Source organism: Gallinula chloropus, assembly GCF_964237585.1.
Source record: "Gallinula chloropus genome assembly, chromosome: 16".
Lineage (NCBI taxonomy): Eukaryota > Metazoa > Chordata > Aves > Gruiformes > Rallidae > Gallinula > Gallinula chloropus.
In genome coordinates this window covers 8,089,525-8,233,703 of record NC_140101.1, presented here as the reverse complement: position 1 = coordinate 8,233,703, position 144,179 = coordinate 8,089,525, and the positions used below count along the sequence as shown (strand labels likewise).

Below are 144,179 nucleotides of genomic sequence, written 5' to 3'. Positions count from 1 at the left end.
ATGGTGTGAAATAGAGTTGGAGATTGATCCTACAGCCTTTGAAGTTATTGCTTCTCATTTACGATATTAAACTGGGGTATGCAGTGAGGTGCCTAGCACTGAGCTTCTGCAAAGGCACCTTAAACTCTGTCTTCCCATTTCTTGGACTGATCTATTTGAACCCTGGAAGCTGGGGCTTTTCCCAACGTTTTCCAAGTGATGTGGTGATGTGCAAGCGTGGACTGTGCCTTGCTGATTCCTAAGAGTGCACGTGGCAGGAAGGTGGCCTTATAAATTTACAGGGCAGCTGGTTCCTGAGCTGAACTTGCTGAAATTTCACCCCTTTCATGCTGTGGGAGCCCTTTTACTTTGGCCTTTTCTGCCTGCCTGGGTAGGATATTAAAGTAAATATCACTGCACAGCTGTGATTACATGGTGCGGTGTGCGTTCCCTTCTGCAGTGGGCAGAGGCTTTCGTCTCAGGTCTCATTCCCAACTGTGCAGCAATTCCGTGGCAATGGGGTGATCTCCTGCAATGAGACAAACACCAGTGGGAAAGATTAATTTTGTTCTCTTGTGGAAGCAAGGGACACTGGATGCACACATCTCTCTTTGTCCTCACAGGAGCGGCCAAGAATTTTCTCCATCCCTTAGCATATTGAACAGCACACACATATATATATATATATTTAATGTTTTAAATTTTAACTGACTTGAAAATTCTATGTGTAGAGTGGCTGGCATAACTCTGCTTCCCCTTATCACTGTCTAGCCGAGCTGATAGGAGACTCACAAATTTTCAATGCACGCTGGGAGGATAGAGAACACGGTGCTTGCTCTGGGTTCCTTGTTTCTATTAACCTGGCAGAGGCCTTCCTGATAAATACTGATTTTCTGTAAGTTAGAGGAGGGAAGCACAGTGCTTGGCAGTGGAAGTGGCAGAAAATCAAAGCAGCTCACTGCAGAAGTTTAGAGCCAACATCTTAATGTGGGATCTCATATCACAATTTTTGCATACTCATGTGATCATCTTTATTCCCATGGGGCTTCTGATGGAAGTAAGAGATGCTGTAATTGGATCCTCTTACTCTTCCTGTTACTGGTCATGAATTTAATTGAAATTCTGGTCTTTTTAATAATTATTGAGAAACTATTCTTTTTTTTCCTTTTTTCCCCCTTATTGCTGCTCCTAATGTGAACATCATGTTCTTCATTTAAAAATGAAATTAAAACAAAGTCTTTCTGGAGCATGTCTGAGTTAATCACAACTATCCTTCCAAGCTGAGCGGAAGGAGATATGCTGCTGTTGAAGGGTGATGCTAGGCCCAGCACCGAAGAATTAAGCAACGTAAAGATTCTCAGTCAAGTGGAAGGATAAAGGGAAAGAACCCATTTGACCCTGGAAAACAGTGTCTGTCCAGTCCCTGTTTTATTGTGCTTCTGATTTCAAACTGAACAGTCAGAGGTAAGACTCATCTGCTGAGTGATGTGGTGGGTGGCATGCTGAGGTTGCGGAAGGCATCGCAGAAATTACTCTGATTCAGAGCTTAGTGGTGGGAAATCACTGGTTTATTTAGTGGGGATCAGTTAGTTTTTAGTGAGGTTTGCCTGAAATACCCACAAAACCTCAGTGTGTGGTAACCAGGCTCTTGCTGGGAAGCGTGACGGGTTGGGCGGGGAAGGCGTTTGGAGATGTGCTCACACGCCTTACAGGTGAGGAATGGGAGGGCAGGGCCCTAAGAGTGGCTGAAGTGAAGTCCCTTCACCAGCCCTTGTCCCCTTTCTGTGGCTGTGCCTGTGCAGCCTGTCCCTGTCCTGCTGCGTGACGTCAGAGCGCCCAATGATGTGCTCAGCCAGGAAAAGTCTCCTTTTGGCATTTACTGGAAGTCTGCCTGAGCACAAGGCTGGGAGGGCTGTGGGACAGGGCTTAGCAATGTCTGTGGCTTTATTGGAGAAATGAATGTGACACAGCGGGAGCCTGACTGGATCCTTCTGCAGCATGCAAATGTCATTAATCACAGCAACCGAAAGCCATAGCATTGACTAATTTGGAATATCCTGCCCACTGGCCCAGTGGTATACCATGTAATGGGTGTAGTGCTGTTGGATAATGACTGTGATGAATACAGTGTTTAATATTTTACTTGCTGAGCTTTTCAAGAGATTTATAACGAACCTGCTTCCTGCCCAAGGAGTTAAAAATCCGTGTGGGGTGATTGTGCAGACGAAGCATCATCCGATCTGTGTGATTTATCCAGTTCTGTTGGGCGGATGGACTGTGTCAGTTCTGGGAGAGGTGAACTTAAACAGACCTCTCTGAATGAACAGGAAATATATCAGCAACCTGTGGGGATTTTGAGGCTATAAACCATCTTTGGATATCCAGCAGCAGTGGAAATTGTTGACAATGCGAAAGGTGCTGAACTTCATCCGACACTCGAGTTGTGCAGCAGTGCCCAATGTTCAGTCTCCTTTGGGCTTGTTTCGTTTTACACCTCTTGACTGTAAATCCAGCTTCCAGCTCTGAAGTGTGTAGCTGTTTCCTTGCCTGCTGAGTGTTCCAGGGGAAGCTGCTGCTCGTGGATTGAGGCTGTGGGTGCGTGGTTCAGGTTCCAACACTCACAGACATGGTTGTGTTGCCTGTCACCAGGCTGTAGCCTGTTTCGCTCCTGGAGCCATAGTTCTCAGAGCTACCTGGCCATGTGGCATCTTTGAACTAACAAGTGTGGTTACAGACAGTGACTCTAGAAAGTTCCAGTTGTTTACATGAAACAACAAAACTTCCTATGAGACACAAAACCTCTGGGGCTTCCCACACATCTCTTAGTGCCTTCACTTGCTTCTTCCCCTCTTTTTAAAAAACACTTTATTTGTGGATTTTAGGTGCAGAATAATTTATCCAGTAATTGTGTATGTGCTGATCTGCTTTGTCCTGTTCAGTTGCCAGCACAAGTGACTCGCTGGCTCCTTGACTAGCAGGTAGCACACCCGCTCATCCTCTCCCTCCCTAGGGGGACTTTGCTTTTCAAAGCACTTCTGATGCTGTGCCTCAGGCGGTGTTGTGTAGAAAGGCTCACCCTTGTTCCCTGCGATGTGTGTGTCCATTCCAGTGATTCAGTTCTTGGGAAGATGGGACTCACTGAATGTGCAGCTTGATTTGTGTGCAGGGGCTGGAGCTGTGGGCACAAACCAGGGCATGTACCTTCACAGGGACAGTGGCCTGCTCACTTCAGCCCACCCACCACCACCCAGACACCAAGATGTCCCAGCCGAGCAGGGGTTGGGTTCCCTCTGTAGGCTGCACAGGGTGGCTCATCTGCCTGTCTTGGCAAAAGAGGTCTCACTTCTTGATGGCTGAAGATGGGCAAGGTGTACCCAGACCTTGACTCTTTGAAGCTGAGACCCTGGTAATAAGCACCCAAAGCGCTTGTGCATCAGCTTGCTGGAGAAGGACAGTGGAAGGAGACAAGGGGGGTGGAGAAGAAAGAGAGAAAAAAGAACAATATGTGCCAGGGTCACATCAGGCTTGTGCTTCATTGCAGAGGTCTGATGGTCTGTAAGATGAAAAGCCTGTCTGAGGCTGGCGGTTAAATGAGTGTTGATGGATATGAAGTGCTCATAAATTCTGTGAAGTGGTCTGGCCAAACTGACAAAAGAGGTTTTAATGATGAATTAAAATGTTTCCCATTTTGGAAATTCTGTTTTTTACACTAAATCTGATGACTTGCTGTGTGCTGGCACATCGAAATACAGTTTAGAGGGGATGTTTGATTGAAGCCTGTAGGTCTGACTGAAAAAGGCACCTCAGTCTGTCTTCTGCTTTGGAGAGACTTCCAATAGCTGAGCATGTATCTCGGTGTGATTCCATCTGGTTTCTGTTACAACTGGAACTGAGCGTATTTCCCTGGGAGGGCATATGAACAAAGCCATGACCCCACCGTCCTGGTCCTCAGCAGAGTGTGGCCTCTTGCTGCCAGGTCCCTGCTGAATGTCCTAAGAGCAGGCGGGGCAGAAGCCCATCAGCAGTCGCTACCAATTAGTCTTCCTCCTGGAGAAACAGCCTACAGGAAGGCTGGAGGGACCAAACCCAAAGTGTGCTGGTGCTACAGTAATGAACCAAGGCACAACAATAGGTAATCAAACTCACACTGTATCAAGGCACTGTCAGACTCGAGTTCACTGTTTGCTTGTCTAGGGCTTCCTTGTGCTTTGTGGGTGAATACCGAAATGTGTAATGGATGGGAGGGCTCAGACCCTTCTCTTTTTTAGCCCCAGTTAGATAAGTCACATAGGGTCCATGCTTGGTTTGTCATTGGCTTGCTTGGGGTTTAGTTACAAAGGCTCTGAAAGCCTCTGATGACCTCAGAGAGATACAAGACACGTAGGACCTATGACCCAAGAGTGTGCTTCTATTGAGGGTGATGGTTTAAAACCACAATCGTGCTCTTAGAGAATAGAGTTATGAGCCCAGATGGAGTGTAAAAGGGACTGAAAGCTTAAAGGGAAGAGCACGCGGAAGGTATAAGTGCCTTGGTATGAACTATGAAAAGTAAGTCTGAATTATTAATGTAGCTTTAACTTTGTTGGGTTCCCATTGCTGTTACAACAATTAATTGAAGGACACTGGTGTTGTTTACAGACACAGAAGTCTGACCATTAACAGATTCATCTTTGGTATTACTCATATACGCGTAAAAAAATGAGATGTGGGCAAAGAAGAAAAATATATCGGGCCTGTGTCTCATATATTGCATTTACTTGAAATCTCATCTCTGTGGGTACAGCAAACAGCTCCATCTTTCACATGAAATACACTCCCGTGGCTGTGCAGCTGATCGGTATTCATCAAACGGTGAGGGAACGTGGCTCCTATGCAGGAGAGAGCACCCTGGCTCCTTAGATCATCTCAGATAATTATTGGGCTGAGCCAAGTCTTTAAATTCATGTTTGCTTTGGAGTTTCTGGTTTATGGGTGCCACTGGACATCCAGAGCAGAGTCTCAGGCTCAGCATCTCATTTGTCTGGAGTTGGGGGTACAGTCATGAGCTGGGGACAAAGAGAGCTCACTGACTTGCATGCTCTCACGTCCATTTATGGAGTGATGTGCTGCACTGCATCTCAGGAACACAGGAAAGTCTCCCCCCACCTTCTCTAGCTAGAACCATACTGTCTGTCTCCTGGGGGGTGGATCTGGCCTCTGTGCTGAAATGGACTTGCTTGTTTTCCTTTTCCTGCTACCAGACTGGGCTCCACTTTAAAATAATCTTTCAAAGGAGCATGTGGAAGGAAGAGATGAGGCTGTGCTGAGGGTTCTGCAAGGGGCAGTGCTCGTTCCCATTCAGAGTTGCAGCTGTGAAATGGCTCCAACACAGCTAATGACGTAGAGCAAAGAGAAAAGCCGGGGTCTCCCCCTTACCAAAACCTCTCAGTGCAGATGAGCCCCTTCTAATTTACAGGCACTTGTGTCAGAAATCACGTATTTGAGGAGAGGTCACTGTGTGAGGTTCAGAAGTTATGGTTAACCCTTAGTTAGAAGCAGCACCCAACAGTGTTCTCGCTGCACCGGGGTACCAGTGGCATCAAGGAGCGGAGGGCACCACACGACAGACGTGGTGTGGTTCTCCCTATGTCAGCCATTCCTGGATGTGCTTCCTCCATGTTGCCACAGCCAATAACCCCAAAGCCTCCACTCCTTGTGTCCTGTTGGGACCACTCGGGGCCCAGCCTTTTGGTACAGCGCTTATGGCTGAGGCGTGGAGCCCCAGTAGCTCGGGGGGCCTCGTGCTCAGGGGCTGCTGCTTTTTGGCCAGTGGGTTTTAGAGACGAAGGATCAGGAAAACAGGAGCCAGCATGGAGAGCTGGGCGATTGCCAGCACATAGGCTGTAACGTGGTGTAATCCAACACTCTTGGAGGTCGGGCTTGAATAACGTGAGAGCTGATGACTCATCCCTTCATCTCAAACTCTGAATGAACCTAAGCATGAAATTAAAACATGAGTAGATTTTTTCCCCTGGCTTAATTATTTCCACGTTTCTCTGTAAACCCTGATTCCAACCCAGGCTGGAGGTGGGGATTCTCTTATTGCTATAATCCTGTTCCCCGTACAGTTGGAAGCAGAAAATCCATGTAACTTGATTAAAAAATCTTGTGCTCAAGAGAATTCTGAACCATTTAAGTTGGGTTCAGTGTCCGTTTTCCTCTTACATATTGATGCCATGAAAAGCTGAAATCACAACTCTCATGCCTTGGTGACTGTGAAGCAGGTATTAGGATCCTCCTCATATATAAAGGGTCAGTTACACAGCTTTTACACAAGGTGTATATGCATATTCCCAGGGGTTCCAAGAAATAGTTTTTCTGTTATGACGACCCGTTATCACCTGCTCCTACATGCAGATTACAATCTTTTGATGGGCTTCAAAGACACTTGGTCATTTTACTCCTCATTACACCTCCTTTTGGTGAGCCTTAGCTTTTGTCCTGCTGACAAAGCCTGGAGCTGGGTCTGCAGCCTTGAGGCCCCTCCTGTTAGTTCTCCCTCTGAGACCAGTTGTTCCTCCAGGTACCACAGCTCAGACCATCTGCTAACATTGCTGCTTTATGCAGAACTTTGCACATCCTTTGCATAGTTGTTGCTGCCCAGCTGCAGGAGTTGGATTAGATGATGCTTGTGGGTCCCTTCCCACTCAGGTTATTCTGTGATTCCAGCATTTATTGTGTTCCCTGCTTCCGTGTTTAAGGCCAGAAGTGCTGGAAAGCTGATTTTCAAAGGCCTGGGTCACTTAGTGCCCTGCTCTTGAGGCCCAGGACAGAGGCCTTTGTTGCGCTGCAGCGTGCGCGGTGCAAGTGCGGCCAGAGGGAACACAGGCCATACATGGGCTGGCTGCGTGTTCCCAGCACAGAGCCACCATCATAGCCACGCTGAGGAACCCCATCTGGTGCCAAACCTGGGCTAATTCCTGCCTGGAAAAGGGGCACAGGTGAAATCAAAGCTTTCCGAACATGTGTGGATTTCCCTGGGTTCGAAATCTCCCATCTCCAGGGTGCAATGAGTCTGGATCAAGTTCAGTGCCAAAAAACTGCTCTTCCAGAGCAGTGAGTTCTTGCTGCTCTGAGAGGGGAAGAGCCATGGGGAGCCTGGCTCAGGAAGCTGGGATAAAAGCCCCAGGAACTGGGGGGAATTTTGGGAAGTGTTTTGTGCTGTCTGTGGTAGGAGTGCGCCATGTTTGGCTCAGAAATAGGTCTGTCTGATGGAAGAGTGAGATCTTTTGTTGTAGGTCACCAGAAATGTAATGCCATTTTGGACTTGATTTATGAAAGTGATAAAACGTTGTATTAGAGATATTTCATCATTTCAACTCGTGAATAAGAGGCATGAATGCCAACGTGGGGTGGATTTATCGCACTACTTGTTGCGATGTTGTGTTGGGAAGTGTGTGATTTTGCTCCTGACAGAGAAAGACTCAGACAGCAGGAGCCTGAGGTGGGTTTTGTATCAAATCTTCAGTACAGAAAAGGCATTTTTGAGCTTTAACTACAGCTCATTCAGCCGAGGTGCTGTTCGATTTCCCTTCTGGTCTTACTGACTGTGCTGGTCACTTTGCTGGTCAAATGATGCTTCCCAGACCTCGTGCTCCACTTTAGGGTCCGTTTTTGGTCTGTAAAATATTGATGAGGCCAATCAGAATATTTCCATACAGTTTCAGTTGATGTTTTGCAGCCTTAATTAATTGATCACTGTTTCAATGGGGTTTCCAAACCTGCCTGAGACTGACAGCTTACGGTTGTCAGTGATTTTTTTGGAGTTAAAATGGATATACGTAGCTGCTCAACCCACATGGATTATTACAGCTGATATAATTAGAAGCTGATCAGGATCTGTCCATCATTTTTAATAATGCAGGGCTGCAAAAACCTCTAATCCCCTCTCAAGAGTTATTCAAGCAATATTTCTTCTGATTTCATCGGCTGCGTTTCCGTGATGAGTTGTGATTAAGGAACTTGGGGATTTACTTCAGTGATTGAGAGTGAGGAAGTGCTGCAGAAGTGCTGTCTGTTCTTCTGGCCTCCTCCCTCTTGTACCTCGATGGGGTATGCAGGTGTTAATGCTGCAGCTGCGATCTGTCTTTCATAATTACTTGGAATTAAACGAGGTTTGCTGTGAATGGAAGCCATCCATGCAATTACTGAGAACAGTGATTAGACTAAAAGCAAAGTTTTAGTGTTTGCCCATTTCTTGCTGCTGCTACTGATTTCTTCCCTTTGGCAGCAATGCTTGGCCTGAGCATCCCACTGTCCTGAATTCCTTCCTGCACCGTGTCCTGGGCAGACATGTGGTTGGGTCTGGGATGCTACCAAGGCGTGTTAGTGACTGACAACTCATCCCCTTCTCCACACACTTTGTGTTGCCCCTTCCTTTGTGGACATGCCATCAGGATGCAGCCACATCCTTCTATAGGCTCACCTTCCATCCCCAAATTACCCTGGCCATAGTGCATTTCTGTATAGGTTGTGGGAGGGTCTGTCTGTCTATCTTTCTGCTCCTCTACAGTAAGGTTCTCCAGGAGCCTTCCCCTCTGCAGTTTCCAGCATGCAGTGTAGTTCCTTCCCATTGAAATGCCTTCCTGGCACTGCTGCTGATTCCAAATCTCATTTGAAAATCTCTTTTACTACCCATTTCATTTCCCTTTTTTTTTTTCTTTCACCCTCTCAGCCTGTTTTGCTACCATCATGCTGACTTTGTAACTCTATTATTTAAGTGTGAAGAGCATTTTAGGTAGAATTTTATGAAAGACTTTCGTTGACATGCCTATAAAAAAATGCAACTGCCAAATAAGATTTGTAATCTTTGTTATGCCCTATCATATACACTGCATCTGGATTTAAATTAAAACCATGAACATCAAAATGAGCTGAAGCCAGAAAGTGCCAGAGGGAAAGAATGGAAACCCAGTGCTGAGAGGAGAAAGTGAAGTTTATAATGAGAGCAGAACTTTATCCCTGTGAACATATTTGTTATTCCTCCTCCGGCTTTGCCCAATTTAATAAAATCTCAGGGAACTTTCAACCCTGCACAACTCCTGATTTTTAATGAAAACTGATGAAAGAGATTAGAGATCTGTGTGCTTGTAATCTCCTTCATAAAGTGAAGAGTTTTCTACACACCAGAAGCCATTCCTGCATAAAAATGCCCAGGAAAGGCCGTTTTTATAGAAATCCCTGTACTGTTTAGTCTTGTTTTATTAGATGTGAAGCTGCTAAATCTTATACTCTCTGGATGTTCTTGGCTTCATGTTTATACAGGAAGCAGAGATTGTCAAGGCATCTATCTTTATTTTCTGGCTGCTTTTGACTTGCTGTGGGCCAGTTGCCATCAGGTCCCTCAGGTAGGGGAACAACATTCCGTCTCTGTGCTGTCTGGTTTGTGTCTCTAGCCCTGAGATCTTGCACAGTGTGCTGCAGCCAGGGATGCTCAAGTCCACGAAGCATGGATCAAATGGCTCCACAGTACAGAGCTACGAGTGTCTCTTGCCAGCACTCATTGGTTTGAACAGGACAGGGAAGGCAGAGGTGCAGTCAGCAGTAAATGTATAAATAAACGTATTTTCCCCTCTTGTAGGCTGGGGAAAGTGTTTCTGTAGTGTAGTCCTCACAGCCCTGTCAGTGGTGCTTAGCGGTGGCCCTGGGCAGAGCTCTGGCCCAGCACACTGCCTGCCCATGCAGTCCTGCCTGTCCCTGCCCACGGTCCCCTGCAGCACTTGGGGCTGCCAGTCCTCAAATGCCTCACCCTGTCCTGGCCTGGGGGCTCTGAAGCTTACAGGCCACCTCCCTTTGCTGTGGCTGCCCAGCATCCCCAGCCATCCCTGAGCCTGGGTGCGTTGCAGCTACCCAGGAATGCTGCTGCCACATCAACTTGGGGTTGGAAGTGGGATGTCCCCAGCAGTTCCAGCCTTCCTGTTTCCAGGTCTGTTACTTCCCACAGCTCCAACATTCCACAGGCAGCTGCGATGCGAAGGTGGCTTTTTCTTGGCAGTTCCCTAATATTTCTGCCTTTTTGTAGGTTTAAAAATGTACATTGAGCCAGGTGCTCTTGGTGTAGGCTGAGTTTGGGCTGCGTCTCCATGGGCGTACTGCTCTCTGTGGACATTCCCACACGGCTTGTCGTGGGGGACTTTCTCAGGACATGAAGGCCATCATGGCACAGCAACAAGGTTTCATGAGGAAACATGACCTCCCAGACGAACCATCTCTGGTGATGTCTGCTCACAGCTGCTGTCTGTACCAAAGCCTCTGGAAAGCTGGAGGTGAGTCCCCATCTCTGCTGGAGCTGGCGGGTGGTCTGTCATCCACCCCGTCTTTTGTGGGGAAGGACACTTAGCTGCTGTAGTTCATGATGAAGTTCATGTCAGAGGCCCTCTTTCATCTCCTGCAGTATCTGAGAGGCTGTATTGTCCCACCCAGCACGATGGCTCCTGCTATGAGATGTTAGAGCGAGGATGACAGGCTGAAACAAACCTTCCATTGCTTGAGACTGCCCAATGTCAGTGCTCGTGCCTGGCCAACAAGCTTCACTATGAAAGTGCTTGGCACGCTCCTCAATGAAATACTGATGCTCAGGGCTGGGAAGCTGAAGCACATCAGTGGCTGCCAGTTTCCATGTCCTAGGTGTGATTCATGGGGATGCTGCCTGGGATGCGTTTACATCCAACCATAACGAACATAAACAGAATGACAGAGTTTATTAAGCCAAAGGCAAATGTAAATGATGAAAGGCTGCTGTGTAAAACTGCATTAAACATGTCCCATTAAATGATGTAAACCACATTTTGTGGTTGCTTAAACATAATGCTCCTTCCATTCCTTTAATTCCTTGGCGATTTGAATTTTTGTGCTTTATGTTAGGAAAGAATGAAATATGAATTGCACTCATGGCCTCTAATGTTCTGTTATCAGTACAAAAATGAGAGACAAAATAATGTCAGTGGGAGACATGTCCATTGCTGAGTGTCTGTTGGTGGGGAGGGAGAACCAGTTGGCACTGGGAGCTGGGACTCGCTGCACAGCAGCCACACACCCGATCTGCTCAGGATGGAGGCACAAGCGTGGACAGAGGGAACAGATCTGCACCAGGTGAAGGCTGGGAGACTGCAGGGTTGCAGGTAGAGTCCTTGGGCTCAAGACCTGCTGGCGTGGGGCAGGGTTTTGGGGTGGGTGCATTTAGCAGGGGAAGATGAGGCAGGCTCTCACCAAAGACCAGCTCAGCTGGTTTGGTCTGTCCTTCCAGAGAGGAAGACAAACTGGATCGGGGTGCTGGACACCCCTGCCAACATGGCAAACACTTCCCAAATTCCTCTGAATTCCACTCAGGGCTGAAAATGTTTTCAGATGAAATGTTTTTAAGAATTGATACATTGCTCAGCTTTGTGAAAACTGGCAATTTCTGAGGCATCTTTTTCCTTCCAGACAGGCTGGAGACAATCAAATTCTGTTGTCAAGCCGTGAAGGAGACTTGTTTTGAAGAAAGATGTATGACTTCTGCTGGGAAAAGTATTCCCATTTATTCTGGGGTGCGTGCAGTGGGACGTGCTCTCCTTAGCGTGCGTGCAGTGGGACCCCCCAGCCAGTCTCAGTGATGCACTGCTGATCTCAAAGCGTGCACACCACACAGCCTGAGCAATTCATAGCACCAATTACAAATATTTACAGTACTGTATTTCCTGTCCAGATTTTAACCAGATATTTTCCACCTTTCCTGGCTCTGGGTTCACCCAGGTTTGACGACCACTTGCTGCTGATGGGTGCAGGGAATGGCAATGCTATCCTGATCGTGACAGGAGCTGGAGGCACTGCACGTCCCTGTAGCTCATCTGCCCAAACTCTTACCCCTGAGCTCTTATTTTTCAAGGATTTGGGCTCTGTCTGTATGCAAGTGTTGCCAGATGCAGTGGAAAGGGACCAGTCCCCACCAGCAACGTGCTTGCTGATGCCCGGGGTCCCGCTCAGGAGAGGACGTTGAAGCTGAGGAGTGGGGAGCAGGGTGCATCCTGCAAACCACCCCCCCTGCAGCTGCATGACAAAATGGCTTTGGAAGTGAATTGTCTCAGGAAGGGAGTATGGGGGGGGGGGGGGGACGGGACGGGAGTGTGTGTGTGGAGGTGCTGCAGCCCTGGAGGGGATCGCTGGGGCACTTGCCCCATGGTATTCACTGCTCAGGCTTTAAACTGGGACTGTTTCTTCTAGGATGAGTTGTCTCTCAAGCATCCCTCCTCTGACTGCTGAAGGGATGTGATCATCCCAGCCACTCCTGAGTCAGGACATGAGCAAAAAGTTTGGGACAAAGCCAGGAAAAGAGCTTTTGTGCCCTTGCATTTGAAGAGTTCTTAAAGACTTTTGTGCAGAACACCAGGAGGGTGCCTGGAACAGCTGACCTGAGCAGATTTGTGTAACCTTGGGTGATAACAATTGTGAAATTCCTAGGAATTTTAGCAACAGCTATATGAACCTAACAGCGATGCTTCTTACAGCAGTTTGGCTGCATCTTGACCAGACTTTGAGAATAAACTTCTTTTCCCTTCAATCCCCTCATGATTCATGGTTGCAAACCCTTTTCAGGCTTTCTTAGGAGGGAAGCGGTCTTTCTCTCAGAGGTAACTACACTTTAAGGCAGTGCAGGTAACTTGTCCTCTCACCAGCCAGTCCCTGGAACCCACGAGGCACACAGGATGTTCTGCTCAGGGTGTGCAGCATCTCTCTGGGCTCCCGCTTGCTGTGGGATCTTGGAAGGGGCAGTGTCGGTCCCAGCCACAGGACATCACTGCCTTGGCTGCTGCTTTGCTGTGCTTGCCTGTGACACGTACTGAGGGGTCCAGGAGATGTTACGCTGAGAGAAGTGTTCAGGAGCTTCCCTTTCTGTGAGTGTTTTTATGTGCCCTCCCATTATAGTTGTTGGGCTTGTGCGGCTGTTCAGCCCCTACGTGCTCCACATTTGTGTTCCCCCTCCTACCTTTTTAAAAATAGCTATTTCAGTGTTCTAGCAGCATCACATTTGTTGCTGTGGAGACAACTGTGATGTTGCCAATGGAGATGTAACTTCACTGACAGCCTCTGAAGAAGGACAGCAGTACGAAGCCGCAGTGTGCCTTTATTTCCCTGCCACTGCCCCTTTCCTAACCACCCCGCTCTGCCAATCCCCATGCTGCTGTCTGCTGCATCCTGAACTCAACCGATGCCTAAGCCTCTCTGAGTTATGTTTTGGCTTAAATACATTCACATGTAGAGGCTGCGAATTGCCACTAATCAGAGGCAGGACACAGTGCTGGTGCCATGGTTTGTTGGTGCTTGTGACACCCAACCTCAGCTGCACATGTATCTCTGGGCTGCTCCTTCCCTGTAGGAAGGGCCCACTGGAAGTGACTGCGTGGTGAATTGGCCTAATATTTGGAGGAAATGGGAGTAATTTCCTAGTTCTTTGCGTGGGCAGTCCCAAAGAGAAGTGAGGGGTTGGTGGGGGAAGGAAAAAGAGACAGGCAGGGTGAGAAGCTTTTGCTCACGCTGCTCACACTGAGTGTCTGGCAAAAATACCAAGGTCTTCCCCACCCTGGTGCTGCCCCACTGTGCTTCTGAAGGGGTTTGAGGGGTGAGCAGGTTTGGCTTAAAAGATGAGGGAAGGGCAGGAGGAGTGGGTTGGGTGTGCAGCAGGGTATGAGTGGGATTGAGTGCCTGGTCCTGCGGCCAGACCCTGGGGACAAGGTGCCTCCCACAGTGCAGATTGGTGTTTTGGGGATGCTGGAGCACAGTGCCAGTGGCAAATTAAAGTTCTCTGGAGAGGAAAAGTCCAGCTCCACTGAGGAGTCCCTGCATAGGTGTCTGTGTGGTTTTTAGTTGTACAGAGTTTTGCAGAAAATTCCCAAACTGTGAACAATGAGCTCTGTTTGCTGTCAGGGAAACCTGTGCATTGGGGAGAGAGTGGCATGTCTTCCTGGCAGTTGGAGCATCCGCATCAGAAGTGGTTTGTGCTGTGATGGTAATTGGGTTTCAGCTGATTGCAGTAAAACTATGAATCAACCACAACCCATTTTAAATAATGAAGGACTGAAATACAATCAGAAATCACATTCACATCACTGTGGCTTTGGGGATGTGCAGCAATGGTGCCTGCAGCGGCTCCCCACTCATGTTCCAGCTCTTGCTTACTTTTTCTTTTAGTTTAAGCATTAGGAAAAAACCACAACATTGAGAGCAGCTGATTTGGGGTGAGATGAAGCAGAATGTGGGAATTCGTATCGCTCCGGTGCAGTCCTGTGTCAGGGGCCCCACTGGAGGAGGGACTGGAGGAGAGTTTCCCTTCCCTGCTCCTGCCCCAGGCCCAAGGAATCAGCAGGCAGCCCCTGTAGTGTGGAATCTGGTGAGACTCTGAACTTGCCTGTGTGAATGGTGCCATAACCTTGAGTGCCAATAACGGGAAACTGCATCTTACCTCCCTGGACTGAAGGAAGATACTGTAGTGTTAGCAGAAAGGGAAGTTACTATGGTGATGGAGCCTATAGAAATCAATGGAAATAAATGCACACACAATGTTGCTTGCATGTGATCTGTCAGGAAGATCCTGACCTGTTTCTGTGGGACTTTATGGAGCAATGGAGTATGTTCACATTGACACTTAGTGGAAGTGAGAAGTGATAGATGAGAGACCTTGTTTTCAGCAGGAAAAAGCTGCAAGGACTTTGTATGGGAGAGCAGCACCTGCCAAATCCCAGCTTTCTCCCACCTTGGCTGCAGCCATTGCACTCAGCTCCAGCCCCAAGGGTCAGGGTCACAGCCTGACCAGTTGGCCCATCCTTTTTCCCCTGTGTGCCTGTAGACACTGGGCTTTGCTCAGGTGAGCTCAGCAGAGCTCTTCCCTCTGCAACCCTCCTCCTGAACTGCTGCAGACAAAGCCCCAGGACTGATAAATTCCTGCCCTTCGTCCTCCAGTTTGCTGCTATTTGTTATTTTACACGATGTTGCTCTGCTTGGGGTGCAAAGCTGCCTCGGCTGGGAACGGGAGGCTGTGATGTGCCACTGCGGGATGCAGCGGGTGTTTCTGATGGAGAGGGAAGTCGAGCCAAACCCCCGCAGGGAACCGTGTCCCAGGCTACAGCTGGATCTGTAACAGCAGCTTTGCAGGCTGCTGGGGCTCTGGTGTCGTTTGCTCCAACGTGCCAAATCCCTGCTGTGAAATAGAAGAGGGAGGACACTTTTGTTATACCAAAAGACGCAACTTTGACTTTTTTCTGGTAAGATTTTTTTTCCCTCCCTGCCCCTCCTTGTCTGGATGCGTCCGTCTCAAGGCAGTCAAACTTCTTCTGGGGGGAAAAAAATAAAAGGCAAAGGGTGCATTCCGTTGTTTCCCTGTTTTGTGCCCCTCTCCTTCCCCCCAGGTCACTGGATCGATCGCTTTGGCTGACCCTCAGTGCTGTTTTGCTTTTCTCCCTGTATCCCCGAGGCAGCTTGGCCAGTTGGATTCCTGATGTCCCTTATCCTTATCTGTGAAATGCCAAAGTGAGTTACAGACAGGATTTAGGCAGCACCGATGGTAATGTGATGAGTGCTTAGATTAATTTTAAAGCCTCTTTGGCTTCCAGAACTCTGCTCATGACTCATGTCTGTTCACAAGATACGATTATAGAAGTTTTTAGAGCGATGGCATGTGTGCAGCTTTGGAAGGCCTCTTGTGTTGATTTAAAGGAGACCTCTCAAACAAGAAGGTAGAAATTGAGCCTCAGATGAGACATCAGGACTTGATTTTTCTGCCAGCTGGTATTTGTTTGTCTGCATCTGCCATTCCTCAGAAAAGCTGCTGGCAGCAGGAGCTGTGCTGTGCCGTCGTGATGCACGCAGGGGGACTGGCTCCCTGTGTTGGTTCTGCAGAGCCCAGAAGGTGGAAAACGGGTTTTTGTCGATAAAATAAAAAGAAATGACTCAAGGAACAGAACGGGAGCTGAGTGAGGCTCTTCTGCTCTGTGTCAGAGCAAGATGTGAGGTGGGCTGCGAGAGCTGCCCGTCACTGCCATGCACCCACAGCCCCCATGCACCCCACACCCTACCCGCCCCCTTGGCTCTCCATGGAGAGACACCCTGGGGTCACTTTTCCACAGGAAAGGGACACCCCAGCTCCCACAGCAGCCCCAGTCCAGCCCTGCCCATCCAAGCCCCACACACCCCTAAGAGCTCGTGTTCACCTCTGCTGATAACTCCAATTTTTTGTCCCCGTTCATTTTGTGCTCTTGGGAATGGTCCCGGTGTGCTTTGCTTGTTCCACTCACTATGTGTGTGCTTCAGCCCCATAGAAGGCACCTCATGCTGCAGCCAGTGCCATCAGTACCCAGCTATTCCAGGCCTGCCTCCAGAGCCGAGACTGCATACCTTGTCCTGCCAGCACCTGGCACCCAGTTTCCCAGTGCCAGGTGAGTTCTCACCAGCCCCTTGGCAAACTCTTCCACAGACCCAAGGCAGGACTTGGATTGAAGACAGAAGGCATCAGGGTTTCAGGTTTCCTTCTGGCTGGGCAGCACCATGGGCAATGACGGGTGTTTATTCCTCTGCACCCACTGGTGTGGTTCTTTGCACAGACTGGTCAGCACTGGGGCTCCCTTGATGCTGTTTGGGCTGAGCCAATTAACTGATCTATTCCTGCACCGGCATATGAATCAGATGTGTATTTGCATTTCCTAAATTTAGCACATGCATCTATGTACCCGGTCTGTGTGCACAATTTGGGCACGTCTTCATTTGCATTTTGTCACATTTAGCCGAGGGAACTGCGGATCTATTTGAGTTGAGCAGGACCTGTAGTGGGCTGCCACCCAAACCACCCTTATTCCTGTGTCCTGCAACCCCCCTGAGGGCTCACTAGTGGGGGAAGGCTTCTCCAGCCCCATGCAGTGAAGGTAAACAGGTCCATGGAAATATCCCTGGTACACAGAGGTTTGTACATCGGTACCCTTGAGGAAGGCTGGTCTGGTGAAATCATACAGGCTTGAATTCGTGAATCAACAGAGCCAGTGTAATTGCCCTGTAAGCAGTCTTTAAATATCCCTAATTCCATGTTTCCCAAGTATCTACCAGTGGTTTGCTCCTGTATCTTCCTTTAAATGAACCTAACACCAGACAGATGTTTTACATGATGTATTTCTCAGCCACCATGCCTTCCCACAGAGCATGTATGGTGAGGGGTCTTGTCCAGTGCCGTGCCGTGCTGGCACTGATGAGCCCTGCCAAGTGGCAATGTTTGGGTTTGCCAGGAATTTACTCTGCTGAAAGGAAAGCTGCACCAACTCAGAGCAAAGCAAGTCACCAGTGCCGCGTGTGTGCCCCGGTTTTGTCCTCCAAGGAAAGGGACTGAGGAGCCATGAGGTGTTTGGTACACGTCTGGGACATTGGGAAGCACTGCTGTCCAGCTACAGAGGCACCAGAGCTTAAAGAAGATGCTAATGAAGCTTGAAATCACATTTGCATTGCAAATGACGCGATTTGTTCTGCCTTTATACAGAATTAATTCGAACTGTTTGTTGTTCTGTCCGGGTGGTGCCGCTGAATAACGCTGCTGCTGGGGGTGGCTCAGCACTGCAAAGGGCAGGTTAACGTGTGCTGTGTCGGAGGGATCATCTGCCAAATGCTGTGATGTTTGCCAGCGTCTTCCAGTGACTGTGCACCAAGGGAGCCCTCCTTCCAAGCCCATTTGTTCACTCACAGGCAGGTTTTTAATTACCATGGCTTAGATGATGCCCCTAACGAGTTAAATCACCCCCCAAAGCAGTTTCATTGGCTCTTCTGAGTAAGCAGAGCACAAGGAAGTGCAAGTTTTATTTCCTGACTGATTAACAAGGTTTTGCAGCAAGCCCTCTGGGATGGCCTGACAGCTTCAGCCACCTGGGCAAGGGGTTTTTAGGACCTCTGTGTAGCCAGACCAGGCAGCCAGGGTGTGAGTGAGTCCCAAGGGATGGAGAACATCCATCCACATCCAGTGGCCTTGTTATGAGTTGGACTGAGAGTCATCTCCGTCGCTTTGCTGAGCCTATGAGCATGGAGTGATGGGTGTGGGTGCTGAGGAACCCCCTGAGATGAGTGCGCAGGTATATCCATGGGCTGGACAACTGCAGCATCTCCCACACTGGGTGGTTAACAAGGTCATGGGCAAAATGGGGGGCTGCACCTTGACAACTCTGCCCGCTGGGATCCCTGTGTGGTCCCTCTGCCAGCATCCCCCTGCTGCGGGTCTTGGGCTGCATCCCCGCGAGGGCTGCGCATCACGGCTCTGTGCCCTGAGCCTCCTGCCCAGGCCATCCGAAGGGAGGACCTTTGTGCGAGCTGTAACTCTGTGTGTGAGCCGGGAGGCAGAGCTGCCTCCAGCCCGACTCGGGAAACACCTTTAGGCTTTGCTGTGCTGGGGTTGAACAACAGCCCAAATGTACCTGAATGTTTGAAAAGAGATTTTCAAAAGGGTGGAAAGAAGGTGTCTCATCTCCTTACAGAGCAGGTAGGTGATGTACAGAGGTTTGGGTGCTGGTGGCCTTCACATGGGATCTCCTGATGCCTTCTGACAGTTTGAGATAAGCTTCCACACACCCTGAAGTTTCAGGCAGAGGTGTGTGCACACTGTGGGTTCTGCTGCAGGCACATCAAGTACTTTTCTGTGTGAGTTCTTTTTGTTGGGGTTAGTTTTTTTACTTGTTCACACAGAAGTTTTGCCTGTCCTTGGAGAGGGATCTGTTTACTCTATGGTAGATTACTGATTTTTTTTTTCCTCAGTGAAAACCATTAGATAACAAAGAATTACAGTACTCTAAATTGAAGCTACTTTGATTTCTTTTCAGAGAAATATCATTAGCTTACCTTCTTAGATGTTACGTTTGGGCACGGGGTCACCTCATTTACTTTTGTTGTATACTTGCAGTGACTTTGGTCCACCCTTTAAATGCTGTCTTATCATCTCCTCACAATTCCAGATGTCTTCATCCATCTGCACCTGTAACCAGACCATCTCCTTAGACAGTGACCTTCCTAAACATGGTGCATAGCCAGCTCCATTGGCATCTCCCTAGCTTTCTGGAGAGGTTTCTGGAGAAGCATGGATGGCTCAGCCCCATCTCACACAGAGACATCTCTGGGTTTGGCTATGTAAACAGCCACAGCTACACATTATTTAACTTTCAAATGCTTGTTAAATCTCTGGCTCCTGCGCACTGTGCCACGCCACGTCCAACACACTGGCAGTGATGGCACATCGCTGTGCCCTCCCACTGCCCTGCATCACTCTGGCCGTGCACGGCGTGTCCTGCACACGGCTGGGCAGTGCTGTCGCAGTAACAGCACCCTGTAATTAACTTCATGGCAGAGCCTGACTGGCAGAAAATTGGGCGCTGCTAACGAGGAGTTCCCATGGGACTTGGTAAGTTTTGTTTGCGTCGGAGCAGCCTGATAGAGGCTGATGCTGTAGTGCTCCTGTGTGCCTGCCGTGTGCCTCCAGTGGCTAGAGCCAGGGGAACTGGTGCTGGGTCTGATTTAAACCACAATTTTCACCATCTAAATCTTTTTTTATTCCCGCTGCATAGTTTTAGCAAGGAAAGCGAGTGAAAAATTGCTGTCATAAAAGACTCATCTGCTTTCCATTACACTGACATTTAAGGATTGCACACATTAAAGCGCTCCTATGCGCTACCGACAGCGACAGAAAAAACAGGAGCTGGAAATTTATAACAAATGGGAGATTTTGTAATTCAGCCACCCTGGGGTGGGTGTGGAACCAGGCTGGGGAACAATATGGACCAGCCTGAGCTAACCCTTCCCTCCCAATGCCCCTGTCGGGGCCAAATGACCACAGCATAGGGAGACAGCTTCTCAAAGCACCCTTTACCTTCCATCTCCACGTTAAAAACCCAGCAGTGTTGATGTTCTCAGCCCCAGGCCTGTGTGTTGAACTCCCTGCAGCCATAACCCTCAAGTCAGGGATTCCCTGTGACCTGGTTTGTCAGTGGCTTTTCGGTGCTGGAATGCAACTGGTAAGAAGGCTTTTATTTGGATTAGGAAAGCAAAGTCCTCCTTTCCTTCTGGGCAGCTTCCAGCCATGGATATCTTTTGGTTTCTCCCAAGCTGAGGAGCAGCATCTTTATTAGTGGGATTTCTACAAGCAGGGGTTGTTTTTGCTATTGGGGGACAGCCAGGCAGCTCTGCATTCCTCTCCATGGCAGGGCTGACGAGTGTCTCCCTGGGCTCAGGAGCCTCAGTGTGGAGTGAAAGGGTCCTACAAACCCACCATCTCAGGTGACTTCAGATAGCCCCCCAAAAACACGAGGAAAGTCTGAAAATCCTGGGTTTATAATTCCATCCCACACCTGCCTTGGCATTCAAGCCACATACGTTTGGGCCTGAGAGTTTGGGTTGCAGTTCCAAGGAATTTTCCTTCGGCTCTTCTTCCCAAAGTTTTGGATAATCATAGAACACCTAAAACTTGTTTTTAAAAAGTTTATTGTGGTCAAAACACCAGAGTGTCACAGCACCAGCACCAGGCTTCTGTCTCTTGCTCTACATCTACCACTTCTGTATCAAACGTAGCCAGGTTACAAGTCCAACCCAGGGTTCTTCCATCCCCAGGACATCCTGTCCAGCCTGGTTCCTGGGACTCCAGCTCTGTTTGCTCTGTAACACTCTTGCCAGCAGCAAACCAGGGCTGTGCCTGGCTTGGGGTGCTGCTGCCTGGCAGCAGGAGATACCCTTGCTCTCCTGCTAGTATTTCACTTGTCATTCTAGATAGAGTAAAACCTGAGCTTTCCTAGTGAATAATATGTTTTATCTTAAGAGGGGAAATTAAAAAAAGTTGCTAACAGGTTTTACAGGCTCCAGCTTGCACTGTTTTTCTGACCCCTGGAAGTCTTTAGCATCGCTCTAGCATTCTGTACAACCCCCCTCCTTGGTGTTTGGCAGTTACCCAGCATCAGGCTGCAAAAAGGATTTTTTTATTGCTTTGTAGCAAGGAAGACAATGGCCAAAACCCCACCTTTGAAAGGCAGTATTTCAGCTTCTGATAGCAACAGAGCTGTGTGAGTCTGATTGCCGGCTCCTACCTACTCTTTGGAGCTGCACATCCCTATCCATGCCATGGCACGTTGCAGTCAGGAAATAAATTGTCTGGGGCTGTCTGAAGATGGTGGCTCATCGACCCACCAAATTCTGCATGTTAAGGCTGAGGGGAGCTGTTTCACCCTTGAAGTAACTTTGGGTAATGCACAGGATAAACTGGAAATCAGGCAGAGTTCTGCTCAGCAGTGCCCCATGCCAAGTCCCAGCCGATGGGTCTGGGGGGAAATTTTGCACTGGCAAATGGTGATGCTCCAAGTTATCACTGGTGTGAATGATGGGTTCAGCATGTGCAGCAGAAATGGTGGCTCTGGAAGCCTTAACAGTGGGTAGCGTGCAGGAGTGAGGGAGGGCAATGGAGATGCTCACAGTGAAAGTGAGGAATGTTTTCAGTGAACCCCAAATCGTTGGCCCTTTGTGTCTTGCTGATGCATTAACAATCAATACCAGCTTCCTCCTTACAGCCTGCACCGCTCTGTGCTGTTGCCCCCTGCTTCGCTGCCCCTATTTTCTGGGGCTGCTGCCCAGGGCGTGGGGGAAGCAGGATCACAACCGTCCTGGGGCTGGGTTATGGCAATCTGGAGGAGAGTGACTGGCAAGCTCCAACGTTGTCACTGCAACCCACCCCGGCCAGCCCCATTTCATCAGAGCACTGACTGCTCTCGTTACACACCCAGGTAGGTCCTTGGCTTCAGTGGATACCGGAGCTTAATATTTTAAGCATGTGCCTAACTTGGATGTATCTGAGCACGATGAGACAAGAACTGAAAATCTCTTTGGAGTATCTTTACTGTCATTAATCTTTAGAAAGGACATAATGAAACTTCATATTTACAAATAAATGGAGCAAATCAGCCAGGAAAAACCCCTTTGTTAAGTGTGCTACCAAAAAAAAGTGAAGTAGTGCTTATCTAGTTTGGGGTGAGTCCAGGTCAGACGTGGTATGCAGGCTGGTGTTGAAACTGCACAGGAGATCAGGGGTCCTAATTCTATGTTTAGGACTTCTAGCAATGAATTAATGCAGCACGAGGCTGATGTGGGGTGAGAGGTGCAGATGCTGTTTTGTGCTTAGGGAGGCACTCAGTGGAGGAAGTGCCACTTCACCCGTGTGACACGAGCCGTGCTGGCAGGTTTTCACAGGTTCAACGAGTTTCTCTGATGAGAATGTTCTCAAAAAACACTTTTCCTGAACCAGAATTTGCCTCCCTGGAAGATTTTCCCTCTGGGGATGTTGAGAGATCTCGGACCTGTCCTGGCAGCCATTAATGGAACCACTGTGGTGTTACCAGCAGGGATATTTGCAATTCCTCTCTTTCACTGGGAATCGCTACCATCCATGTCCTCCACAGGAAGGTGTTTTTAGTACTTTATTCGGGTTTTTATCCACACCATCGAGATTAAAGAATTACTTTTAATCCAGTGTTAAAGGCTTGAGGGTACCTGAAGGTTCCACAGGAAGGAGCAGTATGCATATTGCCAGTGCTATTTAAATACTAATTGCTACGATTTATTGCAGAGCTGCGAATGTGAAAGGCCAGATTCACCCTGTGTCACCCCATGCAAGGCTCATTAAATCTGTGATCAGGATCTGACTTCAGTCCGTGATCCTAACCACAGCCTTTAAGACAGTTACCTTGGCTCAGCACTCTGGTTTGTTGTTAAACAGGAACCATATTCCTTTGAAAAGGATTTATTGCATCCATTGGAATCAATAATGCCGCTAAAAGAGCAGTGGGAAGGAAAACTGAAAGAACAATATGAGGTAAATAAATGAAAAAGGATGGTAAATTTTATAGGAAACAATGTTGTCAGTCAGAGTGTTAGCTCAGGACTCAGTTCTGGTGCAGGGATGGACAATGTGTTCCATCAAAGCTGCTGAAAATCTCCTGCCAGACACAGGTCCAGGAGGAGGGGAGGGAAATCTTCTGGGTGCTGGTGGTCTCCCTGCATAAAACACTTACACAGCGTGACACTGAAGGTCTGACTTCAGAGGCTCCTGAAGCAGATAGACACGTCTGGGTTTGTCTCCTGTCTCACTGGGGAAGGTGGGGGCACGGCAGCCTGCTCGCAGCCCTTGCAGCATCCCTGCTCCCTGAGCCACACCGAAGCCACCCCATCTGAGGGAAAAGGCACCGTCTACTTTCTGTGGGTGCTGGTTCCCCAACTCAAGTGTTTCGGGGGGTGCAGCACGGTGCCATGGGTGATGGTGATGCTGGTGATGGTCAGTTCATGCTGCAGTTTTGCTGTCCGAGGGGATATGGGGCTGGAGGGGGTGCTCAGAGGCTGGGTGTCCTGCAGAGCCCTCGGTGGGACAGTCCCCCGCTCCTTCCTCCGGTGCTGCCGCAGCCTAGCACAGCCCAGGCGATACCCACCTCCCCTGCCCGTGCCCTCAGATCCCCTGGATGCCTGCAGCAATCTCTGAGGCCGCTGTTATATTTTTTATGAAGACCAAATTAATTCAGAAACATAAAAAGAAGAGAGAGGTACAAATATGCCAATTTAGGCATTTAACACTGCCCTCAGCATTTTTTTTTGAGGGGGGGGGAGAGTGTGTCTTTGTTCTTCTTTCCTGTGCTCCCTTGCTCAACTCACAGCTATACTGTTTCATTAAGTTAAAGGCACAGGGAATTCTCCCAGTAAAGCAGCCTCCAAATTCCAATTTGGTTCCTCCCAAGCACAGCTGGCTTTCAGGTGCAGTGGACCCATGTTTGTCCTTATTTAACCACCCACCTCAAGATTTCTGATCTCCGAAGGTTGAGGTTTTGGTACAAGGCATGGTGGTTATAAGCCTGTGGGGTTATGAAGTTTCAAAAGCCCCACAGTATTTGTTGCCTCAATGTCCATAACTGATCTGTGACACAACACACATAAATGGTAAGTAGAGGCACAGTTTTTGTGAGCCACGTGAATCAAGTGCCTGTGCTTACAGCAATGCTGAGCTGGGTGCAGCGGGGGCTTGGCGGTACCGTATGCTCTGTACCCTCTTTTTTCCACTTTCAGTCCCAGTAAGATGATGTAGGCACCTGCATGTTCATCTTTAGACTTTACCAAATTAATTCATGCTAAAGTAGCAGGAGCATGGGTGACAATATTAATGAAGGTAATAAAAACAGATTAACAACTGAATCCAAGGCAGCAGAAGCCCAGCCTCCCTGCAGACCTGTCTGTGGGAGAGATTTCTGGTGTGGAAGAGATTTCCTTTGTTTGTCCAGAGGGCGGGCAGCTCCTCCCACCCCACCAGCTCTGTAGGTACCAAAGAGTTTGTCTACTTTGTCTCAGTTCCAGGTAGAGATACAGGCAGGAACCGGTAAGTACAGGGAAATGCTGTTAGGAACAGGATGGCCTGGCCCGGCCATAAAGGCACAAACCATTCATCTTACGGGGTTTTTATGTATTTAACAGAGGGGAGGGAGGAAGCTGTGCTGCTGGGCAGGCAGGGCTCTGAGGCAGCTTTTCCTGGGTAGGAACAGCAGGTGAGCGGTTTTCCAGTGTCTGTCCAGGTTCAGATGGGAACTTAAATCCAAGGGAAAGGACAGAGGGCAGGGAGTGAGGCAGCGAGGACCTGTCACACTGGGTCTGTCTGCTCGGGATAGCACCAGCCGGTGTCCGGAGGGCGAGCCAAGCGTAAGGCCGTGTAGGAGTGTGCGCAGTGGCTGCTGGGCCCTGGGCTTCTCCCCATGTCTGCCATGAGCACAGAATGCCCCCTTCCCTCGCTGATTCCAGTGCAGAGACGGGAGGCTCTGGCAGGGATGTGGGGCCTGGCACTGCAGCGTTGGTCTGCCTGGAGCCTTCCGTGGAGGAATGATGGTGATGATGGACTGAAAATCGGGAGGATCCTGCTGCAGCGTACGTTTGTGCCTGTGTCCACGTCCTGCTTGGGAAGCAAAGGCCAATTCACAGACTCCTCCTGCTAATGACTTGTGATCCTGCAGCAAACTCAATTTGTATCCATAATGAAACCTTATAATGTTAGTGGCAGCATTAATATCAGTGTAATTAATAATGCTATTTATATCATCAAGAGACAGTCGCTAATTATGCAGAAGGATTGATATCTAACAGCAGATTAACCTCCTCTTGCTAGGCAACAGCTTGAACTTGTTTTCACCCAAGTAGCTCATTAAGGGGGATGCTCAAGAGCATTGCTGGGCGGGGAGAGACACTGACCTCTGCTCATCACCAGCGCAGCGTCACAGGGCAGGCAAAGGCATCAGGCCAAGGTTTCTGTAACTGAAGGTAAATAAAGTTAGACTTCTAAATAAAGCTCTTCCGTGCCTCTGAACAGGGACCTGGTTCTCAGGAGTAAATTGGTGTGTGGTCAGCGCATTCGTGTTTGAATCTGTTCTGGCTGTTTGAGTTTGCCTGGAGCTGGACCACTCCTGTGTCACTCCTGGGTAAGGTCACAGGAAACCGCGGGTACCTTGGCAGAGAAAAAAATGGCATTTATAAAACCAGGAACAAAGAGGTTCAGTCATTCCCAACAGAAATGTGGGGTGGGCTCCACATGGGACAAAAGTCTGTGAACTCTTTTTGACTTCATTTTATTTTACTTTATTTCAGTGCTACTTTATGATACTTGATTAAAGAAGCCTCAAACATCTTAGCTTGTTAAATTCCCTCTCTTTGTGTTTTTTAGTATCAGTACCTTTCTGCCTAGATGACTGGAGGACCGGTAGGATGATGCAGCAAGAAATACTGTGCAAACAGGGGCTGATCCACGGTGAGGGTAAGAACTTTTTTCAAACTGCTGGAAGCTCTTTGGTTCTTGTTAGTGCTACTTTAACTCAGACTTCTGAGAAACTCTGAGGCATAAAAATGTCTTTGTTAAATTCATTACTTCTTCCCCTTTATTTAAAGAAAGAGAAATAAGAGTCTGAATCAGAGACTGCTGATGAGTTATATGGGAAGGTCAGAATTGATAGCAGCTGTAAAGAACAAAATCACTTTAAAAACCTCATCCCTTCCTGGTGATAAATAAAGAACATGATCTCAATTATTTTTCTCTTCTATGGACCTGTTTCAAGTGGAGGTTTTTCGTTATACACAGTTTCTTCTCTGAAAACAAAACACACCAGTAATGAAAAGTAGCCATTCCATTGGGTGAGCTTTAATCCATGAATTCTGGCAGCCCAGGCTTGCTTCTGCACCCACAGGTTTTCGGGTCGTACTGCACAGAGGGTCATGTGTGCAGTCACAGCCAGAACTGTGTCCCAGGCCCATTCGCTGTATGAAAATGATGTTGCAGTGAGGAGACAATGGGGTTCCCAATGAGAAGTTGGAGAACCACCCAACCAGCTGCCATTGGCTGCTGCTGGAGCTGTCTTTTGAAGGCTCCCCACACCACTCCAGGGAATCTGCTCCTGGAAAGTCAGCCAGCGAAAACTGGGGCTTGGTTATTTCACCACCTGTGCCTTGCCTTGGCCTTCCCAGCATCCAGCAGCAGCTATTAAAGGTAACGAGCTTTGGATGAGGCAGTCATGGTGGGGCAGCATCCCCTGAGCCCATCACAACTCCATTCAGGCTGTTGCAGAGAGGTCTGTTAGTGCCCGATCAGTGCACGGAGCTCTGCTGAGAACAGCCTCCTACAAAGGCAGAACGGCGGGTGACAATCCCATTGTGTCCCTCTGGTACTACATGTTCTCTGATTATTTTTACTGAGCTTATCAAATGTTATGGTAACATAACTGCTCTCTGGCTCCACAGCTTCGTGAGGGAAGGGGGAAGAGAGAGAAAAGCTGTCCTTAAAATCAAGAGATTGAATTGTAAGTAGAAGAAAGGCATATAATACTGGGATGCTCATCCTAGAGCTCTTGAGCAGCCGGCAGATAATCCCATCACAGGGACACAGCTGGAATGAAAATGCTATAGCCCAAATTCAGCCCTGACATGACTGGAGGCAGCAAATCCATGTTCCCTAGACCTCTCGAGAGGACCACGGTCCTCTGCCACATTGACCTCTGCCCGGCTCCACAGAGGATGGATGGACATACCGATAGCGACAGGCAGGTTGTCACACCCTTGACCCAACTTGCACTTGCAGAGCTTCAAGTGCTTCCCAGGCATCTGGCAGCCCCTTCTGCTGCCTCTGCCTTGCAGGAGCCTGCTTGAGTAGCACTTGATTCGATTTGAGGGTTTCAGTCTTCAAGGAACAGAGGCTGCTCTTCCGCAGCTGGAGAGAAACATTTGCTGTGTGACTAGTACCCAGTGTGGGGTTGGGGTCCTGCTGCTCATCCCCCTGAGGGGCTGGGCTTGGGCTCACTCGGGGATACAGCCACAATGTTGGGAAGGCTGGGCCTTTCTCTATTCAGAAAATAAAGGCAGATCTGGGTTCTGGTCTGTTTATCCAATTAGAAAAACAACACAGCTGGCACTTTCCTTCCACCTCTATTGTTTAATGGTTTATATTCACACCTTGGAGCATCTTTAACCTCTCATCTCCAGCCTTAGTCTTGATCCTCACTGTCCTCCCTCTAGATGGGGGTACTGGTCCTGAGCTGGGAAGGCTCACACAAAGCTGACTTCTGGACAAAGGTAGGCTGGAATCACCTGAGGCTTCACCCAGCAAGCTGATGTTGTCTAAAAAAAAGGTGAGTCTGCAGGCACTAGTAGTGACCCCTGTGCTTCTGGGTTCCAGCCTTGCCAGGCTGCCCCTCGCCTGAACCACAGGTCTGGGTTTGAGCCTGCACTGGCTCCGGAGGACTTTGCCACCCACCTTCTCAATCTTCCTTTGCCACAGACCACCTCTCCAAGGGCCACCACCCCAGCACCTTCCCAAGGCACGGGATGGGCACAGCACTTTCTGGTTAACGCTGCAGTGAAGGACGTGGTGCCTCCTCTGGTGATGCTGGCTTAGTGCCTGGCAGCCCCTCTGCTGCAGGGGTCGGATGGGGGCTGGTCCAGGTGAGCCGGTGGGTACGGCTCCACCCCAACCCATCGACACCCGGCAGGAGAAAGCCACCAGCTCAGTGCTGCAGGTAAGCACAAGTCTCCCCAAATAATTAACCTGTCCACGTAAAACAAGGGGAACATGCAGGATGAGCTGCTGAGGTTTAATCACAGGCGTGACATTTGAGCCTGCAATTAATGAGCTCCCAGGCTCCAGCAAGCCCGTCCTTTGTCACCGACGGTTTGATTTCAAACTGTTTGGCCTTTCAGCAGAAGCCTGTGGATTCCCCCAGTGACCATAAGGTGCGAGTAGCAGCGCGGGTGTTACACACCCCGCACACGAGGGAGGAGAAGCTCTGCAGGCGTCTATATAAATCAAGTCTCCATGCAGAAGCCCCGGAACAATGAGTCTGCAGCACGCATAGATGACTAATTAGCGCGGTTCTAAGCGGGCCGGTTTCTTTTCCATGGGCTGTATGTATGGACTCGGAAGATGCCACCCAACTTTTCCGCGCATCCCGGCGCGGGATGACGGCCGGGCCTCCCCGTTGCGGAAGGCCAAGGCTCCCCTCTTGTGGCTCCCACCGTAAACGACATTTCCTTCTCTTTATTCTCACTTGCTCAGCGGTGGAGAAGCAGAAGCGAGCCCGGAGATGCCAGCGGCCTTCCTGGAGCGGGCATGGAGCCGCGGCAGCGCTGGCAGCCGGGGACATCGATCCGAGGTCGGTGGCAGCTACAGATCATGAGCCGTGCCCACAGTTAGAGACCTTTGGCTGGGGAACAGCTCCTTGGCATTCGTGGTGTGAAAATGCTCCCGGGTGAGCAGTGATTTCTGTATGTCGGACTGATTTCGCCTGCTCTCGGGGGGCAGCATTGGGAGCTGAGCCTTTGACCGCTCAGTCCCCCCGGGGCGCTGGCATTCGGGTCACCTGGGCTGCCGGTCCTGCATGTTAGAAGCGGTGATGAGCACACATCACTTACAGGGCAGCTGACTTCACGTCCAGTTTCTGTCAAACTGCTAGTGAGAAAGCCCCTGAAATTTCATTTAAAACCCTAAAATCAGCAGCCAAACTTGCTATTTACGAGCTGTTTGTCGATCCTTTGGAAGCATCAGAAGGAGAAGCCATGAGTGACCCAGCCGTGGGTTTGGGGGATAAGCCAGGAGTGTTCATGCATGAGGGGAAGCAGCCCGAGCACTTGCTTCTTGTCCACGTTTGGGATGAAGTAACAGGACAGGAGGTAACAGGACAGGCAGCTCACGCTGCTCTGTGACGAGCTGGATGAAGAACATAGAATCTCTGGCTCTTTCCCTGTGCCTGGGGCCTTGTGGAACACAGGTAGTCTGCAGCTCAGATGCACCCAGTTCTCTTTTTACCCTGTGCTCCCTTAAATGTGCTCAGTGATTCATGTGGCTGTCCCACTGCTCAGAGAGCAATATCCTGAGGGGACTACTTGTCTTGCTTTGCCATACCAGCAGCACAGATGTGCTGTTTGAACAGTGTATGCGTGATTAATAGAAATTTAAGATAGCTGATGTTAAATGACTTATCGATACAAGTTGTTCGTTCAGATTTACTTTTAAAATTTGTCTTTAAAAGAAACATGCATGCTAAATAATATGCTTTTTTCCTTAATTCTGTGTTTTACCTGCTGTAGAGATGCCTAAAATTCCAGGAAATAATTTGATCCTGGGGTTTGAAGTGGGCCTACAACAAAACAGTAAAAATTCTGGATTCAAGGCTATGCTCTTGGACAACTCTCAAAAGGAAATATAGAAAAATGTGGCTCAGGAAAAAGACAGCCTGAAATTAGAACTGTTGTTAATACGAACAAAATAGAACAGATTTAGATGTCAGCTCTAACCCTGGTGCTATTTTTATACTATAAAGAAGCTAAAATAGGAAGCCTTTTATGTAATGAAAATCCAAATATAAACAGTTCCTTTCTGATTTCAAAAGTAGATTTTTCTATTTAGGAAGAATTATAATTTTCACATTTGTTGCATCATCATCATCATCATCATCATCTTTATTACTATTATTGTTATTATTATTATAATTAAAACACAATTTGGCCCAGTACTCTGGCACACGTGGTAGAGCCGTTCACTTCCAGTCGCTGGTCTGGGCACTGAGCCCTGCCATCTCCCTTTGGTTTAGATCCACTCAGACCAGAAATGGGTGGGAATGGAGTCAACCTGCGAGATGGGACAGGAGCAGGAGGAGGCACAGGGCTCATGGGAGCATTCTTTATCATTTTTTTAAGAAGATAATTGTAGAGCACTCTGATCACTGTTGAAAACAGCGATCAGCAGCCCTCTGCGACCTGAGAGGCTGAAATGAGGGCTGTGCCCTGTCGTTCTGTGCAGGGAAGAGCTTATGTGCAGACCACGCTCACAGAGCAGGTCTCTTCCCACCATTCCTGCTGCTCAGCGTCTCCTTCAAAGGCTCATCTTGGGTATAACTGACGTGTTTAAACCTTCCAGCTGGGGATCTTCATCCATACCATCCATACCATGTGAGTAAGTCGATTCTGAAGAAACTTCCAGAAAATCAATATGCAAGGACATGGGAGGCAATGGCTGCGGGGGGTGATGGCTGCAGGATACAACACCAACTGCATGATAACCCAAATCCCTCCATCCCTCTCCATCATGTCCCACCTTTGCGCTGCTGTCATCCTGGCTGATCAGCACAGCACCCAGCACGTGTTGGGCCTTGGTGTGAGCTGTGTGCTGCCGAAGCCGGGCAGCAGCTGCCTACACAGACACCGAGGTGCCTGTGACTTCCATCACCCTGCTGCCCAGAGCTTTGTGCTTCACGAAGGGGAAAAGCCACGCGCTCGCTGCCTCACTGTGCTGTGTAAGATGGCTGGGGCTCCTCCGAGCAAAACAAGCGCTTCTCTTCTGCTCTACATCCAAGCAATGGTAATTTATGAATCTAATTAGCTGCTGGTTTGCAAGAATGATGAATATTCACATTCTAAATAGCTGAGAAACATTAAAAATGTATGAGGGCTTTATTTATTCCAGCTCTGAGAATTCTGGGGGAGCCTTTCCCTGGATGTGCTGAGCCTCCCCAGCATCACCCGACCGCTGGCCATGGGAAGGTGTGGGCTCACCCCGAGGCAGGGCTGTACCCCCTGCCCTGCAGATGCAGCCCCTGTGCCTGCCCTGAGCCGCACAGCTCCTGCTACCTGGGCTTTGGTCTCTGCCACAGCCTGTTCCAGGGCCGTCCCCAAAGCCACTTTCTAGTCCGTGTATTGTTGTGAACAGGATTTCTTAAGGTGCATGTTTTCCTAATTACCTCTCCCTATTCCTTGTCTTACCAGGGGCTTTGGAACCTGTGCCTGTGGGCTGGAAGGATTTGCCAGCTCCTCTCATGTTTCACCTCAGATTTGCTGCCTTTTGCTCTGGACCGCTCCGGGTGACACAGGCAGGTGATCAGCAGCCTGCTGCCCTTCCTAAGGTGTTCAGTTTGCAAACCTACACTGCCTGCAGAGCTTCTCATTGAACGGGAACTATGTCATTTCTTACTGTATCTCTTCCCGATGGCTTTCTGTGACCCGCTCTGCACAAGGGCACAGCTCTGGGCTCCTTGCGTTGCAGTGATCTGTGCCTAAGGCCAAACCATAACTTTACCATCTGCACAACTGGCCTGGACTAAATGAATGCCATCAGCTGATGGGCTGGTGGAAAGCCCTTGTATGAGAATGTAATTTGAAATGCATGTTCGTGTTGGGTGTTTTGGTTGGGCTTTTTTCAAGGGGGATGTGTGTGCTTTTTGGTTTGCATCAGTGCAAGTATCAGGCTCGAGATACAAAACTCTTCTGTTGCTGTTGCTCTGCAGGGTTTACTGTGTGTTCTAACATGGGTATTGTGTTTGGGGTGCAGCTCGCGCTGACGTCACGTCATCTACAGCGCTGAAGTGCCAAGCTCAGCCAGGGTATGGAATTCTCTGTGGCATGGCCCAGGTTTCCTCGGATCAGATTTGGTTTCCAGTAATTACTCCTGGAAAAGGAACCCAACCTGTCTGCCTTGCGATTCATCAGCCGGGTTGATTCTGGGTGGGTAGTGCCCAGGAAGGACAGGCTCTCATCTGAAGGACTTTTCACCTAACTGGAGCAGACTGGGAGCATGGGGAAGGGTCATTATTCCTGTTCTGTGGATGAGAAATGGCAGACAGTTACTCACTGAGAGTCACACAATGGATGCACGGGTGCCAGATGCTGCAGATGCCAGGGAGGGGATTTAAACCCAGCACTAAACTTAGGGTTATCCATCCTCTGACTGAGGGACTAGCCAGGAAATTTTGAAGTGACACCTCAGGGAACCCTACAATTGCTAATGTAACAGACAGTTTTACAGCCCTGTTCATCTCCTTCAGGGGTTCAGCCTTCTGTGCAGCAAGGGAGTCACAGCCAGAGCAGCTTTCCAGGAGTGGATGTCACAGCCCGTGGCTGGAGCCACTTCCCAGTACGCCCTGAGGTGTCTATACAGGAAGAAATAACCTCGATTCCACTCTGTACTGCAGTGATTTTCAGTTATATTAATATTATCTCATTAATATCTTGTTCCTCAGTTTTCCTCTGTTCTTTGATGCATTTTTAAACTTTGCAGATCATTAAAATTGTGTCATTTTCAGATTGATAGAAATGCTTCCTTGTGCATGGAGCATCTCTGGTGGATAAGACTGAATTTATTTACCAGCAAATCTAACAGAGAAGGAATACAATTTAACAAAAAATGGGAGGAAAAAGTCTGTAATTCTGAAGACTGCAAGTTTTGGAGCATAAATGACAATGGAAGTTTATGGAGCCTTTTGGATTAAGTCAAAGGCCAGCTCCACTAAACCAAATGGAGCATTCCTAATCTGACATGTTGACAAGGACACCCCAGCCTCTTCCAAAAAGGAGTTTCAAATGAATCCAGATTTATCTTGTGTTCCCAACAGGGGCTGGGCTGGCTCCAAAGGAAGTTATCCAGGCCAAAAATAAACAAGATACACATGAAGCAGTGTGTGCCACCAGGAAGTCTTCCAGGGAATATGTGGAGAGGAGAAGGAAAGCCAGCAGAGTCACGGCTTAAGCTGTCTTTCCTCTCTCCTCATTATGTCCTACCTCGAATTCTGCAGGGAATGTAAATCAGAGTTTCTCCCTGACGAGAGCCCTCGCACTCACTCTCCCCATCCTCCTTCCCCAGGAAGAGGGCTCCGTGTGCTGCTTCTCCCCAACACCCAACTCCTCCTGGTCCTGCAGTTGTGAGGAAGTGGCTGCAGAGATGCTCCGTGCTGTAGAGCTGATTCTGCACCTCCGATACTCATACTCGGTTACTGGCTGCTGCAGGAGCCGGCCGGAGCCGAGCAGCTATGCTCCTCCCGGGAGCGCGTGTGTACAACTTGAACTGTGTACTTCTAAAAGGCAAATCCAGCCTTTTTTCTTCTCTAGGTGGCAGACATGTAGTGACAGGACCTACGAGTCTGGGGGCAAGCCCCTGGTGCACTTAGGCTTTGTCAGGCTGGGACCCAGCTTGCCCCTTGCAGAGCGGCCCCTGAGCAATGCAGTATTGGCTGTGCCCAGCCCGGCCGGACCCCGATGCTGTATGGGCTGTATGGTTTGCTGGAGCAGGGTCAGTACATTACACATCACTGTGAGATCTATAACCCTATGTGGTGCAGCACAGTGGCCTTTGAGGAGGCAGAAGCTTGGACATGGTGGCAGGGAATGGATCCCGGCCTCAGGTACGGTAACAGCAGCTCTGCCTTGTGCCACGTTCCAGGCTCCCTTTTCAGAGGGACCCCAGGTTGTGCCCACACTGGTTGGGAGTTTGGATCAGATGTTAGGAAAAAATTCTTCCCTGAAAAAGTCCTGGGGATGTAGAACAGGCTGCCCAGGGAGGGGGCTGAGTCACTGCCCCTGGGTGTGTTTAACAGACACAGATGAGGTAGATGAGGTGCTTAGGGATATGGTTTAGCATAGGACAGGAATGGTTGGACTTGATGGTCTTAAAGGTCTTTTCCAACTTGGTGAGTCTGTGATTCTGAGTTCAGAAGCTGCTGCTGGAGAAGCCAGCCGGCTGTGCAGACCAGCGCTGGTGTACATGGTGGGGGGAAGGCTGCAGCGTCCCTGCTGTGCATGTGCAGGGTGTCAGAGGGGCACATGGGGTGTGGCCGCACTTGTGAGCAGCCTGGTGGTGAAGGCTGAGGTATAACACACGAGTCTCACACACGGCAGTGCTGCCTGAGCTGCAGCCTCCGTGGCAGCCTGTGCATCCTGGGAGCTGTGCTCTGGGAATGGGGGATCTTCCAGGGGTGTGGGCTGCTTCCTGCTAGGACTAACACCTATGGCTCATGTGAGTCCTGCCATCGAAATCACAGCAGTGCCGCTCGTCCCCGAACCGTGCCGCATCTCAGTGATGGTGAGGGGCTGGTACCAGCTATATTCCTGCAGCGTTTGATGTTTGAAGGAAATGTGCTGGCAGAATTAAATGTGAAAAGCGGGTTGCCAGTGCCACTTGCACCCATGCAAAGTCCTGCAGAGAGCTGGCACAGCGTGCTGCTGCCGTACCCAAACCTGTGGGACCTCTGCAAGCACCTGAGGTAAGCGTGTGTTGATGCTTGTAGGTGTGTGCCTGCACAGCCACCTTGACTTCAACAGCAGTTGGACACATGCACCCAAGGAAAGGTTTTTATCGTTGAGATATATGTAAATATTTATATATGTGAATAGACTGGGCGTGTGTGCACAGAATCACACAAAGCCACAGCTGCTTGGTCTTGTCCTTTTGCTATAAGACTTTAAAAGCCCAGCAGAGATTGTTTTCTGATGATGTTACAGCACATTTGGTATGTGTTCCACGTTGTCTTTGTTTATTTGGGGCTTTGGCAGGTGCCAGGAGTGTTACAGGTAGCTGGTTTTAGGTGCTGAAGCAGATGAAGACATCTGAGGCCAGCCAGACTGAGCTGTTGGCTTGAGGAGTGTGGAATATTCATCTGTATCCCTCCATGGGGCTGGTGCTGTGGGTTGCTCTTGTCTGTCTGTAAGATGCCTTTCGACTTGCTCCGTCTTGGCAAGAAGCTCTGAGGCTTCAGCTCCACTTCCAAAGGGGAAGGTTCAGGGCAATGTGGACACTCAAAGCTCCCAGTCCTCACAGGGACCGGTGAAATGATGGGCAAGTCCCCTTCAGCGATGCCGGGGAGGTTTGTTTTTTGAATCACTGTTGGGCTGGGTGTCCCGGGGAGGCTGCAGACCTGTGTGGCAGCTGAGTGAGCTGCTGGCGGAGGGGCCGTGGGGACACCAGCCCTGCTGCCTGACTCCAGCAGCATGTGGGATCTCTGTGGGGAGGGATGGTGACTCAGGGTGTCTGAATCACCGGGGCTTCCCCCAGGCCAGGCGGATTCAGGCACGCTGCCCTGCCACACACCCGGACAGGGTCAGGGGAGGGATGGGGAAGGAGCTGCGAGCTCTGTGGCCCCAGGGCAGTCCACTTCCCCACCAAAGACCTTATACCAGTGGAGCAGTCATGGGTGAGGAACAGCAACAGAGCTCTTGTGAGAGTCCTTCCTGTGGCTTTAGCCTGCATATTCATGTCCAGAGCCAGTTTGCAGGTCACTGGGGCTACAAACTGCGAGGTCAGCAGCAACGTGGAACAGAAACATGCGGCCAGGGGCTGATGCAGATGACACCGGCCCCCTGGCACTTTCGGCTGTTTTCCACCCACCCCTGAAAATCATCCTGGGCCCAGAATGGAACTGTGAGCTGTCCCACATGCACTAAATGAAGTGCTAATTAAATACTTCTACTTAATGTAGACAGCATTTCTTTGAAAAGATTGTAATGCACTGCAGATGTCCTGGGTTCCCCCTGGAGAACAAGGAGGGGAGAGATGTGCACGTTGCATCCCTCCCGAGGGGCTAGGGCTGTACCCTGGGTGGTTGGGGCCGATAACTCTGGAACAGCACTCGTCTGACCCAAATTCCCACGCAAGTTCTCTCACAACGACCTTGGGACAGGGAATAGGCAGGTGCCTCAGCTGGATGTGCATGTGGGAGGTGAGTGGTGGGGCTGCAGAGCTGGGTGGATACTCGGAGTCTGAAGGAAAACGGTTAAGAGCTGGCAGATGCTGCAGAAAGGGATCTGGGTGGAGGCCCCAGCCATGCTGGAGGAGATGCTCATGTTATCCCAATGTGGCACAGAGCTCCTCTCCAGAGGAACTGGATGGCTTCAGCCTGAACCCACGTGCTATCATCCTTCTTGGCAGCAGGACAAAGGCTGAAAATCCATTTCAGAGCCGCTGGAAGGCTCTGCTGGAGGCACTGCCCATGAATTCAGGGTCCAGCTTCAGGTTTCGGGGTCAGCAGCCACCGAGCCCAGAGCCACCCGGTGCCCCCAGCTTAGGATGCACTCGTGCTGTCAGTCGGCTGTATGTCCAAGCCCCTTTCCCAGCCCAGACGTGTCAGTGAGCAAAGTGTCGTTTGTGCGACCCCTGCTGCAAGCATCATCCCACACGTGGGAGTGGGTGTTTAGGGGAGCAGGGAGCTGAAAAAAGGAAAAAAAGGGAAAAAATAAATCCTGCAAGGTTCAGTTCTGCACGTGGAACCCAACAGGACTCCCAGTTTCTCAAGTTTAATTCTCTCAGTAGTTCTGAGTATGTCCAGCTAGAATAGGCTGAAAGTTGTACATTTAGTATCTTTTGATATAAAATGTACTCCCCTGCCCAGCTGCTCTGGCAGCCCCCCACCCCCCCCCACACCCTGCTGGTACCTGGTGACAGGGCAGGGGTAGTTTTCTCTGCCTCCGAAAGAAGAGTTAAGCTTGAGGGCTGACTGACCTCTCCCTGTCCCAGGGAAGCGCTGCCGGGGTCAGGGCCCTGAACAGAGCCAGCTTTTGGAGACATGCACTGAGGCTTGAGAGGGAGCTGACTCATCACATCACCCCCTCTGCTCCTCTGCCAGCGCAGCACAGAGCATCTTTTATCATCACACTCATTCTTTCTCCTGCATTTCTCTGTCAGATGTCTTGGAGGCTGCTCCAGCCTGTCCCATGGCCACGGGCTGGCCAGTGCTGGGTCAGAACCGGGGTGCTGGAGCTCCTGCTGCCCTCCCACCTGCCCTTCTCCAGGACGACACACAGGATGAATTGCTTTCCCAATGCCTTCACTCCTGGCATGGAGTTAAACACACACACACACACACACACACACTTGGCTGTAAGAAAACTTAAGTTTTCCCATCTGAGACCTTTTTTTCTTGCCTCAATCCCTCATTTTTCTTTGTTCAGCTTAACAGGGACAGCACGAACACGCAGCCACATAACGGGCACGGAGGCTGCAGCAGGGCCCAGGCAGTGCCAGCTTTCCCAGCGTGGCTGCTGCCGGGACTGAGGCTGCCACTGATCTGGCCGCATCTGCACTCGATTTCCAGTCAAGAGTCGGCTGGTGGAAAGCCAACTGCAGTGCTCAGGGGTTCTGGTTGGGTTCAGGGGGCTGTTTGAGCCAAGCTGAGCACCACAGAACTGCTTTTTAATGGATTTTTTTCCTCCCCTGAATTATACCTACTTTTGGAGACAGGCTGTTTCTAACAGGTCTCACAGGAAAACTGATTCACAGTCACTCCTTTACCTTAGGATCCTGTGCATGACATGGAGGGCCAAGGCTTTTCCGTGCCAGGTGCACTGGAAATGGGAAATCGTGGGCCCTCAGGGTGCTGCCAGGGCGATGGGTGCCCCCAGCTTCAAGCTCCGGGGAATTGGGCTGGGGGGGTCAGGCTTGTGTGAGGACCACGGGAGGAATTGCCATGGGTTTGGCATGGGATGCCTGGTGTGTCCTTTGGGCTGGAGTCACATCCTCTTCCGTCTGCTGCTGCTGTGGCAGATGGAGAATTGGGTTTGTGCTGAAGATCATACGTAAAAAGTCACCTGCAAACAAACTGAAGAAGTATCCATCTGTGATTGAACCATCGTAAGCTTTGGGTACCCCAGGGGGGAAAGGTCTGGGGTCACGGGATTTTCACTTTTTTAGGGCAACTTTCCTGTGAGTCACAGGAACAGAAAGCTCTGGCCTCTGACTGGCAGGCTCTGCTGGAGGGTTTATGTGCTGCTTCCTTCATCCGAGGCTCCACTTGATAACACAATTTTGATAGAGATGTTTGAGCTGCTCATAGAGTTACGGTTGAAAGGTGCAGGATGAACAGCCCAACCTCCTCTCACGTGGGGAAGGGGCTGGGGGCACTGCCTGGAGGGGGAGCGGGCAAAGTAACCACACCGGCAAAGGGAAAAGCAACTGATGCAGGCGACTGATACAGCACCGTGGCAGCACTGGGAGCCAGGAGTGCTCCTGCCCTGGTGTGGGGGGACACAGGAATGCTGCAGCAAAGAGGATGGTGCATTGGGCAACACGGGCTGGATGGAGCTCATCCTGCTTGGGGTCAGCTATTCGTCCTGCCCAGCACATGCTGCATGCTGGGGGACCAGCAGCCACCCTGAAGCCATTCCCAGGACCATCACCGGGATGCTGCTGGGCTGGGTGCTGGGCACACTGTTGGCAGGTGCCTGCCACTCACCCCAGCAATGCCATGCTGCTCAGCTGCCCATCACCGTGCCGTGAGGGAGCCTTCCTCCCCCCCGTCTGCGTCCCAGTGGGGTTTGTTACGGGAGGAATCGTGTCTCTTGGCACCGGCTGAGATGAGAGCTGCACTGGTTTCTGAGGCGTTGCTTTCTGGTGAGTGTCTCCAGCTGCTGCGCTCCCCTGCGCTCGGGGCACTGACTCACGCTTTCTGCCATCACAGTAAGAATGTTTTCATAAACAAAATTAAGTGCACTGTGTTTATTCATTAGGGAGATTCAGAGTCTCTCAGCAACCAAGAAATATGCTTCATGGGATGAACTGTTCCTCCTTCTCCCTCTTTTCCCTCTTAACAACACAGGGAAATAAAAGGATTGGGAAAACACTGTCCTGATGCTGCCAGCATGATATGATGGTATGATATGATATGATATGATATGATATGATTGATATGATATGACGTGATGTGACGTGACGTGACACACCATGCCTCTGTGCCTGCTGGTGTGCAACACCATGGCTGAGGACACTGGGGCATCCAGCTGCCCTCTGGGGTTACTGATGTGCTGGCTACACTGATGGCTCTTCGTTAAGGCCTGGACTAATGCCCACAATATAATTTGAGAGACCAGAAAAATCCTCAGATGGCCAAGCCTGAAATAAAAATGAAATCAGATGGAAACTGTGGGCGAGTTCATGGCAAGAGGCTGTGCTCTGGCTTAAAGCAAGCAGCAACCAGGAGATGGCATTAAACATGCGGGGTTGGGACCCAATTAAAGCCATGGATAAACCCCTGTACTTCATAGTTTATCTCAAGCATGCAGGGCACCTTGAGCAGCTGCAGGGCTGCAGAGCAAGAGCCTGAAATGCAGAGTTCCGGGCTGTCATTAAGACATAAAGCCCAATGTCAGCTAAAGCCAGTGAACTGGATCAGGATCACAGGTCCCTGGATGGGGATGTCGCATTTCTATCTGCTCACCAAGGCACATCTGCTGCCCAACGTTTGTTGCCTATTGCTGTATGTTTTCCAGCGTGATGGGGTCCCCACTGCTCCTTCTGAAATCTGCTTGATGTTACAGAGCCCAGACCAGAGCATCTCCCGTGAGGAGCACACGCTGCCACTCAGGTAGCAGCCTTCACCCCCCAGACAAGAATTTAGAAGGAAGAAGTCATGCCCAGGCCAGTGGGGAGCGGCAAGTGGGGAGCCAGCCAGCCAGCACGGCGACAGTCATGGAGCATGATCCCAGCCTCCAGACCCACCAGAGCTGGGTCTGCACAGGTGAGAAAGCCGTGTTATTGCGGGGTGGAAATGCAGACCGCCAATCTCTGCTCACAGCCACTACCCAGTGACTTTATTAGCATGCAAATTTTGTACTTGTAGAAGAGGAAGCATGCACGGAATTCTCTCTTTGCAGCAACGGCAAACGGTGGTTTGGCCACTCTCAAGGTCCTACTTTCTGCCACATCCCATAACTGAAGCGAATCCCTTTCCCTTGTGCCCAGGAGGGATCCATAAATCAGAGACCGAGGACAGCAGAATAGTGGGGTGGTGTTTCTCCTTACAGAGCACCAGGTACCCTGTGCCAACAGCAACAATGTCAACCTGACCTGTGGTTCCCACGCCGGGCGATTCAATGGGCAGTTGGTTCCCTGCCAGTGCCCGTGGCTGGCACCCGGTCCTCCCCAGGGGCACCCCACAGCAAGGGAGGGCTGGCAGAACTTTGGGAACTGGGGAGGTTCTTGATCTGGGCTCAGGCTTCTGATACCTGGGCCCTGTCCCCAGTTATGGTGGCAGTTGCTGGAGTTGGGACTTTGGCTGAGTCCCTTCCCCGTGCCTCAGTTTCACCATCTGTACAAAAGGGTTATAATATTTCCCTGAGGAATTTGTGCAGTGTGGAGGAATAAACACTGGCAAACCCAAGGAATTATCTAATTTGGAACTGTTTAAAATTGTGGAATATTCTGATATCTGGGTGACTGACAGCAAACGGGGGTGTCTTCTGGCTGAGATTCCCACAGGCAGAGCTGAACATGCCAAGACAGCGATCCCTTTTCCCTGTCTGCTCTCAGTGCTCTGCCCCGGGTCCCAGCCACAATTCTGGTCCCCAGGGCGTGGCATAAAGTGGTGCTCATGTGCCGAGTCCCCCTGAGCTTGGATCAGGCCCTGGGTGTGCAGGCCAGCTCCTGGCAGCCTCCCCCTTCCCTGCAGCTCCTCACCACCTCAGCCACACTTTGTGCCAGCAGCCTCGCCCTTCACTTTAGCAGGAGTTCAAGTCCCAGGCCACTGCCTACCCTTCCCTAAAGCAAACCAGTTCCAGCCCCTCCACAAGGTGAGATGCCACCTGCTTGCAGGAACCAGGCCCGAGTGAGGTGTGGGAGGACAAGGGCAGAGCTGGCTGGGAGCTCGCTGTGAAGCTCCCTGAGCTCCACCTGCGCAGCTGGTGATGCCATGTTCAGAAAGAACCCCGGCGTGATGCTGCCGGGCAGCTTCTTCCATCAAGTAAATCACTTTTGAGTTTAAAAAAAAAATAGACCTTGTAAATGGCGTATTTACACAGCGGAGCACGCGAGCAGGCAGGGGCTCATACGAAACCCAGATGTTCATTAGAAACACGAGGTTTTTGCTCCTCGCTGCTACCATGAAAAGGAAAACTGGGAAAAAAGTCAGACGTGATGAAGGGGTATGAAGGAGTGAGTTAAGTCTATAAAAGCCAGGACATTTCCCGGTAAGACAAAAAATCTGGGGCACTGCTGCAGCCTTTTAATTGGGACCCGAGATAGATATTAAAGCCAAGGTGTCAGGTCAGGTGCTCGAGGCCTCAGCCCTTTGCTGTGGAATTTCCAGGTTAGGTTACTTACATTTTCCTGTGGCTGAATAAAGCTGAAGTCCTGTGTGCCATATATTTGCTCATCATAAAATGTTCTCTCCTAGCCAGTAACAGCTTCTTTGTTGGCGAAGCCCGCCTGGTTTATGAGCTTCCCAGCCTTTGTACGGCGTGCGGGGAGTTAAGAGCTTCCACATGGTGCTTGCTCTGAGGCTTTTGTGAGTAACCAAAGCAAAGCGCTTGCTCTGTGTCCAACAAATGCATCAAATATGGTTTGAATTCTCCGTTTTTAAATGCAAAGGATAATATTGATTTTGTTAAGGTAAATGTCTTTAATTCTATGCTATATAAACTCAACTCTTACTGGGATGTAATGGGCTCTGGGCATCCCTCCAGCACTGCAGGATGAAAATGTAACTGTCTCCAGTAGGGAAAAGCAGAATTAAGATTGAGATGAACAAGAGTCAAATGGAGTACATCCCCAGCCTGCCTGAGAGCGGGCACCACACAGATGGACCTTCAGACAGCATGGAGGCGAAAGCTCTGGGTGTACCTGCTGGTGTGGTCAGTGCTGCTTCCTGGGGTGGAACTGGTGGGAACTGAAAACTAAAGGAGAGGAAACAGACAGGAAGGCGAAGTGAAGAAATGGATAAGATTGCTGCTGTACGCATGAGTCTGTCTCACCTGCAGCGGCAGAATGGGACCCTGATGTAGAGGGGCTCTGGGCACCTGCGCCCGGCTCTGGGTGCTGAGGAGGGTGCTAAGCACAAGGCAGTGAGGAGTGGGCGACCTTCCCGTGCCATGGTAGCTTATGGGGGGGGGATGAAGGCATTTAAGGATAAGCCAAACACCCATGCAGCAGGTAATATCCTTTCATTTATTGCTAAACTACCATAGTACAGGCAACATATAAAAATATTTTACAGGTAGCAAAAATTCATTACATTGGAGGTTAACAATGTTGTCGTAGGAATGTGAATGATATAAACCCCTTTTCAACTTGGCAAGTTAGGCTTCTGAATCAAGGGCTGGATTAAGAAGATATCTGTGAGGACGATCAGAGTGGCAGCTGCTCACTCATGTATCTACCAACAAATGGTTTCACCTGGACATCAGGGGAGGGCTCCAGCAAAGAGGATCTGTGTCAGGGAAGGATGGGGAGGGGCAAGGTGGGGGGGGAATCACTTCCTAATTACACCCTTGCGCATGCACACAGATCTCTGAGTCCCAGCTACGCTGCCAAGACTGAGCTGTACCTCAGTCTCTGTTCCCAGGGCTCGACACGCTGCTTTAAGGTGCTGCCCAGCATCAGTAACGCCAATGGCAGGCATTTAAAATTCCAGTTTACTCCTGGAATAACTGCTGGGTCCAACAACACACCAGGGGATTTCTGGGCTGTTACAAACACAGAAACCATTACTCATTTTTGTGACTCAACCATTCTACAACTTTCTACCCGATTTTGCTGGTTTAGGAGAGTTATGGGAAGGAAGCTTAGAGTACTAACGCTTCCCCAGAAAAACCACCCATTTGTTGTCGCTACGATCTTTTCAGGACCAGCACCTTCACTTGGAATTTGTTGTGGTGTGGATCAGGTACCAATTTATTTCTTTTTGTGCCCCAGGAACAAAGAAAAGGCTCAACAACTCTTCAGCCAACTGCAGCAGACAGGATACCGACTGGAGTTACACAGGTCTCTGGCAGGTAAACACCCACCGCAGTTATCAAGTGGCCGGTGGTACAGAAGACAGATGTCCATCTCGTGTCCAACATTCCAAAGGTGGATTATTCATTTTGAACTGAGATGAATAAAGAGTTACAGCTTTCCATGTGTGATGGCAGGCAGCTGCCTCACACTTACAGGTAAGAAATCACTGCAATGTAAACGATGAGGAAACTGCTTGGTTTCTGGAGAATTCACACCTCGCCCCATCCCCACTCCCCCCCACTGGCATCTCTTCCTGCTGTGTGGGAATACGTGACATAAATAACACACACTCAGAACTGCAGATAAACTGGAACATCAGATGATCTTCAGTGGTGCAAAATTTATGAAGATCTGAATCAATTTAAGATTTGAAATGGAGTCATTTCCTCGAATCCCATCTGGCAGATAATCGACCCCTATTAGGCAGCAATTTGGACAGAAATGCAGTGGGAAAAATCAGATTGAAGTATTTAGAACCCTATTTCTGACATGATTAAAGCTGTCTTTGAAATCTTTGGGGAAGGTATCAAATACATCTTTTTTAGGACAGTAACAGTTCAACACCAGTTGCATAGAAAACGGATCTGCTCAGAACATGACACCCGACCCCTTGTAAATACCGCCCTTGATCCAGGAGGTGTTGCAGATTTGGTCACACAAAAGCACAGGCGCTTTTTTGGTACAGATATGGGTTACAAAATACACTTTAAAGACATGCTAGCTAATTTGAGAACTGGTTTAGATACGTTATTAAGCAGCAGCATTTTATACAATAGAGGATAACATAGTGCTGGGTCGAGAAATATTCTACATTCAGAGGAGGTCACATCCCTACGCGAAGAATGGCAGTGATACATATGTACATGGATACAAACAAAGCAAGTGCAAACCCCATGGCTCTCCTACATTCTTTCTACCCATAAAACACATACATTAGACGCTTTCATTCCTGTTGTTCAGGTCTTACATTTCGCTCATTCTCATGGAGAAATTCGTATTTCATTGCAAGAATCTTCCCGAGCAATTACTTTCCTGGCAATCTGTATTTCAAACACTCATAACTGACAAAAATATTCTTCCTGGTATCTGTCCACTCCCATTCCCCTCTCAGACTGTTTACAAATCATGAATGATGGTTTTATTCTACGTATTCGTATATTTGATGCAGAAGTTTATTGAAGCTCATCCTGTACTTGCAGCCAAAGCTGGGATGGAAAAATGGAAGTAATAAAAAAGGGGCAGGCAGGGGCAGAAGTGAAAGCGATGAACTCTGAGTCCCAGTGTGCCCCAAGCACTTCGCATGGCGCAGCTTGGATGGAAAATGCCTTAGAGTTGGTCGCCCTGTAGACAATATATTTGGAGGCCTTTGGTACAATGGCAGGAAGGCACTGCGGTGAAACATTCAGATAACTGAGGAAAGACAGAATTTCCTCATGTGCAAATATGGCTATCTTCCAGATAAAGTGAGAACAAATTACTCACACACGGGTATTAACTCTTCCAAGGTTCAGCTAATGCTTCTACAGACACAGAGTTGAGGTGTAGTAAGTAAGGAACTATTAATACTGGAAGAACACTGCTCAGCCAGAACAGCAAATAATTTAGTACTGCGTAGTTCGACGTTCTTCAGCCTAGCTATATAATTGTAACATATTGGTTTTCTTTTATAAAAGAGACAAGAATGCATAACACTATGTCTGAGGAGACTCCTATTCTCTGGAAATAAATATAAAATCGGTTAAAGCTGTGTAATTTCACTAGCAGTTGCACATAACAGAGGCTGGAGCAGCACAGCCTGACCTCATGCAGCGGTAAATAAACCCCCTACGGTGCAGTTGGTATTACACACATCCCATGAGTGTCAATCCTGTGCTGGCAGAGCTCTGTCTGTCAGAAGCCAGCTACAGGATTGTCACCCATGTTTGTAATGGGGGTGTGTGTGTGTGTGTGCGTGTGTGTGTTCACATATCATGTACATAACATAACCACACGTGTGTATATATGGTTATATTACACAGACATGCATATGTGGCTACACAAACACACCGATTACTGTCTATGCTTTACAAATGAGGAAGAAATGCAGCCAGTGGAAGCACAAGCAAAACACTTGCAGCACATTAAAGAAAATCCCCCCCTCACACCCCAGCACGAAGCTGGAAGGAACATGTGAGCGCCGTGGAGATCTCCAGTGCATGAGCAGTGTCCCATAGGAGCATCGTGCAGTGACGGGGCTCAGTGCCCCTCTGACCACTGGAAAGCCTTTCCTTGGAGTCAGCGTGTTCCTTGTCTGCTATACACAGGTGCACCTCCCAGGAAAAAGGGGAGAAGGATGCTTACATGATCCAAGGGCAACAGTGGCAAATGCTTAAAAAAATTAATAAAAATGAAGATGCATCTGCAGCACAAAGATGTGTCTGGCGACGGCTTGTGGCAGGAGCAGCCAGCTAGCGGGTGCAGGGCACAGTTACCCTTCCAGACCAGCCATTCACCCCTGTGCAGGGCACTACTGAGTGGCGGTCGCTGCAGACAATCGCCAAACACAAGTGATGCATTCAGCCTACAGCAGTGTGCCTACAGAGCTGAAAGGAAGTCCATGCCCTTCTTTGACACTATTAAAAACCCAGCAAGAGCAACATTTCTGTCAGATAATTGGGGATTTTAGGGTTTCTGGGTAGGGGTGTTGGGTTGGTCTTGACATTCCTCTTATATCTCAGATCAGGGAAAATATATGGTTGGTTCTGGTACTTCCATACCTGAATTCTGGGGCACCAGGAGACACGTTTTCTCTGCTCTTTAACTCAGCTGCAGCAAACAATGTCTGATAGGCAACCTTTGGCCTGAGGAATTTTTCACAAGTGTCCAATTGTCTTTGTTGCAGTGTCTTTGCATGACTGAATTCCTGCTGGTAGCCTGCGGCCATGCTGGCACTGAGCACCAGCTCCCGTGCAGCGTCTGGGAACAGGACAGAGGCACTGCATTTTCTGCTCAGTGTAAGTTTTGTGCTCTGTAAGACACCAGCATTCCTCATTTACAAAGCCAGAGAAGGTGACTGTCTGTCCTGCGAAGCTATGGCTCCCTTTTCTGTACACTGATTGTCCCCTTGCGATGCCCTTTTACCGTGGTAGCGCTGACACTCTGGTCACACTGTGCCCACCTTTAGCTGTCTGACTGTGGCCGGCAGCAGCTGCCGCGTAGCACGATGCGCCTGCCAGGACAGTATATTCTAGCACACGGTGCAAAACATACCAAACATACAACTGAGGTGGAAATTTAACCTTTCCAGGAATTGCTGGAGCTTTGCAAAGCTGAAGCGCCAAGGTGAGTATAAGGAAGTGTATACTTTGTCTGGAACATATGGTTTCTGTAAGATGCAGTTATTTTCCTCTGCAGCTTTTATGGTTAAATGTTACAGCCGCTAAATGAGATAACGTACGAGCCAGTGGCAGGTTCTATATGGAAAAAAACCAGCAACAACTTGTTAGAGAGAAGATATCTACAATGTGTTCATACACTGACTAGCTATGAATGCGGACGAATCCTAAAATCTTTGGATTTACTGCGACTCCTGTATATTACTCTCTGTTGTACCTGGGTTTACTTTACCTTGGGGCAGGTGTTACAACTGCTGAATCGCTCTTTAGCTGGTTCTTTGTGACCATCCTTCTCCTTCAAATTCCTAACCAGTCTGACAAGAAAAATGAGGAAAACTCTTGGCATCAGCTGACATCTCCTGTTTGAACTACTGATCACAGTGCTCAGTCTGAAAAGAATGGCTTTTGATCACAGGTCAAACAAAGGCTGAGCAAGCGTGGGGTGCCTCAGTTTCCCACAATACAATTTCCCAAAGAGGCTTCCAGACCTGGAGGGTAAGTCATTGTTAGCAAACTGCAAAATGCAGTTACTCTCTTACAGAATATATTACTCTTTCTCCCCCCGTTTCCCACCCCACCCAACTAAGCACTAATATATAACCCCCCTTGCTCTGTGCAGTGTTCAGGAGTGACACCTCATTCTCCTTTATTACCAAGACAGATAGATAGATGGATAGATATGTTGCAGCAGGCTTGAAGAGTTTCCTCAGACAGATGCTGTGTTAGATGAGAACAATGTGATCTTTGGACGAAAGGAAGGGTGTCCTTCTTGGTGTTTACAGAGAGAGGTGGCGAGTTGTTTGGTCAAGGCTGTCAGCTTGGTGCCAATACATTGTTCCTTGCATTGAATTGGTGCCTTGAGATGAACAGTTAAGGAAGCAGGAGGTTGCAGGGGCATTGGAAGGATCTAAGAGGTCAGTTATGGAAGGATTTGGTAAAAGTTGTCACACAAAACTCTTCTTCTATGTCTGATTTCTGGCAGGGAGTCCAGAAAATTCCTTCCTGATAATTTCGTTAACTGTGAAATAAAAAAGGAAGAAATGTTAGAGCACTTTCAAAACCACAAGAAGCAAAAGCAGCCCTTGGGCCACTCGCTGCTAGCTGAACACGTCCCTCTGTATTCATCACATAATGTTACCAAAACTTAAAACGTTTAGCCTAATTACCCAGACTGCGTATTTGTGAAAGGAGGGGGGGGGGAGAAGCGGAGAGAGGGGGTTACACTGTGCTCAGCATGCTTCAAGTACCACAGAAACACAACTGACAGGCTGCACCATGGTCTAGTATGTGCTGTGTCCCCTTCATACACAAGACTTCCCTCTCTCACAGCATCTCCTTCACCAGCATTGAAAAAATAAAATCTGCTGGTATCTGAGCATCTCAACATGTTCACCAGGCCATACAGTGGTATTGTGAAAAGAGGCCAGATTTGGAGGAAATATAGTGGGCAGTGCCGAAAACAGAGATTGCAACTCTGGTGAGAAGCGTGGGCTCTTCGTGGTTTGATTTGTGTGTTGGTTTCTAACATCTCATTGCAGATGCTGTGCTACCATTTTTGCCATCGTCTGCGGGGTGCATCATAAGCAACCTGCCATGTACCAGCAGGATGCTCTGGGAGGCTGGGACGGGCCTGTTAATAAAGCTCTGGAGAAGACACTGAAGACCTCTGGTCTCTGTTTAAAAGAATCAGGACAGTACCATGCATTACATGCAAGAGCCATTCTCTGTTGCCTGCCTCCCATGGTCCTGTGCCAACGCTCCCTTCCATGCCTCCCACAGCAGCTACTCTCTCTCAGGGCTGTACTTTACTGGGAGAGACCTCAACCACCAGCACTTTGGTGTGAAACTCCAGCACTGCCCATTCTGGGGCTCCAGTTCACCCGCAGCTGTATCCATCAGGGTGAGGGTCGGGATGGTGGGGGGGGGGCACAGTTTGGAAACTCTCTCTCTATTTTGACAAATTTGCCTTAAAACCAAAAGACCATATGTTCTAAGGTTTCAGACCCAGATCTAAATGATTTCTCCCTGTTGACATTAAGGGTAAGACAAAGACTATTCCAGCCCAGACCGACCCTCACCCAAGCCTGATTAATCCTCAGCCATGTGGCCGCAAGGCTCCCCACTATCTAAGCCCATTTCTAACAAACAGGTATGGAAAAAAAAATATTAACATAGGATTTCACCACTTTCCAACAATCTAAGAAAAAATGGTGCCTTGGGAAGGGGAACACACGTATTAATCTTTGGTAGTTATGACCAGAAGCCCACAAACTCCCTCCACTCTACACACAATGGAATTTCTCTCTGAGAGAGTAAAATCTATTGTTTTATACAAAGCTCCACCTATGAGTGCCTGGACACTGACTGTGGTGGGCCACACTCCTCAAGGAGCCCCAGAGAGTGTGTCCCAGGTCGGTGATGGGAGGTGCAGGCAGCCAGCCCCCTGCACAGCCAGGCACAGGAAATTCCGGGACCACACCAGGCAGTTTCCATCCCGAGCTCAAAAATACCACCTCTAACAGCCCAGAGTCCAGCTCTTTCACATTCCAGCCAGGAGATGTCTGATTTCAACCAGACTGGTGCCTCTTGGAAAAGACATGGGCCAAAAAAAAAAAGCACGGCTGCCAGCGGAGCTCCTGTCCTGCTACCTGCCATGGTCACAGCCTGGCTTCTGCAGGCCTTTGGGTGGTCCTTCTGTGGACACAGCCCAGAGTCGGGGTGCCCGGCTGCTCTGCAGTGCGAGTGAGCAGCCAGCGGGAGGGGAGGTTGGTCCACGCCGAGGCGAGACACCTCCAGCCCCGCCAGAAGCACTTCCTGTTTGCTCTACCCAGGAAATGAGAGGAGCAGGGCTTCAATGGAAATTTTTCACAGCCCCGGCTAAAAATAGCGGTGAGGTAAAAGAAGTGGGCACCCACTCTTACAGGGTCATTTCCTTTCCGAAAACAAGCGGGCTGGGGCTGCAAGCCGATTCATGTATCGACACGTTTGTGCGAGCAGCCAGCGCACCAAAAAACCCGGGGTTTGGGTTTCATTTCACTTAACGCAGCCTGTGCCTGTGGAAATACCGGAGCCAGCAGTCACCGGCCTCTCGGGAGGGTTAAACGGGTGACAAACAGGCAGGTAATTCACTGGAGTTCACTACACCTGCAGCCCTTGCAGGGGTCTGGGTGTGGGTGTTTCCCAGCCAGCCAGAGCTTTAGCAAAGGGAAACCCGTTGTGCAGCACCGGACCAGCAGCCGCAGCTGGGACTCGGCAGGTTGGTGGTGCGGTGAAGGGCTCGCTCAGCCTGCAGACTTCACTTTCCCTCCTGCGTGCGGCACGGGAGGTCAGCAGCGGGGTTTGCGGATGAGGTTATGGGGGCTGCGCTCTGTGCAGAGCTAAGAAAAGTCACAGGGGAACAGCAGGAAACGTTACCCCGCAGGCGGGCGGCAGCACTGCGCTCAAGCGCAGTGGGCTCTGCGTGTCCGCTCTGCCAGCTGGCAAACTGCACTGCTGTTGTAAGCAACTGCATGATAAGGGAGCTCCCTGGTATCAGCTGGCCTGAACGCCCCATAGTCACCCTGAACTTCTCCTAAATCCCTGTGGTGAGGGGATCAGGTGCAGTTCAGGCTGGGCAGCACTAGCCTGGGAGCTCGAAGGGCAGGACGTGCAAGTCAATGACTGTCCCAGCAACAAATCTGCCACCAGAGCCCCAGAATCTAATGAATATGTATGGATCCCAAGGTAAGCATCTCTCCTATCCTGGAGACATCTCCTGTCTGAGTCTAGTGCGATCACACATCTCTGGTGATCCTCTCCAGCTCAGGGAGCACAGGGCTCCAGATCCACATGTAACCTGGGTGATGAGGGTTTCAATAGCAGGGTGAACAAAACCAGCGAACTGAGACATATCTGAACTTCAGAGGAAGCTGAGATCATGAGCTGCACTTGCTATTCTGAACTCGCATCTCTTTTCTGGTAGCATGGTTAAAGTGTATCTCAAGTATCAGTTCTCATTATTTGCTCATTTCTAGCTGAGAGGAAATGGAGATGATGTGATTAATAAATAAAATATTGTTATTTAAGGTGCCTGGGGTGCGGCAACTCTGGAGCACAGTGCTATTGATCCATTCAATACTGCTATTGATCCATCTAATGAGAAAGAACTGATTAAATGGGGCCATGAGGACATAAGCAAAGATAATGAAAGATTAAATCATAAAAATGACACTGAAATTACAGCCGGCATCAGCTGCCCAGACCAAGGAAATGCCTAGTCAGGCCTGAATCCCTCCAGCATATCCCTTTGATGCCGCTGTTGTTAGAGTATTGCAGCATCCCCGGTGCTTGGAGAGGGGGAATGAATTAAAACCAAAGGAAGGAAGGTTTAGATTAGATATTAGGGAGAAGTTTTTTACAGAAAGAGTGGTGAGGTGCTGGAACAGGCTGCCCAGAGAGGCAGTGGATGCCCCGTCCATGGAAGTGTTCAAAGCCAGGTTGGATGAGGCCCTGGGCAACCTTGTGTAGATCCAAGCCTGAAGTTGGTGGCCCTGCCTGTGGCAGGGGGGTTGGAGCTCTGTGATCCTTGGGGTCCCTTCCAACCCAGACCATTCTATGATCCCCAAGTGAGCCGGCTGCAAGAGGCTGGCTGAAATCATGGGAGAACATCCATATTCTTCTCATCGCCTGGCTTTGATGGGATAGAGTCAGTCTCCCAGGCTCCAGTCCTCAAAGCATTTAAGACCCTAATTCACATCCTCTCAGATAGAAATCTGGAGCGTATTCCCTTGTGGGATGATAGTGGGTTGTATTAAATACCGAGCTTCAACTGGTAGTCCAGAGACAGAAAACAGTCTCCAATTGGAGCTGGCAAGGACTCAGGCTCCTTGTAATTGATTATCTACACGCACACACACTCACACGCATGTGTGCGCACACACACATGTCAGAATAACGACTTCACTCGCGTTATTCCCCACGTACATCCAGAACACCAGCAGCGAGGCCGATGCTGCCGTGGTGCTGTGCCCTGGCCGGGGTCTTGTGCCCTCCGGGGACCCGCAGGGAGACGGGTCTCACCGGCGGAGGCCAAGCTCAGCTCCGGTGGGCTCCTCCCCGCGCCGGGCAGGGATCCTGCACATTCCACGTTTGCTCCGCTGCCGCGGCCAAAGGCGTTCTTACATGCAAAGCAAACAGAAGGCACGCAGGGGGGGAACTCAGGGTTCAACGGGGACTGGGGAGGGAAGCTGAATCCCGAATTTTTCGCGTGCCCTCAGAACGTGACCAGGCAAAGCGCGGTGCTAACGTGGTTCCAGCCGCTGCCCTGGAACGAGGGGATGCTTTAGCCCAGCATGCACAACCCCACCTCTCCTTCCCTGCCCACCAGGCCCCGGCTACTTCAGGACAGCTTTGTGGTACACAAGTGGGGAAGGAAAAGGATGGAAAAAAAAATAATCAAGTAAGCTTTTAAACCCTCCAAGCCAAATAAAAAGGGGCGTGAATTTTTAATCGAAAAAATAAATAAATAAAGGTTAAGAGAAACACACAGCTGGAGAAAAGGCAGAAAAATACCAATTACCTTTCTTTTTGATTGCTTGGATCAAAGATCACAGTCATTCTTTTTCATATAATGTTTTGTATCCAGCTAAGGTGTGTATCTATCAGCTCTGAAAAAGATTTGCAAAACCATTTTTGAGAAAAAAAGGTAACCTTTGACCTGTCTTGCAAGGCCAAATGTTACAGTTTTCAGCTCTTCTTTCATTTTGTGGTTTAATTTATTAAAAGGACATTGCAGCACACACAATATACAAGGCAGAACTTAACCACTGACCTTTCTGTTTCCTCAGATCCAGCACTAGATTTTACTTTCCCCCCCTCTTTTCTCAACTGATACCATCTAAAAAGAAGTATGCAAGAAACTTACACTCCTAAACTGATCACAAAACATGTGAAATGCAGATAATTTTATCTGAGTCCACAGAGGCACGGGAGGTCCATGTGTCTTGTACATCAGGTCAAAGACCAGTTGCAAAACTCTTATATTATTATCTTTCTGGCCCAAATAAAACATGATACATTCACACCAGATCAAAAGTCAGTCCCCTTTAAATGAGAGTAGCCATGTAAATTAGGCTTTGCCTTAATTGTAAAGAACAGAAAAGATATGCACAAAGAAATTAGGCAAGTTACACTCTCTGCTTCGAACACAAATAAGGATTCCTTTTTCCTCATACAATGGCAATATTTAAAATCATGTCAGGTTTTTTCTGTTTGATCTCTCGAGATTTCTTTCAAATTCATCACAAAAGCATCTGGCACTTCTGCAAAACCACATGGAAATTAAAAAGAAATAATTGCAATCTTAAGGAGGGAAAAGTGCTTCTTAAAACCAGCGCTAGCTTCGAGTGCAGGATTCAGCAGTGTCTCTGCTGCTGGATTTCAGGTGACTATATATAGAAGAGCAATATTTTACTTGGCTCCCTCAGGTCCTGCAGCCACGTATCATACACTGGAACCTACCACTCTGTACACAGCCCGTTTTATACTCTGCATCCTGGAAAATCAGCTTTTGCACATGCAAGCAGAGAACCAACTGACTGGTAAATACAAACTGAGCTGTACTGGGCACACAGAGCCCAAACCCAACAAACCGTGCTGGGGAAAAACACTGGGTCTGGGGAGGGGGGTGTGTGTTTTATACATCCACAGCAATGAAAGGCTTTTTTCTGAAAAATGGGGTTATTTAACTACTAAGTGGTTCTTAGCTGTAAAGCTTTACTTTACATGTCAAAAATCAGTTTTACTCCTTCTTGAAGTAATGCCAATAGATCAGTCCTGCTTGTGATCTGTGTCGTCTGAGCAAACTATAAACCTCCTCAACACTACCCAGCCCAATGGCAATCAGGTCATCTCCACTCATTAAGCAAACTCCTGGAAGAACTTACTGATCTCAAGCTAAGTGGCAATTCAAGTCCTGTGGTGCATTTCTGCTGTAATAGTTTCAATACACTCAAAACCCATCGGCATCTTTCCATGAATTTAACAACATAATATAGATATCTGATGGAAAACAGAATCTAAATAAAATGCATATTTCTGGCTAAAGCCTGTCCCAACTGAAACCAAGATCTGAACTCCTTGAGATTCTCAGGATCTGGACTTCACTCACAGCGTTTACATTTCCTTCCCTTATATTTCAATATCGCTCCAGAGTGAGGTGCAAAAAAAACCCCGATCGATATCTCTGGTACTATCCTACCCAGAATCTTTAACAGGAAGCTGGGTGTGCCTGCTAGAAAAGGGCAGAAGATGAAGACAGCACTTCTGCTAAACCAACGTCGCTGTCCTAACGCATTACACGTCAAAACTGTCAAGAAGGAAATGCTCGAAACCCCGATCTGTCTGTAACACCTCACCAGAAATTGTAAGGATTTTCTAAGTACTTTCATGGTCTGTGGGCTTCCAGAAAAGATGAAGTGCCTATCTAGCTGAGGCTGCCAGGAAGAAGCAGGATGAAGTGGTTACGGGAGAAGCCGGATAATGGGAGTCCAGGGCTTGGACCTCTGCTATAGCATCATCTTGCCACATGGCCCTGGCCAAGCACAGAGCACCCGTGAAGGACCAGAGCTATGACAACCCTGCTTCACTCTCACAAGCCCAGAAAGACCCCAAAGGGCACCCTTGGGGAGCTGATGCCACATGTGCCTTGCTCACAGAAGAAACCCAGTAGTGATGGTGCCATGCACATACAGATGTGGGGATGCAGGGGAGAGCAGTGATTCTCCAGAGTCCCTATGGGAATCTTTTTAAGTCCTTAGGTAGCTTAGATCCCCAACTTCCAATGGAATGAGGTGCTGAGCTCACTTAGGCACGCTAAAAACTCAAACAGGCAACAATTTAAGTTACCAGCCTAAAACCTTTAAAGCCATCAATGTCAGTCGATGCTGGAGTGCTCTGTGCCTCTAAAAATTAGGTCCTAAGTATTCCTATCAGAAAACTGAGTCCTCACAGGCAACGGTGAGCACTGTGACAACAGAGACTTGTTCTGGCTTTGCTGTATGGCATCTAAAGCCAGGAGAAGGAGAAGCATCCTGCAGGCCTGGGCTGCGTTGTGCTGAGAAGCACGAGCATGCCCTGGTGAGAAGCTCTGCATCAACTGCGCAGGAGGGCTGGCACCGGTGTCCGAGGAGATGCCAGTAAGAGACCCTTGGGTTTGTTATTCGGGCGTGCTCCTGGGACAGAAGCCATCACTCTGCTAACCATCCCCCGAGCCAAGTTCTCCCCGCTGACACAAAGCAACACAAGCAGCCAGAAGGGAAGGGAAACAGCGGCGTCTGCAGCAGTGGAGACGATGTGAAACCTGCACTGCTCTGCCCGCCGTGCCGGGAGCCGCCCCGTGTCACCACGCTGCACTCCAGCTTGTTATACTAATGGTAACCATCTTGTAAATCAGTAATAACTTGCACCTGAACCTGTAAGTCATTAGTAAAAAATTATTACACTTCCATGGCCAGAGGACTTTCACAGTTAATCAGTTAAGAAAAGAACTGGCTGTTAACTGGTTGTTTAATTCCCTGGAAGACCAGTTTATTAAGAGAGGGCTGAAATCTGAACTGCAAACAGTATCTGGGAGAATTATATAGCTTACAAATGACATACTCTGCTGGAGAAGTAGGGGCCAAATGTTGCCCTAAAGCGAGCTGAATGGAGGAGCCCCAAGGTGCCGTTTGTGATGCTTTCAGGTTTTTAATCCCTTTGATCCCTGTTTGGATCTACTGGAAATCAAAGAGCAAAGTTTTCTGGGTTCCATGAACCAGGAAACTGGGGTTCTGTGATCACTGCAGGACAGACACATGAGCTTTCCAGTCCTGGCCTGTCGACTGGAACAGCAAGAGAGGGAGCAATTTTTGCTCCAGAGTGTGATTTCCTGTTTGCTTGATGAATTTCAGTATTTAGTCATCAATCGTTTATCAGAAGAGTCGAAGGCAGGCGCAGACCCTGCCCACGCATCGACTGGGGGCACAGTGTGCATCGGCTGGCGATCTGATGGCACAGGGCCATGTCCTTTCCCTCCAGCCCCGCTGGGCTTTGGCTCATCACTGCGGATGTCTGCAGGCCCAGACCCAGCATTAAAATAATAAATAAATAATAATTCAGAGGAGTGACACCCTGATAACTATGTGAGTATGATGGGAAGAGGCACCCCATCAAAGCGGGGTTTAAATCTCAACCCCAGCACCTGCTTTCTCCTGTACTGGGAAGGAACCTGAAGGGTGGCACCAGCGCCAGGTGCTGCCCATCTCCTTCGTGGGTTACCAGGCAAAAGGACCCTCTCTGAATGTTAATGCTGACACTGCCAGAAACTTAACAAATATGAAGCAAAACCTCTTGTATAAGTTTGCTATGTCAATGCTAAATCCCCTGTTCATTTACCAGATAAGCCCCTTAGTCACCACAGGCACAGCAAGGCGATGTGACAGCTCTGTGCAGTTCTTCTCCAAGGGCAGTGCACCTTGGAAGGGGAAAGCGAGATCAGGCTGGGTGTGATGAGGAGCTCCAGGACACCGTGGGTTTGGTTTGTAGTAGCTTTCCATAACAAAGCCTTTTTTTGCCTTTCTGCTTCCATATATTTAGATCTGAGTGACTTTCTGCTGCGCTCGGCTGCCAGATAGTTTTGGCTGAAGCCGTCGGGGAAGGGACACGTGTTTGAGTCATGCAGTTGGCTCTCTCGACAGTTAGCGAGTTACTGAGAGAAGATGCAGTTTGTGTTTAGTTGTAGCTAACGTGCAATGAGAGCAAGCAAAATACTCCAAGTAGAACACGCACATCATAAATACATGCAGAAAAGCTTATACCAGCAGGGGATGGGGTTCATTTTCTTAAACCACAGTAGCTGGCTAAACCGACACAGAAATATGAGGCTGATGGACCGAGGTTTAAGGAACACAAGGCAAGAGGCTTCGCTCTGCCACTCCTGCTCTGCCTCTGCGGCAACTGCCGCAAAGCCCCAAGGTGACCTGCACTCGCATCTATTTTTGTGTGCGTGGTTTGGACCTTACAAATTCCCTACACAACTGCTGAGAGCAGGAGTGCCACTCAGTACGAAGACATTCTTCTGTTAGATTAAAGCCAGCAAAACCAGAGGAGGCTGGGGACGGTCCTTTTCCTCCCAGAGCTCGCACCCTGTGCTTCAGAAGCCAGTGAAACTGGTAACAGGTAACGCAGCGCCTCTAAAATAGCAACCGCCGGCAGGAAAAGCACCCAAGCAATAGCACTATTTATTCACATGTCACTCTGCAGTTTCATCATTCTCCTAGACTTAACCTATTTACTAAGCGGCGAAATGAGTCATTCAGCGAAGTGTTTCAGAAACAGAGAGAGAAAAAGAGAATGGATGGGAGAAAGCGATTTTCTACAGGAAATAATTGGGGGGTAGGAGCTGAAGAACAGTTACAGCATGTTCAGGATTAGCTGGAAGTAACAAGAATAGGCAAAGCTGCTGCTTTTTTTTATTTCTGTCACAAAGGAACTACCAGAACAAATATTTAATTGAGGGGAAACAAACCATTTAACAAATATTTAATTAATGGGAAACAAACCATATTACCCTCCCCTTTCGGCAGTTTTGCACGGGATGAACAGTCAATAATGCAATCTATTCCCTCGAGCACTAGCACTTTTGTCTATTAATCCACTAAACTATTTACTGGCTCTAATTCCCTGGCACCTTATCTGCTGCCGCGTCTTAACTTTGCAAGCGTCCCCGCAGAAGGGCTTGTGGGTTCTTGCCGAATTCAGGCCTCTCCATCTCACCAGGTTTCCCTCCAAACATGTCTGAACTGAAGTCTGAGCCTGGTTCTCAGGAGAGAGCTGCCAGCAGAAAACCACTGTCCCAAGGTGACAGGGAAGATGCACAATGGCCTACAACAGTTTTGCTGGGCAAGCCAAGCTCTCCTCTGGAACCGGCAAATAACCTTCTGCTTGCAATTACTTTGCCTTCACAAACAGCCTGGGAACAGCCAGCACGAAGGCGGCATATGTTTCTTACGTGCCTCATGTTAAAGAGGATTATGGGCAGTAGGCACTGTGTTTGTAGTGAAAACCACTGAGCATGCGAACACATGAAATCACTTTTGTGCACAGTATTTTCCTGCCGTGACTTTGCACCCTTCAGCAAACGAACTTCTGAGGGCAGATTCCTCCCCTCTGCGCTGGGCACTGAATAGTGGGTGCTGTTTTAGGGGCGCTGGTATCAGGAGCTGCCTATGCCAGGGATGGAACGGGATAAGCACCACTCAGGAGGGCTGCGGCTCTGGGCAAGGGGACAGCTGAGCGCCCAAACATGTCCCAGGTTAGCTGGAAGGAGTCCAGACCATGAAACATTTAAGTGGCTATTAACAGAGTGTTAGAGTTCACATATAACAATGTCAGGGAGCTGCCACATACGAGATCCTGCGTGTCTGCCCACATCTGACTGTCTGCTTTTAGTCTGCACTTTGACTGAGGCAGGAACTGGCCCTTCCTCTGGGCTGACACGGTGCCTGCTGCAATGGAGTTCTCATCCGGGGGTGCCAACATAAAATATCGCAGTAATAAAGACAGTAAATGATACCCTGGGTATAGGTATAAACGGGAGACCACTCTGAACCGAGAGGGAGAGCTCATTGTATGAGACACCCCAACTGCAAGAAGGCCTGTGGGGAGCAGATACTGTAAGCTACTTTGCATCTCACCTCAGGGAAGTCAGGAACCTCTGACAATAAATAGCTTGAGAGTGTAAGAAAAATGTATATGCATCATCCAAAGACTTAAAACTTTCATCTTGACTCAGTAACACAAACTACAGATCTTTTCTTCTCGGTATGAAAAGGGGAGAGACAAATTACCAGAAATAGCACTGGGCTCCTCGATGTCCAATGGCTGCCGAGGTGTCTCTCTTCAGCTGAAGTGCAGCCAGCGCTATTGAGGTTGGGCAATTCCCAACCTCACCACAATAGCAATAACCTACATTTGTTCAGAAATTAGCCCTCAATTATTTGCAGACCTCCCATCCCAATTCCAGATCAAGATGTAGGAACAACCACCCAATGAGACTGCCCCAGAGAATCCTTCCCAGGAATGAGGGATGAGCCATCCTGACTTTTCCAGCTGTGAGGTCTGGGAGCTCTGTGTATCCCCACGCAACCCAGGCAGGAGGCACAACGCTGTGCTCGTTGTGGTGCCTCAGGGGATGCTGCAAGATGCTGCAAGTACCTAGCAAGACCATCCTAATCTCTCTCACCAGCAGTATGGATGTTCTCCTTTACACACAAGGCTGCACAGCCAGCTCACAAGTACCGTGTTTATAGCTCATATTGAAGCGATTAGTTTGTATCCAACCATCCATTGCTACACTTCCTGGGTGAATTCCAACCGAACAACGAAGGCTTTGGAACCTCATCATGATAAAACACCCTCTTGCCTAAAATAAAGATAAAACTTGCTTACGTGGGATATGATCTCATCCGACCACAGAACACATTCAGAAGCAATTGGCAGGCCATCCCCTCAGCTAGGAGCACAGACTGAATGGGAATACTGTTCGTCCCGCCGTTGGGGAACTAGCCACAGACAGCTGGAAGACACGGGAGCAGCAAAGTCGAAGGCCAAGATCACCAAAACTCACTCTGAGAGGTCTTGGATGGAGAGCGACTGCCAGCATGAATGAAATACCCACAGCATACTGAAACCGTACGGAACCACCAGACACCATCTGCAGAACCAGGCTGCTGAAAGTATTTTGGTAGCTAACTTCCCACTCCATCACTGCAGATCAGACATCCAGCCACCTCAAGAAATGAGATACACAAAGAGCCAAGCATGCATCGCTTCACAGAATCGGCCTAGACCGTACCCAAGGTTTCCCTGAGGGACCAGATGGAACAAGCGTGGGGACCACCAACAGAGAATGGCCCACGACAGGCGCTGGGGAGTCTTTTGGGAGGCCTGGTTTTAATGCTCACTCCTTGCAGCATCCCCATGAGGAAGGCTCTCAGCCAGCCAGCCTATCCAAGGGCCTGGGTCTTCCTCCTTTTCAGCCAAGATATTAAATGTGCTCAAGTTTAAGCAGGTAGTTAAGCCACAGCGACTTCAAAGCAGGCTCATGCTGCCTTGGATGCTGGAGAGGGCAAAAGGACCATTGCAGAACCAAAAACTCTCTCATTTTGTGCTGACGGTGCCCAGTGACTTTGGGAGCACCTCACGCAGCAGAGATGGGGTACACCTCAAGGCTAAGCCAGCAGCCAGCATCCCTGCTGAAATCTGAAGGATGATCTGGATAGAGAGGGCCTCAACCTTTTGTCTACAAAGACAATGTTTACAGTTTGAGAGGGGCACCATCCTGAGTGGGCACTACTCTGCCCCTCCTCAGCACCTGTCCTGGGCACCCCAAAAAGACCCCAGTTCCAATTCCACTTGACCCTTGTGCAAGGCTCTTGGTGTGGCCCCGCTGGCAGCATCAGACAGGCCCAGAGAGCAACACAAAAGTGGCCAGTTTGGGCTTTTTGGGTTTTTTCACCTTGATTCAGAAGTTTCGCCTGTGTCCAGCTGCCAGTACTCTGGAAATCTGCCGGGGTTTGTTTTCCTCGGGTGGTTCCATGCAGCTGATGCTGCAGCTGCAAAGCCCTCAGCAGGCAGTGAGCCTGATTAAAGCAACTCCACATGAGGACACGCCATGTCCTGGCCAGCGAGGTCAGGGGACATCCTGGGAGTCCCGGGGTCAGCCTTCTCATCACTCAAATAAGAACGGTGCTCGACCCCATCACAACAACACTTGAGTAGTGCGGTGACCGGGACCTGCACAAATGGGTATCTACACCAGGCAATGGGGCAGAGAAAATATGCTAAGAGCATCCTGACCCCAGCTTCTGCTTCTTCTGAGAGCATGGCAATGCTTACACCATTGATGGTACCACGATAAATACACTTTCAAAACCCTGTGGCCCTGATTTCCACTTGCAGGTTTCTGCTTTTTTTGCAGTTTGGTTTTTTAAATCCTCTTGTCCCGAGCATAATCTGTGCTGGCTGTAAAAAGACCCTGATTCAGCACAGGGCAGGCGGGTAACGCGTTTACCACAGCAGCCTCTTCGTGCCCATTTCAGTGCTCTGCTCTCTCTCAGGGCTCAGACAGTCCTTCAGCTTTCCCCATCCCAAAGCAGACAGCCCTGCAAGAGCTGGAGACTGGAGGGATCAGAGTGCTGGGAAAGAGCACGAGCAGGTGGGGGGCTTGCTGAGACTTACTCTCAAGGGACAAACTTTTCATGGGCTGTGGGTTATACATGTGAAAACACAGTGATTAGGTGAAGGGACGGGGCTTTATTACTTAAATAATTCTTCCATTTGGTAGCTGAATCCCATTTTCATCCACACAACTCCACTTCCATGCTCAGTCAGTCAGTGGCACAGACAAAATCATCCTTCACTGACTAGGCTGGTAAATACAAACACCACTAAGCATCCCCTGATCACGTACATGGGCCTCTACATGTAAAAAGTATCAGGGAACCAAGAGCACATCTGCTGCAGCAGAGGCATTCAGCAGTGTGCTGGGGGTGCTTCCCTGGCAGGGCTGGGACAGTCCCAGAGGCAGCGATGCTGTGCAGCAGTGCTTCTGCAGCCCAGCCCCTGCGTGCCCTGGGGGGAATGGGCTGGCAAAATCCTCCTGAGAGAATCCCTCACTCCTGCAGATAACAAGTACATTGTAGCTGAAGTTAAATAAAGAAGAAAATAGATAGTGTGGGCTGCTTGCACGGTCACTACACCCGTGGAGAAGGGATTGCTTTAGTTTCCCTTTTACCTGGAAAAAAAAATAAACCAAAAAACCCAAAATAACCCCACCAACTCTTTAAAGGGTTGGAAAAAGCCTGTCTGGGAAGGGAGATAGTTGAAAACGCCTCGTTGAACGCGTGCTGTTTTCCATCCCCCATAAGCAGCCCTTACAGCGTCTCTGACCAGGGCTGGCCCGGGTGCAGCGTTTCACAGCGCAGGAGAGGCGGGCCGAGGAGCAAGGGGATGTGAAGTTTGCTGTGCTGTCCAGAAGATGAAAACACTAGTGCTGTTTATAGAGGGAAACCCAATTCGTCAGCCCAAATGAATTCCTGTGCTAATCCATGCAGGCTTCATGTTTTCCACCAGCCCCAGCCACTGTAAAGACTATCTTTAGGAGGCACAGTGTGTTTGGAAAGGAGCAGCTGGAAAGAGGGGACATTTATGCCAGCTTGGAAGGCTTTCTGGTATGGAAAAAGAGGAATGCTCTCTTGGGTCTCCCCACAAAATTAAAGCATCTTCATCCAGAGCAAAACGATGCCAAGCACAACAAACAAAAGCGGCTTTCCCCAACTCTCCTGGGCAGCCTCACTCCAAGGTTCACAATAGTTTCCATAGAACTTGTTTTGCTATCAAAACAGAATCGATCCATCCAGGCGGGATGCGCGCACTGTTTTTTAAAGACAAGAAAACTAATTTCCTCACTTATTTGCCTGCCAAAGCATTTTTGTCTGGGTGCCACAGACAGGGACTCCCCAGATAACCAGTGCATCTGCCGGTCGGCTCAACGCAGCGTACATCTTGAAAAGAAAAATCCTCGAGAGGTTTTGGTCTGCATACACGGCACGATGCGAGTTACCTTTGCTGCAGAGGCCAGGGGAGAGGCTGCCCTCAGCTCCCCACGCTGGCTCCTCAGCCCCTGATCCTCCCTCCCGAGCGGAGCTCACTGCTGCGCAGCGAGCGGCAACACAAGCTTCCTGTAATAAACCCGCCATCACCATGTGCATCTCTCGTTGCATACACGGGCGGAAATGAATGTCATGTTATATTGACCACAATCTGTTGAAACACTAGTAAATATTACAGTCTAACTGTGATTAAGGGCTAGATTATTTGCACGGCTGGGGGGTGCTCCCTGAGAGCCGCACTGGAATGCCGCGCACAGGAGAGGTTTCTCCCAGCCTGACTGCAGAGACACTCACACTCCACAGTGGCTTTTGAAAAGCAGAGTTGTTTCTCTGCACAACAGACAGATTTGGAGGAGTGTTTAATGTTACATCTAAAGCTTGTGAGAAAAGTCTTAACCCTCATTGAAGACTTGCACTGGCTGTGAAGATGGGAAGAGCTACGAACTGTACCCATGTGTAAAGCAAAGCTCCACAGGTACTAATTCCTAAACCAGACACAGTAATAGTTCTGTGTGCTTTATTTTAATAAAAGCTTGTAAAGTTTATACTGAAGTAACGTTTGTATTAAATCTGTGGCATATTTTAAAGAAGGAAACGTCTGAAAACATAGTGGAAGTTATGTGAAGAGACGGAGCTGCAGGATGACCTCAGGAGAAGAGCTCTCATGCATCCCAGCCTACCTAGCTGAAAATCTCACCCGAGGGCCTGCCAGCTGGAAATAGGCACCTTGGGATGCTTTCCAAGGAAGAAGACAACACCCCACTCAAAGCAAATGCATGCAAGTGAAGAAAAAACAGTCAGGAAAAGAAAAATGTAATTTTAAGTAAAAAAAGGATCCACAAAACACAACATATTTACAAAATAAAGCCCTAAAGAGTCCTCCTGCGACTGACTCGCTGCAGTTCAGGCTCAAACCCAGGCAGCCACCCCAGCTTTGCTGACACCAGCATCACCTCCCATTCCGGGGCCTGAACCAGGGTGTTTCCCCGATTCCAATGGGCAGCTTCTGAGGTCAGGCATCTTTTACCACTAGAAGTGCTGGGCCTTGTTTCAGATGGCAAAACACATGATGGCAGCCCAGGTACGGCACAGGCCCATGTCCCCCCAGCACTCCAATCCCTGGAAAGCAGCTGCCTGTGGCAGTGCCTGTGGGCAAGCAGGACGCACCGCAACCGCATAGAGCATCCAGGAACTGCACAGAGCATCCGGGGAACCAAACAGAGCAAACAGGGAACCGCACGGAGTGCCCAAGGGTAGGGCCTCCCGAAGTCAGGACCTCCACAGCCGCTTTCGGAGAACAGCCCTGCTGCCTCCTGGCGAGGCTCAGAAACCCAGCCCAAGCACCAGGAGGTATCTGGCCATAAGGCAATGTCTGGTACACCATCCAGCTTCCCCTGGCCTTGTGGCTATGGAGTCTCCTGGAACCGAGCTCTTACAAAATAACCAACGCAGTGTTGCTCATAATGACAGATACTTAGCCCAGGGGAGTTTAACTGTCACAATACTTTCACCGCTGACTCCCATACCTCTGAAGTGGCTCCCCCATCATTTAGTCATTCTCACTCTTTCCAGAGAAGCTTAGAAACCACCTAAATAAACCAGCACCGATTGAGACATTGCAAATGTCATAAGAGTCATTCATGTGTCTCACTATTTGTCCTACATTTGACTTGATTCATTCATGGATGATGAAGTCATTCATCATTAAGAAACCAAACCAAACCACACCACAATTTGGGAATCTTTGACTAGACTCCCCTGGCAGAGATGATCAGAGGGAATGATTGCAAACTCACACTCCTCTAATCTACTGCAGCTTTCGCCCTGGCCCGGATTATTCTTTGCAGGTTAAAAGCAGAGTTTCAGACTCCTTGCACAAAGGCAGAGCCCATCCACACATAAGCACTGAGAACCGACTGAACGACGCCGTCCCTTTGCTATCGTGTGGCTCTTCTGCAGGGCCTTGAGGCTTTCTGGTCATGCAGTGTGTGCACGCTGTCTGGGCACAAACAGGGCTGGCACAGGACCGCCACGCTGCCAGCACCCCCTGCCAGCCACGAGACAAAGCCTGCCCAAGGCACCCAGCCGGGGAAGCAAGGGACAGTCTGCTCTGACCTTTAATTCCACAATTATCCATGGGGAAAAAAACTCCCCATCAGATGCAAACCTATCACTTGCTTCAGCATCCATGGGCAGAAATCACTACCACTTTTCTCACTAGATCTCGTTCGACTAGGGTTTCACTCACAAGAAATGGTGTTTGTTCAGCTGAGGGGCAGAGTTCAGCCCGCGTTTTGGAGAGCAAAGTTTCCAAATTAAAAACCCACAAAAGGACATGGCTTGATTAAAACGGGAACTGTGTGGATTAAGAGAATGTGCAGGAGCATGGAAGCATTGAACCAGTTTCTCACGGAGGGAATTAGTGCTGCCCTGCTGAGTCCCACAGGCATCACTGCTGAAGCCCCTTGATCCTCAGTGGTTTTACTCTACTTAATGGTTGCTGAAGATTGAACTCTCATACCCAACACTGGCTAAATCCAACTTGAGACCAAGTTTTCAAAGTCACTGTTGTCAGACCATCGGTCACGCAAATACAGAGATCAGAATTTCAGTTGCCAGAGAGGCTGCAGTTATTTCTAGCAGACACATACCTCAACAGGAGAACATGAATGTTTGCAAAGTTGAGAGTACTTGGATTTAGGGGCTTTGTGCAGATCCCTTCTAGAGGGAGGATCCATTGGTGAAATTCCCTGCTGGGTGTGCGCCCAGATCTCTGTGCTTGTAAAACTGAAGCGTGGGGACTTGGAGCGATGATTCAGATACAACTGCATTGTTTATATGTCTTAGGTTGGCTTTACCTCCCTCTGGCTTCTTCTAAGTAAACACACACTGACTGTGAAAGCCAACAGGTTGTTGAAAATTCAGATTAGAAGCTAATATGCTGAGAAGGGATCTTTATGGCCTTCAAGCATTTACTCTTCCTCCCCTATCTCTGACCCTCCTGCTGGCACGACTACAGTTGTGCTGCTTGGTTTTAAATCACGGAACCTGGAATGACCTATTAGGTCACCTGCTACCTCTCATACACAGTGCAGGACTACCTTCTTCTAAGTTTGCCCAGTCTGCTTTGAAAATTCCTCTAAAAACATACTGCATTCAAAGGAGAGCACAGGAGTCTCCTGGAACCGGTGAGTAAGCAGCACCATCGAACAACCAGGGAGCAAAAGGCCATACCAACTTCTGCTGGGCAGAAACGTGGCTTGCACTACTCAGAGTTCTCGTAAGAAAACCAACTTTAATGGGAAGTTCGATGATTCATCCTCAGTTTTTTTATTTTAGAATGTCTGGGGATATAATAATCATCATCATCATTTTCGTAAGAAACAAAGTATGGAAAGCAGGTGGAAGAAAAATGGGGTTTAAATTAATAACCCACAGCTCTTCATTCTTGTGAAAGAGAAGGTCTATAGACAAAAAGTCCCCCATTGACTCTGCATGCTGCCCTGAGTGCAGAAGTTCTGCCTGTGTGAATAACATCGAGGATCCCAGTGCTTTTCTACAGCAGAAGCCTTTATAACTGGCTTTCAGCTTGCACCATAAACAGCCTGTATATCTTTAAGATGGTTATTCCTGCCAGGCATTTCATTTCACAACAGTTAAAGAAATGTGCAGATGCTGTCCAAGCTTTTCCAAGCAGCAGGGCTCTCTGCAGCTGCTCACAAGATTTCAGGAGCACAGTTCGAGAACGGCTCGAGCTGCCTTGTTGCTAGCTGCTGCTGCAGGAGCTGTGTCCTACCACGTATTATGCCAGGCTTTAAAGGCTGAACAGACCCCTACCCTTCCTACCCACCCTTCCCACCTTTGCACCAGAATGCATAACAAATAAAATGTGGAAAGCAGCAATGCCCAGCCCAGGCATTCACAGTTCATGACTCAGGCCTCTCATAATCATGAGATTGGTTTTAAAATCATGCAATCATGCCCCTGCTCCCAAAGTTGCGTCATTTTTGTGTGCCTGGATTTTGAAAGACCAATACACCGAGGTTCACTGCTTTAATGTTCTGGTTTTTCTCTTAGACTGGACTTGAAAAGATCACCAAGAAACAAATAACTCTGGGATTTTGCTGCAGTCACCTGCATGGGGACTTTTACATCGCTATAAATATTCCAAGGCTCACAATGAACTCACAAAGAGTTAGGAAGAGCTTTGAGCTGCCACGTGGATATAAGCCAGCTCACTGGTTATTCAGTTACATCGCGCTAATCTTGAAGGGGAGACAGGAGGATGAACTGTGAGAACAAATACAGCCCCAGCTGCAGGTTCCTTACAGAGCTGCCAGGCGGGGTATGGCCCCCCCAGTGAGGCACCTCTGATAAATGAATGCAGCATCCCTGCATCATCTCTGCTGGAGGTTACTAACTCCTGCTTCAGTCTGCGGCTCTGCACACAGCCAGTGCAAGGGCTGCCCATGTGAGAGCCCTTCACCATGTAAGCTGCAGCTGCCTCTACAAGGCCGGCCAGCCTGGTGGCACCAGCACTGGGGTGAAAGCCCCCCTCAGCCATCCCTGTAGTGCCATGGACGGTGGTGTGTCCCTGGCCCGAGCTGTGCTGATTCCAGCGTTTTTACACCAACAGAGCCATGTCTGTACAAGGGCTTTTACCATAATAGCTGCGTTAGCAGAATAATGAAAACATCAACCACCTCAACCAGCGCAGTTATGCGGTGAGCGGCCTCAGCGTAAAACCAGCCCTGCTAAAGGTTTCCAGACAGTGCTTCTCCGGTTCAATGCAAAATGGTGATTTAGCTCTAGAAGGAGTTAACCCCCTTTCCTGCGTTGCAGTTGCATTATAAACCATTTCCTATCTGTCTTGCTTCTCATCTCCAAAGCCCCCATTTTTAAAACCTGGTGTCAGAACAGTTATGATTTTGACTGTGCTGAAAGAATTTCTGCATCACGCACTCACTGTCACCCCGAAGTGGCAGGAAGACCACTGATTCATCTTCCTCACATCCTGCCCATGCACATATGACAGCTTTGCTCTGCTCTTGGCTTTGCCCTGAGAAATGAGGGTGTTCCTAATGGACAAGCCTGCTCTCGGCGGCAGGCAGCATACCACCCGCCACCATCAGTCGCTCCCTGAAAGATCTCAGACAGCAGCTTCCCAGGCCTTCAGTCCCCAGGGCTGTGTGAGGGATGCAGCCATGGGCCCTACACAAGGTACAGTGCTACCCATAACTTGTGGCATCAATTCAGAGCTCTGTGCTTCACTTCACCCATCTGCAAGAGCCAGGGAAAAGCTTGTCCACTTCTTTCTGCAGTGGAATTCTTTTAATTCATTACCGTTCCTCTGCACTGGATGAGTAGTGCCACTGGACTGAAAAATGTTATTGTTGTTATCCCTTTAAATTGAAAGTGGATTGAAGGAACAAAAGTAAATGTATGGTCTGTTTTGGCAGATGTCCCCCAACAGATGGGTGCCTATGGGCTTCTTTAAAAGAGATTTCTGCTGCCTGTGATTCAGACTGTCTAAGGAATGCCATGAGCGTGGAGCAAATGGACAGCAAGTCTGGGAAAGGGCTTTATTGTGGTTTAGAAGCTTTCAATTCCCAACTGCAAGCACAAGTCCTTTTTTTCGAGTAACTCTCTGCCAGTATTTCAAAAATATCATTGAAAATTGCTTGATGCCTTCTGAAAGCTGAGCGCTTTCTGCTGATAACAGACCCCTGGTTCAGCCTGCAAACGGTGGCACGCCTCCCGCCAGCAAAGCCAGAAGTGGGGTTTATTGTCGTGGTGCATCAGTTGGCAGTGGGACCCTGCCCGCTGGGGCACCGAGGGAGCGCTCACGTACCCGTCCCGCAGTGTCGGTTCTTGGCGGCCGTGCCCGTGGTCTCCTAATGGAGTCTGCATGTGCTTTTGAACAGGAAGCGCTTTGTAACACGACTTGCCTGTGGGCACTTACTGCACCAATTAAAGATTCCTGAGCTGGAGAACAAAGAGGTGCCAGTGGAACTATGGTTTTAATCACTTGATTCATTTTCTTCCTTCCTCCGCTGCTGATTTGGGATGTATGGGTTTTTCTTTTTCTCGCTTTGTTTTGCTGTGCCTGGTTTTAGGCAGCGGGATGGCTCAGAAGGGCTGCTGGGGAAAAAGCAGTCTGGAAAAGGGGCTGGGTTTGTCTGAATTCTCAACCAGCAAATTGTTTCTAGAGGTGAAGAAGAACATCAGATGCCAGCCTGCCATAACACTGCAAATACTAGTTCTTATTCAGGTGCACAGGGGTTTTTCCTGAGACTCCTTGACTTAAATGCTTTACTGTACTAGAGGGAAGGACAACCAGATACTATTTAATAATGGAAAACTGAGGTGCAGGGAAGTTAAATACAGACACAACCCGGGAGACCGTCCTCCTGACAGACTGATCTTTCTGCTCCCTGCCCACAGACTACAGGTTTTTGGGAGCAGAACCACCTTTTTCTTCTCTTTTGGCATTGCCTCCAGAAAAGCAAGACTCCGGTGCTTAGATCCTAACACAGCATGAATCCACAAGTGCAGTGATCCCAAAATAAAGCATGCAGTGTACCCATGGAGTGCCACAGGTCCCAGCAGAGAAGAGAGTATCTGGAATAAAGTGAGTCAGAGCTTCAAGAACGAGGCTGATGAACACCCAGATTTGCTAGAGTGTTTGAGCAAATGCTTTGGAGAATGTACATGCTTCACTCTTAGTCAAACTCTGCCTGAGCAGAAATGACCACACCTTCTATGAAAAGTAGTTCTAATTAAAAACAGAGCGTGGCTTTTTTTGATGTGAATTGTTGCTCTAACTGCACCACAGCCCATTTGCAACATTCAAATTCGTTCCTGCCTAAAATGCCAGGAAACAAACGTTTCCCCCTCTGCCCCGTATCACTGTTTTGCTCTGTGCACAGACACACGATGAGAACGACAACAAACCAAACTCAAACATGCTCCTGAAGACACAGCCTTCTCCACTTTCTGGGCATGGAATCCAGACAGCTATAAGGGAGAAAAGTGGCTTCTCTCCAGCTGGGAAGGTGGTTGGAGCCCTGGTCCCCGTGAGCGTAGCTCTGATGTACTGCAGGCTTACGGCTGCCTTCCCTGCACAGAGAGAGCCCTGGCTGGCAGCAAACTGACAGAGTTGGCTTTGTGCCACCCCCTCCTCCATCCACTGTGCAGGGGCTACGAGGGTGAGCAGGATGCTCACAACATGCTAGCACCTCAGCAAAGCCCCAAGGACCTTGACGGCTGGAGGAAAGGGGGGGCCTGTGTCCTGCCTTCCCCCTGGCTGCACTGACCATCTCCTTTCCCCTCCAATCTCCCCAAGGAGCCACAGGAGCAGTGTGGGTGCAGAGTGGGCTGTATGTGCCCAAAGCCGTGGGGAAGAGCTCCGTCCCGCACTGAGCCTGCTCAGGGCTCACAGGGTAGTGCTGTTTCTTGGGTCCCCAGGAGACCCAGGGTTTCCTGGAGGTACATACACCCTGCTCAGGCTCGTCCCGACCAGCTACCAACCTCAGGAGAAAAGTGCCAGTCAGAAAAGATTCCTCCTGAGCGGGGAGGAAAGAAGGAGTTTGAATTTCATTTCATGCCACCACGGGGACAGACCTGATTTTCTAATAGTCAGATGAAAGAACACAAGGAGAAAATGTAGGGACAGAACAAGCTCCAAATAGTCCTGGATGAGTCCCATGGCTGGGGCAGTGGGGAGCAAAGCTGCACAAATTAACACATTGCTGGCAGTGAAGGTGATGGAAAGTGCCGGGTGCTTTACTGCGCCTGCCGCACGTCCGCGGGTCCGCTCGCTGCGGAGGTATCTGCTGCACCTGGATTTTCTGTGAGATACGTGAGTTCTCTATAAAGCATCTCTGCTGATCAGCAGTCTGATAAACCACTACACGAGCATCTGCCTGGCTTTTCTCCTCCCCATTAAAGATTACTGGTGCACCAAAAATAATTTAGAGCTGCTGTGTCAAGCAGACAGCTCGGAGTGTCAGATGTGGTTAGATAGTTGCCATTTGAATAATGACAAGCGTTTTTCTTTATAAAGTAAAAAGCACACTACATGACAGCTGAACCGACCAGAAGGACTAAATCTAAGGCAGGCAAGTTGATAACATTCAAGACAAGAGCTACACGTCCATTATTTGTACATGGAGAGAGCCTAACACCATATTTGACACTCAAATCTCTACAGAGCACTTCTCGAGCGTGTCGCAGCCAAGTGCTTTAGAGTCTGTGATGCATTTATCCTCCCAGCCCTGTCACACGATCCTCCTGTCTCTGTGTCACAGATGGGGAGCTGCGGCACTCGGCAGCTGAGTGGCTTCCCCAGGGCTACACAGGAAACCTCTGACTCCATGGTACAGCCAGCCCAGGGTGCAACCGGCGCCCCAAGCCCTGTCTCCCCCCCTCTCCTGGTCCTGCCCCACCAAGAAGAGTGCTGAAATAATTAATTTGTAACTGGCTTTGTGCTTTAAATAGCTCATCTGATTGCTCTGATGGTCCTGGAAGAAATAAATTCTATTTGGCAACGTACTTCTGTGGTGGTTTGTGTAACTTTTACCATTGTTGGTGGTTTTGGTTATGAACAGTATTCAGAGGAGGCCTTGGCTGGAAGATGCTGAGCACTCTCTCACCCTATGGCTTTCACCTGTGTTTGAAGCTAACTGCTACTTGCCAGCATCACCCTGGACACCGGATGGGTCCCAAAGGATCTCCTGACCACAGCTGATCTTCATGCCATCCCCAACAGCAGCGAATCTGAGGCAGAGGTGGGTAACAAAGGTGCCTCTGCCAATTTTCCATGAACAGTCCTTTCCTCTGGGGATTTGCCTTTGCACTACACGATATCAACAAGTTACAGATTTTTTTTTCTGACAGAGAAACATGGAAATATGCAGGGGAATATGCATATGAAGGTACACATAGGTGTGGTGGTGTCCTGCCTGCATCAGTCTCCCAAATGGCTGCATTTCCAAATCCAACCTATACAACTTGACAGCTAGAGCCATCCTTCCAGTCACCATGGATTTCATAGTTTGTTTTGGGAGGGGAAAGCTGAGAAATTAGAAGGCGAGTTGGGAAGGGACTGCATGGGCTGGGCACCTCTTGCTCTAAGGTAGCACCATGAGCAGGAGAACAGGGGCAAACGTCTCCTTCCAAGACAGCACATGGAAGATCTCTACATCTGCAGGATGGTCAGAGATGAGCTACAGACATGCCAAAGCTACCATTAAGGTAGCCAGCTGGTGTTTAATACTGCTACTCCACTCCACTCTACTGCAGTTGTGTATCTACGGCATAAAGAAATCCACACGCATGACAAAACCCACCTGAGAAGCCAAGTAAATACTTGCCACCACCTGCCTGAAAGTCCACACTCTTTTGGCTACACTGCTATTTGACCTTGAGAACTTAACAGTGTTGTGAGCTGTGGTCACACATTCCACTGTAATTCTCCTGTGGAAAGGGAACCAGCTCTTATCTTCACAAGGTGGGAGGTAAAGCCAGTTTAAGTGTGCTAGATCTCCATCATTAAAAGTGCCCTGTGGAGCAGTGAAGGCTCTGAGCAATGAATAAACCATGGTCTCAGGAAGAAGGATGCTTTTTTTTACAGCAGGGAAGATAGGAAAACGATGAAAGATCCTGCCAGCAGTGGCAGCAGGAAGAAGTAAAGAGAAATGGTGTTAGCCATAAGATGTTCTTCTCCAGTGACTTCCAGGAGAGCTCAAAGCCTGGGACAGCATACCCACCCACAGAGGCAACAGCTTCAGGAATGAGGAACCGGCCCAGGTCACTCAAGAGGATCGTGGCAAAGCTCAGAATAGAAGCAAAATCTAGAACACCAAGCCTGCCCGTTAACCAGGAAGGCAGAGGACAAGAGTTGACAAGAGGTGGTCACAACTGGGGGACAGAAGCTGGACTGTCAGCAGAAATACGGGGAAAGAAGAACAAAGAAGAGAGAGGAGGAAGATGGGGAGAGGGAGGAAGAGCGAAGGGAAGTGAGAGACACTGAAACAGTGATTGCCTAAGAGTCTGGGCATTGCTGGCAGTGCAGTGCACTCATGCCAGGACTGGCTGAGGAACCATCATCTCAGTATCTATCCCTGAAAAATCACAGCAAGACCTAACAGCTCACTTTATCTCAGAAGAGCTTTCTGGATGAAAGGGATTTGAGGGTAAAGCCTCTATAATCCTTTGGGTTTGCTTTCTTTTAATACTATAAAGAACAAAAATAAACTTTCTAGTTAGGAAAAATATGGCTTTTGTTATGTTCTGAGTCACTTTTCCCCAGCAGCAAACAAAGTGGCTTTTCAATTGAAGTCCTGGCCATTTCAGAATGAAATGTTATGCAAAGTCCTAAAGTAAATCACCATTCTCCAAGACACACTTGTAACTAATGTAAACTCACTGAGGTCAGTAAAGAGACTGCATGTGCCCCATCTCGCCTGGCCTGGGTGGCATAACTGATAAATTCATCCCGAGCTGAAATCACTTCAGGACGGCCTAGGCAGCAATGCAGAAGCCTGGGAAGTCATTATTAACTTGCTGCTCTACCTAATGGTTCCTCTGAGCACACAGGTCGAGCACGTCCCTCATGAGCTAGGCTGCAGTTAGGTGCTACTGGCCTGATTCAAAACCCAGTGACAGAATTTCACAGTCCATGTGGGAGTTCCTCTAAGTGAGCTTTTGCTCGACTCTGACGTTTGCTGCTTTCACTTCAAGATTCATTCGCTGTTGTTTCTTTTACAAGGTTTGTACCAAGCATTTTCAGAATCATGGAAGAATCTCTCAGCTCCTCACATCAGAAGGACCTTAAAAAGCACAGCGTTCGCTTTCCCTGGCTGAAAGATCTCCTTTCTTTGTGACCATGCCCATTCCCTGAATGGGAAGCAGACTTTACTTAGCTATTTTCTTGCAGATTCAGCAAATCTCCTCAATCAAATTCTCTGCTAAAACCCAATCCAACATTCCTCTTCAGGCAAGAGAACCAGTAAAAACTCTCCAGATCTTACTGTGATCGCACCAAAGCTACACCAACTACACTTCAAACACAGACTGACAGAGAAAACCATCCAAGTTCTGCTCTGCCCACGAGAGCAGCAGTGAAGGCTGGACACAATAGAGCCACTGAGCACTCAGCACCCCAGCTGAAGAAATTAAACTTTCGTGGGCACAGTTTCCCAAATCAAGGTGAGTCACAGTGGGAAAATCCCAAACTACTGGGTGCTTACAAAGCACATTCACAAGATCACACCGTGCATGCAATAGCCTGGACTGAGAGGATGGCAGCACCAAGAGTATGTGAAACCCAGCTCTGCACTTCACCCCATACCATGTTGGCAGCAATAGATCCAGCAACCTCACTCTGCTCCCACTCAAATCAATGTCAATTCTGCTATTGGCCTTCACGATTGCAGCGCCCAGCTGCATCCTTAACTTTGCATTAATCTCCTCTCACGAGGAACATACTTTAATAACAGAACCAATCAGCCAGATTGCCAATAGCTGCCTACCTAAGAATAAGCAGGATATGTTCAAAGACAGCTTTACTCTACCATATATTCATTCCTAAAGGCTAAATCTGCTGCTCTTGCAACAAAGGAACAGCATTGTTGTACTTATCAATGTCCTACTGTTCATCTAGAACATCTGCACTAGTTTTGCCTGCAGCGCTGCCCCATTCATTACAGGCCTTGATAGACTCTTCAATGGGCTTTTTTTTATTGGTACAAACTGTACAAAAGCATTTCACAAAGTGGACTTTGCCCTGATATGAATAATAAAAAATAATAACTTTAAAGTGCATTTTGTTTCAGTTTCTCCACTTCCCAAACTAACCTTTGGCAAATGGAAATAAAATGGCACCAGCTTGAAACCTGACAGCTCACTGCAGGGGACTGGAGGAGCTCTGCAAACACCAGGCTTTCTGCTCAGTCGCCAAAGTGCATTGCTACCTATCAAGAATGCAGCTGATCAACGACCAAAACGCAGCATGAGCAAACAGCAAACATCCACACATTGGTTTTGCGCAGAGGAACAGGTGGGATTTAAAAGTCCTGAACTTCCTCCCTCCCTCCAACAAACCAACCCACATAAGAGGAGAGTGGTGCTTACCATCGTCCAGATACGCCTGGTCCAGATTCTGCTCCTGTTTAATAGTGACTCCAGCTGGTAACACTTCTTTCTGGTCGCTAACCGGCGGTCCATTTTTTGCTGCTCGCTGGCCTGAGGCTGTCTGCTGCTGGATCACTGTAGGGTATGAACTTGGACTTAACCTTTGTGCTTGACTGACCTGGGGCTGGCTGGATCTTGCAACGTTGGACGTGAAATTTTCACAGCACATGATGTGCTGAAATTCCTGGTGACTTCCACACCTCAGCTGCTGGTTGGTTGGAGAATAGTGAATCACTGGAGAGGACTGCTGGTTGCCTGGGGAGTGGTGAAGCACTGCTGAAGTTTGGCCTGGAGAACCAGCGTGCACCAACACGGACCTGTGTGCATCTGAAATAGCGACTGGTGTGGCCATCAAATTGGACTGCTGGTAGCCCAGCTGGCTCGGGCTGAGGCTCTTGCTTCTTTGGTATATTACAGCGGCCGGATTCTGCTGGTGGTATCGGGAATCAGGAGAAGAAAGGCCTGAGCGCAGCTGCTGGCAAGGAGCCATAGTGGCCACAAGACAGGAAGGGGACTCGGTGACCATTGTGTGCTGTGAATAGTACGGCTGTGTTACTGTTCCCAGGCTGCTGTGGACTGTATTGCAGAGTAGGGCTGGATCGTAGTCATCAATGGGCTCTGTTTTGATTGATGGGACTAGAATAGAGCATGCAAAGGACATTATTCATAACATGATGACAAACATATTTTCCTTGAAGTAATAAGAAATTTAACCCATTTACAAGATTTGTGTGCACGAGCTCCTAGCTTGCAGGCACTGAGCTTAATCAGTCACGTACATGCAGTCATGGCAGGATCTCTATCAGTACTCTGTTCTAAGATGTTCTTCAAAAGCTTTCATGACCCATTTAACCACAAATTTCTAAAACCTGATAATTTCAATACTTCAGCTTATATTTTAATTCACTGAATGGTCATTCTGGAACATAAACAAAACACACAGCGATAGGTGTTTTGTGTAGTGCTTCCACCTCAGAGGACAACTGAATGCATAGAAATCCTGTGACACAGAAAACCTCATTTTCTGTCAAACATTCACCTACTGACCACAGGCAGAACTGAACTATTTTAGAGCTTTCTTTTTAGCTCCTTGGCTGCATGGAAATTCCTCAGGACTGACAGCTGAAGACCTTTCTGACACCATCATTTAAAAGACATGATTTAGTAAAAGTTGGTGAATCTCGGTGTGGATAAATGATGGTCCTCTAGAGACAAATTCTCACATTTCTAATGCCATTTCTTTTGTTTGTTTGTTTTCTGGTCAAATCTTCACCCAAACTCAGTACAGAGATACCATACAATAGAAACCATTGAACGGTCAAGCAAGAGGGTCTTTTTTTGGAAGTGTAAAAAAGTCCTCTTCTGAAGTGATTGTACTGGGACAGTATTGTACTTCTCAATACTATCCCACAGCACAATAATACAGCATCTGTACATCCCTTGACACTGGTGATGTCCTATACATTTCATACACTGAGGGAGATGACCAGAGATTTTCAGGCTGGAGAAGACTAAAGAATTAGTGTTTGCCTGCCCTCAGAACTCAGTCACATTAAGACATCATTTTGAAGCTTGCATAAAATCTGGTATTGTATGCTTTCTGGTTTGCACAAACACAATCTGAGTTTTCTCACAATATTCTTCTCCCAGCCAAAGCTGAGAAATTCTGGGAATCTCATTAGTAATCCTATTGCATTTATTGTGACATGGCTCACCAATTCCCAAGAAGAAGAACATCAGAAAAGCATTCATATTTTTCTCAACCAGCCTCATCCTGAAGAGCATACATTGCTCCTCTCCCTCTGTACCAAGCCCCTGTTACTTTCCCAGATCTGATGTTATCTTACTGTCATACACGTCAGCTGGGGAAGGCAATGCTCATGGTTTTCACAGGGTCACATCATGTCACAGACAGAGTCGGCTCCCACTGAGGCTGCTGGCAAGCTTCCATCAAGTGAGCGGGCAGCATCAGCCTATTGCCAAGTTAACTGTCCCCTTAAATTTATGGGAAATTCCTCACCATAAATCACACGCATCCTTTAAACCAAACAGCTGCTGAGTGCTTTGCTGTCCTCAGCTGAATTAGTAACACTCAGATCCACAAATAATGGCAAGAAAAAGACAGGGCAGGAAGTAACCTTGGTCCTGAGAAGGTGGCAACAACTTGCTCGGTCCTTGAGAATTACCTGGGTGGTAGGTGAAATGCTGTGGCTGGCTCCGTTTCCTTTTCCCGTTGATGACGTAGAAATTCACCTTCACAGCCGTGCGAATGTGCTTGTTCCGGTACTCTGGGATTTCTACAAAAAGCATGCTCTGCAACAACGAAACGTAACAGAGTTAGTGACCCAGGCTGACAGCAGATTCCTGCGTGGATCTCCCCTGCCACAGGGCTCGACATAAAGGCAGAGAAATCTTCCTATCCATCCCTACAGAGGAGGGTATGAGAAGAAGAAAGGGGGGAAAAAGCAGATGGTGAAAGAGCAGAGGATTTTGTCACTGGGAGGCTGATTGCTAGGTACCGTATCCTCTCTCGTACTTGATGCTGTCCTGAACTTGGAGAGAGAAGTCTCTGCTACAAATAGAACACACAGAATGGTGATAAATGGGCAGCACTGTTATCACACTGTGCTTGATAAACAAGTATGTATTGCAGAATTCCCTCTTTGTTAGGATAAACCGGATTATTCTATAGCCTTTAACTTATACACAGCCGGATCCCGCTTCCGTGCAAGCTCACAGCGAGCGTCCCCTTCTGTTCCGCAAGGACAGGCATGGCCCGTGGCAATGCAAGTGCCAGCTCCTGAATGCACTGAACTGCAGGAAGGTCCCATTAAGCAAATTGAACAAAGAGGCTCATTCCCTTGAAAGATCAATGTCCACTTTAAATGCTATAGTACAGACCCTGTCCTGCTGAGCACAGAGCACCCACGGCTTCCATAGGGGTGAAAGGAAGCCAGGACAGCCAGCAGCCTGCAGAGAATCAGGCTGAGACAATAGAGTTCTGCCAGAACACAAAATCTAGCAGTTACTCCATTTGCTGTGGGTTACAGCTAAATGAATAGTTTCTTGTTGCGACACATTTACTGCTGAAGCATTTGACATTTGCTCATCGCAGCACTAAGATAGCTGCTCTTTCTGCCTTTGAGACGCTCTTTGAGATCCACCCCTTGAATACAGCTTGCTGTCTGAGAAGCTCAAGGAGAGGACATTCGATGGTTTGCATACTTACAGGCTGGCTCTTATCTTTGTCCACTGTTGCCTCCATTTCCCAGATCTGCTGCCCATCTAGAAGAATATCACAACATCAACCTCACTGGATTTTTTTTTAAATCGTTAAAGAAGGAGACAAATCAAGTGCATTGGGTTAGCAAAGCTCTCAAAATGGACTTAATTGCAGCACCTTGCCAGTCCTAAGCAAAAGCAACAGCATTTAATTTAAACACATCACTGAACACTTCTCTTGCCAGGAAAAAGCTTACATATGTATTACACGCTCGTGTAGGAGTCAGCCAAATGGAGGAATGACATACATAGCGCAGGTGCAACATCTGCTTTCTACCAGCCTTGCTTTCAGCCAGCTTGGCTGATGGAGGGCACCGTGAGGCCAGGGACTGGCTGGCGGTGGTCACGCCAGGTCAGCAGCCCACCAAGCTTCCCACCGTTTGGAGCTCCCCACCCATGCAGTACAGGGCAGAGCGGACAAGGGGTGAAGGACGAGCAAGAATCCAGGTGGGGTTTAGGGCACGCGGATGGCAGCGAGCAAACGGAGCCACGTCAGGGCTCATCGTTCGAGGTGCTGCGCAGCGGAACTGGCAGATGCTCTGAAGTCTCACGGGAGCCGTGGCTTTTCTAGAAGTAGTTCAGCAGAGGCGGCCTCTTACCCTAATTGGGAAACCAGCTCTTCAGGGTGCCCGATCGCGTTACGCATGCCATCCTACTATTTATACTCATTTTTAATATGCGCAGTATGAAACCTCAGTACGTGGTGTCTAGCAACACATCTCTGATCGAGGAACAAGGCTGCCACCGCTGCTGGCTGTGACAGTGCCACCGGCAGTCCTGAAGTCACCGTAAACCACCAAATAGTCACCATCCTCCCTGTAAAAGCATCTCACTGCTTGTGCAATGGCCACCAGAAGGCTTTCTGCTCTCAATTACATCCACACAGCTTGTTTTCACTCCGAGTTACACTAAACTGTATTCATAGAGGAAAATACAATCGGATGCCCCAGTATGAAATACCATCAGGTCAGCGCCCGTGCTGCAGTACATCAGGAGTGACAAGGCACTTGTGCACAGTCTGGGTGCTTCATCTGGCTACAGATATTTCCTAATTCTACTGTCACCCACACTTCCCAGAAACATCTTTCAGCAATGCCTTCCTTACTACTTTCATTATTTTATCTTTTAGATTCTAATCTCTACCCCTTTGATTTTTATATTCTGCTGAGGCTTTTAACCAAGCAATTTGGGGGGGGGAGCCTCATACGTTTCTGAAAGCTTGCCTTTAACATGAAGAGGAGACAGGTACACAAAGGGACCGACCAACTGGGACCAGTGCAGTCGCACAGCTGGCGGTGGCTTGGGGAGGGGGAGGCAGCTCCTGGATCCCCCAGACTGAGTGCCCAGGCCCAGCAGACAGGGCTGGATGGCTCCTACAAACAGTCCTTCTCACAGGACTTCTTATTTTTCCCGATTCTTGGAAATTCTGCAAGAGCTGCTTTTGTCCTCTGTTATTTAAGTACTTCTGCTTCTGGCGAAAAGGGAAATGAAAGAGTATTTTTTAATGCATTTTGCATTTTTTCTGTTGTTTTCCTCTTTGTTCCCCAGACAATGAGCTGACAGATGTGCAGGACTCTGCGGGCAGCATCTCCCCGAGGGACTGGAGCGGCCGCAGGGCCCTGCCTGCCGCCCCAGCACCCCAAAAGTCTCTGCTTTGGCCTCTAAGCACACAGGAGGGAGAGAAGGGCTTTCCCCCAGCCCATCACCAGTGGTGTGCCCCTTCCTCTGGACAGGACGGCTCCCAGGGTGTTTCGGCCTGGTGTCTGGCTTGTGGTGGAGCAGGAGCGGGCCCACAGCAATGGCAGGTTCTGCTCACCACCCCTCTTCCTGCTGGGCCAGCAGCAGCCACCAAGGAAGAGCTGGAAGATGGGCTCCATCTGTCAGCTGCTTGTGAGGAAGAGCCTCAGAGGTGAGGGGGAGCTTGAGCCTCAATACCTCACACCTCTACTGCCTTGCTGTTCTGGTGCCAGGAGAAAACACTGAATTGTTCTGACCTTTTTCTTTTTCCTTTTTTAAGTGTTTCAGGTTCTCCCAGCTGCCTGCTACACTGATACGCGGATTAGCGATGGATTGCTGGACCAGAGGTGGCCTAAGGGAGCTGGGAACTACGGTCTGCCCAATTTGCTGCTCAGCCCTCGCATCCTAAAGGACTGCTGTGCACAGGAATGGAAAACACACTGTTATTTAACACTGAACAGTCACTTTGGCCGCTGCTCTGGACTGTGGCAGGTTAAAGTGACAACCCTGTTAATGCAGCTAATGCTTTGCCGTGGCTGCAGTGGTAAAAAGGGAAAGCAAATACGAGGGGTTTAATCCAGCAAATACTAAATGCATTGTCTGATGACAAGGCAGTAAACACTTAACTCCTCTTCTACGTGATCATTGTGAAAATAAAATATTATACTGTGTCTTGAGGAACATTCACACATACCCCCTGCAAAAAAACCCCAACAAATAAACCAAAAAAGAGAAATTTCTGTAGGTCTCTGAGCAGAAAAGGAGGGAAAAGGAACCCACATGTCACAAAAGAGCAGCTCTGACAGAGACACATGTTGGGGGCTAAGCAATGCAGTATGGAGGAGTTTGGACATCGAGGACAGGCCAGTTGGAATACTGGACACTGGTTTTCCTCCTGGCAGGATATTTCTGTTTCTGCACTGCCAAATTCAAAGTCTGCATGGATACAAGAGCCCTAACTTCACAAAGCAGGTAGAAAGGATTTGTTGGTCCGAAATGCATAAAACGAAGCAGAAATGAGCCTCCAAGTCATCCGCCACATTCAGGAGGCCAGTGAAACACACACAACCAAAACCACAGCAGATCTGATTTAGCAACCAAGCCACTGAAATTGCACTAAAAGCTAATGAAGCCAACCATAAAAATTAGCTGAAGTTTAGGCTGAGTCCAAAGTCTGAGGGGATTAAGAGTAAGAATGAGAATAAGCCCAACCAAACAAGAAATAAAAGTATTTGGGGTTATCATTCTAACGACGATGGATGCCTCTGTTTGGATATATTCATGCTTGTGGCAGCTTAACAGGTTTGTAACAAATCTGTCAGCAGCAGCAATCCCTGCTCTTTAAGCACCAAAGCCCTGTTGAATATAACCAGTCTGCAGCTCACTCCCAGACCTGTACCTGAAATATCACGATGTGGCTCCATCTGCCTCACTGCTTCACATTTAAAGCTGTGAACATACAAGCTTTAGCTTGAAACAATCAATATTTGCTTTTCCTTTAACCCCTCTGGATCTGCGCATCACGTTGAGCTTTTGGCAAGAGGATGAGGGAGGCTGTGAATAAAATGAAAAGTACAACTGCATTCCAGAATCCTTCTGCTTTAGCCTCTCCTTATTGCTGGAAGGAAACGAAATCTTTTGGTTGTGCACACTCAGAATGACTGGAGAGGAGGAGGAATGACCTGAAAAGATTAAGGCACATCTGTAGGACAATTTGAAGAAATATGGACAGAGAAAACTTGCACCCAACTGTCAATAGATTCACTATCTTTAAATGTGCAAAAATGATAATTGGGGGGGGTGGGGACAGCACCTTGACTACCCTGTAATTCTGGCATGCTGCAAACTGGACAAATGACTGGTCTCCTCCCCACTTGCAAACTGAGAAGATTAAGCCCCAGCCTGCATAATAATGTAATCTAAAGTGTACAAGTCCAGACAGCTGTTTGTTGCATATAGCGAAGCCTGGACATCCGAGAGGTAAGTTACCTGCAGAGGAGCAATAGCATCACAGTGGCTGAAGGACTGAGAGGGCATGAGCACAACAGTGAGAGAACCTATGCTCTGCAAGTCCCATTCAGTCCGACAGCATGATACCCCAGCACGTGTGTGGATCACAGGAAACACAGCACTAGACCCATGTCTGTGGTATGCCTCAAAAATCTACCTCCACAACGGGGAGTTCAATCCGCACCTCTGAAAGGAGCAATAGTGCCACTAAGGATGATAAAATACTTTTGGATTTAGACCCCAAGGTCTCACCAGGCATGGCTGCCTCGTGCAGTGTTTTTACTGTTGTGGTTCCCTGCTCATTTCATGGTTTGTCTTAGTTGGCGAGTCTTTAATGCCACAGGTCAGTGAAACGTTCAGGAAATAGAGGGTTTTGTGCTGCTTCAGGGCTACGAGACTTAGCATTAAACCCCGATGAGAGATCTGATTGTGTCAGCACTCTTTGGAGGAAAGAGTTGTTGGAAGAAAGTAATTCTACCCTCTCTAACTCAAACAGCGATCATACCAAAAGTCCTGCTTCAAACTTTGGGGAAAATCAAAATGTCAGTCTGCATTAGGCACATTTTGGGTGATTCTCTGCAGCCCCTTATAGGGCTTTTCTTAATTAGCCAATTAAAGGTTTTCTGAACCAGTTACAGCCTTTACGCATTATTCACCATCCCTTACTCCTGCCTTTGGGGTCAGTAACTAGCAAAGAAACAAACTTACTGCTTTATTTGAACAAGCATGACTGATGGACTGAGAGGTTCAGGAAATTCTCTTTGCAGTTCTCTCCAGTCGAAGACTAAGTACACTATTGTGTGTGACTGTGTCTGCATGGCATTTTATGCTGGAAAATATACACTGCTTTTCAGTTGAGCATTACACAGATTACTTAATGAACAACCTGTTACCTTTTTCCCAGGCAGCAGCCCCACTCGCTCCCCAAAGGCATGGAGCCCGGCAGCCCCGACTGCCCATTCCTGCAGACTTCCCTTTGGGCAGATTGTCCCTCTGCGCTGTGTTTCTTGGAAGGCCTTCCAAAACCCACAACTGTTATCTCTGTCAGCTTTTATCAGTAGATGACAGGCATCTCTGGAAAACAGTCCAGGATTTTTAGAGCTGCCCCAAGAACAAAGTAAACCACAAAGAGAGCTTTCCAGCAGAACATCCCACTTTGGGATGCAGAAGCCTCACGGGTAGGGGAATGCTCACACTCTTCTGCTGAGGCACAAATCCTGATTTCAGCTGGGAAGTTACCCTGCTTCATGTCAGTGTGAGGTTCTCAGCACCTGCTCCTAAGCAGCTGTCCTCCTCTAAGCTTCTACTTCAGAACAGTTTTCAGATTCCAGAGCAAGCACTGCATGCATGAATTCAAAACTCAGGAAACCAGAGCTGCTGCCCTTTTCACTGAGCTCCATTCCGTGCATTTCTTCTTCCTTCTGAAGGAAGACTGCCTGCTGCAGTGGATGAAGCTCTGTTTATGGGGAGCTGGGGCCAGTGCCTTCCTTTCACTGAGGACATGAGTTTGAGTCACCAAGGCCAAAGATACAAGTCAAGGTCTGGGAGGTAAAAGGCCAATGGATTAGTCATCCGCCACCCAGCCCAGCCCCAGATCTGACATTTTACACAGTGAGAACAAGTCTAGAGGAGATTTCTCTCCATCTATTGTTGAGGAACTCAATTCACACTAAAATAAAAACATAAATACAGTAGTTGAGTAGCGAAGCAGCAGGGGCAATCTGTCACTCCAGAGCTCTTCCAAATAATTCCTTATGCCAATTCGTCAAAACAGATTTGTTGGGGTTTTTTAAGATTATACGTGTGTTTGTGTGTGTGTATAAATTATTAAACAAAAGCTCCTCTCAAAATAAAACCACTGGGAACCTCCATGTAATAAAATGAGTCACACCAGGATGCGATGACTAAGTGGGAGAATAGGGAATTCCACTCCCCATGCCAGCTTTTTACATGATCAATTTTCTGTCAACAGGTGATGGGAGCTCATCTCCCTGCCTGTTGTTTATTCCAAAGATTATTATTATTTTTTAATATTCTCTTTAAACAATTACGATTCAAAGCCAAATAATCGGGACCAGGCACGCTTCCACTGGGCGCCCCCGTCGCGAGCAGCGAGCCAGGGAATCCAGGCCAGCAGTGGCTGCCTGTGCTAATAAGGATTTACCAGCTGTAAAATTCCAAAATCTTGTGTCATACGGGGAAACCTTCCAAAACACGATTCCACCCTGTCTCGCTGAGTCTCTCACAGCTATGGCAACTCCGTTTCTGCAGCCACACTCTTGCATTTTTGTGTGCGTGATCCTTAGATTTTTTCCTGTTTTGCAGTGTTTTTCTGGGATCCCCAGTTTAGTGTCTGACAATTGACCCGTGGGGTTACAAGAACACCTTGGGGCACGTTTCACCCAGGGGCAAACCTGCGGCCAGGAAGGTTTGCTGGGTTCTCAGCAGCTCTACCAGCAGGGAAAAGCACAAGGTGTCCACGTACCCTGAAACCTTCTCATCTGCACAGCAAAAAAAGGTCTCACAAACGGTGGGGTCTGCTGAGACACCTTCCTCTTTTGCTTACAAAGAACAAACAAATCAGAAGCTCAAAGAGATCAAAACCTCTCTGACCCTCCCTGGTTCTGACATCTTTTGGCAGCGAGAACTACCGAGCAGGCTTTGTGCTCTGCTCTGCGGCCACCTTACTGAGGCCTCCTGCAGGGCACAAGGAGGGGAGATGTCAGCCTGGGAGATGATAGCCTTCAGCAAGAATCAGGTGGGCCTCCTGACAGAGACAGCTATAATTTATTCCCCTGGTCCATCCCATCGCTCCACAGATTTAGCATGAGGAAGACGTGAATCCAGCTCTAAACGCTGGCCTCCAGCCACAGGCTGTGCACAGCGGAGTAGTGCTGGTGCAGGGGACCAGCAAGAGAGCAGATTTATTTCATACAGGCTCTGCTGAACCTCACATGTTGCAAACCAATTGAATCTTTTGAGACTCCAGTACCCCTCTCAGTTTTGCTAGCTCTGGAACTACTCACAGATAGTCTTTCTCCATGCTCATTCCTTAGCCTTGCCCATCAAAAAACCCACACAGCAGCTTGGGGTTTTTGCCCCAGGTGCTGGGCTTTTGGCTCAGGTTAAGCTGAAAACCTACATTTAGCAGTGCACATTCAGTGGTAGGTCCTGTCTGTGACCAAGTTACAATCCTGGTTCTGAGATACATCCTGCTCATCTCATTCTCTGTAACTCGAACCTTTTATTTCACTTCATTAATTTAGATACTCAGTGAAACAGCTGGAGCTTGGAGCTTGCATTAAATAATTGAAGCTGTTTACTGGGGTCGGATAGAAAATACCTCTTTTGAATGGATATAGGGGAAAAAATTAAAGTTTAAAAAAATATTTGGTATCTTTTTTATCTTTGAGAAAATGGCATCATTCATTTTGCATCGTTAAGTTCAAAGAGATAACTGCTGAAAATAGTTTGCTGTTTTCTGCATTCCCTGGGATTTTTTCATTGTTCACAAAGCAGTCAGACCCTAACAGGCATCTGGCTCCCTGTTTGGGACACAGTGAGGAATTTCAGGCTTGACACAGCAGAAAAGGGGAACACTGCTGCAGTTGGTCTGCAGCAATGCTCCTTTCACACCGCCCGTTAAGGAGCATGATCCTCAGCCCTGGTGCCTTGCCATCATCAGAACCCACCCACGAGCCACTTCCATTCCCATGCCGGAATGCCATCCCTTCACAGCTCTCCACAGTGAATTGGCCTGGCCAGGAGGCTGTTTCATCTTCTAAGTCATTTGACCGATTTTGAGCAGATATACATCACCTTACACAATTTCACTGGGTACAAATGATTGTGCTTTGTAAATGTGCCTTTCCTAGAACACGGAAATTCCAAGACCAGAAAGCACTGCCGTGCCAGTCTGCCAGCCTGTAGTGCAGCAGGAACACTGTGAAGTGCAAGCCTGAGAGCAAAATCTCTCCAGAGCCTGCCTGCTTGCTTCTGGAAGTGAAAGCAGCATGTTTTGAAAAAATGAAATTATTTGCCCAGCGTTAAAATAAAGCACGTCCGTGATGACAGATGTACTGAAGGGCTGGAAGTCAGAGACACTCTCTGAAGAAGTACAAATATCATCAGAATAGTTATCATCGCTACTGTTATCCCAGTGATCAGCAAACCACTGCAAGGGCTCCACATGAATACCCTGGGATAAAACAGGAACGCATGGCTATACAGGCACCTCTGAGCACACAAACCACTGCAGCTTCCACGGCTGGATGCACAACCCGCCCATCTCCTGCTGCAGTCCCCAACAGAGAGCAACACGTGAGTACCTGCCCAGGAAGCAGAGCCCCATCCCCAAGCACAGGGCACAGGCTGAGGGGTGCATTTGCCTCCAGGGTCCATTTCTGGGACAGGCAGGCAAGTGCCTCCTCTCAGACCCAGCGTTTTGGGCACAGTGCAGACAAAAGCCTCAATTTGCCACCAATGTGCTGACCACTGGTCCTGAGCCTGCTCTGTCCTGGAGCCAGCGCTCACTGCCCTGCATTGAAGCTCCCCTACTCCAGCCATTACCCTCCTAAGGAGCAACTGCCATGAAAATACCACCTGGTGCAGGAGCTCCAGGGAAAAAGAAACTAGGGCTCTGCTGCGTGAATCTAGAGCTGGAACGATTTTATTTCTGTCAAATGGGCTTTGACTGTTCGTGCTTCAGAGGCCTTGACAGCTGCATCAGTTCAAAGGGCACAGAGCACACCACCTCCTCTCTCCATCCCGCACGGCCGAAGAGAAAGATTTATGGTGGAGCCACTCCAAAGATGTCTGCGTTCTGTTTGGGTTGTTCCTCCACCACCCACATTGTCCTGCGGATGATTCATGGTGTCCGTGTGGCCACCGAAGAGCTTGGCAGCGGAAAGCACAGTCCATTTGCACTTTTCTCCCAGAGAAACCCGAAACTCCTCTATCACTCACAGCAGAGCAGCAGTAACCAGTACACAAATGGGAGTAAACACAATGCAACCAACAACATCTGACTTGCAAATTATTACATGACAATTTAAACAAACAAAAGGGGGAATTCCAAACCTTTTTTTAAACTGCTTTGTAATATCTGGGCCCCAAGCAAACACTTCCACCCTTGGCCTGTAGCATATTCCATCCAGATCCTTGAAAGCCGTACAACTGCTTTTCAAGCTCTCTCTTCCAGATAAAAATGACACAACTTTTGATTCATTTTAATCCGTTAATTCATTTTAAACATGCACTTCAAAAATTCCTATCTGTGGGATCTGATCTGCTTGCTTCCCCTGACCCCTTTTGATTTAGCTGGGCTCAGTTGCACATCTCTGAGCCTAGATCGTAAAACTCCTGAGCCAAACCCTGCTCTGTGTGCTGGGCTGACTCCGCCAAAATCAGGAGTTCCCCTGGCTTTCGGCAGCCCCAGATTACCATCTTTCACCAGGAGGAGATAACCTTAAAAAGAACTCAAAAACAACAGTGCTTGCATGTTGGCAAACCTTATCATTAAGAAAATGAAGGCAACTTGTGCATCAGCAGGTCGAACACTGTGCTCCATCCCCACACTCACATGTTGAGCACTTCAGTTCGCTTCCTGCTGCCATTTCCTGTCACAAGCCTAAAATGAGACTTTGAGAGGCCGCTCAGCAGTGAGCTCCTCACAATCGCCTGTACTTCACATAACACAACAAGACAGCTCTTTCCATAATGACATCCCAGCATAATTTAGGGAACATTCCCTATTTTCCAGGTATTTCTAGGGAAGGATACAGGTATCTGCTGTACCGTGTAAGAGATGCAACAACTGTTCGTGCTGTATTTTGCTCACAAAGCTGAGCAGCTCCACGTTCCTCTGTGCTGCCAGCAGCGAGAGGAGAACTGCCCGCAAGATCCAGAGGAAACTGAAGCAGGTTTTGCCTGTGTGTCTGTGGGCTACAGCCAGACTTACAACTGCCAGCCCCACAAGCAGCCCCCTGAGCTGTGGAAGGCATGCTGACTGACACCTTCGCAGCACCTGTGTCCATGCAGACCCCAGGTTCAAGGTACACCCAGATTTTGGAGTCTGTGAAACAATTAACATGACAGTGTCTGACTGCACAAAGGGTTTTAGGGAAAAGAAAGTCTTGCTACTCTCATCTTAAATACCAGACAAACAGTGTAAGTCAGGAGGCTCTCTGGAGTGCAGGATGCTGCAAGCTCCCTAGATGGGTGCCTACACTGCCGCTCTCACCCTCGCTGACAATAGTAGAGCTAAAACTGGTGGCAGAAGGGGGAAATTGAAGACTCCCTGCGAGCACTGACAAGTCTTGTGAGCTGTTAAACTGAAACTCAAAGTAAACCATGCTTCCCCTGCGAGCTGGTGCATCTTCCTGCCCTCACAAAGGTGCGAGATTCTCTCACAGGCTCCCCAGGGCAGCCTTGCACTTTGGGAGAGGGCGCAGCAGTGACAAGTCACACCAGCCACGCACCGTCACCCACCATCACCCGCCGGGATGTTTGTTGTGGCTTGCTTTGCTTCTGAGCAGCTTATCAGCATGCTTTGCAAGGTGCTGCGCAGCCGGGATCTGCAGCGAGCGAGCTGCCCGAGGCGAGCGCAGGATCCACCTCCTCCTTCACCCACTGACATTTCTAATTGATAAATCGGGCAGCGGAACTGGGCCTCTTTGTTCTGCGCTCAGGCGGCCCGAGGCCACGGCAACTAAGCGTGGACATGGTAATGATAATTAAGATTGTCTACAGTTTACAAAGAGGGAAACTGAAAGTCACAGGTGCACGAGATCCCAGTTTCCAGGCAGGCTGGGACTCTCATTAATCTCCCACAGACCAAGCACAATGGCTTAATTCTCCATCCACTGCAGTCAGCCGGCGTCAGATCAGCCCCTGCATGATTTGCATATCCAGCTCAGCATCTCAACCTTCCTCACCTTAAGAGACACCCATCAAAGAAAGCAGCCTGCACCTTAAAAGCATTTCAGGGCATAACTGTAAGAGGTATTGCTGCATGATAAACCAGCGCATGAGTGCACAGAACAAGTTCACCCCCAGACAAGGCACTGCAAACCACACAGACTTCAGATTTGGCCCGAGGATTTGACTCTGGGCCTCCCATCCTCTAAATCCCCACTCTGCAATCACTCACTCGAAGTCCATCAGACTCAGACTGCCTGCAGAGGCCAAGGGGTGGCGGGGGAGGCAGGATATGGAACACCCGCATGCAAATCCCTGCTCCAGACTGGGCACTGCCGCTGGGATAAGTCGTGCCTCCCACTACCAGGAGGTAAAAAAAGAAGTTAAAAAAAGGCAGTTTCCCCAGCTGGGAAGAAAAAGCTTTAGCTTTAGTGTGGAAAATGTTGTTGTTCTTTTAACTTTCTAACATCTATTCCAGCCAGAGCCTTCTCTGCTCTTATTTGGAAATAGGGGCAGGGCAGCTTGGATGTTTCCTCGAAATGGCATTACCTCCTTTTAGTGTATCATCTCCTTTAGTTACTGCAAAACATTCTTGGGACAGGTACTGCCAGGGGCTGCCAAGCATGTTCCCATGCACCTTCAGGATTCGCTGACATGGACGGAACAGTGGCAGCACAGTGGGAAGGAATTAACGGGCGGGCTAGAGCGGAAACACAGGGTGCCAAGACACTGCTCTAACTGCACCAGCTCAGCTGAACCTTCACAGGCCCAGAGCCTGCGTTCTTGCTGTGAAGTGGCATGGCTTGCTACCTGGGGGGCAGGCACTGGGACCTGCTGCATGCTTTTTATTTGCCCCCACATTGCTAGCTGATGCCTACATACATTCATTTTTGGCTCAAATCTTCCTTTTTGGCAAAGGCATTGTCCCATCTGACATGCACACACTCTTGGCTTGGGAGCTGCAATTCCTTCAATCACTGGTTATATCACCTACGCTGCCTCTGCCTTAGTTTACCCACAGAAGACTTCGGAGGAAGATGTTTTCTTAACCATACAAAGGGAAACACAAAGTTTACATAAAACTGGCTGCTGGTTTTTCACACTCCAGAGTCCTCTGCTTCACTGAAATCAGGAGGGGTAAAGGATGGCAGAGGCTGGCCCTTCACATTTGCAAAATGCTTTTTTGATCCCTGGACATTGCTATTATCCTTACAGAGCACATTATTTAGAATATAAAAATCTAGCAAATCAGACAAGTCCAGACCATTTACAAAGAAACAAACGTCCATTTGCAAAAGCCTTAGAAAATCCAATAAAACACACATACTGTTTGGTGAGGTGACATTAAATACCTCCATGTGTACGGTACTGGAAAAGAAAGAATTCAGCTCTGAAAAAAGGAGTAGCTAATGACAGTGGAATGCATTTGATTGTGCTTCCTCCTGTAAAGAAGAAAACCCGATTTCTGCTGCCCGCTGTAGCCATCAGATCACACCAAGCATGTGTTCTGGGGTGTTCTCTGAGTTAGAAATCAAGTGACGTTTGTTACAGCATGCCATTATGAAGACACAATGGAGAGTTCAGCAAAGGCAGTAAAGGTGATGCCAAGCAACTAAAGAACCCCAGCAACCATTTTTTATTCCTATTATTTATATTCAACTAACACCAGTCAGGGTTTGGAACCACCTTGTACTGGCTCTGTGCAGGTCAAGCAAATAAGCAGACAAGATGAAATGAGAGAATGGACAATCTGCCACTCATCCCCCTTCATGGTTGCTCAAGAGCTAGCAAGACTGACTGAAAACCTAGGCAGAGTATGTTTTAAAAGAAGGGGCTCTACTAAAAGAAAGTAGCATTGGGCTGTAACAGGGCATTTCTCTCTGAGTTGCATTTTTTTTTGCTACAGCCTAAGCCTATATAAAACTGTCTTAAAAATACAGAAGCAATGTATTCTTGTATCTTAGTACATGTAAAAAAATAATTTACTTTGATATAAAAATACACGTTCTGCACACTTTCCCTCCGCAGACTTCTAAAGGGAGGAAAAACGTAACCTTTGCCTGTAGTTCACATCAATAAAACCCATTCATTTCTACTACAGTTTCTAGAGGGGTGTTGCCTAAACATGAGACGAAGAGAGCCCAGGGCACACATAGCAGTCATCCCATTCCTTCACGAACATATCCTGTCCCTGCCGATTCCTGGTGTCCGTATTCTTGCGACCCCTCTCCATGGCACGGCTTTGATCCACCCTTCCACACTGTCTCAAAGGCCAGTAACACAAACACATGCTCCCCAGTCTAATTAGACTCACATGGTTGAGTCAGGAGGTTTGGTTCTGCTCACACGAACCTCAAGGGGGTTACTCTCCTGAGCAGAGTTACTCAGAAGCACAAATCTTGGAGGAGCGATGCGACACCACAGCACTACAGATCCGCCTTATCCCACAAGGGACAGTTAATAAAAAGCTGCCTTACCTGATGTTTTCTCTGTGAACACCACCTTGGACTCTGCTGTGAAGTTCTGTCCAGTCAGGATCATCTGTTGCCCTCCATAAACGAGGCAGCTATCGATATCTTGTCTTTCAACCATTGGAAGCTCATGAGCGGACCTTTGGGCTGTGGACAAATTGCAGACATGAATGAAACCAACTCTGTTTTACCAAGACTTTCCAAATCTTCCCAGAACTATCCACAGATTGATCTTGTCATTGTTACCATCCGTTGACTGCCAAAGCAACTTCTCCAGGGTGCTAAATTTAGGTTTTGAGAGGGAAAAATAAACTTACTCAAGGCATTTTATTTGGAAACATTCAGGAGCTGGCTGCAGCGTTTCAGCTGTGCTGGCCTTACTCCTTGTCCTTGAGAAAGGACAGCTTGGATGAATGAGCTGGAACTTGCCCATCTCCGTTTCCAAATGAATGTCCAAATTTTCAAGTGCAGGCACACTACAGCCCTGGAACCCAAAAATTCCACCTGCAGAGAGGATTCCACTGAATAACACTGAATTCTTTCAGAAAAAAAAATAAAACCCAAACCCTCCAACGAAAGCCCACCAGCTCCTACAGCAGAGGCACTACCCCAGGCCCAGAACAGCCTGTTTGCCAACAAGAGCACGGCCTAACGCCAACAGGCCAACAGCGAGCCCCACACACACAAGGAGAGGGGCAAGAGGGATCCAGAGGGGTCACTCCGGGACTCCACCAGCCCAGGCTTTTTGCAGGCGAGAGTTGCAGAGGCCTGAACGCGCGAGGAGCAGGGCCCCGTGTTGAGTTTGGTTGTTAAAGGCAAGGAAAGAAAAGGTAGAGGGAAATCCAGACAGGCACATACGTGATCAAGGATTTCTAAGGTCTTTACTGTTCTTGGCCACAAACCTGGAGCCTGACTCTGGCAAGTTATTCTCTCTTTCCCCAGCCAGAAAACCAGGACAGCACCATCTCTCCACCTACTTTCCTCTCGTCCCATTAAAACAGCCATCTGCGTGGTCAGAAAAGCTTCGGGGAGTCCTGCTCACCATCCCCACAAGCGCATCCCAGCTGCCTGCTAAAAAGCAGCAGAGGCCGAAGAAAGCGAAGATGCGAGAGCCATTCCCTGCAGCCAGACAGCTGGAAAACATCAAGAGCTTCCCCATGAGCCGACCAGGTGGGCAGCGGCTCGGCTCTGGTGAGCTGCGAGTTCATGACCTGCACTCAAACTCCTCCGGATTGATCCACCCCAACTGGAAGGGCCTCTGGAGGATGCCGCTCATCTATCTAACAGCTGCCTTGGCTGGATTTTACCTTTCCCTGACACAGAGCCTGCTCCCCAGAGACCTGAGCACTTGTGTCTTCACTGCACACCGCCGGCTGCTGAGCCAAACCCCAGGCAGTGCTCTCCTTCATGTCCGGCCCTGCCTCTGCTCACACACAGGCTTTGCTGCTCCCGGCACCCTTCAGCACCGTGCGCCCGCCCAGCTCCCCACAGCTCCGGGCATCCCTCCTGCAGGTGCCCAAGGAATCCAGAGCCATGTTTCTAGCAAGGACAAGCTCAGCTGAACCACTTCTTACAGTGAGGACAGAGGTCCTGCTCTTGTTAAAAATACAGATAATTCAGTTCCTAATCACTTTCTTGTGCCCTTTGAGAGGCGTTTCTAAAATCTATTTCAAACAACCTTATGACTCATTGTTCCCTTCAAATATATAACAACAGCTGGGCTAAGATGCTGCCAATTAAGAATATATATTCAGATTATTTTCACAGAAGCTGCTAATTTCTTTCACATGGCTGTATGATTAATTCCTTTCCCTAAATACTCAAATTTTTGTTGAGTTCATAATTGGATTTATCACAAAGACAGATCTGTAACCTCAAAGGCTTAACAATAAATAGCAATGATCAAAACCACGTCTACAACAGTCAAGAGAAAATGTATTTAAGCTTTGCCCTGAACACAGTTTATTCCCTATTCAGTCCCCAAATTTCATTTCCAATTCATCAAAATCCCAGGTTAACCCACAGCTACTTTAGACTTTGGTGCGTTAATGGAGAGCTTTGTACCTGACATCCCACAGATTGGTGGTTCTCAGGGCTTTTTCAGGGCGAGGAAGGACAAATTTTAGCCTGGAAATAACTGTCTGACTCATCGTAATTACATTTGGATCTCAGCAAGTTGGAAATCGCTGCTGAAGACCAAGTCTCTGTCCAACTTCCATAGAGTGCAGTGTTTGTGTACGCTGCGACCTACCAGGGAGCCGGGGAGGACAGCTGGTTCACCGGGAATGAGCATCCCAGCTCTCAGGAAGTGCCAAAACCCCCTTCTGCCATCCTCAGCCGGGCAGCCTTGGGAGCGCTGCTGGGAAGGGCAGAGGTGTGGGTGGGTACACTGGTGCTGCTCCATGCTGCTGTCGTCAGCCACAGCCTCCCATCTCCATCTGAGTGCTGGGTTTCCTCAGTCCTGCTTAGCCTGCACTCTTCTCCTGACACTGGGGGGTCAGCAAACCCTGCTCTAAAACAAACCACTTCTCACTTCCCAAGATCTTCCTTTTTCTTTTTTTTTACCCAGAAGGTTTCACCCCACTCCCCATTCCCACCAGTAAGGAGGCTCATGGTTCAGTGTGGAGCTGCCTCGACAGCGTTACTTTCTTTGCCTCTGCAAGAAATATTAATTGCCAATAAATCCCCTTCCTCCAAGGCTCACGATGGGTGGACTGCATGCAATAATTTCACACTATTCCTTCTCTTCCCCCAGGGGTTGGCACTTCATAAAGTGACCTACAGCTACTGGAGTTTATGAGCTTTGAATAAACAGAACGCTGTTGATTTAACCAGTTGGGGTGTTTACTTTCAATAGCAACAGTGACTGACATAAAGCAGCAAAGCGAATGCTATAGAAATACTCACGCTTGGCCTGGAGCAGTGTGTCAACCTATTAACAGGGGACATTATTTTTCTATTTTATTTGACTGTCTGCAAATCAAGATGTCACGAGTTCATACTGCCAAGAAACACAGAGCATGCAGTGACACAGGAGAGAAAGGGAGCCGCTGTCTTGGGGCGCTGTGTCACCTCCAGCGAGCCTCGGCACGGGAGGGCCCCTACCCACACCGCACCACCCCACAGTAGCCCCTGCACGGGCTAGGGGAACCGAGCACTTTTTGGGGGGAGCCTCTGTCCCCTTCCCACAGCAGCAGGGCGCGGAAAGGTCTGGCCGGCGTACACCTCACAGGGGATGCACAAGCCCAGAGGCTGACCATGAGGACATGTGCCAGGCAGGGCGAAGGGGTTCCTTGCTTCCCCACCTGCCCACAGTATCTGCACCAGCTCCTTTTTTGGCAGAGAAGCTACTGGGTTTCTAGGAAGAAAAAAGGGTATTTTGAGACACCTGACTGCCTGGGTCTGTCCGTCGCAGCTCCTGACCTGCCCCAGGAGAGCCTTGCCCAGCACAGCCAGCCTGTCCCAGTGACCACCCCAGCCACACTCCCCACCGTGTGCCTCAGCTGACCCAGCTCCACCTGAGTGTTCTGCTCCCCCTCCTCCGTTCTCCCCATCCCCTGCCGTGTTCCTCACCAGTGCTCCTCCTGCACGATTCTCCTGGGACGAGCGGCTCTAGCCCTGCCTGAGCATCCTGTTTCCTTCCACGGCCTTGGAGGGCTTCCAAGCGCCGCCTTGTCTTGCCCAAAAGCTGCCTCGTTTTATGAGGAGTCTTAACTGAAGCTAACTGTCTCTTAACAGCCTCCGGAGAGGAACTGTCTCCGCAGCCTCTCTCCCTGCATGTGCAGTAAGATCAAGAGCTGGAGTGGGCAATGGAGGCAAAGCAAAACCCCCAGTGCGATCTGGTGCTGAGGAGGAGCAGGTTTGTGGATGCTGCGCCGAGCAGCGCAGGTCTGACCGGCCCTTCAGAGCAGAGGTGCTCCGCTGTCTCCGTGTATCAGGGCACTGTCCCAGCACCATCGTGCGCAGACTGGCTGGGGCCTCTGTAAACCACTGTGTAAAAAGCAGCTAAGCAAGAGATGCTGGTGTGCAGACTGCTCCCCAACATCTTTCCACTACCACAACGCTGAAGGCTTAGGGTTCCCTGTTGTCCCTGTAGCTGACAGGAGATCTCACCCTGGGCTGTCACATGCCCTGGGCTCCCCTGCAGCACAGCAAGCACAAATGTCACCTCCAGCCACCATTGCAGCCTGGCAAAGTGGAGGGTGGCTGCTGAAGAGATGCAGTCACCTGCACCCCCAGTTGTCCAGGTTCCCCCCTGTCCTTACCCTGCCCAGCTCACTCCAAGCCCTCCAGCCACTCACCACTCCCAACACATGTCTCCAAACGCCCAGAGACCCTGGGCTCCAGCCCCTGATTTCTGCCGGACCTGAGATGAGCAGATAGAGCTGGGTGCCTGGTGCTAAAAAAACCCAAACCTCCCGATCCTTAGAAGCAATAGCAGAGGAATGATTTGTTGTGGGATTAATTCTTCCACCTCAGTGCAACCCTCAATGAGCCAAAGTAAATAATTCACTCCTCCCACCCCACTGCATGTGAGCTGCCTGCCAGTCATAGCACTGACCGGAGCGGAGCCATGCCCAGTGCTTATCCAATGCACTGATGTCCAATATGCCGATCCCTTCCACTGCATGCTGAAGCACCCTGAGCTCTGGTGGGGAGAGAAGCAGAGGCTGGGGAGCAGCAGCATAGGAGCCAGGGCGAGTCAAGGGCAGAGCAGACATCGTAAGTCACCCCAGAAAGCAGCAGTCATCTCATTGAGGGCTGGGATTTCGGACATCCTGGCTGGAGCAGGGGGCAGCGGAAGGCTCAAGCAAGAATCAAATAAATAAAGCAAATTTCCACCCCTTGGGATGAGATGGGAAACCTTGGAAACGTGATCTAAACACTATGAACAGAAGAAGCGGTATGAATGACAACAGCTCCCAGCTTGTTGCCAGCAAGATTTAATCAGCAGTTTGTGCAGAGCCATCCAAGACAAGAGCAGCGCAACCAGCGGGCTGCTCTCCACCTCCTGCTCTGCACATCATTTATTTCCCGGTGTCCTCATGAAGGAGCAGTGACAAGCGCTGATGGCAGCAGTGTCAGATAAGTACAGCACTTTCTATGAACTGCAGCCAGCTCCCCAAACCCGCCTGTGATTAATGACAGGAAAGCCACGGCTTCGGTTCACTTCTCCGTCGATCATCCCTGCGGGGACGCACAGCACTTCCCTTTAATCCCTCGTGGAGGAGATCTGCTGAGCTTAAACTACGCTCAGAAATCCTCCCCTGCGCAGTGTGCTGGGGCACTTGCTTCTACCACCCGCGGGACTGCGAAGACAGAAAGTAAAGAGGAGCTCATCCTCATCACACGGCTCGCAGCCTGCAGAAAGGGCGGGCGTTTTCCTCCTCTCTGACTCACACTTTCCAGGCCGAAATCTTTTGGTTGCACATTAGAAGTAGCAAATGTTGCCAGAATTAGCTTTTAAATTCTGTGCTTTAGGAGGGAGAAAATTTTTACTTTAGAAAAAGCCCCAGTTTGTGTGTCAGCTGCCTGACCGCCCTGGAGCCCAAAGGAAAGAAGTTCCTTTAATTCCACTGGAAACAAACCGTGCTCCTCTCGCAACAGTCGGGGTGACAGTCGAACCTGCAAATGGGTATCTTCCGGTACAAAGACACCACTGCCTTCTGCTTTTTTATCCCAACAAACCAAGGCTCCTTCTCCCCTGCCATTGTATCCCAAGCAGCACAGCTCCCGGCTGCGGAAAAGCACTCGCTGGTTTGCCAAGACAACATTCTTTTACATGACTAGCTCTTTCCCCTGTAGTTATTAATGTGTCACATATCATAGGCTCAGATTGTCTAATATTATGGGAAAATCTACTAGAAGGAGAGAAAAAATAAAGGAAACTTCCAGAGAAATTGATTAAAGGGAAATAAGATATTTGACCCAATTTAGTGGAACAAAATATGGTCAATAATAGAAACTCTTTGAATTCCTCTGATGGACAAACAGTTCTTTGTTTGTTTTGCTTTTTACCACCTCGGAATATCCATAATAAGATCATGATTTTAGACTCCTTTTCCCATGCCAAGTGCAATTGTTTGTGTTTTCAGGGATCCACGAGCACAGCTTGGTATCGGCAAACATGGATTACAGGAAAGAAGAGCTGTGAGACCCTCTGGGATGGTTTCAGCAGGATCCATTAGAACAGAAACCATGACACAGCGCAGTGGTACTCCAAACACACTCACATCTTGCAGACTCTTGCATAAAGCAGGTTTTGGTTGCGGAGGGTGTGGGGTAAACAAAGCTGCCCTGTGTTCCATGGATGCTTCAGCCAGGGAGCAGAAACACAACCCAAGATCAATCCCTCATCAAGAAACTGGTTCCAGGTCCCAGGGAAAGGCAAATCAGAGCAGAACTAAAGCTACAGAAATTGCTGGAGCAGTTTGACAGCAGTGGTCAGGTCTGCAAACACCAAAGTCCTCGTGCAGTTTCTTGTTGCTACAGCTCTGTTTAGCGGGATGAGCTAACTCAGTAACCCCTCATGCCTGCGACTGCACCTCTTCTGTGTGCAGCTCTGTGCCAGCAGCTCCGTGCTGACCCTGTTTGGCCCAGCAAAAGCTCACGAGCTGGCTTACACCTATCCCAAACCACAGACTGCACGAGCAGGGGTGGGCATGTGGGTACAATGCTGCAGGGACTCCTCCACTCAGCTGTGCATCCCAGGGGCGTCTCATGGACCTGGCATGGGGAAACACCCAGGAGAAGGGATTTTTCCCACCTTTCCAGCACCACATCTACAAGACTGGGTGTCTTACTCCTGAGTGAGTGATGGCCCACTGCTACAATTATCAGAGGGCTTTCAAATGCCTTTGCCTACTCAGTGGCTTCAAAACAAATCCACAGGCAATGGGAGAAACAAGCTGCCAGCTGCTGAATGCGCAGGCTTGTCTGAGCACAGGGTCCATTTCGAGGTATAACTGATCATTTAACAACGTATCACCTCCTTGGTCGTCCCACACAGCTGTCTGGGGAGGAACTTGGTCCGGATGATGCTTTGAACCTGTGAAATCCCCTCCTAAAACCTGTCAAGTGCTGAATGTGACACAGATGAGGTGGAATCAAGTTGCCGCATGAAAAGCGGATACCTCACAGCTCTTGCTTCATCGCAGCTAATGATCTGCTGACACCAGTGGGAGTTTTTACCCGGGATTGGCTTCTGCTGAGGAGAGCACTCAGATGTTCTGTTGGTAGCAACAGCGCTCTCAGGGGAGCCCCACTGGTAGGGAAATGGCCTGTTACCCTAAAGCTGCTACTTATGAAGGCTTCCCCGGTGGGATAGTTCTGCCGGCTACCAGGCAGAGGAGATCTCATGGGAGAATCCCTGAAGGGTAAGGGTTCCCAGGTGACCATGCCAAAAGAATGAAAAACAAAGGGGAATCCCAGCAGCCAGGAAGGTGGGACCCAAGGAGCTTCACAAGCCCCAGTGTCCCCCTTCTCGGCAGGCATCTGAGCTGACCAGGGATGGAGAGCCCTGCAACCTGCGTTGTGTGGGAGAAGCTGTGGCGATCACCTCAGTGGCATTTACCCAGCATCACCAGTGCCCCTGCGCCAATGAAGGTTTGGAACCATCTTCCCAGAACAGGGCTAAGATCTGGACATGCTACTGAAATGCAAACATGCTGCTAATTACATGTCACATGTCTGAAATGGAACTGGCTTGTTGCTCCAAATCACTTCATGCTCTGCATCCACAAGGTCTGTGAGAAAAGCACAGCCCTCAGCACAGCCAGTATATCCCTTGGTCCAAAAATGGAGCTTACTTCTTTTTGTCTCTGGGGGAGCAAATACATTTCTTTCCTGTAGGAGCCTTGCTCTCTGCTATGCAGCCAACATTTTCTTACAGTAATTGTGAAACCCCAGAAAAATAAGCCACTTGTACCATCTCCACTCCTACCTTTATTATGCCCTTAAGACTCACCAAAGCAAACACATCTCAAAACAAATGCCTAGACATCTTCAACAAGCCCCACAAGCAGCAGCCACTGCCCAGGCAAATTAGGTGTGCACACACCATCCTGACAAAGGGATCCGTGCCCGGATTTCTGCTCCAGTGCCCTTTGGCAATGGGCATACACACTGTGCAGTTGTGGCAGATGGCTTTAGAAATGCCTGGCTAACTCCTATTTGCTTTTCCTTTTATTTGCGTAAGCAGGGTGTGATCCACAGGTCTCCCTGAACCACCTGGGGACCATCCACACTCTGCTCCAGGCTGGTGCTGTTTTCCTGCACTGTGGATGTGGGGGTTAGACCCAGAGCTTCCACACACAAGCAGCTCCCCACTGCCAGCAGGAATGGGCTGTTTCCACCCAGAGAAGCAACGGAAGGAGGAACCAGGTGGTCCTTTGCCCCAGGTCCCTTCGTATCCACGGGAGCTGCAGTTCCCCAAACGTTTCCTTGAGCAAATGGGCTGCTGCTTCAGCAGGATGTGTTTGGGGTGGAGGCCACTATTCTTTCAGCCATTGGGTCTCTTAAAGGATCACACCCCTTTCTATTATGGAGAAAGGCAGTAGGGTACCCCCACTACTCTCCCTTCCCCATCACAGTGCCTGGAGACTTTGCTCAGCTGCTGCAATGTTCTGATAGTTGGTGTCTTCCCATCAACACTGCCGGCAGACCACACATGTCTGTCACCCTCTCCTTTGCCTTCCCTGGCTACTCCATTCGGCCATACTTTACAAAGCTGCTGGTGATAATTCACTAGCCCAAATTTCTCTTGATTTCCCACACAGAAGCAGCTCCTCTCGTATCAGAAGCAGCAGCTGCTGGAGTAAAGCCTGCATCCCAGCCAGGCAGCAGCACTCACACAAGAAAAACTCTTCAATGACTTTCTTCACATGACTGTGACAGGACAGATTCTGCTAAAGGGGTGAGTCATTCAGCAAAAGGAGAGGAAAACTTTTCACTGTGTATTTGTGAAATCCCCAGGCCACTGCAAAGGCACCATTTACCAACAAAAAGCATTGCAGGATGCACATGAACCAGCGAAGTGCGTGGAGCCCTTCCAGAAATGACTACGACACGCGGGCACCTTGGCAGTGGCCTCTTTCTCAGGGTGCAGTACGTTAAAACGAGTGGGAGGCGTGGATTTCTCAGCTTACACGCTTGTAGGGTTTGCCACCCACCCCCAAAATCAAAACTGCAAGGTTTCTTCTGTCCCTTGGGGAATACCAGAACAACCTGGGCTTTCCCTGCTTCAGCTGTGCACCCCCCAACACCCGCATCTAGAAAACACAATGACCAGGATGTGCCTGAGCCTCAAAACCAAACCAGCTTCTCCATTTTGGCCATGGTCCCAGCAGCTCGATGTGGAGGACCACAGTCACTCCATTGGCAGGACTGGCCACAGCGCTCAGATCTCGCCCAGGTCTGAATTCAGAACCTCTAGCCACCTGCCAGCTTGTGGATAACAAGGCCTGGTCGTACCTCTGTGTGAGACAAAACCACTCCCAAGGAGGGAGACACACGCACATTCATGCACAAACAGGGAGGAGGTATGTACACCCCCAAACACACCTCTGCGCTGGCTCCCTGCTCCCAGAAAAGACCAGAAAGATCCAGTGGCACATTTCACTAATAAATATAATTCACAAGCCCCAAAGTTCTTCACTGTGCTCCCAAGCTCTACACGCTGTGAAGAGGCCCCCAGAGCTTGTGTCAGGAAAGGCAGTGCCCATCAGCAAGGGCCATGGGTCGCTTGAGCGGCAGCACAGACCCCCAGTGCAGGAAGAGCACAGAGCACCCTGTGTCTGCCTCTCTGAGCACCTCGGGCTTTTCCCCTCAGTGCCAGCCTGGAGCAGAGGGACAAGACAATCATTGCTGCAAGAGGTGGAGCAGGGTGAGTCTCCAGGAATACTTACAGCATTCGATGGGGTTCGATGCCGCCTGCAGAGAGATGATCCTGCCGTTGGACTCAGGGATGTGCACGCGGAAGACGAGCCGGACACGCGTGTTCTTCCTGCCGATGTCCGTCTCTCCCTTGCGCAGCTCGATGTCTGCGTTCCTCAGCTTCAAGATCCCCGCGCAGTCAATGCTGCCAAACACACACACATACTTTAGCTTAATGGTCCTGCTCTCACCGGGCCTGCAAATAGTGACAATCTGGAGGATTCAACTGTTTCGCTCTGATCTCTGGGTTAGGAGCAGCTCCTCATGCCTGTTCTGCTTCGGGTGCTGCCGCTTCAGCAGCCACGGGGGAAGGAATCCCAGGCTGGCAGTGAGCCAGGGATGCTTCTGGACCCCTCCCCAAATAGCTGAGCCTGGGGCCTCAGCGTGTCCCAGGCAAGTCCCAGCCAAGGGCTAGGGGAGGCCTTTACTCTGGGAAGGGCTGAAGTCACTCTGCGAGGCACTAGGACCCCAGTCTCATCTCTCCCTGGTGCTGAGCACTACCCCAAGCAGGGAAACTGCACCAGAACGCACGCTGTTCTGGGACAGACAAGCAGCTGAGCCTGTGCCGGAGCCCTGCGTGAGGCAGAGCCCTGCACCCCACCAGCTCAGCACCTGAGGCTGCCATGCAGCCAGTGCCTGCACCTGGGCAGGTGGGTTCAGCTCCAGGGGAGCCGCAGCAGCTGAACCAGCTAGTTGCATGCAGCATCTCCACAGTACAGGGACTAGAGTCATCTCCAAAGCCAGGACCAAACTGCTCTCCCCTCCTTTTGGGCAAGGCAGGTGTTTCTGCTCTCCAGCCCAGGGCCCAGGGCACGGTGTCACCCTCCAAAGCCCTGGGACTCTGTTCCCAGCCAAGGAGACAGCCTGGCAGCACAAACAATGGCTCTCTGCTCCCGTTCACGTGTCCCTGCATAAAGGGTGGGTGTAGGGAGCAGGATGGGGCTGAGTGGCAAGGAGAGGATTAGGATTGCTAAAACCAGCACTGCAACTTAATGTTGGGGTAAGTGCAGGGCAACTTCTCAAGAGTCCAGTGAGAGCTGGCAAACGTGCCTCTACATCAAGAGAAGGTGCCAGTAAATACTTACAGACCTGAGATCTTCAGCTCAGCAATGGTCCTCGGAGGAGGCACTGCTATTAGACAGGCACAGCCAACCCGCTTTGACACCAGTTTTAAAGACAAAGCATTTTTCCTCTTTTGATATTAATTCAAATCACATTTTTGGGAGGCACAGACCCCCAGGTACCTGCTACACCCACGCTGTTCCTTGCTGTTGCATGTGGGGACCTGTTTATTACTCCAGGGTTTCTCGTTAGGAACAACAGTCATGTTCCATTCAGCACTTGGCTGCCTAAGCTTGAGATGTGGACTTATATTTATCTCCTTGGGTGCAGAGGGAAGGAGAGGCTTGAAGGAAAGAGAGGAATGAGGTATGTTTTCTGGGGAAAAAAAAACGATCTATAAAGAATGAATGTGGATTTTGCGATGAAGTAGGGGGGCTTAAAAACATAGCTGCTCTGCCAATTTCGTCCGTGTCCTCTGAAGGATGGAGATACAGCTCTTCCCTCCACAGAGCAATCACTCTCATGCTGCCTGGCAGACATTCAAGCCTGAAGTTTCAGACTGGTGCCCACTTCATCCCTCTGCCTCCATAAAACTGGAAGGAGTAATACAGAAAAGATGTGCCTGTGCTTGCTTTTCTGTTAACCTAGTGCAACACGAGAGTGCGATTTCATGGCCAGAGCACTTGGCGGAGTCCAGGAGAGATGTTTTCTGTTCCATTAAATGATGTAAAATGAACCATACGCTGATTCCCCACTGCCTACTGCTCCTTCCCCTGTGCTGCATCGCTGCACCATACGGACCAGAGGCTGGAGGCTCGTGTTTCTTAGTGCCCTCCAAAGCCATTCAGACTTTGAGGAGGTCAGATGGCTACACTGTAGTCACTGTGCAACTGGGGCAGACAGCAGGAATGCTGGCATGGTCAGCTGGTAAGGGGTGACTCTTTAAATGTCTTTAACTGCTCGTAACTGCTGCTCAGGCCTTATGCTCACCTATCACTCCAATGCTCTCGAGAGGGGAGTCCCTCCAGCGCAGACATCATTACTCATTTAACTGACTCCCTTGCACAGCAGAAAGAACTTCACCTGCCAATTTAATCACTTGACTAATAAAAAGAAACACACTTACGTTGCTTTCATGTTGTTTTTGGGTTCCAGTGGGATCTCTAAAACTTTGGTGTTGCCAATGATTTTTTCATAGCTGGTGGTGGTGACGGTTTTTCCTGTGATGCGATGGACTTGATAGAAAGCGTGAGGTTTGAGTATCCGTTCGTCTGCTGTCCCAATGAAGATCTGAAGCCCCAAGGGTTTGTTCTCCATGTAACCATGAAGCTGACAAGACATTAAAAATCTGTTATCACACACAGGGCCTGCAATGCCTTCATGTCAGGAAACCAAACAGATCTACAGGCATGATTCAGATTTGGAGACAGAGAGATATGAAGATATGCGTAGTACAGACTCTTCCCCACTCTCAGAGCCAGACATCCTCTTTAGAGTATTTGCTGGAGTCCCCGATACATAGGGAAGGGAGCTAATGGAACAGCTGTAACATACAGCTACAGTTATAACACCAATTCTATCCAGAAGAAAACAAAAAAAAAAAAGAGAACGTTGCAGACAAGCTCTCCGTTACCAGGAATCTGGTAGCTGTCCCCAAACCAGACTGATCTCCCCTCGAAAGGTACATTTCTGAGTACGTGTGTTTCATTTGCAGTGACTGAATCTGAGATGAAGGTCAAGGGGCTTTTCTCCGTGGGGTGGATGAAGCTGCGAAGTGGAGCTGCCTCCCCACACCTGCAGCCTTGGGCAGCACTTCAGGCTCCCCACGCACAAGGAACATGGGAAGGGCAAGACAAAGTCTGGTGCTTGTGTTTACGTGTGGGGTGTGTACGTGGTTCTCTCCACGTGCACCTTCTCCAGACCTCTCCAAAGCCAATGGAAGATGCTCACTGGCATAGACTTTAAATCAGTCCCTATGTGCCATCCGACTTGCAAAGCCCAGTTTCTGTCCAGCCCAGCACTTGGTAAGATGACTTACAAAAATAAGGGGTTTTCCCCCCTAAACAGGAAGTGTCTAGCGAATGCGTTGGTGGCAATGAGAACCGAAATGTTAAAGGATGTAAAAAACATTTCAGAAATCCCTGCCACATCCCTTTCTCTGGCCTTGGCACGTGCAGTCTTGCCCCAGCTCACACCCATTCCCAGCTGGAAGGACTGTCCTTCCCACCTCTCACTTTGCTCGTCGCCCTGAGCATCCCATCTCTCCAGCTTCCCCATCTCCCTCATACCAGGCATAGCCTGCCTGCCTTCATCTCCAAAGCTCTGCTCTTCTCTTTGCCCTCTCATTTTCTACCCAGTTATCAACACCTCTTCCCAAACTTCCCAAATCCAGCCCCAAACACCAGCACCAACTTCTTAAAAACCCACAGCGCTGCATTTTCTGCCCATCCACCTCTTTCCCCTGGGGACAATGTTCCCCTTTCATATCTACATCTCTACCCTACAGCTCTCCCTGCCTGCAGAATTCTTTAAGAGCCTTAAGAGGAGATATGTTGCTGTTCTCCTGAAATCACGTATGTGGGACAGCGTTGGTTCACCAACCCAGGGCCCTCTGAACCTCACCCTCCCTGGTTGGTGGCTGAGCATCAGACCTTCCTCTTGCCTTCCACGCGAGTGCTACCTGTGTGCTCAGGGATGGCACGCGTGTCCAGTGCCTGCGCAGTGGCACCAGGCCACCTTGGCTGACCTCACACAGTGGGGGCTGTAGGGTTCAGGACATAAACAGACTGGTCCACACTAAATAAACCTTCTTATAAACAGCATTCCCCACACAAAGGCCAGAATACCTCCATAGGCCAGAAGACGAGAAAATTTCTCCTCTATTAACATTCAAAATTACAAATCAAACCATTCTAAATTTCTCACATAGCCAAAAATGAGAACCAGACATTTATCTACCACACAGCCAGTGATTGAGCTGAAAGGGAACTTTATGGTCTGAGACATGCTAAATTTGTTTCCAATTACTCCGTCCACACACAAAACCTTGATGAAGCCATACAAAGCAAATAGTACTGGGAGATCAGAGAAAAGGAAGATTAAGCTAATGGTATTCATGGCCAAACCATTTTTTTCCCTCTTTTTTCTTTTCACCAGTCAGCGGGAGGTATCTTTGCCTAGAAGGATTAATTCCCCCCTGGAAAGGGACCACATGCAGCATCAATGCGGTCCTGGCAACTTTCCTTCAGCATGGCAAATGTAAAGCGACACTCACTCTTCTGAGCTATCATTACTCACCCAGCACATATTTGCAAGGCATACAAAGCTGGGGTCTATGCCCCAGGGACCTTACAACCCAAGGGCCCGGATCCACGGCCTCCCCTTGCATGAATAGCTCCATTGAAGTCAGCAGGCCTTGAGGAGGGCTCAGGAAGACAGAAGTGGAGAATCCAGCCCAGCCACAGCTCAGACACCTACGGCAGCTCACTCATGTGAGCGCCTTGGGAGACCATGAGGCAGGAAAACAGGGGACGAGGCTTTGTGCGAGCATGCCAGTTGGCTCTGGGAGCAAGGGGGAGGAGGATGGAGCCAGACTCCAGGCACAAGGGCTGGTACTAGAGGAGCAGCCTTGCCAAGAACGTGATAAGTAGGGAGGCAGCCACAGGCAGAATTAGAAATGGATGGAGTGTGTAGGAGATTAAAGACAACAGAGGTCAAAATGACAGATCTACTGGGAACAGGCACAAACGTAGGAATCGGCCCCTGCTTATGCACAGAGGCCTGTTAAGCCCAGGTCCTCTGGGAGTCATGCTGGAACTCCTCCTCAGCACGGCCCTTCCAAAGGCCAAGATCTCCTGGCCTTCAAAGGCGAGCGAGTATTGTACGACCAAAAGCCATCTTGCCATCACAAGGGGAGAGCGAGCACAGTAGTTGGTAAGCACTGAGCATGTTTATTGTCATGCCTGACAGAGAAATCCTTTGTGGATCCAGCTAAGGTGACTAGAGGATCCTTTGGACCGGAGCAGTTGCTGCGGCAAGAGCAAAGCCACCTTCACATTGCCCTCAGGCCAGGCAGAACAGAACCCCAGAGCTCCGGGTAGGAGGCTGGAATGGAGGAGAGCAGGGGATGCATCACGAAAGACTGTCTGCCCCAGCCAGCCCAACCAACAGCCACTGTAACGGAACTGGACACGGACAGAGCGCATCAACACTGGTCACCTCCAGAGGTAATCTGAAGTGGTTTTTCTGCACATGGATGGAAGGGGCTCCCATGGTAAAGCTATGCGTGGCCTTCTAACAGTATGTGTGTCTGTATGCACATGTCTGCACTCACAGAGGCACGAACTGACTGCTTTGTATAGCAGCGCCTGTGCCATCTCTGGGCGAGGGGCATACAAACATGTAGCAGAAGGTCACCTGGTCCCACACAGGATTTTAAGTCAACTGCTTGATCAGTGGACAAAAGGAACATAACTGTTTAGTAATTTATGACACTATGGCAATGTTTTGGTTTGACATCACTGTAAAATCCAAAATAGCATTAGAAAATGCAAATACAATGAGAAAAATATATGGAAGAGTCGGGTATCCCTCTTTAAAAGAGCTGGTCCTTATCCTGAATTAATGAATTACATTTTTAATGGGTAATAGAGGTCTCTAGCCAAGGCTTTCCCATCTACATTTCACTTGCTAAGAACACATCAGGATGACTTAGGAACAAACAGTGAAGACGGACAGCCCACAGAAACGCTCTGTGAGCCTTCAACTTGGGGTTTTACACCAAGTCACCCCACAGCCCCGGCTACACATCCGCGCTGGCTACCCGTCAGGGAGCCGTGATGCTAACCCCACCTCGCAGGGGCAGAAGCAAGTGCGGATTTCATGCTGCATTTGTGTACAGTGAAATTCCTTGAGAGCTGGAACAAAGCAGTGCACTCAGCAGATTCATGTCTGTCTCAAGACCACATTCCGGCACAGCACTGCCCTCCCGGAACACTCACCTCCAGCGCATGACAGCTGCTTCAGCATCTAACCCTAACGCTGATCTCTTCTTCAGCAGAGCAAGGAGAGAGCAAAAGTCACCCTTAAAGAACCCTACAGACAAGTGATGGCTGAAAACCTTTTCTAAAGAATAACTCTGACATTCATTTTTCCCCTCCCTTGGCATCGACGAAGTCACGCGACAGCCTCAGCCGCTCAGCCCCGTTCTCCTGCTCTGCTCCCAGGCAGGGGACCGGCAGCCAGCCCTGCAGCATGGTGCCCCACAGCACATGGGGACCAGGACAGCCCCACACCAAGGTGTTCCTGTGCTCACTCCTCTTTCCGCGAAGCAAATTAAATCACCGGGGTTGCAGTTTCAGAAGGGTGAGAATCGAGAAAGATTTATGAACACAGAACTCTGGAAGGAAATATTTTTGTGCATTATAAGGTGACCTATTCACAATAAAACTCCCCCAAACTGTATACAGATCAAGCTGGAAAAAACCCAACTGCTTTGAGTCACATTTGCCACAAGGGGAAAGAGAAGCCAGACATGATGTGTACCTTTCCATACTCTATTTTGGGATTTTAAGATCCTATTTCTTTCAGTTAAAAGATTTTTCTTAAACTTTGCTTTTGCATAACCCTTATATTATTAACCTGGCCAGACATGGGCTGGTCTGTGACCTGAGGAAATGCAAAGCACTTCGGCAGATAAACAAATAACATCATTCTGCAAACAAGGAGACTTTTCTTGTTTGGTTTGCTGCTATGATTTGGTTTCTAAACAAAATGGAAATGTGTGGCACGATTAAAATCGCCAGCCCACATCTGCATAAATAAAATTCATTCATTCTGCACTCCATCCGCGGAGTGATCCCAGTCAGATCTGGGAAGGGGGAGTATTTTAAGTGCCATTTTCAGGAAGGCACATGAGTGAGTCTGCGTGTGAGAGCTGTGCCTGGAGTGCTGCGTGTTGGCAGCAGCCCGGCTACCTGCCTCAATGTACCTCCTCTGAGCCACAGCCCTCGAGACCACAAGTTCAGCATATGCAACACCGCTTTGGGCTTCTCCCATTTCAACACCCAGGTCTGCCTACAAACTGAGTCCTCAGCTCCAATAACATAAGTACTGAGCACGGGAGGGTGAAATTCAGATCTGGGTCAGCCCCCACCCCACTCCAGTGTTCAGACACACCGAACCCGGCATCTGCATGGCTCACATCTCGCTGTGGGGTTCACAACCACGGGTTCACCTCTGCTGTGCTGCAGGAACAGCAAACCTCTCCGCAGAGAGAAGCCTGTGACACTGCTGAGCTACGCATGCTGCCTAGTAATTGAGCAATAAATTGACAGCAGAGGCAGGAAAAACAGGAATTCCTTAAAGCTTCTGTAGGTGTCTCCTATAGAGACAGCACACTCATGGACAGAGCCTGGAACCCAGACCTTGAATCTTGGACATGTTATACTTGAGTTTAAATATTGTTATATGCTCTACAGAATTACACTATCAGCAAGAGGATTCAGAGGAGATATGATAACTTCTTGATTCCTAAATGAGGAAGCCAAGGCTGTGATTTGCCGGGTCCCACCAGGGACCAGCAGTGAAGCCTCACTGAATGAGCAGCCAAAGCACCATGAGAAACCCAAGGTCCCCATCCCCCCACACTCTCCCTCGCTGCAGGGTGACCAACCTCACTCTGCAAATGGCACGAATGGGCAGGAACACCGCCCACCAGCCACACACCTTGGTTTCCAGCAGCATGGCAAGCTTCTGCCTTGGCTTTCCTAACTGACAGGTTCCAGGGCCACATTTTCTTGGAGATTTCCAGCTTGGGTATCGCACATCTGGGAGTCTGGATGCAAACAGTGATTGGCTTTGCAAGACAAAAGCGGGAGCATCTGCAGATCTCCCAGGCACCTTTGAACAGTGAGACTGCTGCCCTGTGCAATACTCTACAGTGATCCGTATTGCCTTTGAGAGTAGAAGGGAATAATTTGTTTCCCATTCATCCCAACAGAGCTCTGCTTGTCAGGAATTTAGGTCTCTCCCCCGGGAGGTATAAAGCTGCATCTTTAAAGCTGATTGCTGTCTAGACAATGCAAGCTACTGCCAGAAGGAAAGTATAAAATCAGGGAATGAATTCACTAGTTGTGGCGATTTTAGTTGCTTGAAAGCATCCCATGCGCCCAGTCGGCTCTGCTCGCTGTAACATGAGGCTTAGTTAGTTCATTAACCGCTGCTGATTACTCGCTATCTCCCCATGGAAGTCACTCTGGCTTCCCCGACCCCGCTGTGCATGTGTGTGGTCAGCTCTGAGCGCAGCGCTGGGGTGATTCAGCTGGACCGTGCCCGGCCGGCAGCGAAAAGTGGGAAAACAGCTCGACTGGCGGCATGTAATTAGAAGCGAATACAAAGCCGCGTGAGAAATCGCTTCCTCTTACTGCTTCCCTTTTCCTGCTGTACACAAGAAGATAAGGGAGCCCTGGAAGGCTCGCCAGCAGCGGTTGCAGCACCGGCTGCCTGAGGACAGAGCCCTGGCTCGCCCAACGCCCACCTTCCTCTCCAAACAGTGAGAGGCTGTGGACTTACACTCTTCTTGTCTCAAGGCTTTTGGCTCCACATGCTGTTCCCCTGCCCAGGCTCTTCATCAGCCCCGAGGCTGTTTTCCACGCCAGCAAGTGTTTTCAGACACTGCACAGTGGATGGGAAGAAGATGTGCTTGTCTGAGAAGCCCGTGCTCAGCACGGCGTGCCCGATGTGCCTCTCCACCCCTGCCCCACAGGAGCAACCCAGCCTCCAGAATTCAATTGTTAACTCTCCTCATCAATACCCCTTGACTGCACCAATTCCAAGGATGTTTTAGGGTGTCTTCCCTCAAAAAAACTCCTACCAAGACAGCAAACCCCACCAGATTGTCTTGGGGAGAGTGGCATGTCAGCAGCTGTCAGCAGTGATGACGAAGACCTCATCCTGACACCGGATCATGTAGCGACTTCGCTCAGAGCTGACATTGAGCGAGAGCTGGACCTTGTCACAGGGTTCTGCTCAACTCAATGTCTCCTCAGAGTAAGCAGGCAGGGGAGCTCCTCTTGGCTTTTTAGCCAACCCCTTTGGTACTCCCAGTTTTTCAGTCCTGTCTCACCTAAACAAAAGCAAATTTCAGGCTCATTCCTGTTTTCCAACATGACCTTTGATTTTCCCAGTGACTTCGCTTCCTCACCGAGCATAGGTAGATATCAAGGCATGGCACCATGGCTGCCAGTGCTGGGGGAGGGGGGTTCTGGCTGACCTACCCTTATTAGTTTTGAAGGGAACAACCCAGACATACCCAAGATAGGCATTGTTCAGATCCACGCGTCCATCCCTGCAGCAGCACGTGTAACCACGGGAAATACACCTGCAACCCAGCAGCCCAAAGCTCAAGAGGCACCTACAACCACTGGAATTGCACAAGGCTAGTCCCACAGGTAAATCTGGAGTGGGAGGTGCTGCCAACCCACCCCACGCTGTCCTCGAGTGGGGCACAGAAATCCCTGTGAGAGCCAAAGGTGCTGAAACCCCACGCGAGGGGGAAGCAACAACGGCACATAGACGGGGCACAGCACAAGCCCAGCACCCACTGAAGTGTGAACATGCCAGGCTTCATCCTGGGCCTCACACTTCCCTTTGCTGCGTGGGGGTGTGGGGACAATGGGCAGAAAAGGCCAGAGTCAGGTCCCCCCATGTTGTCCCCCCACCAGTGAATGTCTGGCTGGGGTTTCAGCAGGAGGGCACCCCCAGCCCTGACCTGCTCGCGAGGGTGTGAATCAAGCAGTGATCTGGTTTTGGGTTTCCACTGAAGGTTCTGGTTTCACTTGTGCACAAAGGAATTAGCTGAATGTTGAAAGTCACACAGAGTGAAAAGTTGGGGCCCCACGGGAAGCCTGAGCTAGAAACAATGTCCCCTTTGACTTAGAAACCACAAGAAAACACACGTGGCAAAATCCAAATACAGGAGAGTGGAACACACCTTGGTTATTGTGAAGCAGCTCCTGTGAGCTCCATCAACAGCTCTTCCTCTTAATGGAAACAGAATGGGCAGTGGAAGTCACCCGGGGCTGAGGAGTTAAACCCAGGGGAAGGTTGGGTGGGCTGTGTCAGAGGGAAGCCCCTCTCCCTGCAGCTTTCCTGTGCTAAGAGAGGAAGCGAGGAGGGGAGCGGCAGCGTGGATGTGCACATGGGCTGCGATGGGTTGGGACCCTGTGGATCTCCCTGGCAACTTTTGGAGGAGCAGCAGGCAGGGACCAAAGTCTCAGTCCTGCTGCAGGGCAGATGGGGAAGGAGTCGTCCCTGATGCTCCAACTTGGAGGAGATAGCTCCTCCTCCCTCCCAGCCCTGTTACTCAGCTCAGCCCCTCCCCAGCCTCTGGAACCCCTCTCTACACAGGTTGGGGCGATGCTCACCCCAGCCACAGGCTCAGCCAGCTCGGTGCCTGTCTGCCTGAGCATCCAACACCTCCGGCTGCAGGAAGGACTGGCTTGTCCAACACAAGCAGGGGAAGAGGAGGTCTGATGATGGAAAACTGAATTAACAAGGAATGCGTTACAAGCAAGAGAAACAAATGAGGTGCCCAACAAGTTACTGACTGCTGATGGGCTGGTTTTCATCCAGCAGCTGAGCCTTGTGTCAACGCAAGTTAGAGAAGTGAGATGGCAGGGGAAGGGCTGGCTGAGCCGGCCATAAGAGAGCCCCAAATGCCAGAGCTGGGCACGCTCCTCTGAGGATGTGTCTGCAAATTGCCATGGAAAACACCAGCTTCTGCAAGGCTCTTTACAGTGAGGTGAGTCCAAAAAAAATAGAAGTACAAAGAGAAACAAGAAGATGAAAAAAGCCTGTCTTTTTCATGAGAGGATGAAAAAAGCCTGTTACTGCTGGACCCCAAAACTCAGCTGAGTTCTCATCGAGAGACCGTCACGCAGACAGCATGCCTCAGGCTCTGCACTGGCTGTGGCAGAATCACACCTCCTGTGTCACTGCTCCCACTTCTCAGAGGTGAACACAGCGGCAAATCACCCATTTGTCTCACAGCAGCCTCTCCAGGGACCCCAAGGGACAGAAGATGGTGAGAAATGGGCTGGCCCCATTTATTCCTTTGGGCTGGAACACAGGTGAAGGGAACCACTTCTAATGAAAGGAGTATGCAGCAGCTACCCCAAGCACAGACAGACAAACATGCAGGTGAATCAACCAAAAGCCTCTCCTTTCCCTTCCCAGTCCCTTGAGGGAAGGACAAGAGTCCTGCTTAGAGCTCCCCAAAAACTCACAGCCACATGAAATACCATTGCCATCTTGAAAAAGCATCAGTGGGACAAAACCAGAACCCCCAAGCTGAATGATACCTCAAAACCACTATTGTTATGTCTTTCAAGGGACCACAGACTCTGCTTGAGCATCGGATGAAGCTCATCCAGACACAACTCTGCTCCTGAGGTGGCCTTCCCTTCCCATCACTGCCTTAAACAGCGAAGGAAAGGGGAAGGCAGGGGAAACTTTGCTGCAAATGGAACGCGTGTCTCTCCCCGAAGCAGAGAGGTTCTTATCACCACCTCTTCCTGTGGGCAGCAGGTGAAAGACACCTCTGCCAGCATCTTGCAGTGCCAAGTGCTACCACACACCCTGTTTCCCATGGACAACAGGGTAGCAGGCAAGCCAACACCCCCAAAATTGTACTTTGCTTTAAGAGGTGGGAGCTCCGGGAAAGAGCCTTGAAGATAATGCTGGGGGAGATCTCAGGGAATCATCTACTTCAGCTCTCCTGTCCCCAGAATTCAAACGTATCCACGTCCTTCCTGGCAGATGCCTCCCTTAGAGCATCCAATGATGGAGTTTCCCCCCCAAGGCAAGCTTGGACCGTGCAAAGTTTGTGTGCGGGTTGCTACCCCCGTCCCCATCCTGTCCTCAGCTGTGTGCAGCAGCAGTGGCTGTCTTTCCCAATGGACATCTTGAGAGCCCTGACTGGAGCAGTTGGGTACAACCAGGTAGCCATCCCTCAACCTTGGTGAAGAAGAGTTGGAAACCACCCATTCTTGCCCCTCCTCTGTGTTCTCTGCATCCGGGGGCACCTGGAAACCAGCAAAGTGCACGCAGCCTTCAGCCTTATCCTTGCTACGAGGGACTTCCTCACTGCTCTCAGCAACTGGACACCCAGGGAATTACTCACACTGCTGCTCAACTTACATCCCCAAAATCGAAGCCCAAGCTTCTCAATAGTTAAGAGCAAGCTGTAGTTTCCTCCCAAGAGTGACTCAGAACATGTAAGCTGGGAGTCCAGGCTTCTCCCTGTGACTCCAGATGGTCTCTGAAGCAAGATGGTGTGAACATAACTGGCACACAGGGGTTCTCTCTCTCCCCAGGCACACAGAGGAAATGCCCAGCACGCCAGAGGTTCTGATTAACCAGGCTCCCTCCCCTCCTGCCACACTGGGAGCGCAGAACTGGTGCAGAGTCTTGCGCACAAGTTCTCGGGGCGAGACACGTGAAGAAGAGGAAGCAGCATCAGAAAGATAAACCACAAGATAAGGCCTGGAGGATATGAGATCTGCTGGTCTGTAGCTTCAGAGTGCCCAAAAGAAGAAACTTGCATGCAAAACGCTGTCTTCAAAAACTAAACACTGCAGGCCAAGGCCAAGCTGCAAAGACTGGCCAGCATCCCTTGCTCCAGAAGGTCAGCTGGATAATGAGTCAAGTGGATGGTTAATTTAATGGGATTTTTTAAAAAAAACCCATCAGATTTCTTTGAGAAATTGCCTGAAAAAAAGGCAATCAAAATAGTGGAAAGGCAGTATATCCAAAGTGGCTGTACAACACGTGGGGCACACGTGGGACATGGCCTCAGTATATAAAGCCCACCGCTCTGGGGGCTTCCCCACTCAGGGCAAGCATGGCACTGGAGGGGTGCTGAGGGTGCCCAGCACCACATCCACAGCCTGCAGGAGACCCTGGCCCTGCCATTCCCGCCGACAGCACTTTAACTTCCTTGCAGCTGACTGCCTTGAACTCAGCACAGCACCTGCCTTCTCAGAACCTCTCCCGTCCCCTCTTCCCTGTGTCTGAGCTGTTTGCATCTGACATGAACAGGAAAGTTAAAACTCGCTGAGGGGAAATAAGGAGGAGGAAAAAAAAAAAACCCTTGAAGCCAAGTAAGTTCTGACATGAAAGCTTTGGGGTTTACTAGCCTTCCAGAGCTTTGGGTGTCATAAACCATACAGGTGCAGTGCTCTCATGTGAACCTCGTTAGGATGAAGGGAACACAAACCCCACGAATGCTTCCAGGTTTGGAATAAACCATACAGAAACTGCCTGTGTTTTCCCCACGTGCAGGCACAGCTGTGCAGAGCACATCTGCAGGGAACCAGCCCAGATCTTTGTGTCTCCAGCTTGAGACCCTTCAGCTTGATGGCAAATTATGATAGAACTAGGAATATCAGTTCCTGTCTCCAACAGAAAATATCAATCCCCCCCTGATTGATACTGATTGAGGGAAGGAAACAAAGCGCTTGTGTTTCTCCATGTCAGGAGAAATTCCTCTGGTGCAATAAACATCCTGCTGATGGGGGTATCTGGGAAGGTGAGTGATCCTGTACTCATGAGCACGGTGGGAGAAGAGCAAATGCTGATTGCCTTCAGCTCGTACATCCATGTAGCCTCAAACAAGGTGAGGAGCCTTGTCAGATGCATAAACTAAAAGGACTGCCTGTATCTGAAGGCATGTCAGCTGTGATTGCTATTGATTACTCTCCTGTGCTCAAATTCCCAGTCTGTACTGGGTATGGCCCAAGCAAAGTAAACAGATTCACTGACTGAGCAATTTTCAGCTTGATTTTCAAAGGGGCTGAGCCCGCAGGGGAATCCCTGACATGTGTTTGGAGTTAGGCACCAGCAATTCCACGAAACTCGCAGTATCTGACTCAGGCTGAAAGCTAAGCACAAGCTTCAGCATCTTCCTGGCTCATCCAGCCAAGCCAGTGCTGGATGGGGACACACAAGGATGCACCCCAGCTTTGCCTCCCCAACTGAGAGCCTGGCTTTCCTTCCCCACTGGCACTGGATGAGACTGGGAGGAGCCGGACTTCTCTCCCCTTTAACGGAGTAAGGGTGCAGCTCACCCACCTCCCAGCTGGGTTACCTCCATCATAAAGCCAGCGCTGGGCTCTCTGGAGAAACAGAAATGACACCTCAAAAGAGAAAAAGTTGTTTCTGCAGCAACATCAGCCCAAATCACAAGGATGCTCCTGCCTAAACTCACTCAACCCTTTGCCTATACAGTTACAAAGCTGACAAACAACATCCCCTCCACATCTACACCTCTGTAGAGGCCAAGATTCTCTCTTTAAATCATCCCACTGCCATGCAACGATCTCATGCTGCTGTCTCCTTATCACATTTGCTAAGGAAAAAGCAAATATGAGGAAGATATTTCTAATTAACTCTGGGGAAACTACAGCTGAACACCCCCACCTTCCTAGACCAAGTCCCGTAGAGGTTAATGAAGGTTCCTCGCCTTTCTCTGAAGAGCAGCAAATGTGCAGGAGTGGTGTTAGTCTGGCTGCTCCAGCTGGAGAGGAGCCGAGGCTGGGTACGGCCAGAAACATGGACATGCTCCGTGGCAGCACGTCTCCCAGAGAGCGCTCACCGCCATGGAGGGATGCGGTACTGCGGGCCGAACACCATCCGCCTGCTGCTGTGCAGCCGATGCAGTGGGCTCGGCTGGAACTCCAGGCAGCCTGAGCCACAGGTCAGCACACAGCCCAGAAACGGTGGGAAACACCATGCCTAAGCTGACCCAGACCAACTGGGTCAACTGAAGCCTCCACCATGCTCGGCTTCAGACCCTTATGTGCATCTTCACGCTCACACAGATCCGCCAGCCCCTCCTCATCCAGGGCCAGCCCCCAAGATGGACTCCCCTCACACCATTGCTCCACAGAGCCGTCCTTCAGTCCCTTACCTGGACAACGGGATGACCTCCGGTTGGTGCCTTGACAGCCCCTCGGCTTCCCTCCGTCTCGTAGTGTGCCCGGTGGTGGGGCTTCGGCTGCACCTCGATCCGCAGCTCGTAGGAGCCGGACTGGCTGGACAGTGGCCACTCGAGGGGCGGCAGCGACTGCACGGGCAAACTGGGCAGAGAGAGACCACATCGTCTGAGAGTCCACATTGCTCACTCCCCAGGGCCCCCTGCGCCCACCCGACTGCTCCACCCGAAGCACTGAGGAGTCTGCACTGATTCCAATGGGAACACATGTCATCCCGCTCACATCTGACCCCAAACTCTGCTGAGCTTCAGGACCAACACAGGAACTTCTGTGGGCCCCCTCCTTGCAGAAGAGGATGAATATTTCCATTTCTTTAACAGAAATATCTATTATATTAATATCTAATAATTAATATCCTATTTCTTAAATAGAAATATTTCCATTTAAGAAGCATTTCTTAAGTAGAAATACCTGTAGCCATTATATTTTAACAACCCCCCCTTATCTCACTGCTGCTGTGCCCTAAGCTGTGATCCCAGAACCTTGTGAAACGTTAACCCCATTTGCCATTATTTACCAGTCGCATAAATAAGCGGTTCTGATTCCCATAAATATCAAAATAAAGCATCTAGAAAAATAAATCATCCAGCAAATCAAATGCTCAATGTCCTTACCTGAGACTAGTTTTCCTGTTATCACAGTCACAAGAGTTTATAGCACAATATTAATTAATTAACTGTGCAGCTTGTGCTGGATTTGGCATGAGGTGCTGCTGGGACTGATCTAACTGGGACCATCACATCCTGCCTAGAGCAGGTGGGGAGCAGCACGGGACAATGTCAGCATGGGGACATCCTTGCTGCGAGGGGACAGCAGGGCTGACAGGGAGTCCCTGGCCTGGCACCTCCATCCTGGCCAACACGCTGCAGATACAGACCCAGTGTCAGGCCGGGCATGGGAGATGAGATTTGGGGTAAGCAACAGCTACCAGATTAACCTGTGGCCTGGGGCTGGCTGAATGCTCGGTCTGACCCGGAGCAGCACGAATCAGGAAATACTTTTAAGTAATTTTCATCCTTGATGGGAATTTGTGAGATGTTCCCCAAATTCCAAATGGCAACCAAACCATTGTCCTGAGAGGCTGCTGGACCAAGCAAGAGCATCCAGCCATTGTCGGGGTGTCTGCAGTCTGCTTTTTACACAAATAATTTGGAAAACTGAATTGGCCACTTGCTGTGTCACTAAGCCATTTTAATGACACTTATTCCCATCACAGATCTTGTCATGTCTCAGAACCACAATAGATTGGGCTCCCATCAACCCGTTGCTGTCTCAGAGCACTTGGCTCTGGTCTGCAGCAGGATCTGCCCAAAGAGACACACCCTAGGAATCATCATGCATGACAGGGCATCACACCACAAGAACACACGCAGAGACAAGAAGCGTTACCTACCTGCAGATGGGTATTGCAGGCACCAGCTGCTTTGTCCAGGATGGAGGTACCAACAGAATCGACTCCGGGGCTGAGTTTCTCCGGTCATCCTGCTCACAGGGCCCATGGAAGTCAACAGTCTGAAAGACGTGACACGGAATGCTGTTTTTGTGGGAAGGCATTGATGAAGGATCGGGGCTGGTTTTCCAAATTTTCGTGGGAACACCACAAGGAGGATCCGTGGGAAGGCTGTTCATAGCATCCATGGAAAGAGAAGCGCTGGGCAACTGCGTGTAAGTAACTGCCGAGTTGTCTTCTCTCAAGGGGAGGCGAGGAGAGGGTTGTGGAGAGGGGGTCCTTGACTGCCGTGGAGAAGTGGAAGGCAGCTGAGTACTGTAGAGCTCAGTGCAAGAGTACCTCCGTTTTGCACCTGGTGACGAAGACCTTGAGTTGGGACAGGGTGATGGTGAATGTCGTCCCAAGCAGGGTTCCTCCGTGATGCTTGTTCGTGGTGACATTATTGGAGAGGTTCTAGGAGAATAATGAGTATGGATGTTTTGAAACTGCGGACAAAGGTCATCACTAGGACCATTATTTGGTGAAACACATGGTGATGTGCAAGGAGATACATTTGTCTCTGAAATGAAACTTGCAGAGGAGCCGCTACTAGCTGGGCTCAGACACAGTGGTTCTCTGTAGCCCTCAAAGCCGGGGACAGGCAGGGTAACCCTCGGGCTAGCGGTAGCTGAGTTTGACTGATGTTCTACCAAAAGAACATCTGTGTCTCTGCTGCGGAAGGGACCCCCTGAATGAATCAGTTCATGATATGGAGTAATTTCGATCCTAGGGCTCGGAGCAGAGGCCCCTGCAGCGTTGGCAGGGTGTGTAGGTGCTGTCCCTATGCTATCTGGCTGTCCATATCTGCCCATGGGATCTGCAGAAAGGCTAGAAAAAGGCAGGGGGCATGGCTTGAGGCCATAGTCCAAGTCATCATGAGCGTATGTAACTCCAGAGGGTGGGCTGTTGGTTTTATGTGGAGTCGGTTCTTCTGGAAAAAGAAGGGTCTCTTTAAGGCTATAGATACTATTACAGAAGCTGAGCAATCATGGATTTTAAAAAAAAAAAATGCATATTTATAAACTGGTTGTGATCTGCTATTAGGTAAATACTCATTTAGTTACTCTTAACTGCAGTTAACGCTCGTGAGAAGTACGGGATCAACAGCCAGGGATGCTCAGTGCCCAGAGCAGAGAGAACATGGGCAGAAGCACCTCAAACACCCCTGCACCGTCCGGCCGGGCTCCCGCTACCTGACCCTGAGCTCGAGGGGCCACCTTGAAGGGCTGCTGACACGCAGGCTGTGCCATGCCGCTGCAGCCCTTCCTACGCTGCCAGCCAGGTACAGCCCCTGGCATCAATGGGACAGGGTGGCTTTGGCCACATCTTGGCTGGGAGCAGGCCCGAGGCCATTGCGTCACAGAACTGCTTCTGAACAGGGCATGGCACAACCGAGAGGCTGAGGAACAGCTTTGGGTGAGGGGAGGGAGCCCTCTCCTCACACAGCGAAGCTCAGCCAGAACAGGCTTCGCCAAGCCAAGGCTGAGCTCCAGCTCTCGCACCAAAGGGTCCGTTCTGCTTGGTTTGTTCGGCTCCTTGTCATGCCAAGACAGGCAACAGGTTTCCCACGCCAAAGCACCAGACAATCGGGAAGGCTGCAGCCCCGGGTTACCAGCAATTGCTTCCTGATTTCTGCTCACGGAACATTCTGGCCGGAGAGGGCCCCTGACAGACACTAACAGGTAAGCATGCAGCACAGCCCTCGCCATGGGCACAAACCCCTCTGTTCTCAGACTCTCACAAACTGCCAGGCTGCAGAGCACAGGGATGCTTCCACGCACTGCCGCCGCACTCCAGCAGCATCACCCAGCCCAGTTCTGACCTCACCCCAGCACCCACAGCTGCCGAATGCCAGTGGGTGCTGCCCAGAGAGCTGAGCCACACTGGTATCCCCAGGACAGAGCCTGCCACTCCCCAGCCTGGGTGCAATGGGGCAACACTGGCTGCTGCATGAAGGCACGAAATGTGCTCTCGGGATTCACAAGTGTTGTCAAAGTTCCCAGCAGGAAACACCCAGACCAGCTCCACAGCCAAGACCATTCCTGCTCAGCTCTGAGCAGACCAGGCAGTATCACTGGTGAGAGGGGCTCATTTACATTTTCAGTTAACGGTTCCGGCACTTTCTCTGACCGCTCTGCACGAGGCAGTGTTTCCCACGAGCAAACAACACGGTACGCAAGGGCAGCAGGACCTGACTCTGCTATCGGAAGATGCAGTGACAGGTCACTGTGAAACTCCAGCAAGCGGCGCGGCTGTGATTTCATTTGGGGGGGTGTTTCCGCTCCTTTTCAGCTTCAGACGCTTCTGGGTGCACAAGCAAAGCCCTCTGCTGATGTCTGACCACCACTCCTTGCACCCAGCACTTCGCACAGACGGCAGAAAACTCCACGAGAAGACAGAACGGGGCAGGAACTGCAGAGACTTCATGTGCAGCGGGAAACCCCGAGAGCAACCAGACCAACCCATGCACAGAATGTGACTGGATGGGAGATGACTGGGATTGCCCAGCTCATACATCTCCACAGGGTCACTCTGGCTTTGAATCCTAGTGCACACTGCTCCAGGGCCAGGGAAACAGCAGCAAGTAATTGGATTCAGAGCTGAGCATACTGTTAGCATCGCTGACCTTGGCGCTCTGGCATTTGCAGGATTAGCATGTCATTCCCATCACTCAGCCTCGGATGCATCAAGGCTAGATCCTGACACCAGGATTCACCCTGAATAAAAGTGGTGACTCCTTCGGACCCCACAGAGCAGCACAGCACCCCCAGCAGCCACACCAAGCTTCGCTCCCGACGCTTTCAGAAGAATCGCTCCCATTCAAATTGAGGAGCAAGAGCACCCAACCGAGCAGGGCTGGATGCCAGCACACCAGGCAGGATCTGTGCAGCGACAAGCAGCCACAGAACAGCATCACAGCAAGGAAAAGCCATGCTTCAGACAATCTAAACCTTCTTTGCTTTCCCCGAAACACCACATTTCAATGAGCACTTTCATCCTCGGCACCCACCCCCAAGAGCATCTGTGTCCCGGTCACTGATGGCCAAGCCCGCACAGAGCAACAAGCTGTGCCATGCCCTGACCCGCAGGCAGCAGCCATGCTGCTCACCCAGTGCTCACTGCCTGCACCCTGTGCCCAGTCAGCAACACCCTGTGCAGGGTGAAAAGATTTAGCTTCCCCCCATGCAGCAAGGTATCACTGCAGCAGCACAGGAACGCGGGCCAGGCTGCAGACACAAACACCTCAGCTCATCTGGGAAGCATGCTGGGCAGGGATGCCCAGCGGCTGGGGCTGCATCACAGGCAGGGAGAGGCTGTGGGCCTGACTCATCGGCACAGCCTTTTCAGGTCCCATGGCTCGGCTCGGGAGGTCTCCAGGCCCTGCACAGCTTTGGAGGTACAATGAAATCACTGTCCTGGCTGCTACTACCCACGCCGGTGATGTCACGGTCTGTTGCCAAGGAGACGCCGGTGATGCTACACAGCAAGGTTCTGACCTCACCGGGGGAGGGAAAAGGGACAGCTGGGTGAAGCAGCGAGTGCTGCTCTCTGGGAATAAACAGCTTTTCCAAAGAGATCTGGAGAATTTCTGCTTTTTGCTTCAGGAGGAGGGGACTGGCACCCCCACTCCCAGACTAAGGAGGGCCGAGGGCTGGAGTCACCCCGGCAAGGCACAGACTGGACCCAGCATCCCAACGGGATGGTTGCACCAGGCGAGCACTGTCGGAGTCTGGGTTTGTAACCAGTGTCAAGCCCCTGCCCTCCAGAGGGGCCAGGGCGTGGGATGTGGAGAGCCTGCTGCCCTACTGCTTCCTCTCCGCATCCGTGGAGTGAAGGTGGAGATGGCCAGGGTGTGGGAATGGCTCCAGGCACACAGCCCGGCAACACCCTCTTGTCGAGCTGCCAGGGTGAGCCCGGGGAGCTCCGCTGTCATGGCAGGAGCTGAGGGCAGCATACCCTGTGCTCCGGAGAGGGCAGGGAGCAGCCTGATGCCCCCCAGCTGGACTCCTCCTGGCAAGAAAGCAACAATGTGACAGACCAGCTCAGCAAAGGCATTTTTCAAGAGCAGAAGCAGATTTGAAGCCCTTGCGCGGGTGTCCCAAGGTCCAGCTTTGCACCCAACGCTGTGCCACCTCCAAGGGTTCACCCATCCCTGCACACCCGGCTAAAACACCCTGTCCTGCACAGTCCTGTCCTCTCCACAGCTCTTCTGATGGACACACTGGCACACAGCACAGCAGCATCAGCACAGCCTCTCTGACACACATGGTGTGAGCACCCACAACCCCTGCTTCCCTCAGGCACCTTCCAGCCTGAGGTTTCACCACCAAATCATCCCCTGACTTGGTACCAGAAGACCCCTCTCCTTCAGAAGCACATTAAAGTCAAGCGAGCTTCACATCCAGGCAATGCTGGCACCTCTCAGCCTCACTGTCAGTGAGCAGCCCCCGCACCATGTCATTAAGGCTCGTGGACAGGAAAGTCCCACCCTTGAGCCCCCCAGGGATCCCCCAAACTGCCAGCTCCCACCCCCACTCCCCTCAAGACCACCTCTGCTCTCCCCACACCAAGATGAAGTACGACACTGGTGCAGACAGGGCTGCCCAAGGTGCAGACTGGCTCTGAGAGCCACAGTTCGCAGTTTCAAAGGACAAACCCTGGATTCAGAAACCTCCTTCCCAACACCTCTGCACGGCAGGAAGGAAAACCCACACTGCTGGGCTCCAGACACTTCCCAAGCCACCAGGACGGGACACACTGGTGCATGCACACAGCTTTGCCAGGGACTACCCCCCACCGGTCCCAAAACAAGGCAGGAACTTCAAACCCCTCCGGTCAGCCCAACGTGACCCTGACAATTAGCGTGAAATGCAGGAGCAAGAGGCCACTCTGTGAGCGCATCCCACGGCAGGCGCAGGATGAGGGCAGGCCAAGAGGTTGGGTTTGGCCTCATGGCCGCTCCCAGGACCAAGGTGGACATCCTTAGTTGCCTGAGAGGACAGGGTTATTTTAATTAATTTGCCTGTTGCAATTTGAAGGGGCTGGGCTGGAGCTTTTCAAAAGCCGAGCTGTCATCTTTTGAAGCCTCTCCCTTACGTGTACAGAGACCACTGGGACAGGGAGACAGCAACGGCTTGGGCCAGCGTGGTCCCTGGGATCCAAGATAGGAGGAGGAGATAGCTAATTACAGCCTGGAGAGTGAGGGAGACAGAAAAGCATGTGGAAAATGGCACTTTGTGCCGGAAAGAGCTGGCTGAGAGGAACAGCCAGTATTAATACTAACCATGGGGTTTCTGTTTACCCTTTCCCCCGGGTACAGCAGTCCCTGCCGCTGCTGTCTCAGGCACACATAATCACCACTGAGTGCCAGACACTTTCTCTAAGGATATTTCTAGCACTCCCATAGCAACAAGTTGGGATACAGCTCCTACTTTTAAAACATGAGCTTAAGTGGATACGGCCAAATCCCAACCTTTTAAAAAATTATCAGAAAATTTGATCCTAATCCCTTCTCTGAGTCCCTGATACACATTTTTTTCCCTAAAAAAAAAATACTAAAAAGATCACTCTCAGCAAGAAGCTTCTGAGCAATGCACATGCTCTGACTTGGCTGTCCCTGCGTGGAGCCAGGAGTTGGACTCGATGTTCCTTATTGGTCCTGTCCAACTCGGGATATTCTGTGATTCTATGATTTATTATAGTGCTTTGCCGTGAACAGCAGGTAGAGCAGGGCAGGCGCTGAGGAACCCAGTGCCTCTCACAAGCAGCACTGAAGGCAGGAGCCAGCCCAAGGCGCTGACCCACAGACACTCCTCCAGTGGCTTTGGGTCCATCTTGAACCCTCCACTCAGAGGGACACGTTCTCCCAACCACAGTTCGGATGAGGCCAGAATCACACTGAGCATCATTTACTGGCGGGGTGTGGATACAGCCCCTCCTCAAAATCTGAATGTTTTCTGTTCTCATGTAAACACGCTTTAATCTTTGGTACATTAAAGGTCACGGATGTACACTGGATTGCTTACAGACTCTGGCTGGTGCCTTCTCCGAGCCAGGGAGAATGTTCTCCAGATTACAATGCTAGGATATATGGTTGTGATTTTTTTTTTTATGCTAATGACTTCCATCTTTGGAACAAACAAAATTACTACTAATTATGGTTTCCACTCATTCAAATATGGAGAAAGCAGGCTCAAGGAGGAAGTTACTTCTACTACAAGCACACACTGCTCTGCATTTATGTGGTTTGAAGATTAAACTTTCTACCCCCCACCTACGTACTATTATTTTCGGCGGAACTTCCCACTCAGGGCTCTGCAGCAGCACTCTGAAAAGCAGCAGCAGCAGCGGCTGAAGCTACCACCAAGACTCAGCATCTTTCCTTGGAAGTCACTGACCTCTCCCCAGAGTGGATTTACCTTAGCATGGTTTGAGCTACATTAAACCTGGAAGGAAAACTTGGCTTTGTACATCTGATGACACTAACCACCTTCTCTCAGCTTTGATGCTGGCACACATCTGTATATTTGGCAAAGTAAACAGACAATAAAACCCAATCCTAACCCTCTATTTGGCTAGCAATACCGTGATTAGGGCCTAACAGGTCTCCTCCTCCTCCCACACCATCCCCCTGGAACACAGCATCTCCTCCTTCAAACACCCTGAGGAATTGCCACCTCTCTCTGCACCAACACACACATCTCCTAGAAACAACATCCTCGCAATTCCTTCCCCCGGGTCCCGGCCCTTTTTTGCTCTGTCTGGCTGCCACAGATCTGCCTTCCGTGGGACAGGGAGCGTGGATCTTTGGTGTCACCGGCCCCTCGGATCGCCTGTCGCAGCACCTGGAGCATCCCAGACTCGCATAAACTCCGAGTAGTACAACAGGCGGCCGCGTTTTTGTTTTAACCTCACTTCAGACGAGGCGTTTGGCCCCAAGACGGCCAGGCAGACCCCTCCCGGTACCAACCGGCTGCCGGAGGTCCCACACCCCCCGCTACCATCGCGGGGATGAGGGTCCCGAGGAGACCGACCCCACGCAATCCGGCCGGGCTCTTCCCTCGGCCCTTGAAGTGAAGCCCCGATTCCCGTGCGTACTTGCTGGTACCGGCATGGCCCCACCGCGCTTCCCGCCCCGGTTAGCATCGCGCCTCTTGCCGCCTGTGACCGCGGCCGCTCGCCGGGGCGGCCCCGAGCTCAGTCCGCCAAGCCCGGCATCCGCCGCCACGCCGGCCACGACACCCGGGCCGAGACACATGCCCGGCCGTAGACCCGGCGCAGGGCCGGCCCCGGGGCAGGGCGGGGGCCCGGCTGCACCCCAGGGCTGCGCCGCCCGCCGAGGGGCCGGCGGAGGGCGCGGGCAGCGCCCGGCCAGGCCCCCGGCAGCCGCTCGGTCCGGCCGAGGCGGCCCCGTCGGGGCCGGCCGTCGGCTGCTGCTGCGGCTCCTCACCAACCTTCAATCGGCCTCAGGTAGTCGTAGTCGAAGAGGATGGAGAAGTCAAACTCCTCCTGCGGGCTGCCCTCCCGGGCCGGGCCGGGCCCGGGGCCATGCCCGGGGCCCCCCTCCTGCGGGTCGGGCTCCGGGGGCTGGGCTGCGGCGCTCATCGCGGCCAGCGCCCGCTTGGCAGCGGCGGGGAGAGAGGGGAGCGGGGGGGAGGCTGTCCCAGAGCCGGCCGGCTGCCCAAAGCAGCCTGGAGCGCGGTGACCGCCGCGAAACCCGTAGGTATCCTTCCAGGTGCGAGCCGGAGGCGGAGAAGAACGATGAGGGAGAAGGGAGGAAACGAGCAAAAAGGTCTCCCGGGGGTCGCCGAGGCCGGCGTGGCTGCCCCCGACGGCAGGGTACGGGGGTGCGGGCGGGCGAGCCCCGGCGGCGGCACACGGGGCAACCAGCGCGACGAGCGGTGGCAGCTTCCTGCTCCCGAGCCGCCACCTGCCGCGGGGCCGCCCCCGGGGAGGAGGAGCCCGGCCCGGCCCGCACCGGCCACGAGGCGATGTTTGCGAGGCGGCGGCGGGCGAGCGGCCCGGGAAGGGGGGACGACGGGGGAAGGGGAGATGAATCCGCTTGAGGACGGAGCTCCTGGCCGCGCTCAGGGATAAAGCCCCTGGCCCCTACGCGGGCTGAGCGCCTCTCACGGTCTCACATGCAGCCACTGCCTCCCCTGATGAGGGCTTCAGGGGCCCCAGCTGCTCCAGGCAGCCCAGGTGCTGCCTCAGCCTCCTCCGGGCTTCGCCGGTCCCTGCCATGTGGTCTCACCTCTCCATGCAGACTGCAGCAGGCACTTTCTGGGAGCATCTCCCAGTGCGATTGCAGGCCAAGCTCTCTTAACTGGAGACCCAGAGCACCATCGCATCTGCCATGTGCAAGGCCTCTGCATCTCCTGCCTTGCTCACAGACAGTGTTTCATGAAACAGTCTCTCACACTGCCAATGCTTCCAGCCCCCCAGGTACACTCAACCACCTCCACCACATCAGCACCTTGGCAGGGTGCTAATCATTGCCTCCCAACAGCCTTCTACCCCTCCTTCAGCTGCTACAACCAACAGTGGCTTCACTTGTGGTAACAGGAGATGCTAAATTTATGTATTGAGAGCACCTGTGGTCAGAAGAGGCTGCTCCCTCGCTTACCTCTCTATAGGGTCCCCGTTATTAGAATGATGATGGCTGTCACCAGGTCTGTGAGTTTGAAAAATGCTCTCGGTCTGTAGGCAGGGAAGGGAGGCAAAAAATGGAGGGACCAAGATGATTAGAGAAGAATTTTGGTGTTTACTTCAGCTTGTTTTCATTTGCAAAGCCTGATGGCACGACAGCATTAGCTACATGACAAACACGACCCTAAATAACTCGTCTAAGGTCACAGAAAGTCTCTCTTGTGGCACATGAACCCGGATCTCCACATTTAGGCTTGTACCCCGTCCCCATTCCCTCCAACCCCACTGGTATAGCGTCTCTATACATTTCCCGATGGGGTGTGATTTAAATGGAGAGGGAAAAGCCATTATTCCATCTTCACAGCTGCCGGGCGAGCGAGCGGCCTCCCTGCAGTCACACTGTACTCGGCAGAGGCTGAAAGGACAGTGTCTTGTCTCGTTAATGACACAGTGTCCCAACAGCTTCCCTGGACCAAAGCCCCTGAACCTGCTCCTCACACGCCACCAGAACCACAGGAACCGCGCTTTGCTGGGCCCGCGCAGCACACAGCCCTGCAGGACGCACCTGCGTGTGCCAGCAGCCTGGGAAGGTCACAGGTTGTGCTCGTCTCCTCCCAGTGCTGCCACATGACCCCGTCGGCTCCTTGCTGGGTGCAGGCACGGCTGACACCTGCTTTGAGAAGGATCCGGTGCTCTCTCTGCAGGTGAGCTGCAGGCGAGCTGCAGGCCACCGTTACAGCCAACCTCATCCAACACAGCAACTCAACACTACTGGGACAGGGCTCTGCTGCCACAGGGCACAGACCGGGAAGCCCATGTGGCTGCCAATGAGTGGTCTTGGCTACCAGCACTCAGGGATGAGGCTGGCCCCAAAAGCTAAAGATGGGGCTGAGCCCTTACCCTCAGGGCCACGCATGGGGAACAGAGGCTGCTGCCCTTGGGGAGCACAGCTGCTCTGTCGGGGTGGGGGGGGGGGGGGGCTCAACTTGTTCTGAGTTGTTTAAGTGTAATAAAAACATATATTAAATTGGCCAATTTATGTATCTGTTCCAAACTGATGCTTGCCAGAGTGCCAGTCTTTTATCATTGGCCCTTTTGTTTAAAATTCATTAGAAAACCCAAATACACTTGCTGATCTTGGCTTGGCACTAAAGGGAGCTGTCATCCTCACAGCTAACAACACATGGAGCACAATTGGATAGCATCGTCTGGATTAGCCACACAAAGAAAAGTCATGAACAATAACATTGGCCTTTTTGAGCAAGATAAGGGTGACTGGCAGGAGAGCATGGGGAAACGACCCCAACGTCTGCTGAATCTTTACCCAGTCCCTTATCCTTTATTCCCTAGCTCATCTGCAATCCATTAAGCATGCAAAGTTTCAAACTTATCCTCAGCTACTCCTAGAATTAGTAATACTCCGCACATGGAAAATGCACCTTTCGCTTTCCAAGATGACCGTGTCATCCGAAATAGTTTCGCCACTCATGCGTGTAACCATAAATTCTGACACTGGCGGGGCTTGGGGTGACAGGACGGCGATGAGAAAAGTGTTAGAGAAATGTAGGGATTAGCTCAGCTTACAGGATTCGGCTCCTTTGCTCAGCAGACGACTCGAGCGATGTCAAGGAGCAGCAGCTCCAGGGAAACCATCAGCTGGATTCCCTTCCGCAGCTCGCAGGGCACGTCAGGACATGGGTCCCGTGTGACAGCTGCAGCGGGACGTATAGGAGTAACGTCCAGGAGTAGCGGTTACACTGTGGGCTGGAACCGAGGAGTGTGGTGTTCCGAGCAGGAACGGTGCAAGGCCAGAACATAGGGATCTGGCCCAGGCTTCAGAGGGGTGTGAAACCATTGATGGGTGTGAAACCATTGATGGGTGCCGGCAGCTCCACACGTCAGCTCAAGGGACAGCTCAGCTTTTGGAGCCCTCTGAGTGCTCGGCGGAGCTTAGACCCAAAACGTGCCCTTGAGCCAGCGATGAGAGTAAAACCTTGCACATCACATTCCAGCTGCTCTAACAGGCAAGTACTGCCCACAGTCTGCCGGTAGTAATGAGCGGTGAGGAACAAGCCAGAGACTCTAAACAGACTGTGGGCTCTTCTGTACGCTCAGAAAAAAACACCCAGCCACTCCAAATCAAAGGAAAATCCCGAGCCAGGTGACAAACCCTTCCTAGCACTGGTTTTCCATTCGGACTGGGGTGAGAGGCTGGGATATGGTGCCCGAGGACCAGAAATATGAGTTGGTTTCCCTGAGTCTCGACTTCTTTCACATCAGAAACACGTCTTGTCTACAAGGATCCTCTCTCCTGTTACTGCTGTCAAAGACCACAGTCCCAGTCACAGCCTACAGCCACAGCCACAGCCCCTGGCCCCAGCCACAGTCCCTGGCCCCAGCCACAGCCCCTCCTGGGCTCACAGCACCCACATTGGAGATCCAGGAGTCACCATTGACTCCTCTTCCCTGCCCCCCTTTTTTTTTTCCTTTTTATTTTTTCCTCTTTTTATTTTTCCTCTTTTTTTTTATTTCTCTTCTTTCTTTTTTTTTCTTTTTTTTTCTTTTTATTTTTTTAGTAAAGCTCTTTTCATGAGCCAAAAAGGTGTTTGAAGAACTTAAGCAAAGTCTGTCCTTGGCAGCATTAACACAAATTGCAGCCACGTATACTTGCAGCAGGCTCTACACAGAGCAGAACTGGAAATAGGCTGCGCTGCCATTTCAGGGAACGGGAGGATGGAAGGAGTCCTTTTCCACAGAGTTGGATCAGTGCTTCCCTTGGCAGGCTTTTGCTTTAATAAACTTTAAAAGTCTGTGAATACTGGACTACCTGGGTACTGGGGGACAAGAAAATCCAAAAAAACAAAGCTAAGAAACGGTTTCTAGTGCAATAAAGTTGATTTTAAATCAACATATTTTTGGTGTTTAAATTTACCACAGTTCTGATTTATCCTTAACTGGTTCCAGCTTCTCCTCACACTGTCCCATAGTATTCCCTGTACCACAAATGTCCCTAATGTGAGTGATCGGATGATGCTCCAAGCTGAAGAAAGTTTTAGAGGATCTCCTCAGAAATGCAGTTACATGATTTACACTGGGTCTGAAGCCCTGCAATACCCTTGCATTAAGCTTGTTTTAAAAGAAAAAGCAGTAAAGTGGATTAAAAATGCTGCACATCTATCCAGCAGCTAAAACTCAGCGACAATACGAGTCAGTGCTGTCTTAAAAATCTCAGTGTCCTAACGGTGGATGTGGCAGGCAATAGAAATTTAACAGGCAGCTAAAACTTGCACATGGACTTAATCCAAGCTCTTTAAAATGAGCTCAGCCTGTGAGTGACTAGTTGCTTGGTCTGGAGTGTGGGGAGTGCTATTAGAGACCCAAAAAGAAAAGCAACGGAGAGGGGAGAAATATTCTGGTACTTCCTTGGAGAGGCACACACGCTGCCGCTCAATTTTGGGGTCAGGCTGAGTCAGAGATATTACCCCCCAATTTCAGGCTTAAAGTGGTTTGGCAGGGAAGGACAATGGAAAAACTGCTCCTATCTCCGTGTTCCCCTGAAGTTCTGCAGTCTGCTGGGCAAACCAAAGGAATGCACATATCATAGTTTGAAAAAATAGAGTGAGCCAGTAGTGGAAAAGAAGTTCTAGGATATTATTATCCTTGGCTATTCTGAAAAAACGAATGATGAAACATTTCAGTTAGAATATCTATTGGAATGCTATAAAAGACTGCTCCAATTATGTCAGTGTCCCATCTGTGAATGCGATTCCTGCCCTGCACGGAAGACTGAGATCGCTTGCTGACTGCTGGCTGGTGTAACAGGACAGAAAGGGGCTGCCTCGAGTGCCGGAGCATCACAGAGGTGGGACGAGAAGGCACGGGAACACATGGTGACCTGACAAAGGTCCCTGCTACGGCTGGTGGTGTGCTGGCACTGGGGGAAGCACAGCTCAGGCAGTAAAGCTACCAAAGCATCTTTTGCTGTGCAAAGTTTTCATTCCCCATTCTGAGCCTCCTCTAATCACAAAAGGTCCTAAAATTATTGACACATCATCGTTTCCACACCCTACGTTAATGAGGCTCTTGCACTTTGTTGTGGGTGCAGAAATCCTCCCCCAGCTGATCCCGAAAGTGCCACGTGCTGTTAACCAGCAGCTTCATGCGGCTCACTCTCTGTGGAAGGGATGGGAGAGGACTTGTGACACCAAGGCGGGTCGGTGCCTGGGTCTGCTCCCACCAGCCCTGTGCCTCTGTCAGGAGTGAGCGTTTTGCAGAAGGGGGAAAAATAAAATATACACATCCTTTGTGGAGCATCTCTGAGCTCTGCTGTGCTGCTCATCGGGCTACTGTGGTCTCACATTATTTGATCTGGGAGGGGGAATAAGTAAAAAAAAATCAGTGCCTTTCACTCCGGTCTGTGACCGCAGGGCTCTGGGGACCGTCTGCTCCGGGAAAGCTGAGCTTCCCAGCAATGGGAGCTGCCAGGGGATGCTGCCCTGCGCCTTGAGCCGCTGCTCTCCTGCAGCAGGTGAGCACGGTGCCTCGCCAGCCCGAGAAGGGAGAGAAGGCTCCTGCCTTCTGTCCCTCTCCGAGCTCAGGAGCTTCCCCGGGGTGTTGGGAGTGACTCAGAGCGGCTGGCGGGCTCGGCAGAGAGGGAGCTCTGTCTGGACCCAGCCGCGGACACGCGAGGCAGGGCAATGGCCTGATCCTAAGGCGGTGTAAAGCCACTCCGAGCCTTTCCATTGGCTTCTCCGGGAACCGGAGCTCTCGGATGATCCCCTTCGGGTGTACGTGTGCACCAGGGCGTTTTGGCAGGTGCCGGGGAGCTCGCTACGGCAGCAGAAAACAAACAGCCGCTGGCAAGGGCCCTTCTTCCAGCGAAGTCGGGCCGTACCCGCCTCCTCCCCGCCGCAGCCGCGTTCCCCCCCTGCTCCGGGAGCGCCCGGCGCGGCTCTGACTCAGCGGCGGGCGGGGAGCGGCGGAGGAAGGGGGGGGGGGGCGCTCGGAGCGGGTCGGAGGGAAAGCGCTTCCCTTCCCGGGCTCCTGCCCGCTCCCCGCGCAGCTCCCGGACAAACTGCAACTCACCTGCGGCTCCCGCCCGGCCCGCGGAGCGCAACGCCGAGCACCCCGGGGGAGCGGGCAGGCCGCCCGGTCAGGGGGCTGCAGGGCCCGTGGGGCGCAGCCGGGCTCGCCGGTCCGCGGGCGCTTTGCAGGAGCCGGGCTGTGCGCGGAGCGGGGTTTCCCAGCGCGGAGCATACTCCGCCTGGATCCGGCGCCGACCCCAAGAGCCCCGGCCGTGCTCGTGGCCGCCCCCTCCCCGGTGTCGGAGAGCCGTCCCTTCCCCCGGCTCCGTGTGCCCGCGCTGCACCGCCGCTGCCGTGCCCGCAGCCCCCGCCGCGTCCCCACGCAGGGCCGCTCCCGGCGCCTCTCCCTCCCCCGCGGCTCGCAGCCTCCCCTGCTACCGCGGGGGCAGGACGAGGGGGGATCCCGGGGCGGCAGCGGCGGAGGGTCGGAGCGGACCCTCGGGCGGCCCGGAGCGCAGCGGCCGCGCAGGGGCGCGCACGGAGTGCTGGCAGTGGGGCTGACTCCTCCTCTCGCCCCGCTTAACTCTTACCGGCACCGGCCACGGCGGCGACGGGAGGGGAGCGCGGCGGCCGCCCGGAGGTCCCCCAGCCCGGATGCCCCCCCTCCCCCATTCCTCGGATGGGAGCCGCGGGCATCCCCGAGCGCAGCGCAGCCGCGCAGCCCCCGGCCCCATCCCGGCGGTGCCGCGGGCTCCGCCGGGCCGGGGAAGCCGCTTGCGACGCCCCGAGCCCCCGGCTCGGGCAGGCGGCGGAAGGGTTAAGCGGCCGGGAGGTGAGGCAGCGGGACTCCGGTGATGGCCCGGGAGAGGAGAGGCCTCGGGCTGGAGGTTACCGGTTACGGTCGCTCCAGCCACGAAGTCCGTGCAGCCCATTCCCGTACGGAGCCCGGCCCGGCCGGCGAGCGGGAGCGGCAAAGCACCAAGCCCTAGGGCGACCTAGAGGAGAGGGAGAAACCGCGGAGGGGCAAGAACCCACCCCCCAAACATACACCCCCAGAGCTGGGGTAAGACCCTACCTTGATCCATAGACCTCATGATGTGGTGGTAATGAACCAGCCTGCAGGCAGCTTCTCTCTGCATCAGGGATTGAAAAAATAAAAATAATAATAATAATAAAAAAAAAATCAATAGCAGAAAAAGAAGGGGGGGAAAAAAGAAGAAGAAAAAAATATCTTCTTTAAACCATGTTCGACCAGTGCCGCCTGGACAGAGGGAACCCCTCTTGCTCGCCTCCTCCGTAAGTGTTTGGAGGTGCAAAGAGGGATCCGAACTGGGCTGAGCTTGTTCCTGAAGTGAAGTCAGTTCTCTGCTCTGAGATGAGGGTTACTAGAGAGGGAAAGGCCACTTCCTTCCCTGCTCCGAGTGTTTATAGTCTTTGAATGCTGTAAAATAACGGGATTCCCTCACTGTTTCCTCCTGTTTATCCCAGTGCCATGGAAACCCCTGGATCGCCTCCATCTCCCAAACTGAGGGCTTTCCTGCAAACTTCACACTCAGGAATCCATGACGTCTCCCAGCTCCGGGCCAAGGCAGCTCTGCGGCTCAGTCTGCAGCACAAGCACTTAATTGTTGAGCAGAAAGTTAGAGAGCGAGAAAGAAAGAAATATGGATGATGTTAAAAATCCCAGTGTGTGCTTTTTAAACAAAACTTGCAGGCACTGCAAAGCCTTTCAAAGCAACAGGGCTTCTGTGCAGAAGTTTTCCCTCTTCCAAGCAGAGACAAGCTCGGGCTGCTGCTGCTTTCACCTTTGAATAAATCATTCAGAAAACCAAAGTCCCCGGCTCACATTTACGTCTTTTAAATTCGCCAGCACCCTATTAATACCCATCCTGTTACTGGCACAGGTTCTGGCTTCTCATTACCCCGGCTCAATCCTTCATACAGAAGACGGGGAGAGAGAAAGAAAAAAAAAAAAAAAAACAACCTGGTTAATTTGTGTGGTGGTGTTTCACAGACCTCTCTCTGTTTCTATTTTTAGATCCATTTAGGAGAGAGAGGAGCAACCCCCTGGACTTCCACTGATACACGCGGAGCTTAGAGAGAACGAAATAGCCAAGGAAGCCTCTGAAACCAAGACAACCCGTGTGTGTTTACACATCCTATGTATAAACAGGAAAATAAAGCAAAAGAAAACAGGAAAATCAAGTCAGAGATGTCGTGAGCTGTGCGCTGCCTCACAACGTATAGCTTTCACTGGAGCCTTAACGAGCATCAGCCTCCTGACGCCGCGCCGGGCTCGGTACCTCCGTGCCTCTAGACTAACACAGATTATTTCCAGCAGTGCTTGAGCGTCCCCATACGTAAAATATTTCTTGGGGGTCCCGAGAGCGCTGCGGTGCCGCGGTGTCGGTGTGTAGCCCCAGCGAACGCCGCAGCGTACGCCCTGAGCCGGGCGGCCGGGGTCAGCCGGAGCCCTGGGCAGCAGCGGGGGTGAGTCACCGCGGAGGGACGGGGCTGGAGCTGGGCCCGGGCTGCCTGGCACCCGCACCGCCTTTCCATTTTTCACTCGCTGAGTCCCAAAATCGACTCGAAGGAGGTATCACAATCAAACTTTCTGCTTCTCGAGTTTGTTGTCCCGCAGGCTAGCAACTGCAGGCCAGCCAGGGAAACTCAGCGCACCTCACTTTCCTAGCCTTTGTCATTTTTGGACGTGCCGAGGCGGAAATGCCTTCCCCAGCTCCGTGGGCTCATTGGGTGAGCAGCTTCCAACGACCCCCGATGTGCAGGGGAGCCCCGTCCCGGTAACCCCGTGCCCATCACCACCCACCACCACCCCTACCCCCGCAGCGAGCATCCCCCCTCGCCCCTTAAGGAAGCCCTTTCCTCCCGTGCCGGCACCTCTTCGCTTTCCCAGCTGCCACGCCGCCTGCAAGCATCGCTCTTCGCCTTGTCCCGCAGGGATCTTCCTGCCTGACCCTAGGCACACGCGGCAATGGGCTGGCAGAGACGCACCGAAAGCTGCGTGGGGCCCTCAGGCTGGGTTGGGATGCATCACCCTATGAGAGCCCTCGCAACCGGACGCTGCGAAGCTGCAATGCTTGGAGCGAGGTCCTGCAAAAGCCCCGGCTCCACGCCGGAGACATCATGCCTGAGCTCATTGGCATGTTTGATCGGACCCCCTGCATGACAGATGAAGTTGGAACCACTTGATTTCTGTTTCAAAACATTAAGGGGAAACTGAGGCTGCTGCAGGACAAATTGTTTGTAATAGTTGGGACAAATCATTCATTTCACCCGACTTCCAGCCCTACCAGCCCCAGTCCTCACCACCGCACTGACCCTCACACCAGCATCCCTGGTTACAGCGGCACTGGGACAGGCAGAGGAGAGGAACTGGGGAAGGGCTATAGGCAGGGGGAGCACCACAGCAGAGCTGGGAAGGGGTGAGCTGGAAGGGGACCGAGGGAGCAGCCGGGTGCAGGGGAACACACACAGAGTCTGGGGGGGTGCCAAGGGCACCAGGCCCTGCCAAGGGAATCCCGGGGCGAGTGGAGAATGGGCGACCCCGATGGAAAGCTTCTCCTCCTCCCACGCGGAGCTGTAAGCGGGGAGCAGTCCCAGCGGCTGTGGCACACCGGTTGGCTTCCCTCGTCTGCCCCGTTTAAAAATACAATGTCTTTCTTTTAATAGCTCGGTTTGATCGGCTCCCGCTAGTTCACATGACAGGGTTTGCCTAAAATATCTCCTTCCACTAAGTTTTTTCCAACTTAAAAATGCTGAATCCTGCTACCCAAATTAAACTCAGCAAGAAGAGAAAAAAAAAAAAAACTAAAATAAAATAATAAATAAAGCAGTGAAAGAGGGCTGGCGGCTGCCTCCGGCCCGCTCGCATTCCCCAAACCAGCATATGACACAACTGTAAGATTTCCAAGGCTTTTGGAGAGTTCAGCGAGAGAATCGTGTCCTCCGCTGGCTGCAGCTTCCCCGTGAGTTAAACTTTCCTGACGGAACCTTTCTCCATCTGGCCCCGGCTCCCAGCGCGTTGTGAGCGGCCGGAGGAGCAGGGGATGCAGTTCAAGGCTTATATAACGGTGCAGGCTGGATGCGGGGGCAGAGACTTTCCCTAGAAACGAGGGATTTTTATATATAGAGAGAGTTATTTTTAGCTTCCTTTTTCAAAGGAAGGCCAAATACCTCCGACTTTCCTTTGCTTTCTTATTTTGGTATCACTAAGGGATTTTATTTTTGGAGGTAAGGAGCTATTAATAGCTAATATTTTTAGCTATTTATTCCCTCTTTAGGAGAATACTTCCTCTTCCTTTCTGGGGCACGTTCTGGACTGCATCCCTAGCCCCCCCAAAGGCAGACCCGCCTCTCCACCGTGCCTGTAGGGGTTCCCCAAGACTCTTGGGGACAGGGGAGGGGGTGCCTCTCCTGGCCCCCTCCCTGGCTCAGGGGCAGGTTTGGAAACCACCGTTCTCCGCCGTGTGCAGCTCAGCCCATCTGAAGTGCCAGCCGAGGGGGCTGAGCAAGGAGCTCCCCACCCTTGGGGAGGGCTGGTCGGGGGGCTCCGGGCTTCCCCCGCCACCTGTCCAGCTGCAGAGCAAGCGCTCCAGTGCCGCTCATCGGCAATCAGCCTGCGATAGGCTGCTTGTGTGTTTAACTGCCGTGCTCTTGGTGCGAGAGAGGATGTGGGGGCTTCCTGCGGGTGTGTGGGGCAGCTGCCGGGGCTTTGCCAGCACAGCCTCTGCTTCCCACGTGCAAAGGGTGTTCAGTGACAAGAAGTCTTCCTGACAAAGCTTCTCACTCTCCTAAAGCAAATCCTGTTCTGCCATCACAACCAACGCAGCAACCACATCACTCCCCGGCGCAGTGAAGGCTCCTCGCACCCCGGCATCACCAAAGGGACCCCGACAAGCAGCAGACCCCTCCACACCCACCACACCAGGGATGCCAACTGGCAGTGCCCTCCCAACACTCCCACAGCCCATGACCACTTGTTACCAGCTCGAGCTTATTGCTGAACAACACACTTGTCTAAATAACGTGTTCACTCTCTTAATTAAGTTACAAACGGAGTGTCTGATCTCGTAACAAGCTCCACGTGGCCCGGGGAATCCACCCACACAGAGCTCTCCGAGATTGGAACTAGTGCTGCCTGAATTTTTCCCATCAAAACATTTTTTCCAAATGAGGAATAGCTTTTCAACTGGAGTGAAAATCGGTCGGCTTTTACTGTTTTTTCAACAAAACTCAATAAACTGAAAGGCTATTTTTTGAGTCAAAGTAGGGTTTTTTTTTGGGTTGGGGTTTTTTTGTTGTGTGTTGGGTTTTCCTCCCTAAGAACCAGTGTTTAGCAAACAGGTTCTGCTTGTGAGCATTAAAAATCATTTTTATCAATGAAAGGTGACCTTTTTTTAGATCTTCTTTTTCCTCAACAAAGGCAACCTTAGAAAACAAAGCCACAAGTAAAAATGGTATTGAAGAAAGCACAGAAAACATTCCTTCTCCTTCCCCTTCCCACAGAAATTTTCTGTAAAGTTAAAAAGAATCTTCTCAGCACTCCCTGAGCTCCCTTGCAGCACCACAGGTAGCAGGGCAGCTCTCCATTTCGTGTCCTCACAGGGATGGGGAGGATGCAGGTAATTCACTGGCCTGATGCGATGCCATGGTGGGCTGCGATTTCCTGTCTACCTGTCACTGTGTCACCTTTGGTCTGCAGGGCTGCAGACAGACAGCGAAGCACATTTGCAGTCGCTCAAGTTCATAACCACTTGTACAGGGAAATGTCCAACAGCCTCCCTCAAGTTATATGTGATGGTGGTACCAGATCTGCACCTGCAGCGGTGGGAAATGCAGTTCTGAGCCTCAGCCCCCCAGGAAAACAGACCTCAGGGCTTTTATTGCAGGGAAAATCTGAACAGCTCAGCCTGCTGTGTAGCTGGGGGTGGCTGCCCGGCCCTGCTGCATCCCGAAAGATTGGCCCTGCTGCATCCTGTATCCTGAACCATCATCCCTGCCGCATCCTGCACCCAGAAACATTGTCCCTGCCGCATCCTGACACATCGTCCCTGCTGCATTTTGCATCATAAAACATCATCCCTGCTGCATCCCACATGCCAAAACATTGTCCCTGCCACATCCCAAAACTTCTTTCCCGTGGCATCCCAAAACATCATCCCCTCGACATCTTGCACTAGCATCCTTGCAGCATCCCAGAATGTCATAGGGCAGCATCCAGTTCCCCAGACATATGGTTGGGGGGGTCATGGTGGGGTGTGGGGGTAACACAGAGGTACAGGAAAAGTGCAGGTGGATCGAGACCTTTGCCAACAGCATCCGGGCACGACAGCTTGGAACTCAGAACAGCACACTGGTTTTACTGGGCTGCACAGGGCACGAGCTCTACACTCAGCATGCTCCAATTCAGCAGACTTGAGGGGATGTTTATACGCTGTGATTTATGCTTTTACCCAAACATCAAACGATGTTTTCAGGGAACACTTAAGCCCTCCAGATTGGCACTGCTGACAAACCACTGCCAGTGACTAGGCAAGCAGCTCTGAGGCAAACGAGCATGTAGGGTAAAAATTGAACTATAGGCTGTGTTTGAAAGAAAGACTAATTAACCAAATAAGAACTCTGGATGAGGCTGTGAAGAAGTTTCTTGCCAAAGGTATTTTCTCTTGCAGATGATAAAGCCATAGGGTTTTGTCTTGTTTTCCAAGATTTTAAGCTGAGGTTCAGGGGGGAGAATAAAAAGAAAGAAAAAAAAAGACAAGACAGCCAAATAGAGCAATTACTTGCTGGAATAATTACAAAGAACATTAGTCACACCTGGGAGTCAGGGAGGTGCAAGTGAACAACACGTACCACTTACCTGTTCCTTGCAGATCTCATGGCGCTGTATGCGCAGTAGCTGTGCCGCAGGACACCTCCAACGAAGAGCCACGTGTGAGAAGTGCTGGCTCTTTAACTTCTTAACCCCAGGTCTTTAGCCCCATCCAAAGCCACTGCCTGGGAAATTGCCATTATTGGTCATTCCAGGGTAAAGCTGGTGTGTGAACATCCTTCCCTTTGTGCTGCACAGGGAAGAAGGGAGAGGACCGAAGGTGTGTGGGCCAAGAGCAGGTGGGTTTCCCAGGCTAGAGCAGCCCGTGAGCTGCTTCCTGGGCAGGGGAGCGCTGGGGACCCTTCCCCGTCCATCCAGGCTGGATGCCATGGAGACCCCAGCCCCCCAATTACGGCTGCTACAGCCGTACAAAGAGCTGGGCACTTTTGCACATGGATCCCAGCTTGCTGGAGAGTCTATGGAATGAGACTGGCACCGCTCATGAGTCACTATTCCACTCACCTTCTCCTCCCACAGAGTCGCTGCAGAGAGCTGAGGCAGGAATCTGAAGAGACGCTTCTGATGGCAGAGTTTGGTTTTCCCCCAGCTGTGCCTTCCATGGTGGGTTCAGCATTCCATCAGCACACACATCCCCTGGCCTCACAGTTCCCAGCAGGACCTTCCTCCAAGCACCTCTCCAGGGGCTGGGGGCTCACACAGATTTCAGAAGGGGAGGGCGGTCATGGTTGGAAGCTGGTCTAAGGAGGACTTGGCCAGCCTGGCCCAGGACAATGCCACTGCACTCCCAGGCTACCTGGACTCGGATGCCGGCGCCTCCCGACCCAGCTTGGCCACAGAATACAACTTAGTGAAGTTTTCACACAAGTTCAGAGAGAATTGTGGCTCAGAGCGACATTGTCCTACCTAAAGACAGATCAACACCCACTATCAGAGTGCTGGCAAACCCGCTGCCTGCCTACACCCACGGCATTAGTTTCAGTTACAGTAGGACATAAGTTGGTTCATTAATAATAAACCCACGAGCTAATCCAATTAGACCCCCGCACGTTAGGCTCAGGGTGGAAAGGCTGATGCAGTCACTCACTGCATTGTGTCATGGCTAAGGTAAGTAAAGATAACACAGGGAGATTGGGGCTGTTTTGGAAAGGTGGCGTTACCCCTCGGCATCACCCTGATGCTGTGTCCTGAACACAATTTACGACTCAGTGCTGGGGCTCTGGCCACACCCGGCAGCTAATCTGGAATTTCACACGTTTAATGAACTTCATACTTGAAATATATGGTCTGTAAAATCTGATTTACGCTGTTGTTAAAATAGCTGGTGTTTGAAAGAAAATGTATTTTAAAGTATGTATTTGTGCCCAGAGTTTGCTGGTGGTGGTTTTTTTCCTAGAAACTCCCAACCCTGGCCATTAATTTACCCCAGAGCGTATAAAACGTTCCCTGCAGCGTGATTCCTAGTGCAGTATTTCTTTCAGCACCTCGGATTTACTCACCGCATTTCTTCGGGAGCAACTGCCTTGGGTTACACAAAGGAGCAGAGAGCCCCACGGCGTCACCGCGGGTACCCCGGCCCGTAAGTCAAGGTGACAGGTCAGCTCGTGATGGAGTCCAGGGTCTCTAATTAGTCCTTACCTGCCACCGCCGTAAACCTGCGGCATTAGGTCAGCCCTGGCTTGGGCCGTACGGAGGTACCTCACCATCCCGCTTCACTCAAGCGTGTGAGCTTTTTATGGGATGTTAACACCTGATATTTCCTCCGGGCTCTGGTTTTACTGAAGGCTTTGTGGCATTATGCACCTCGGAGCCGGGGCGGCAGCAGGAGCTGAAAGAAAGAGGAGCGGGACCCCCAGTAAATCACCACACAGCATCCCAGCCACGAAGGATCACAGGGGGCACCGAGCCCGCGGAAGGAAAGGGCTGTCATTCACACACGAAATACAAGACGTTGCTTTCTGAGGGGGACTATTTATGGCCAGCCCTGCACCTGTGAAAATTAGTTCCACCCTTTGGTAACAAGGACTCGCAAGAATTAAACTCGAAGAAGCCCCAGGGCTGGGTGATTTTGGGGGGGGGGGGGGGGGGGGGGAGTGCAAGATCTTCGCTTAGACCTGCACAAGGCTTATGCTGTGGTACTGGCACAGCACAATCTGTCCCTTGGGTGCTGGGAAGACTTTCTCCCCTCAGGTTAGTGTCCCAGAGAGCAATTTCACTTGGAAAATCCATTTTCTGCCCAATTCCTCCCTGCGTACAGGACAGGGCTGATCAGCAGTGGCCTTCGAGGAGGCGCAGAGGCCATCCTGGGCAGCTTCAAGCCACCGCAGGCTGCCGGCAGTGCTGAGGAATTCTGGCACAACACTGGGACTGTCGCTGTGGTTCGTTTATCTGGATCCAGTAAAAGGCAGCAAAGCATTCTGGCAAGCAAACTGAAGGGCAGCAGAGGCTGGGAAGAGGCGTAGAGAAGGGTTCGATACCATCTAACCTCAGGCTTTGAGAAATCCCTTTTCCCTTCCCAGCCTGGAGAAAGCCCGCAGGCCCCAAGCAGCACTGCAAGCAGTGACCAATGAAAGCCTCCCCAGAGCAGCTCCCAGCAGACAATAGTAGCACAGACCCCGTGTAAAGCTGGTGTTCCCCTTCCCCAGGTATTTTACTCACCTCAGACACGGAGCAAGCTGAGGAGAAGAACCAGCGTTAGGTCCCAGCATCGGGCACAAAACATTCCTTGCTGAAGGAATCATTCCAGGCTGAAACGAAGCCAAGATGGCCTGCTAAATAATTAAAGCTACATTAATCAACAGCAGGACATTGCTGCTCCAGTTACACTTAAAAATTAAACTAAAACAAGGCTTTTATGTGCAAATGAAGTGATTTGTAACTACCTTTACATGCAAAGGCCACATGTGGGGCATGAGCTGTGCAAGAGGACAGCCCCCCATGCTGCCTGGGGATGGGGAACCCCAGCCAGGCAGGAGGTGCTTGCATCTCCCCAGGCTTGCTTGCCATCTGCGGCAGGAGCTCCCTGGCACACACCGAGGATGCTCCAGCAAGAGCATGGATAAAATGCTGGCTGCTCCTCACCATGGCTCCAAAATGTTAGAGCTCATAGGGTGGGGTGGTCAGAGCAATGGGTGCAGGATGGATCCTGGCGGGGGTCTGCTGGAGAGAGATGTTTCCAGCAGCATCTCCAGGGCAAAGCAGCATCACTGTGCAGGGGCCGAGAGGACTGCGGGCAGATGATGAGCTGCTGTGCCATTGCTGCGGCCTAGAGGCTGCTCCCCAAAGGTCCTTTAACTCCTGGAATGAGATCAGAGCCAAAGACAACAAAAACATTGCAAGCATGACCCATTCAAGCTCCCAGCCTGCCCTGAGGGGCCAGGTCACACACAGGACCTACCCATGCTGGCCCGGGATGGTAGTCACAGCCGCAGCCAACACAGGATGTGGAGACTCTCTGGAAACTGCCATGCTGGAGCAGAGATGCTGTCTGACAGCGAGAGCACCGACCCCATGTTCAATGCCTTCAGCTCACGTTCACAAAGAGCGCAGAAGGGTTGTGCCCATGCGGGCAGCAGCCCCGGCCTTTCCCAGCCCAGTGCCGAGCGGCGTTTCTGTGACAGTCACACCACGGGTGCTGGAGCAGGCACTGTGTGTCACCATGAGTGCAGCTTCTCCGGGACAGATGTGGAACACGTGAGGAAACGCGCTGTGCGCAGGAGATGCCCGCTTCCTGGGAGCCCCCACGGCGCCCCGGCAGTGCCGACATCACCGCACAGATTCTGGCTGTGCCACCGCTCACCTCTACTCACGCTCTTAACCCAGTGTGGGTAATTCTCCTCCTGCCCTGGTAAACAAGTTTCTGGATGTGGTTAAGCAACTCGGAGTGTACATTTAAAGAAAAATCTGTTTCACATAAAAGGACAAATGAGAATGACTGTTACCCCCATCTTTAATGCGCTAAATTCCTTTGCACAGATTGTTCTTGTTACTACTCCTTTCTGTGAGAGCGCCGAGCAGCACACAGCATTCCTCCTGACGTGCACGGTTCCTGCAAGCCAAGAGAGGGAAGCTTTAAAGTGGGAACGCGATGAGTTTAAAGCTCTTGTCTGTAACCCACTCCTTCACTGAGTCAGGTCTTGGGCCGCGAAGGGAGGAAGAGGAGCAGAGGGAAGGGCGTTCTGAAGGCCAGATCCTGCAAGGTGTGGATCATCCGTAACTTTAGTTAGAAAGCAGCCAAAGTTCAGAGGTGCACCATGTAACCTAGAGATCCCCACAACCACCCAGAGAGCTTTAGGGTCAGAAAAGGCCAGCTTGTGGCCCCAGGAGGCCACGGCATCAGTTCTGATACTGATGGACCAGGATTAAGGGTCAGCAGCAATTTTCCTCGTGTTACCTCTCACCGTTGCAGTGATGCCATCTCTGTAGCCAGCTGCTCCTCATCTCTGCAACTTGCTGTTTCCACGTGTGGTTGCAAACACTTAGCGCAGCCATAATTTGGATCCGCAGCTCCAGGTTCGGAGGGAAGAACATTTTTGACTCAGGGTTTGTGAATACCACGTGTAACAAGGACAGATTTTTGGAGCCTGCAGTCACACACCTCACTCAGAACCAGAAGTCCCAATACTCTGGAATAAGTAGCTTTCCTAGGGCCTGACTCCAAGGTTTAAGGCGGGGATGGAGTGCAGTGAGCAGAGGTGGGGTATTGTTCTGCACTCCCTCTCAGGTACAGCCCAGGGACAAGGGGCTCACTCTGCCCCATCTCCTACCTGCAACGGGGGCACAGAAGCAGCTTCCTCCCACTAATGAAGATTGATCACGATGAGGATATTCAGAGGCCACAGTAATGCAAGAGAAAAGAGGTCTGATACAACCACAACTCGAAAATAACACCACTGGCATTCTCTGGTAGAGCCTAGGCTGAAAGCTTACCCTGGGATGCGTGATCTTCCAAAAATCTGCCAACCCCTGCAGTGTTCAAACTTCTTGTATGACCACAGCCACATGAAGAATGAAATTAAACCCCGAGGAAATCTTTGACATTTCTACTATTATGCAATGTTTGGGTGAAAAAAAAAAATGCAGAAATTCTCCTTCCCTTTCCAGAGCTTGGAAAAACTATTTCTAGCTTTTTTTAATTACACATTTCGCCATTAAAAAGAAACCATCCATAAATTAAAAGAACCACTAACTAGGGCTTATGTAACCCATTTAGAGTGGGAAATTGGTAACACTTGGGAGCGAAGTCTGTTACTGTAATTTCTGGAGTCTACAGCGTTCATTTGATGTGTGCAAACATGGCAAAGATTGCTTATTTAATACTTGCATTCACTATTTTATGCAAAAAGCTAATCACAAGAAAGGTGAACATACTGCAATCTGCATACCCTGGAATCTAAAAGAAAAACTTCGTTATGTTTAATATTTTGAGGGATGGTTTGTCCCTGCTGTAGCTACGCAGCCTCCCAAGTTCCAGACTTCTGGTACTCAATTCTTTCTTGAGGGGTGCTTACCGCTCTGTTACACTCCTGGCTGAAAGCTGTGGCACTGTGCTGCTAAAGTTTGCCCTCCAGGAACACTCCATGTTAATCCTCTGCCTCTTTCCCTCCTGTTCCTGACCCAGCGTGGGGTAGCCAGCCCTGGCCATGGACCACGCTGTGCAGAGGTTAGTCGGTCAGGCCTTCAAGTGATGAGAACCTCCCTGAGCCAGCTGTTCCCACTACCTCCCTGCTTTGCCAAAAACAGCAGGCACATGTTCCAAAGGAGGGCTTGCTCCGAACTCAGGGAAGTGGGTGCCAGCAGGAATGACCCTCACCCCATCCACACTTGCACCAAAACCAGCGAGGAGGGTTTGTCCAGTCTCTGCCTGAACGAGCCGAGTCCCTTCAGACTGCACGTACAGGCAACAGAGCGCATTGAAAGTCCTCAGAATACCAAGGATTTTCCCTGGGAATAACCAGCCAGAGCATGGGGCAGTGGCAGAAAGAACTCAGCAGTTCTTGGCTAAGCATCTCCCACATCCACGAGTTAGAGGGCCACAAAAACCCTGTCGAAACACAGCTCAGACTGGTTGTACCAGGACTAACTGATGTGTCGCGCAGGGTGGGTATGGATCAAGTAAAGAAGTTGCATAAAATTTATTTTTCCACCTTGTTTTACAACATTCCCTTTAAGTTTTTACACATCTGCAACATAGAACTCCACAGAACAATAAATAATTGGCATTCGTGTTTCTCTTGAATCAAGAGTATTTACATGTCATTTAACTAGATGACAGGTACAAAACATCGGCATCACAGTAAATATCATTTTGACACCAGAATCCATTTCCCCAATTAAAAATTAAATTAACTTAACATTTACTTTTTAACAATCT

The 144,179-nt window shown here is 50.2% G+C and overlaps 1 protein-coding gene across 1 annotated transcript; it reads right to left on the bottom strand.

Annotated features, from left to right (window-relative positions):
• Nucleotides 1-47,405: 47,405 nt before the first annotated feature.
• On the bottom strand, nt 47,406-124,888 carry NFATC2 (nuclear factor of activated T cells 2; the record flags this gene model as incomplete). Its single annotated transcript, XM_084271428.1, has 10 exons — nt 47,406-47,461; nt 74,268-74,963; nt 76,514-76,640; nt 77,557-77,612; nt 90,752-90,892; nt 100,651-100,823; nt 102,867-103,069; nt 115,710-115,878; nt 117,188-118,214; nt 124,738-124,888. 10 exons carry the CDS (start codon nt 124,886-124,888, stop codon nt 47,406-47,408), a joined length of 2,799 nt encoding a protein of 932 aa, XP_084127554.1.
• Between the last annotated feature and the right edge of the window lie 19,291 nt (nt 124,889-144,179).